At 41.7% G+C, this 143084-nt stretch overlaps 10 protein-coding genes, 1 non-coding gene and 1 pseudogene across 20 annotated transcripts in view; 5 read left to right on the forward strand and 7 right to left on the reverse strand.

The window, feature by feature from the left end:
• The window catches only part of LOC127779902 (spermidine synthase 1), a 6237-nt gene extending 2043 nt beyond the window's left edge, over positions 1–4194 (reverse strand). The window contains exons 1-5 of the mRNA XM_052306833.1: positions 4051–4194; positions 3759–3896; positions 2406–2482; positions 2195–2317; positions 1041–1145 (exon numbers count right to left, since the gene is read on the reverse strand). Coding sequence (XP_052162793.1) covers positions 1041–1145; positions 2195–2317; positions 2406–2482; positions 3759–3888 — 435 coding nt within the window. The 5' untranslated portion in view covers positions 3889–3896; positions 4051–4194. The remainder of the gene's footprint in view (positions 1–1040; positions 1146–2194; positions 2318–2405; positions 2483–3758; positions 3897–4050) is intronic.
• A 16861-nt stretch (positions 4195–21055) lies between these two features.
• LOC127778653 (calcium-dependent lipid-binding protein) lies at positions 21056–34553 on the forward strand. The gene is made up of 11 exons (XM_052305272.1): positions 21056–21563; positions 21706–21807; positions 23741–23791; positions 24851–24971; positions 26265–26383; positions 26481–26579; positions 27194–27274; positions 27355–27437; positions 28688–28913; positions 31793–31960; positions 33890–34553. Exons 1-11 carry the CDS (start codon positions 21459–21461, stop codon positions 34280–34282), a joined length of 1548 nt encoding a protein of 515 aa, XP_052161232.1. The 5' UTR covers positions 21056–21458; the 3' UTR covers positions 34283–34553.
• Positions 34554–36579: 2026 nt separating this feature from the next.
• On the forward strand, positions 36580–41243 carry LOC127778654 (D-ribulose kinase). 2 transcript variants are annotated; one of them, XM_052305274.1, is made up of 9 exons: positions 36580–36773; positions 36880–37085; positions 37366–37505; positions 37616–37877; positions 39428–39560; positions 39693–39781; positions 39877–40154; positions 40410–40472; positions 40921–41065. In XM_052305274.1, exons 1-9 carry the CDS (start codon positions 36719–36721, stop codon positions 40940–40942), a joined length of 1248 nt encoding a protein of 415 aa, XP_052161234.1. In that variant the 5' UTR covers positions 36580–36718; the 3' UTR covers positions 40943–41065. The 2 variants fall into 2 exon arrangements, with proteins under 2 accessions (XP_052161234.1, XP_052161233.1); XM_052305273.1 differs by having other exon boundaries at positions 36582–36773; positions 40403–40472; positions 40921–41243.
• Positions 41244–42001: 758 nt separating this feature from the next.
• Positions 42002–48860, reverse strand: LOC127780464 (transcription termination factor MTEF18, mitochondrial). 8 transcript variants are annotated; one of them, XM_052307379.1, is made up of 5 exons: positions 46993–48860; positions 46455–46603; positions 45245–46354; positions 44405–44501; positions 42004–44316 (listed from the first exon to the last, which is right to left on the reverse strand). In XM_052307379.1, the coding sequence occupies exon 1, from the start codon at positions 48807–48809 to the stop codon at positions 47082–47084; it is 1728 nt and encodes a 575-aa protein (XP_052163339.1). In that variant the 5' UTR covers positions 48810–48860; the 3' UTR covers positions 42004–44316; positions 44405–44501; positions 45245–46354; positions 46455–46603; positions 46993–47081. The 8 variants fall into 8 exon arrangements, with proteins under 8 accessions (XP_052163337.1, XP_052163338.1, XP_052163334.1 ...); XM_052307377.1 differs by having other exon boundaries at positions 42002–44316; positions 44403–46354; XM_052307378.1 differs by having other exon boundaries at positions 42002–44316; positions 44400–46354.
• A 2823-nt stretch (positions 48861–51683) lies between these two features.
• Positions 51684–52247, forward strand: LOC127778517 (SKP1-like protein 1; annotated as a pseudogene).
• Positions 52248–62784: 10537 nt separating this feature from the next.
• LOC127780116 (SKP1-like protein 1B) lies at positions 62785–63846 on the forward strand. The gene has a single exon (XM_052307067.1). It carries the CDS (start codon positions 62857–62859, stop codon positions 63568–63570), a length of 714 nt encoding a protein of 237 aa, XP_052163027.1. The 5' UTR covers positions 62785–62856; the 3' UTR covers positions 63571–63846.
• Positions 63847–66676: 2830 nt separating this feature from the next.
• Positions 66677–72061, reverse strand: LOC127780870 (mitochondrial import inner membrane translocase subunit TIM44-2). The gene is made up of 14 exons (XM_052307844.1): positions 71899–72061; positions 70716–70822; positions 70170–70244; positions 69953–70028; positions 69801–69845; positions 69292–69702; positions 69142–69210; positions 68990–69054; positions 68551–68619; positions 68397–68469; positions 68066–68170; positions 67753–67824; positions 67601–67663; positions 66677–66979 (listed from the first exon to the last, which is right to left on the reverse strand). Exons 1-14 carry the CDS (start codon positions 71959–71961, stop codon positions 66845–66847), a joined length of 1428 nt encoding a protein of 475 aa, XP_052163804.1. The 5' UTR covers positions 71962–72061; the 3' UTR covers positions 66677–66844.
• Positions 72062–75699: 3638 nt separating this feature from the next.
• On the reverse strand, positions 75700–84368 carry LOC127779557 (calcium-dependent protein kinase 18). The gene is made up of 12 exons (XM_052306365.1): positions 83930–84368; positions 82871–83001; positions 82400–82441; positions 81894–82005; positions 81745–81823; positions 80751–80920; positions 79520–79646; positions 78647–78762; positions 78451–78558; positions 77213–77275; positions 76297–76470; positions 75700–76133 (listed from the first exon to the last, which is right to left on the reverse strand). Exons 1-12 carry the CDS (start codon positions 84188–84190, stop codon positions 75978–75980), a joined length of 1539 nt encoding a protein of 512 aa, XP_052162325.1. The 5' UTR covers positions 84191–84368; the 3' UTR covers positions 75700–75977.
• A 7941-nt stretch (positions 84369–92309) lies between these two features.
• LOC127779702 (dihydrolipoyllysine-residue acetyltransferase component 3 of pyruvate dehydrogenase complex, mitochondrial-like) lies at positions 92310–99937 on the reverse strand. 2 transcript variants are annotated; one of them, XM_052306579.1, is made up of 19 exons: positions 99630–99937; positions 99198–99291; positions 98241–98332; positions 98063–98157; positions 97627–97667; positions 96814–96869; positions 96371–96445; positions 96154–96246; positions 95783–96031; positions 95617–95689; positions 94437–94513; positions 94264–94349; positions 94049–94124; positions 93833–93900; positions 93688–93754; positions 93530–93625; positions 93348–93450; positions 92916–93011; positions 92310–92827 (listed from the first exon to the last, which is right to left on the reverse strand). In XM_052306579.1, the coding sequence occupies exons 1-19, from the start codon at positions 99663–99665 to the stop codon at positions 92757–92759; spliced, it is 1644 nt and encodes a 547-aa protein (XP_052162539.1). In that variant the 5' UTR covers positions 99666–99937; the 3' UTR covers positions 92310–92756. The 2 variants fall into 2 exon arrangements, with proteins under 2 accessions (XP_052162539.1, XP_052162540.1); XM_052306580.1 differs by having other exon boundaries at positions 98241–98314; positions 99630–99936.
• Positions 99938–108157: 8220 nt separating this feature from the next.
• On the reverse strand, positions 108158–109373 carry LOC127780364 (ethylene-responsive transcription factor 15-like). The gene has a single exon (XM_052307263.1). The coding sequence runs from the start codon at positions 109285–109287 to the stop codon at positions 108622–108624; it is 666 nt and encodes a 221-aa protein (XP_052163223.1). The 5' UTR covers positions 109288–109373; the 3' UTR covers positions 108158–108621.
• Positions 109374–126318: 16945 nt separating this feature from the next.
• Positions 126319–127614, reverse strand: LOC127780139 (ethylene-responsive transcription factor 15-like). Its single transcript, XM_052307098.1, has one exon. It carries the CDS (start codon positions 127554–127556, stop codon positions 126837–126839), a length of 720 nt encoding a protein of 239 aa, XP_052163058.1. The 5' UTR covers positions 127557–127614; the 3' UTR covers positions 126319–126836.
• Positions 127615–142761: 15147 nt separating this feature from the next.
• LOC127781016 (small nucleolar RNA J26) lies at positions 142762–142906 on the forward strand. Its single transcript, XR_008018905.1, has one exon. It is a non-coding gene; the product is annotated as a small nucleolar RNA J26 (small nucleolar RNA).
• The last annotated feature ends 178 nt before the right edge of the window (positions 142907–143084 follow it).

Consider the following 143084-nt stretch of genomic DNA (forward strand, 5'->3'; position numbering starts at 1 on the left):
AAGTCGTTTAGGACAATGTTTAAGTCAAGCTTTGGGAATATAAATCATGAATAACTCTCAAGTTGTTGAGTTTAAAAATATAAAAATTATATCAATAGATTTGTCTTGAAAAATATTTTCATAAAAGTATACATATATCACTTTTCAATAAATATTTTTATAGAAACAAGAAGTCAAAGTTGTGTTTTGGAGACCGTGTCGCTGTCCAAAACGACTTCCTTTGTGAGTATGGAGGGAGTATATGGATAATCAAAAGTTCATAGCATCAAAGGCAATTCATCCTTTCAACTTCAGGGCTAAGATAATAAAGTTGGTTTCAGACCATATAATCATTAAATCCACAATGATATGCCATTAGCAAAGAGACCCTCCATTATTGGGATTTATGGTGTAAATGATGTGTAGCAATTTATGGTTGTCAATAGTACTTCCTCCGTTTCATATTATAAGACTTTCTAGCATTGGCCACATTCATATATATGTTGATGAATCTAGATATATATGTGTGCCTAGATTCATTAACATCTATGTGAATATGTGCAATGCTAGAAAGTCTTATAACCTGAAACGGAGGTAGTATTTCTTAGCAGTTTTATACACGACATGGTAAACCATGGGATAAATATTTTCTGCTGGACCACAATTTCCACTTTCAGTGCTAAAGTATTTCATTGCATCACTATAATTAATTTGAGAAACATTGTCCAGTATTTAGCGTTCTAAAAGATTCAATGTACTTAGCAGCAAAAAAAATATTTAATTCCAAGTTCCTACATCCTTTTTAATTCAATTCACATGTCATAACAACAGGAGTGACATTCTACACATTGACTGGTACCAGGCAAATTGCCAAGTAATTCTGCAAATTACATGAGAGTGACCAAACATACAGACAATGGATATGGGGAAATACCTAAAGATTATTAACACAAATTTGCTGAAATCAACAAATTTTTGCATCACCAAGATATGAATATCGACCAATAGTCAATTGATACGTGCATGCAATCAAAGAAAGCCAGGGAAACAAAAGTTCTTACATCTACCACCATCTTATCAATTTCACATATGTCAATTTGCTCCACCGAGGAATGTCGTGAAACTTCACGCAAAACACCACCATCTCCACCTCCAATAACTAACACCTGTTCACCAAAGATTAGAGACTTAGCATATTACTCCCTCTGTCAACAAATATAAAGGATTTTGAGTGCTACTCAGCCAATCCAACCACCCTTCATTTATTTTTTTCACCAAATCTTGACGGGCATTATCTTTTTCCCGTAACCTTAATCTCTCCAAAAGAGCCTTAAATCCCTTATAGTTATGGACGGGGTACAAATTAAAACTCAATATAAAATTATGAAGGATAAATGCAGAATGGTGATATTTCACATATATAACATATTCATAGTGCCCTCTTTTGCTTAATTTTATGTAACTTATACTCCTTTAGTTCTTTTAACAAACTTGGATGGCCACTTATTATTACTTCGTGTTACAAAATTTTACTGAAACTGCATTGTTATATAAGCACTAATAACGATAAATTCAGTTATGTCGTATTTCGAATGTTCAATTTCAATAGTCCTAAACATGCTGTTGTTCAAAGCTTAACTGTTTGGCCACGTCGATTTAAAAAAGATGCAAGAAAAAGGAACTAAGCGGTACTTATTATGTTCTGGCCAGAAGAATTAACTTAATAGGAATGCTGACAAGTAGCAAAACTAAGAACAATGTAAAAATGTAAAAATGCTCGTGACAAATACAAGATTCTGTTAATGTAAAAATGTATTCACGTTTGTGCAGGAAAATCCTAGGAATCCCTAGAATTCACATGGTGCTTGTGTTTCCATGGAACTTTTCACTCAAAACTTGATGTCAAAATAGGGTAGCAAACATGTTGCCAGTGTTTGGCTCTGAATTAGTCCAAAATCATGTTGTCAAGTTCCTTGTCATTAAGTTGGTGTTTGTTCCAGTAAAAAAATATTATCATCATCAGTACTTGGAAGTGCATGGTTGATCTGAACAAAAGAATACGAGCAAACTTTTCTCGACAAGGTCTAATAATATTATGTCTAATATATTTCACACATGCATGTCCTAACCACAAATAATTATAAGAGTTCATCTCGTTATACACCAGCAGGATTACAACTTATACAACATACAATCTGCAAATTAGATGCATTACCTTCTTGGGATCTTTGATAGAGCAAAGGGGGAGGTGGGTAATCATCTCTTGGTAAGCACACTCATCCCTCTCAGTGACCTGAATCACTCCATCCAGCACAAGCACCTTGCCGTACGTGGAGGACTAGAAAGCAAAATAACAGCACAGGTTCATACTCCAGTTTGAGTGAAGACGAAGAAAAAGCAGCATTGGTGCAATAAAAGATCTTTACCTGAAACACCATCACATTTTGGTAGTCCGACTTTCCTTGGAATAGTACCTTTTCGACCTTCAATGAGTGTGCCTCACCTGCCATGGGCTCAAAAACATTATTTCAAAAATTACTAGAGTGCAAAAAATCACATGTGTTGTGGCCAGAAAAAAAATCTAATTCGCAAGTTGCATAAAATATATTTAGAATTTTTAGGGTGTTAAATCTGTTTCTCTGAACGGTTGCTTGAAGCCTTGAACAGCATAAAGCAATACCCAACTAGGGGTGGGCATAAGACCATTCCCAACCCAATGACTAGGATGGTGTCCATAGCATTAAATAAGGTGCCATCTAGGATGAAAAATGATATGGCAAGTGAATAAATGAGGAAAGAGAAGGAAACCATGTCTTGCATGAGACATGGTTTCTACACAACATCCAAGACATCATGTGAGATAAGAAGCATTAAATTTAAGTATGGAATAGTAGTGTTTGCATTGGAAGAGTAGTGTCTAGTACTAGTTTCTTGATGATGTGGAGTTTATGGAAACCATGTCTAGTGTTTTGGGTTGGGAATGGCCTAAAATCACCAGAAACCGAAGGCCAATCCAAACCGAAGAGCTGGTTTTTTCGGTCATCGGATTCCTCTTCGGTTTATTTTTTCCCTTGTTAGGCCTTCGGTAATTTGCTTGGTCTTTTATCTCCAAAAATCGAAGAAACCAGGAAATTGATCTATGCATGTCTATGAAAGGTGGAACGTCCACGGTCCATCGATCCATGCAAAAGCCCATTGATAGCATCATACCAGCCCCTAGAGGCCACTAGATCATGCGCTAATTCCCACGGCAGCCAGCCTAAACGTCGCCGTGCAGTGCGCGCACAAGGCCTGCGGCACCTCCGTACCATGAGTAGCCAATTTCTCGGTTTATTCGGGAAAACCGAACAAGAAAACCAAGGTAGATCGGTCTATTCAGCGCGGTTTGTTTTTTTTTCTCACAGACACTTTGGCTTGCGATTATTAAAAACCAATCTTTCTGAAAGCCGAACAAACCGAACCGTACCAACCGGGAAAACCGAATGCCCACCCCTATACCCAACCAAGCTAAAAATTTTAAAAAAAATGGCAAAGAATTTTATCAGTTCCCTAACGATGTGCTCCGTCCCATGATACAAGAAGCCCAATCGGAGATTCACCTATCTACTGGACACATTAATTCTGGAAAGAAACAATATACTCCTTTATAAACTATATAAACCTTTTTTATATAAATTAAAAGCGAACCTGTAGTCCATGTCGAGCGAATTTACAAAGCAAGAGGGTGTGGCATTGTAATGGCAAAACAGGGCTACAGAGGGTAAGAGAGCGGAACGAACCAGGCCACATGGGGCTAATCTCGGAGAACCATCCAGGGATGACGGCAGAGATACCCGCCTGCTCGCCGGCACCGGCCGCCGCCGCGTCACCGCTCTCCCGCGCCCTCTTCGCCGCCGCCTCGGCCTCCATCCGAGAACCTATCCACGCACAAGAGGCACATAGAGCATCGCAATGTAAGCACTACCACCTTAAAGAAAAAAAAAAAGATGCCGCGGCGAGCCGCCCCTGGAGGCTAAACACGACGGCTTTAGACGAAGAAGAGGAGGGGTGAAGGGGAGCAGGCATCCAGACCTAGAGCACGGCGAGGCAACGGAGACGGTGGCGAGCTCGGTGGCTGGCGGCGGGTTGGGGGAGAGACGGGAGGAGCGCTCACAGCCGCGGCCTTGAGATTAGGGCTTTCTCCCCTGTCTCTCTCTCTCTGTGGCTTTTTGGGGGTTTTGGGCTGCAAGTCGCATAAATAATACGAGAGGTCGGCCGAGCGACATATTCCCAAGCAGGGGAACACTTGGTAGCCAGGCAAGAGGCGTCCATGACATGTGGGGACATTTTGGCGTGGGTCCCACGTGTCAGGCTGCGGGTGGAGGGCGTTTGGCTATATCTGCGCGCTGGCGACTGGGCTCCGCCGTCCGCGCCTCTGCTTTGGGGGTGGTGCGATGCGAAGCGACGCCGCTCCTTTATTCGATGCCTTATTGATTGGTCTCCTGTCGTGTTGGGAGAGAGAGGATTATGATAAAGGTGCGTTCCATATTTTCATGCCAAGTTTTGTATTCATTCACTCGTTTAGATGCGTGCTCCGATATATTTATATTGGGACTGTCTATGTATCACCCTAGTAAAAAAATTATAAACACACTAGCCCTTTGTGGAGATTACCCACGTGGCTGCGTTACTCGACTGGTTATCGGGTAACTCATAGTAACAGAATATGTAAAGATAAGGACTCGTGTATTATGTTAACTTGTATATCAAGAAAGTATCATGTAGTCTTAATCGGTTACAATTATAAAATATTTATAGAACTTGGACAGTAAGGGATAAGGTATTTATCTTATAATCCCGATTCCTTCCTCTATATAAGGAAGGGTCAAGGGCTCCTTAGGGACATAATCACACTTTAGAGCATCTCCAACAGATTGGCCATCACACTCTCCAAGTTAAAAAATACTCCCTCCGTCCCACAATATAAGGGATTTTGAGTTTTTGCATGCAACGTTTGACTACTCGTCTTATTCATTTTTTTTGCAAATATAAAAAATGAAAAGTTGTGCTTAAAGTATTGTGGATAATAAAGTAAGTCACAAATAAAATAAATAATAATTTCAAAAAAAATTGAATAAGACGAGTGGTCAAACGTTGCAAGCAAAAACTCAAAATCCCTTATATTATGGAACAGAGGAAATAGCAAACTTAACAAGAAAATAAGGTCCAACAGACTCTCTATTTGAATTGCTAAGCCATCTCACTGGCCAAATGCCCAGGTGCGTTGGCCAAATTTAGTCGGCCTGTTTGGTTGGCCAAACACAAACATCCCGACGCCCCGAGCGTGACCACGACCCGGAAAGGCCTTCCCAACGACCAAGGCTTTGGCAGCAGCTCCTCCCGTTTGGGACCATCCCCAGTGTTGCCACCGCCACCGCGGGGACGGACGAGGACGACGAGGGACGCGATGACGTAGACGAGGTTGACGGCGCCGAGGAGCGCGCGCTGCAGGCAAGGCAAGAGGAAGAGGAAGGCGAGCAGGTCGGAGAAGGAAACACCTGTTGGCGGCGGTAGGACTAGCGAGCATCACTACCCCAAACCGAGCAGGGCTAGCAATGACGCCCCCCGAGCAGCTAGCTCGCCACCATCTCCTCCCATCTGCCTCTCCCCTCGTCGCTGCCACAGTCTTTCCTAGCTCGAGGAAGATGACCCCATCGTCACCTTGATCGCCGACCCAAAGGCAGGACAACGAGACGGGAGGACGGCAAGCCGGAGGCTCCTCCCACCTGCGGCGAGTAGCAACGCCGACGCAAAATCCCCTCACCTCGAGCAGCCACCGCCGCCACCTCCTTATCCAGCGCAGCAGCACGGTCACCGCCCGGCCCCGTCGGCCCCGCTGTCGTCAACATCTCCGCCCCATGCCACCATCGCCCCACCCCTTCCTCCCCGTCATCCTGCTTCCCCCCATCTCGCCTTGCTTCTCGCCATCCTACGGTCGGCTGCGGCGGCGGTGGCGACTTGGGCAGCGGCGTGACAGTCGGCTGCGGTGGTGATGAACCCTGAGTTCCACTCGAAACTCAAGGCTGTTGTTGCCCCGATCTTTCGGTGAGTTCAGATAACTACGATTCGGGAGAAATGTTGATGATCCGACTACAACCGTACGAGACGTTGTGTTGCGCCTTAGCGATCGATACACTTCTCCGTGGGTTGATGATCTTGCCGGTGCAAATCAACCTTATTGCAAATAGGAATTGAGTACACATGATAAGTTGGGGTTTCGAATACAAGCAGACGGACGGTCTAGCCAACATGCGCGCTGCGAGGAAGTAGCAATGGCTAAACATTCATCTAAACAAAACCCGAGTAACCCTGAACGGGTACCTACCTATTTATGGGGTGGGAGGACGACCAAAGGGGTGCCAATGGTCCTTCTCCACCTGGTTGGGGCGCACCCCACATGGGCCCCACTTGGACCAGGGTCCCAAATAAAGTTACAAGCCCATAGGCCCAAGACAGGTGATGCAGCACCTTGTTTATATGATTACGGCCAAATGACATGGAAATTGGCGATGAGGATGGATCCTTTGGAAAGATAGCTCCGAGATCTTTCCATCAAGTACTCAAGGGCCGAAAATGGAGGTCGTATGCAGATTCGGCGGCCGTTTGAAGTCAGTAGTGTAGTAGGTGGCCGAATCGGATTCCAGCACTTGGAGGACTTGATCTTGATATCTCCTTGTTCATCCATAATGTGAGCAATGGTTGTATCCGTAGTAGCCATGGTCACATCATCCTCCCCTTCTTCACGGAAAACCGTCCTCGGTTTTTCCATATGGTGCTCATCGTGTGGTCGATTTAAAACAACATGTTTCATCCAATCAAAACAAGACAAACTGGAAGTAATATGATTAGAAATTACATGCCTCTAGCTTGCAAGTTTTATCCACATGTACAGGAGGTTCTAAATCCGAACATATATAAACTCTATGCACCAAACGTATTCCTCTATCATCATATTCGCTAAATATATGAAAAATAGCATTAGTTGGACATGGCAAATCAGACTTAGCAAATAATTTCTCCTCCAAATTATCAAGCTCACAAAAATCATCAAGCTGAACATAGCCCAAAGTATTTAAAGAAGATAGCAATTCACGTTCCTCTACTTTATTAGCAACGTGAACAGCATGTTTAAAATCAACACACAAAGAAATACTAGAAATAGCATGTTCATTCACAAGTTGTGGCATGGATATAAGTGAAGCATTATCATACAACTCTTCTTTATCACAAGGAACATCAAGTAAATCAACTTGTGACAAAGGCATCTCAGCAATTGGTTTCACTAATGGTTGCTCTTTTTTGGCATGAAAAGTGGAAAAATGTAATTCATCATAAGCATACTCACCTTGAGTAATTTCTACACCATTTAATTTACCGTTTATGCCCTCTTCAGATAATGTAGGTGCATCAGCCTTCTCCTCATTCGCGAGTGATGGAAGTGACATCTCAAACATATCGTTCTTCTCATTTTGAGGACTGTTCTGAACTTCCTGCAAAATATCAGTGATAGGAGGCACAAGCATAGCTTGTTGCTCCGTTGGGTTCTCCAAAATTTTGCGCTCAACATTGCAAGCAAGCATGAACAATTGGCCTATATGATTATATGTCATATTAACAAGCCCAGCCTGAATATTGGAATTAAGCCCTCTAAAAAAATCTAGTCATTGTGTTCTCATTAGATTCTTGTAAACCACTATAAGTGATACAAATTTTAAAATTATGAAAGTACTCCCTAACAGTTTTGTCACTTTGTTTTAGATGTTCAAATTTCTCAAGGAGAGCACGTCTATAGTATGAAAACACAAATCTTTTTCTCATCAGTATTTTGCATTCATCCCAAGTTTCAAGCTTATTTCTCACGGTATGCCACCAAAAAGATGTAGAACCGGTACACTTATTACTAGCAGCCTTAATCTTTTGAGCATTAGAAAAATCATACTCATCAAATTAATTGTTTTTCTACTGCTAGCTCCCAATTAACGTATGCAGCGGAATCATACTTTCCATCAAAAGATAGCAAAACAGACTCTACTCTTGCAAGATTATGATCATGTACCTTATTTGCGTCATGTTGGTCACTTGCCATGTGTTGTCGAAGGTGAAAATGTCCACATTGAGCACGAACAGCTCCAAACTCTTTGTGTAACCCTGCCATAGTTAGTAGCAAACAAGAAACATATACAAGAATATATACATTCCTATCAACTACTAGGTAGTGGAAGCTCACAAATCACACACACTCAAGCTTTATATCGAGCTCTTACAAGTTTTACCAATGCAAACTAGAATATGGTGTCCACACCAACTCAACCAAACACCCCAATGGAGTTTGGATGTATCGATGACTTGGCAAACACTTGTTGTACGGCTGCAATCAAATCTGTGGAGCTCTGGGTAGGCTTAAATATGTAGCAAAGGAATAGCAAATGCTCAAATCAGAGAATGCAAAATTGAATAATCGTTCAAAGTCAGTACCGTGCTGGTCCTTGGCTAGAACGTACTAGAGATGCGAGCCTAGACACAAACGGCACCACAAAATAGTACTAGAAACAACTCAAGCACACTCTGATATATCCAAGCGATCCAAAAGATAACAAGTGATTTTTTCCTTCTTTCTTTTTCTTTCTTTCTTTCTTCTTCTTTTTTTTTCTCTCTCTTTTTCTTTGGTGCGGCTTTTCTTTTCTTTTTCTTTTTTATGCACCTTTCTGCCTTTTTTTTTCTTTTATTTTTTTTACAAAGAGTGACTCAAGGACCTCAATGTATGATCACAGGGGCTCAAACGCAAATATGGAAATTACAGGGACTCAGCTGTAAAAGTACAAACTCAAAAATTAAAATTATACAAAAATGGAATGTTGAATTTATGCCGGTTCCGTTTTTCCAAACAGATCTTGAAACCGACACCAAACAAAAATTCACCAAGGTGTTTGACACAACTCGGAACAGGAGGAGCCAACGTGAGAGGGAGGGAGTCGGATTCAGCTAAAGTGGGCGACAGAAGGAGATGGACGCCGGCCTTCATGCGTGGGGGAGGAAATAGAATCGGCCAAAGTGGGAAGTTTGGCCTTAGATGGAAACAACCCAACCGAATTGATCTAATATGCAAAACTTCCTCTGAAAACCGATCTTTATCCTCTTTTCTACCGATCTGTTATCTTCTTCCTCGCACACACATGCACGGCACAGCCACTGACAGAAGCCCTAAGATGCAACTCAAGAACTCAAAAACTAACTGACAAAAACTTCTGAAAACTACAAAAATAGAACCGTGGCAACGAGCCGATTCCGTTTTCGTAGGTCCCGATGACAACAGAGCACATGGTGATAGTGGTACTAAGCGTGACCAGAACTCGAAACCCTAAACGCACTTGACGCTATGACCAAAAACACGACTTGACGATGCAACAGAAAACTCAACAAAGCAAAAACTGAAAAGAACAATGCAAAGGCACAAATATGGCTAGGTAAATGATTAAATGATACAAATTTTTTTGTGGTTATTTTCTGGTTATGGGTAGATAAAACTCACCGAGCAACGAAAGCTCTAATACCACCTGATGAACCCTGAGTTCCACTCGAAACTCAAGGCTGTTGTTGTCCCGATCTTTCGGTGAGTTCAGATAACTATGATTTGGAAGAAACGTTGAGTCCGACTACAACCGTATGAGACGTTGTGTTGCGCCTTAGCGATCGATACACCTCTCCGTGGGTTGTTGATCTTGCCGGTGCAAATCAATCTTATTCCTGCAAGCAAATCGAAGAAACAAGCAAGAACAAGATAAAAGCAATCTAATATTGCAAATAAGAATTGAGTACACATGATAAGTTGGGGTTTCGAATACAAGCAGACGGACGGTCTAGCCGACACGCGCTGCGAGGAAGTAGCAATGGCTAAACTTTCATCTAAACAAAACCCGAGTAACCCTGAAGGGGTACTTACCTATTTATAGGGGTGGGAGGACGACCAAGGGGTGCCAATGGTCATTCTCCACCTGGTTGGGGCGCACCCCATATGGGCCCCACTTGGGTCGGGGTCCCAACCAAAGTTACAAGCCCATAGGCCCAAGCCAGGTGACGCAGCACCTTGTTTATGTGATTGCGGCCAAACGACATGGAAATTGGCCATGAGGCTGGATCCGTTGGAAGGAGGGCTCCAAGAGCTTTCCATCAAGTACTCACGGGCCAAAAACGGAGGTCGTATGCAGATTCGGCGGCCGTTTGAAGTCAGTAGTGTAGCAGGTGGCCGAATCGGATTCCAGCACTTGGAGGACTTGATCTTGATATCTCCTTGTTCCTCCATGATGTGAGCAATGGTTGTATCCGTAGTAGCCATGGTCACATTAGGTGGCGACTTTGGCAGCTGATGCAGCGGTGGCGACTTGCACGGCAGTGGTACAGACGGCTGCAGCGATGGTGGCGAGGTGGGCAGCGGCGTGACAGTTGGCTGCGGCGGTGATGGCGACTTGGGCGGCGGTGCCGACGGCTTGTGCAGAGGAGGCGGGGACAAGGAGAGAACGGCGATGTGCTACTCGTGGAGAGAAGATTGGAGGGAGGTAAAAGAACTATACAGACACTGACATGTGACATGTGGGACCAAGTATTTGATTGGACAGTGTAAATAGAGAGGTTGTTGGAGTGAAAGCAAAATTGACTCTATTTAGTTGGTAGGCTAGCTAAATGAGTATTTGGAGAGTCAGATTTGGAGAGGCTGTTGGAGATGCTATTAGATCGTTAGATCAATAGCACAATCGGCGGAATATTTCCCGGGACAGGAGTAGAGTATTACTTTTCATCGAGAAGGCCCGAACTTGTATAAATCTTTTCTCATAACCCATTCACTTTCATAGCTTGTTCGCTACCCCTTCTAGTATCGCCAAGGGTGTGTTTGGTTGAGCTGTGGCTTTTGGAAAAGCTGTTGTGAGCTATAGGCTATGGAAAAGCAGCTGTGGGAAAAACAGAAGCCCGTTTGGTTAAAGCAGCTGTGAAACTGTAGGTTGTAGAAGAAATACCTGTAATGCCCCTAATGGCATGTAGGACTATTTATATGCAAATTACTTGTACAAACCTAATCTGTTCAATATTTTGTATTTAAAAGGCCAATTTTTTTAAAAAAAATGTATAAGTTTTTCATCGAAATATATTAGTTTTTCATCCATCAAATTGATATGGTCCACATAAACACAGCAAAAGATAAATGGTTCATACAATGATGCTATATCTCAAAATAACTATCCTCCTCTTCAATTGTTTTTTGGTTCGCTTGTCACCCGATTTTTCTGCAAACTTGGAAACAACATTTTTCCAACCGGTAGTGGTGAAAATTCCCATGGGTCTATTCCCAGCCTCTATCTCTTCTTTGCAAACATCAAACAAATGCTTTACAAAACAATCACCCCAATCTGCCATGTCACCTATTCTTGAACCAAATAAATTGTTGTTCAATCAATTTGCAGGCCAAAAATCAATTTGCTGTAACATTCTAGGGACAGCACATGCATCAACACAAGAGCACAGGGGCAGGGGCGATTCAGCCTCACCTTTCAAGCCGGCTGAGCGGTAGCGAAGGCGTCGGAGCAGCGTCGGGCGGCGTCGAGCAGGGGTGTCTTCAAGCGGCGTTGAGCAGGCGCGGCTTCGGCACGGCGTGGGGCAACGTCGGCCGACGTGGGGTGGGTGATGGGGAGACGGCCGCCGGGCGGCTTGGGGCGGCGTCGGGTGGCGTGGGGGCAGGCGACGGGGAGACGGACGCAGGAGCAGGGCGGCACCGGGTGATGCGGCGCGCGACGGCGGGAGCACGGGCGGCGGCGCAAACCCTAGCGCCGCGTCGAACCGTGAATGGCCAGGCGCTCGGTCTCGCGAGAAGGGGAACGGGAAAGAAAGAAAGAAAGAGCGAATCGTTTTTTTTTTCATAATGGCATAGGTGGGTAATTTTTTCCCTCAAAAGCCAGTGAAAGTAGGGGTAGGGGCTGCTTTTGGATTTGTACTACACTAAAAGCAGCTTTGGAGCAAAAGCCCTTGTGGCTTTTGAGCCTTTTGGTTGGCTTTTGCCTTTTGCAAAAGCAAAAGCAGGTTGAAAAGCCCAACCAAACACACCCTTAGTTTCGACACCCTTTTTCACATCCGATGAAAATCATCCCAAGCGAAGCGAGTGCACCCGCACTCAGGATCCCCATTCCACACTCGGATGCCAACTGGATCGGATCTGCTCCCAACCTCCCAAACTCGTTATTAGAGTAAAGTCCATCACCGGTCCCTAAACTTGTACCGTTGTGTCATCCCGGTCCCTAAACTCGCAAATCGACCGTTCAGGTCCTCAAACTTGTTCGACTGTGTCATCCCGGTCCCTAAACTTGCAGATCATTCGTTTAGGTCCTACAAGTTGTTCAGTTGTGTCACCCCGGTCCCTAAACTTGGATTTGAATATCATCTGGGTCAAATAAGACAGTCTAAAGACTTTATATTTAAAAATAATTCATAACTTTTTCATGTGAACTCTAATGAAGACAAACTTTATATCAAACTTGTAGCCCTCAACGCAATCTACAACTTTGTAGTTGAATTTTTTTTATTTTAAGTCATTTTTTGTCCCAAAATGTAATTTTAAAATTAAAATTTCAAAATATATAAACATGCAACAATATTTTGGGACCTAAACAGTTTTAATTCAAAAACTTTTCAACTACAAAGTTGTAAGTCGCGTCGAAGGCTACAATTTTGATATAAAGTTTGTCTTCATTAGAGTTCACATGAAAAAATTATGAATTATTTTTTGATATAAAGTTTTTAGACCGTCCTGTTTAGGGACCGGGGTGACACAACTGAACAAGTTGGAGGACCTAAACGAGTGATCCGCAAGTTTAAGGACCGGGATGACACAGCGGTACAAGTTTAGGGACCGGTGATGGACTTTACTCCTTTTGTTTTATGGGCTACCATTTTGCTCGTTTTGTTGTGGGCTATCATTTGGCCCATTCTGTTAAGTGCTAGCATCAGGCCCGTAGACCACGACAAAAATCACTTCTTGCTAGTTCAAAAAAGGAATGAGATAGATGAGACCGGGAAGGGCTGCTCACTCACAGGAGGAAAAAAAGGGGGAAAAAAAAGTACGAATTACCCCCCTCCCTCCAATTATCGCGGTCGACCGAATTACCCACCTAAACCCGAAAACTAGGCATCGTTCACCCTCAACTTTCAATACTGAACAAATTACCCCCTCGACCCAATCCAGAGCGATTTTATCCTACGTGGCTTACGCATGGCAATCCAGTCAACATTTCATTTATTTAAAAAAATTGAAAAAAATGAAGAAGTAATGATACAGTTTAGTTTGCATAATAAAGATCTGCACTTTTTTTAAACACAATAGATGCAAAAAGACATCTAGATAAATAAATTGCATATCATATAGAAATGAGGTCGGGCACCCAACTTTTTTTTAGTAAAGTGAACGGGTAGTCCTAAACTTATCATGTTTGTCATCTAGGTCCCCATACTTTTAAAATGCACTTTCAGATCCCTAAACTCGTCATGGGTACAACAACTAATCCAAATTGGATGCAACCCGCTCTACACGCTGATGTAGACCACAATGAATCTCCGGTGGACTTTTTCGTGGGGTTCATAAGTCAGTCGCATAAAAAAAAGCTCATTTCTATCATCCCCTATCGTGCAGGCTGGCAATGTGCTGCCATAGCAGTGCCACCACCGCGTCGCCGCGCGAGGCAGCATAGCGAGCCAACAGCGTAGTGTCGTGCTTCTTAGCCAACCGTAACAACGACACGCTGAGGAAATCAACGAGCCACATGAGAGTGCCAAGCAGCTGGACAGGATGGCTGCCGCACCGACGGGCTGCTTGGCAAGCCTTGCCAACAACGCGATGATGCTGTTTGTGAGGTCGTCACAGTCGCCACTGGACATCAGCGCTACGAGCATCACCACAACATCGGTGGTCGGTTCATGCAGATTATGCCAGCCGGCGAGCAGCATGGATGGTCAACGAGGGGAACCATGAGGTGGAGGCGGCAATCACCAGTACAAAATGGATTTTTCTTGATGGCCAGTTTGTATTTTCTACGGCGACTGGCGGAACGAGAAATCATTTTCTCTGGCGGGTGACCTAGCCCAACCACCAGCGAAAATGGTTTTCGCAAGCAACTAGGTTAAGCCGACACTACTAGAGAATCTCAATTCGGTGCCGGTTGGGAAACCCCCTCAGGTGCCGGTTTCCCAACCAGCACCACAGAGGTGGAACAGATTACAGAAGATTAAAGGTGCCGGTTTCAAAACCGGCACCTTTAAAGTACACACGAGCCAAAAAAAAATCGCCTCAATGCATCGAGACGTCAAGCCGATCCCACAAATCACAAATCATTACATCATCAAATCACCACGTCAACAAATAATCACAAGTCAAAACATCTTACGGGCCGTGGGACCACCACTGCCGCCTCCCCTCCCACCACTGTAGCATCCCCTTCCGCCGCCGAGCCATCGCCGCCACATCCCGTTCCACCGCCTCCCCTCTCCCGTCAGATCTAGCGGAGGAGAGGGAGCTGCCGCCACTTCCCGAGCCGCTGAGCCGCCGCCGCTGCATCCCCTTCCGCCGTCGGGCCGCCACTGTGTGGTGGAGAGAGAGAAAGAGCTGAGAGAGGGGAGGAGATAGAGAGAAGAGAGGCTGAGAGGATCAGAGCAAAGCTAATAATACAACCGACTTGTTGGTTGTAAAGTTCTTTGCAGCCTTCTCTTAGCCTACCTATATAATAGTTAGCTCTTTACAATTAATACATGGCCCACTTGCCTCTCTCACAGAGTTTCTTGGTTCTTGTGTCCAAGCCGGCTGTAAGTTTACAGCCCGCTTCTCCTCTCTCTCCTCTCTTCTCTCCTCCATCTTAGCATTTAGTCGGCTTACAACCTCCTATTATACTTGCTCTAAGGGAAGAGAGGCTGAGGATAAGGCTGAGTGCTCTAAATAGGTGTCAGTCGGCTCCAAATAGGTGTCGGTTTTTTCATAAAACTAACACCTATAATATAAATATGGGTGTCGGTTCTTTCAGAAAAAGATACTAATCTAAAATGTGTCGGTTTTTATTTAGAACCGACACCTATCTCTTTACAAAGGTGCCGGTTCTAGCCAATGGTGTCCCGTGGATGCACTTTTTGGGTGGGAAATGCATTATAGGTACCGATTTTAGCTGTTCCGGCACCTATAATGGCGACACCTATTTGATGTTTTATAGTAGTGCGACCATCTGTGAAAGTCCGATTTTTGCGGTCAAATTACAATGACCGCTAGAATAGATGCATTGTGGCCAATTTTTTTTCAAAAATACCACATGCATGTAGCTACCCATTTCCACAAATCAAATCAAATCAACTACAGATAAACAAACATCATCCCTAAGAAATACTAATCACCACTGCATTAAATGGATCTGCAAAAGCCAAAAGGGAAGAACAAACACGGAAAAATTCACCAGTGCAACCCTTGCTCCCAAGCATATCCTCGCTAATTCACAAGAACCCTAGTTGCCATGGATGAGCTCGCTGGTGACCTTGAGGCCGGTGAAGCCACCATGGACAAGACGTCGCCGAAGCCACCCTCTCTGCTACCTTAAGGCTGTTGAAGCCACCATGGACAAGACGTCACCGAAGCCACCCTCTCTACTGCTGTCGGCCGTCTCCCCTCTGGCCAGATCTGGGAGAGGGAAGGGAGGGGAGTGGGGAAGCCGCCACCACTGTCCCCTCTACTGCTGTCACCGCCGGCAGCCTCCTATGGATCTAAAAGAGGCAGGGTAGGGAGGGGTCTGGGGGAGCCATCGCAGCTGCCCCCTCTACTAATTCTGCCATCGCCAGCCTCCTGCTTCTGCTGCTGCCCCTCTTACTAGATCTGGGAGGGATGAGGATTGGAGGGCTACCACCGATGCTCCCCTGCTAATGCTGTCGCCACCAGCGGTCTCCTCCCCTCCGGCTAGATCTAGGAGAGGGAGGGGAGGGCAAGAGTGTTGCCGCCCGCCATCGGCCTCCTCCCATCCTGCAACCAGATCCACCTCCTGTCGCCGTTGCTATTGTTGCTGAGAGCATCGGCTGGGGGGAGCCCCTATCGCTGGAGGGAGCCACCACGGAGGGGGCCTGGAGGGAGAGGAGGAGCAGTCGAGAGGAGAAGTCGAGAAGGAATCGAGAAGGCTAGGGAGAAGAGGAATTGAGAAGGCAGCTGGGGAGTAATTGAGAGGATAGCGATTATTTAATACTTAGTGCATATGGCACTGCAATTTATTATAACGATTTGTTTTTTCAGGTGGACCTCTTAAGTGACAGCTAACATAAATCGATTTTCTCTGGTGGTTTGTGATTAGAAATCCTCAAATATATGTTTACAAGCGTGTGTTTATTAAACCCGCTAGTAAAAAAAAGTTTGATGTCATGAAAAATACTTTTTCTTAGTAGTGGATGGGGCTGCCGGACTTGCCATGTCATACGAGGAGAGTGGCTCAATGACCAGTTAGACTCCGAGCTCGGCGCAGTACTACCGTGTAGGTGGCTGGCGCGCAACCTTGCCGCCTTCGACCGTGGCGCGACGCGTTGTGCCGCTAAATGCCTCCGGTACAACATGAACGCGGGACACGAGGTGGAGGGCGAGGCCATGAGGAAGGCCATGCATGGAGCACATTCTCTATGAGGCTTCGCCGGCCACGTCCATGGCTATGTACACTTCATGAGTTGGATTTTAATCATCATGATTGCTTGAAAGGTTTATCACAATTCACAACTGAGCAGTGCACATCTTAATTTTGTCACTATAGACTAGGGCATATGAGAACAAGAGGAACCTATGCGGACCAGTGCACATTACCATAGGTGATGATGACATAAGGGAAGGCCTCGCATTTGAGATTTTGAGTAAGCAGGATCTCACCGGCGTAGCCTTGGCCCTCACCACCGCTGCTCCAAAGAGGGGCTCGCTGGGAAAAGGGGAGAGAGAGAGAGAGAGAGTGAACAACTACCTCGACAGTAAAGAAAGAGAAGGGGAGAAAAGAAGAAAGGGAAAAAAAGTAACATAATGAGAATGTTTTATTTATATTTTAATGTGTATCACATGTGAGTCCTAATGACATATAGGTACCACCATGGTATGCCATGTTAGTGTCCAGAATGGGTTGGAGCCCATTTGTACTTGGGACAAGTTTAGGGACCTGAAAATGTATTTTGAGAGTTTTGCAGACCTATATGACACAACATGATAGGTTTTGGGACCACCCGTGCACTTTCCTCCATTTCCTTTAATATAACAGATTTTGCACATAATTTTAGTCCACTAACTGTGATGGAATACATTCCAAAAGCTATAATGCAACACTATCTTAGATAAGACAAACAAATGAAATGTTAGGCAAAACTAGTACACTAACACAGAAGGCATATGGTGAACAAATTTGAAACCATATAGAAACAAGGGATTTCAAATGAAACTACTGCAAAATAAAATCCACCAAGTAAAATCCATTTGGTAATTATGAGGATTGTTGGCACTTCTTACGACCACAGATAAATCCGCAAGCGCACAGAATACTATTGTAGCACTTCACCTTCGGTGACCCCAAAAGGATATCGAACTCAGCGAACGTGTGCAATCTACCTAAGGCTAAGACTATCCAAGGACAACAACTATAGGTAGGCTGGCTAGGCTAGAGAGGACTTTCTATATGTTTTAGTTATCTAAGCTAAGCAAAGGTAATTTCCTATCTGTTGCTTCGGGCACCGACCCCTGCTAGTCTGCCAGCGTGGTTCCGGCTATAGTTATATGATGTATCCGAATGTGGAGGATTACTAGGACGGGATTCAGGGCTATCACCACCTTTCGCCTACCTCTGACAAATCCGTGGGATACACAACAAACAAAGGTAATCTCTAACCTAGACACCACGTCTAAGTTATTAATTACTACTCTAATATTTGTGCAGGAACTTCATTCTTTATCCAGAGTCCTAGTACTAGAGCACTTAGTACGAATACTAAACAATGAACCCGCAAAGATGAAAATCTATCTTACTTAGACAAAGTAATTAAATAACATAAGAAAAGAACACAGATGCTTACTTTATAGAAGAAGTTTCTCTGAACCCAGAGCAGAGTGTACTGACAGCTCAGGTACTCCTCCCGAATTCCTTCTAGGAAGCTATCCTCGTCGAGGTAGAAGTCGGATGAGCGCCAAACTTCTGAGCAATCCTCCAGAGCTTCCCCTCACTCTATACCTAATTCTAATGTACAAAAGATACAATAAAGCCTCTTATAATTCAGCTCAAAGTTGTGTGTGCTTGAAGTGAGATGAAGACCTCCTTATATAAGCTTTAAATGATGGTTAGGGGCATGGGAAATGACCAAACCACCCTGCAACCGCCATAGGGGAGAAATCCAAGCCGTCCACATGAAAACAGATGGCGGAAAGCGCCAGGATGGGTTCGGCTAAACCCAAAAACACTCCTCCCGGCCTCTCCTTTGGCCGGGAGGTTGCTTAATGGCCCCGCAACAACCTATGCTATGTTTTGGCCCAATTCTAAATGGTTTTCACTGATTTATTGGGCCTCTAATCCGTGTAAACGTGTCCTGAATGTACGGAGGTGCATTTTGTCGCATGACGGATGTGTTTTCTCCTCAAATTACATGCATACACATATTTCATCAACACTAGTGGAAATGATTAGTAATAATCCCTACCACTAAGTTGGATACCATGTTTTATTTCATTATATGTAGGTATTGACGGTCAAATATTATGATTTAAGGACCGTCAACAAGGATCATAAATAACATCCAAATCCATCATATATGCAAGGCAACAGGAAAATGCTACAAAAAACAAGAAAAAATTTTAATCACTCTATTGGTTTAGTCAATAGAGTCCCACAACGGTGTTATCTACTGGTAGTATTATTGATATTATGTTACTACTAGTAGAATCGATCTGAACTCTCGGTTCATAAGGGCGTATTAGTACTTTACAAACTCAATGTGTCAGGGTTACGGATAAGGTATATCCTCTACCCTTGGATATACGCTATGCGTCGATATGGTATATCTGCGCGTATACGGACGTTCTTTGTACACGCCAAGGAAATCCATCACGGAGTCCACAGATGGAAAGATTCCTACTCGGATAGAACTGGGTCATCACTATATCGTGTAGGGTCCGATGTCTCCGAGTCCTACTTGGAAACCGACTGACCTGCGGTATAAAAGGGACCCCTGGGGAGGATCAAAGGCATCGAATCTCATTGCCAACACAACCGCCACAGCCTATGAAGTCGGAGCCTACAGGAGCCAAGTTGCCGGGTGATCTAGTTGAACCAACTCGACTACGGTCTCGTCGGTATCATCGAATTCTACTATTCCCTCTGTAATCTGTGGTTTCCACTATATAATCCCATATCAACTGGATTAGGGCTATTACCTATCAAGTGGCCTGAACCAGTATAATTCATATTTTCTGTTTCCTTGATGTCGTACTACGTAGATCCTCGTACCAGCGTACCCCAATACTCTCTATATCCGGTTTACGGGTATCCCCCATCGGCACAATGATTAGAGGCAATTTTGAATTTTACGATTTTTATCAATTCTTATTTGAAAAAAAAAATCATCCATTCATCATAATTGTATTGCACCGCGCATCCTTCCATGCTGGTCTCGCTTGGAAGTTGATTGTTCATTTGTTCCATATAATTTCCGTGCAACGTCAGCTGTAGGTAGATGCAAATTTATTAAATGGGTGGCAATTCAATCTTGCTTGGTTTTCTTTCTTCCATTTGAAGCACTAGATCTCAGTTATATATTTTCTAATCTAATTAAGGGCTTATATATGGGGAGAGTGAGAGAGAGGAAGGGAACTATCCCTAGATTAAAGAGAGGAACCAACAATCCCTGACACCGACGCTTGCTGCTCTCGTCGCCTAGCCTAGGGTTCGAGAAGATAGGATTTTTGAAGCAGCCGACAATGTGCTTGCTTAGGAAGAGAGGTTGTGGGTGGAGGAAGAACGACGATGGCTGTGCGACAGGTGTGGGAGGAAGGGAAGATGGCGGCGTTGGAGTCGGTGTGAGGCACGGATGTGCAGCACTCGTGCAACAGGAGCGCGGAATGGGGAGAAGGATGGGTTTTTGATGGGGTGGAGAGGTTGAGGTGAGTAAAGGAGATTTTATGAAAATACCCCTTTAGTTTCCATATGTAAAGTGTTATCCATAGCAACAAATTTTTCTCTTCTTCACATTGTATATCACGAAAAGACAAGGGTTGTTCCGAAAAAACACAACTAGGTGTCAAGTGTGCCGGGAGGTTTGTTCGATATTTTGTACGTAGACAATGAGCTTTTTGCAAACTAGCCCACCACATGTCAAATTTTTCAAAAGAAGCAATTTTTTCTTCAAAAAAATGAGAAAATCGGTGTGGTTGTCACTGTGGGCCTGTTTGGCACAGCTCCAGCTCTAGCTCCAGCTCCAGCTCTCCTGAAGGTGGAGCTTAGCCAAACAGTCTCAACTCTATCTAAAATAGGAGCAGAGCTAGGTAGAGCTCTCTCACAAAATGAACTAGAGAAGTGGAGTTGGGTTTAGGCAACTCCACGACTCCACTCCAGACCCAACTAGCTAAATTTAAGAGTTAGAACTCTGCTAAACAGGCCTGTAATTACTGGAGGATGTTGTTATATACAAAGGGTAGACTAATATGTTAACTCTAAATTTACTCCGTATGTTTGCAGCTTCAAGCTGCATCCACAAATAGTCAAATATGAATTGCTATATATTTATATGCAACCGTTACTTATATCCATACAAATACAGGCAATGCTACGTTTTGCAGGTACGTGTTTTGCAGTGCTACGTGTTGCATGGGAAGGTACTCAAAAGAGACGTTTTTAGTTTTTTACGATAGTTTTGTCAAACTTGGGGTGGATTTGTAAAATCGGTCTCCCATCTGCTTCGTTTGGGTAAAACAAAAAGCGAAGCTACTAGCCAGGCTCACGTGGACCTTCCAACTCCCCCACCCGCAGACAGCCCCTGCCCCTCGCTCGCGGCCGACTTGCCGTTTGTCCTAAAAATCAACTCCGTTTCCTCTCCAGATCTCCTCGAGTTGACTTCCTCGTCACTGTTCCAGCAAGCGAGCAGTACATCGATTCGTTGATGCTTCCCTTGGGGCATTAACTGCGCACTAATCCCCGTGATTAATCCCCTCTCCCAAGCCCCAATCCGTCGCAATCCTCCGCATTCCCCACTCCCAAGCCACAATTGCAAACCGCCAACGCAAGCCAGAGAGGCGTAACCCTCCCCCTCGTCTCCTCCGCTGCGAAGCCGCAGATCTCGAGCTGCCATTCGATTGATGAGGTAAGGGGGGGTGCCGGCGCGAGAAGCGAGGTTGGCTGGCCGGCGGAGGGCGGGCTGTCGGTCGCGGGTGCGCCAGGATGGGGCTGATCTCGGGGATGGTGATGGGGATGGTGGTCGGCGTCGCGCTCATGGCCGGGTGGAGCCGTGTGATGCAGCGGCGCAGCAGGAAGCGCATCGCTAAGGTTCGTGTTTCGCGTGCGTGTGGTGGTGATGCTTCGCCTGGATTGCTCGTTGTTTCTGCGTATAAGGCTAGGGTGATGGTCGTTTAATTTTCGCGGTCGAGGTTTTGATTTTTGTTTAGTTTTTCCGAAACTTTTTCTACAGGCTGCGGATATCAAGGTCCTTGGGTCTCTCGGTAGGGACGATCTCAAGAAGCTGTGCGGCGACAATTTCCCCGAGTGGATATCCTTCCCGCAGTATGAGCAGGTTTGTGGTGATTCCTCCGAAATGTTCCTAGTCTTATTTTTGTTCTTGTCTGTGTAAAGTGTAAACTACTACCCGATGTCCTCAAATGATGACGTTTTAGAATGGGAAGAACTGATATTGAGTTTGTGACACCGAAAGTTTGCACCGTTTCTGTTCTTCACCAAAAATTTAATACAACATAAGCATGGTAGTACTGGGTCTGTGTTCTTGCTAGATGATTTTCTGGGTCATAGTTAGCGCAGTTGGATGGAAATGGTATAAAAAGGAGCTTTGCAAATTTTTTGGTGATATTGAAGTGAGCTTTCGATGGTTACATAACTCATGGATTCAGTTTCATGGAACCAAATTTTCCTTGAGAATGCGTGCACCGTGCTGTCAGATCTTGAAACCTCAACTTGTTAACATATGCAAAATTATTAAGATTTGATTTGTAGAAATGACATTAATAGATTTGCCATAAAAATACTTTCATGCAGTTGCTCTTTAAATAATTTTCATGAATATGTCATTAGAAAAAAAAAAGATCATATATGCTGAGTCCATGTCTTGAAAGTCAAGTAAAGAAAAATAATGAATGGAACACAATTTATAATCTAACCTTTTAGCCCCCTCATTCACAAGTGGAAAATTGCAGTAGTTTGCATGATGACTTGTTTCTGTGCTAGTTTTGAAACTACAAGATCAAAGCCAAAGGTAGGTCTGGACGTCTGGTGCAATTCTTTTTAAGAAGCAGAGATCTCAAAAACAGCAATTCTTTTTAAGAAGCAGAGATCTCAAAAACAAAGTAGTGCTATAGAGGGTCAAGATGGGTACATAGATAGAATGTTTGTGGACTTGGCATGCTGGGGCAAGAGAGGAAAGGGACCTGGTCGGCTTTAAACGGGCTGTTGGGCTGGGGTTAACTGCAGAATACTATAGTGTGGTGGCTGGCTGGATGTACTTCTGGCCCATATCTGTTCTTGCATTCTTCTTCTTTTCGCATCGCCTTACGCCTTACCGCTAAGGTTGGGTTGGGTCGCCTTACATCGCCTTAACAGCCATCTCAGCAACTAAGGCTGCCCTTGGGAGGATTGGTAAGTGCTGTAGCCCTTTGGTGGTCAGCAACATGCGGAGGCAGCTGCTAGAGTAAGGACAGTAGGTTGTAAGGGATTTGGCTTAGTTTGACCAAAATAGATGCATTCATTTTGAGTTCAGAAACTATTGGCAATGTTGAGGATTGTTGATTGGTGATTCACATCATAGTACGCTTGCATGATGGATTGAGATTGACAGGCTTCAATCTTCGCAATTTAGTTAGCATTGCTACTTTGTATTTACCCCAAAAGAGGTGACAGCTTAATCAACCCAATGGTGAAATTTCGAGTAAACACTAGCCGAAATTCTCATATCCATCATATGGCTGTACTACCAACTGAACACTAGTGAATCAAGGTGGTATAAACTACACCTAATACAAACCTAACCAAATGAAATAGACCTTTATCTTCATAAAAGACCTTTAGCTGGCTATACTTATTGTAATTTGTAAGCTTGTGAAAAAGTTAACTGTGGTGAACATGAACATCATTACATTGACAGGATGTTTCATTTGTTTAGTTTTCTTGCAATTTATTACTCCCTCCTTCCCACAATATAAGGGATTTTGGGTTGATTTGACATATCCTAGTACAATGAATCTGGACAGACACATCCTAGTACAACGAATCTGGAAAAACCGTCTGTCCAGATTCATTGTACTAGGATATGTCAAATCAACCCAAAATTCCTTATATTTTACGGGACGGAGGGAGTACTAAGTATTAATGTGCTGGCAATATTCGTATTGTAATCCAAATACCCATCATAAAGGGACACTTCTTGATGCTTATTGAGTTATCCTTATCCATTGTACTATGGACAATGACTATTTTACCCACAATTTTGATTTCTACAGGTGAAATGGCTGAACAAGCATCTCAGCAAACTCTGGCCTTTCGTTGATCAAGTAAGACAAATGTTTGTTAAATCTCTAGGCTCTAGCCAACTGATAATAATGTAAAGTATGCTGTTAGTTTGGCAGTCCTACAGCCCCCGTTTGCTGACAACTATGGTATTCTCTTGTAGAAATTTTTATTCGTTCCTTTGATTACAAAAAAAAATTCATTCCTATGTGTATGCTATTCCATCAAACTTCCTAATTGTTATTTGTTAATAGCTTTCTTTGTCTTTAACACTGGCATTTCTTTGAGAGTTTTAGGGCCTGTTTGGTACAACTCCAACTCCTAAATTTAACTCCAGGAGTTGAGTCTGGAGTGGAGTTGTGGAGCTGCCTAAACCCAGCTCCACAACTCTAGTTCATTTTGTGAGAGAGCTCCACCCAGCTCCACTCCCAGTTTTGGTGGAGCTGAAACTGTTTGGCTGAGCTCCAGCTCCATGAGGGGTGGAGTTGGAGCTGGAGCTATGCCAAACAGGCCCTTAGTTCATATTGTTGCCTGACTATTGGATCTCTTTGAGAGTTTTGATGTAATAAGTGGCTGTAGCTTCTTTGAAGTTAAGGCCGGAATTTATATTCCATTATCTAAACAAAAACACCGGCATTTCCACGCGCGCGCGGGGGGGGGGGGGGGGTGGTGTATAATTCATGTTGATCTTTTTGTGTATTGTAATGCTATTCCTAACTTCAGGTTCTAAGGGTTAAACATTTTAACTTAGATATTGATCATCTCAATCATCCTGTCACTTTCATTCAAAGTGATATGCCATTTTCTATTTATACAAATTGTGCTTGGTTTTTGAAGATATATCAAGATACGCTTCATCAGTATAGCGTTGAAAGCATACCTCTATCAAGTTATCTTAACATTTTCCACTAGTATGCACAATGTCCTAATCCTTTTAATTGTGGTAAATATGTACAATTGTGTTAATAAAGATAGGACTTATTTCTTTGTTTTATTCTGCCCCAATCTCATTCTCCAAGTTATTTTTTTTCTTAAAAGTATGTACTATGTTTTGGTAGATTTTAGTTCTTCTGGGGGCTACTAAACTTTTAGTTCCATTTCAGGCTGCCACTGCAGTAGTCAAGGAATCTGTTGAGCCACTGCTAGATGATTATCGACCTCCAGGAATAAAATCTCTGAAGTTCAGCAAATTCTCTCTTGGAACTGTTTCACCAAAGATAGAAGGTTTTCCTATTATAATCTCCATGTTCTGCACTATTTATCTGATTTTTACTCTGTTGTATGCCTCCTGTCTGGGTTCTGAATTAGAGAATTCCTACAGTGAGAATAACAATCTTTGCATCTGATGTATGTAAACCAAGAACTGCACCCAGTGGTAATAGTGACTGGTGACATGCCTTAGGAGTATTTCATTAGATGGTTTTAATTGCAGGAACTGACCATCGTGACTACTAAATACAAGTTCAACCTTTTGTTTTGTGATTTGTGAATCTGACGATACACTCTTTGCGACCTCTGAGTGACTATTTTCTATGTAGATTGACCAACATTACCAAGTTGACACTTTATGTTAACATTGGTCGATGTAAACTGTCAGTCAATAATTGATTAATTGAGTCCATTTCTTTACGTATTTATGGAGGGAAAATTTTCAAAATGGCATGAGTACCCCTGATAACTTGATGTGAAAAAGCTTCAGATAGGATTTGTCGAGAGAGACAAACTCGTCAAATAGATGTGATATGGAAAGAAAATTTTGGCACAAAACAATGCAGATTGGTGTAGGTTAAAAAACACAAAATATGCCATTTTACCCTTCCTAACTGATAGCCAGCTAACAAGCAAGGTTACTTTGCCTACTAATTACTAAATACCAATTATGTTTTGGCCATCATCTTCGCAGTTTTATGTGTTTGCTGGTAATTTCTTCTTTACTATTGTCATGTACTCATGTGCCAACTGCCAATGTTGGCATGGGCCCTGGATGTGTAGTGCAGTGTGTAGTTACTGCTCATATGAAAAGTACATCGTCTTATGATTAGGCATGGGTTTGTTACTTGATAATCTAGCTCTTAGGTTATTTGGTATCGTTCCGGTAATTAGGCAAGTTATTATTTAAATTGATCATATCTATAATTGCTATGGGAGCGGGAGTCCTCTATATAAGAGGTAGGTGAGTCCGCTATATAAGAGGTTTCTTGCAAGTATTGGCATCAAGCAAGAATAAACAAGTCTCTAGTCTCTATAGTTTCCCCCCTTCCCTTGTGGTATAGTTGCATCCATGCGATTGTCATTTCAATTGCTTCAGGCCTCCAGGGGACGGTGTTATGTACATTCTCCAAATAATGCTCATTAAATAAATGCTAATTACCTGATGTTACCTTTATGTATATTATGCATGAGTTCTTGTTCTCCTTCTTAGGGATGCCCCACTAAGCTATGTTTTGTTTAGCATGTTGATCATGTTAATGCAATACTAAATAACTGAGACATCGCGTTTTGTCATGTTGTGTAAAGGTATTCGCATTCAAAATATTCAGCCAGGCCAAATCATAATGGATATAGATCTTCGTTGGGGTGGTGATCCAAGCATAATCCTTGCTGTTGATGCTGTTGTTGCATCACTTCCTATTCAGGTTTTACTATTTCTTTGTTCTTTTCAGTGATTAATTCTTACAGAAGTAAATCTCTCTTGAACTAGTCATGATATCATCTTTGCCAACCATCTCACAGCTCAAAGATCTTCAAGTTTACACCATTGTCCGTGTTGTATTTCAACTATCAGAGGAGATCCCTTGCATCTCTGCTGTTGTTGTTGCTCTTCTTGCAGAGGTATACATCTACAAAAAATGATTTATCTTTCTATTTCAAAGGAGATTTTTTTTCTAAGACAATACAGGAGATCTGCATGTCTTGTTTAAGCAGAGACGAGTCTTGAATTAACAAGGTGGACATCCTAAGCACAGTTGTTCGATGGCAGCTATTTTAGTAACACCGGGTGCCCCTATCATTAGGATGACACAAAGTGAAATTTCCTTGAGATTGTTTATAACCTTATTAATCTGTTTCCTTGAAATTATTGATTAATTACAGATAACACTGTTCCAAGTATAGCTTGAAAGTGGACTGCCAAGGTAGGAGATTATGTGAAAGGGTCCTAATGAGAAAAGAAAAGCCAACTCCACCTGGTCCAGTTTTAATGTTAATTGATTAGAAATTGGCCAATCAAATAACATTTAAGGCCAATTCAAGGAAATGTTTCATTACTTTGGCCTATATCATTATTATTTTTTGAACTTAATACATGTTCCATACTGCAAATTTGCTATTATTGTTGAATGTCTCTGGAGATAATCTGTTGACTACATTTGAGGTTTGGAGTCTTTTGCTAATTGGTATGAGCATTTCCTGTGGTATTTCTTCAATGGCGGTTCTTTGTGCTTCAGCCAGAGCCGAAAATACAATACACTTTGAAGGCTATTGGAGGAAGTCTGACTGCTGTTCCAGGACTCTCCGACATGATTGATGTGAGATGAAAGTATTTTGAACATTTAATTTCTTCTAACAGATTATAAAAGCCTGACCATGATTCCTCTCCTTTAATTAGGACACTGTCAATTCAATTGTTTCTGACATGCTCAAGTGGCCACACAGGCTTGTTGTTCCACTTGGTGTCAATGTTGATACAAGGTGACTTCTCTTGAATGTTGTCACCAGTTATAATCAATCCTGCTAATTGTTAGCTCTCCAATCATATGCAATAAATGTTGACAATGAGCTGCTTTTCTGTGTTATATTTATTGTTCACATAGTATCATGTATTCATTTTTCTTGAAAGGAACTTGTTCTTTAATCATAATAATTCTTCATTCCTTTGAATCATCCAACTGCAAGATGTTCTCGATACATGAACATTAATGCTTAACAAGAGATGTTGACTGCATTAATGATTACACGATTGGACCAGACAATACCTCAATACTTAGAATTTAAAGTAAATTTCATATTGCTCGAGCTAAATTAGCATCTTTGTTGCACAAAACAGAATGATTTGATAACTTAGTGAAAAATTGGTAAGACTTGATCGGGAAAAAGGGTTGGGGAAAAAGAGATGATGAAATTGGAATATATTGATAGTTTCATTTCAAATTATGTACAGAGTGTGCTGTTCAATATCTGGCTGATTCCTCCAAATGACGAAAACCTGGCGTGTTTTACAATGTTGTGCCGATTTGGTGGTGTTAATAGTTTAAACATTGCACTGTTGGTTTTGTGCAACTTAAACAAAATTAGCTGGGTCATCTTGTCACTTGAGTGACCCAGTCTGCATCACACATCCAGATTTAGTATCCTCCCGTCTGAAAAAGTTGATAGGGTAGCTTTGTTCTGGAGTTCTTCAGAATATATTTCTGGAGTATCATTTCATCCAGGATTCACATCCCAATCTAAAGTCCTTATGTCATATTGAATACTGCATTTCCATCTAGGTGAGTTATGTGGGTTGCCAATCTTTCCATTATACTCCCTCCGTCCCAAAATATAAGAGCTTTTAGAGTTGGGCACGGGTATTGATGAGAAAAGTGAAATACAATGATGGATGGTTATGATTGGTTGAGATGAGGAAGTAAGTGGAGAAATTAAAATGGTTGTGATTGGTTGAGAGGTGGAAAGCTAGCTTTACTTTGGGACAAATTTTTAATGCTAAAGGTAGCTATATTTTGCGGCGGAAGGAGTATATTTGGTGGTGGCCATATTTTTTTGGTAGGCATGAGATATACACAAGCATAATATGTTAATTTGATGCCTCACACTAACTTTTAAGGTCTGAAAATCACTAATATTTTTGTTTATTTGTTCTGAAAAGTATCTTTATAATGAATTGCATCCCATTGGCATGTAATTTCAAAAATTTTATTTGTCCTGCTCTACTTCATCTGCAGTGAGCTGGAGCTTAAACCTCAGGGAAGACTTACTGTTACTGTAGTAAAAGCAACTTCATTGAAGAATAAGGAGTTGATTGGTAAATCAGATCCATATGTGATACTATATGTGCGTCCAATATTCAAGGTCAAAACAAAAGTCATAGATGATAACCTAAATCCTGAATGGAATGAAACATTTCCTCTGATTGTTGAAGACAAAGAAACCCAATCTGTCATTTTTGAGGTAATTCTTCATTGTTTCCTGCTTGTTCTTTCTCACATGCAACTATGACCAAAATGGTGTCAATTAAACAATAAAATATGCACAAATATCTCTAGTATATAGAAGACCACAGTGTTGTGAGTCTGCCATCCTACCAGACCTCTAGAGTTGGTGGGTTCTTCTAACAGTGGATAAATAGATATTTTTGTGTATGTGCATTTGCTATTTGTGTATTGATGTTTGTTTGCAAATTATATATGTTTTCCCTGAGAAATATATATAATTTAAGTTTTTCTCTTATGAGATCCATTTGAATGCATGGGTTTTTTGCTAGTATTCATATGAAGGGAATAGACAATTTTATCAAGAAAGATTTATATGCTTGCTTTCTATAAACAATCTGCATTGGATTGTAAGGCTGATTAATGGCTGGATTCCAGATCATGCTGGCAAATGGTCCAGTTATTCTTTAGTTCTTTACTCATTTAAAAAAGGGAGTTGGGGTTGATGGTATGGTCTGTATCTATCCCTACTCAAGATATATTGTAGTCAGATATATATGGACGTGTGTTGGTTGTAAAATCTTCTGTTAAAGCAATTGCATTCTTTGATATGTATAAATAGTTTATTGATCTCATGCAGTTAGGTAAGCATGTCAGAAAAATGCTCGTAGAAGCTAGAAAGCCTGGTTCGCTAGTCCAGATATGAATTAAGACAAGCCTTAGTTATAATGTTCAGGTTTGTACCAAACAAGGTGACATGTGGGCTTGTAGCCCAGATACTGATGAATCGATATGGAGCTCACTTTTCCTCAGTATGCATAGAAGAATATTTTGTTCCATAAATGGAAAGCAGAGGGATAAATTATGCTAATCAGTATAGCTGTCGAGGTATGAGTAGATTGCCCACCTTTTCTCCAATAATTTAAGCTTTTGGATTGGCTGGTTAGATTATGAACCTCAACATGGTATCAGAGCTGGAAGTCCTAAAGTTGACATCATGTTAGCCTGACGATGGTGGAGACCATGATAAGCTGATACCATGTATTTTGCCAACATTGTGTTTCTCCAAGATTGTGCTACATCACAAACTTAGAAAAACTTAGAACTTCTAGCTCTGATACCATGTTGAGTTTTATGGCCTGATTAGTTAATCTAAAAGATTGAGTTATTGAGGAAAGGTGAAGAATCTATTTGTGCTTTGATGGGATATCAATAAATTTCTATGGACTAGTGGCATGCTCATGTGTGTGTACTATTTTTCATGGTACACATGTATGATGAATGCTCTTTGAGACATTAGTCATGAGTCAAGTTATGTCTTGGTGTTTCAGTCTTTCACTCAATGTGTCTTTTGGTTCCATTCAAGGCTACTGTAGAATCATGCCCATAATTCAGAATTTTTCAGTGGATGGAAATGCCATGTTATCAATGCTTGCCATACATTACACGTGTACAGAAGTTTCAGACTATGATGCATGTGTCTGGTACTGTACATGGTAGTCCCATGCCAACTTCTATTGTTTAGTTTTCTGTATGGTGGTGCTACGGCTCCTTTTTTTTATTGAGGTTTAGCCCTAACACGTGATCTCTACCAAAATAATTAAGAAGGGATAAATCCTTTTTTTTAACTTATTATCTCTAACTCAAAAACTGTCAAAAATCCTCTCCCGTCAAATCCTTATATTTAGCAGCTTATCGCTGAAGATAAACAAATCAACCAACTTGGGACAGCCAACAACATTTCACTGGTAGTCTGGTACTGATAGTGCATGAAGAGTGAGCATGGACCATATCCCTGCTCATGAAATCCACTCAGTTCTTTTCCATTTTGTCATCTTTCTTTTCCCTTTTGTTAATTTTCCATGCTTCTTTGTTTTTAGGTGGCAATTATTGTATACATATGGTAAGTACCACAACAATATATTATTAACTGCAACGTATTCCCTCCATCCCAAAATATAAGGACTTCTAGGGCTTTTTTTGGAGGGATTAAGGATGAAGGGAAAGGATTGTAATGCTTCATTAAATGAGGGGTGGTTGAGGGAAGACTGGATTTTTTTTGTTCTCGAATACGCAGCAGAGCTGCATATCTTTGCATATAAGATTGAATATAATTAAACGATGAGTGGTTGGGTTGGGGAAGTAGTAGTCTAGAAGGCCTTATATTTTGGGACAAATTTTGAATGCTATATAATCTATATTTTTGGATGGAGGGAGTAGATAGTAGCTGGATCAATAATATTGTTAACATACTGTTTTCTATCACTGCTCAGCCCTGGTTTGGATTCTTCTGTAACGAGCCTTTTTTTTGGTCAATAGAGCCATTTCAAATTTGGTTACCCTAAAATGGACCTAATATATACACAGACAATGTAATTTAGTTTTTTCTCCTTAATTTCATGAGCTTGTCCCATCCCCCCAGGCAGTTTTTAGTCAGATTATGCTACGTATTGGGTGGCTAGAAGGGATTACACAATGTTACTATCTTAGTCTAATCTGCATTGCTATTTTCATGTCCAAACAGTCATGTTTGGACAATACATGTAATTGTTTTTAACATACGAATGTCAGATGACTGAGAAATTTCTGATTTCTTTTGGACTAAATAATTTGCCTAATCAAACCAAGAGATGATGATACTTCCTTGGTGCGTCTTGGAGACTTGGACTAGAAAAAAAATCAGATGTGCTTTGAGAATGTTTCGTACCTGGCAGTGATCTAGTTTCATTGAAAGTGCTTGGAAGGACCTGATGCATCATTGGTAGAAATTTCGGTTCAACTTGAATTCCCATAAGTTGTTTCTATCTTGATTGATTTTTATGTGTTCTTAATATTATGCTTCTATGTGTCAATCTACTCAATGTTGTACCAGATAACATGTTTGTGAATTTTTTGCAGGTATATGATGAAGACAGACTTCAGCAAGACAAAAAGCTTGGTGTAGCTAAACTAGCAGTGAACAGTCTTCAACCTGAGGCTACCAGTGAAATCACTTTGAAACTTCAGCAATCACTAGATTCTCTTAAAATTAAGGACACCAAGGATAGAGGAACATTACATCTTCAGGTTAGCATGAGACTTTTGTTTTGTCAGTTTCTACATGTGATGTGCATTCAACACGTAACTCCACTCTAATCTAAACTATTAATACATGGAAAACATTTACTTTATTTCTCTACTACTAGTATATTGCACGTACCTTGCAATGTGAGTTTTAAAGAAAAATCTCAACCCGTTTTTGCCGTACTTTCTGCACACCTCTTATGCCTGCATATCTTTTAAGCTGAAAAGTGGGCCCTTTAGACTTGGTACTCTATTTTTTTTTCCTTAAAAAAAGTAGGGAGTTGGTGGTGGTGGTGGTGGTGGTGGTGGCAGATTCACCACAAACCCCCACCAATTGCTTCTTTTAAAGTAATTTGCATGTTGCCCGTGCGTTGCAACGGGATTTTAATTGATGAAAATGATTATTAACCTGCTATTATCATTATTTTCTGTATACATTCTCTCTTAAATTCTACATATATTTGTAACTAATATATGGGTTATATGGTCTAACAATATCATTTTTCCTTCCAAACAAATAGCGAGGGTGGTGGGGGTAGTTCATATGTGGGTCCTTTGGCCCCACATGTCCTTCACTCCGAAAGGGTAAAGAGTTGGTGGTGAGGGTGGTGGTAGACTAGCCAAGAGCCCGTGCGTTGCAATGGGAAACAGATTGAGTAGTACTTTTATTATTTTTCTTATTGAACAAGTAGGTGATTTTGAAATTTGGGGAGAGCCAACAGTGGAACGGGGAAGGACTTGTTGAAGGGTGGTGTTGGTGTAATAGTATGGATTGTGGGGCCCAAGTGCCAGTGGTAGGGGTGGTGTGGCAGAACGGACACCACCACTACTAACATTTTAAGTAGTATAGATATAGATATAGATTTTGATAGAGCACTAAACCCTCCAAACATTTTTGTTGGCTCACTTTACCCCCTGAACTGCTTAAACTATGGTTGCCCTTGGCGTATTATCTCTTAAGTTTATTGCATAGCATATCGCCGTCAAGATATCATAGTAGCTTTTCCTTCTGTAATAGCATGCACATAATATTGACATTTTGGTTGAGGAACCAAGGACATTTCCATTACCAAGCAGGAATCCACATCTGCTGAAATCTCCATTTACATCAACTTAGCACAAATGATGGCTACACTCTTCTTTTTGTAGCTAGGATGTTTCATAAGTTCGAGGACATGCTATTCTGGTTTTTATGCGCAGTCTGCTTTTTGTAGCTAGGATGTTTCATAAGTTCAAGAACATGCCATTCTGATTTTTATCTGCACCCCGCATGGATGTCAGATAATCTTTTTTATCTGAATTCATAATTCATTTTCCATAATGTTGGTTATTCATGCCACTTGTCTTGATGCCATGAAAGGGGATTCCATAATTTATTTTTCGTCATTGGTTGAGCTACGGCTTATAAGCTGAACAAAAAATAAATGAAGCAACCAAAAATGATTTTAGGGCAAGACTTTTAGATTTCTACTCATTGTTTTAAAAGCCAAGGTTGAAAAATAGAAAACAATGAAAAAACACCAAGATTAATTTGAAAAAAAGTTTCCCATGCCATGATTGGTTGAAAACATGAGTCTCATGGACTAAATGATGCGAACATGTAAAAGAATGTAGACTATACAATATTGAAAAATTATCTTAATTAAGATCACAAAACGTTGAAAGCCTGAATACACATACTCGCACAAAGCTGTGCACAGCTATAAATTTATGATTGCACACACGCTGTACATATTTATCTCTTTTGTAGGGTGTTCATTTTTACTATTATGCACAATTTTTCTGTAGCTGCACAGTCTGATATGTTTTACATCTATGTACTTTTATATGCTATGTGCATTTCGTAAAAAAATGGTGCATTTGGTACGTTTGCTAGTTTAGGAAAATAATATTTGTGGTTGTGCATGATGGTTCTGACATTTTGCTTTTCAGGTCACATATCACCCATTTTCAAAGGAAGAACAGATGGAAGCCCTAGAGTCTGAAAAGAGAGCTATCGAGGAGAGAAAGCGACTCAAGGAGGCTGGGGTTATTGGTAGTACAATGGATGCTCTTGGTGGTGCTGCTTCACTAGTTGGTTCTGGTGTTGGACTTGTGGGCACTGGCATTGTCGGCGGGGTTGGACTTGTTGGATCAGGAATTGGTGCTGGTGTTGGGCTTGTTGGTTCGGGTGTTGGGCTTGTTGGTTCGGGTATTGGCGCTGTCGGCAGCGGCCTCGGTAAAGCTGGGAAATTCATGGGCAAGACTGTGGCCGGGCCTTTCAGTATGTCCCGGAAGAACGGTAGCAGCTCAACTGCTCCCCAGGCTGAGCAACCTTCTGCGTGACTTGATGTACAGTGATTGCAATGGACATCGCATGTTCAGTTGCGTGTTAATTCTGTTTGATATAAACTTGTGATACCTAGAATTATAGGGTGACATACCATGCATTTCAGTGTTCTGGCACCGTCGGTGTCAATTATATGACCATCTGTTGCTTTTTTTTCTTCGTTCTGTTTTTACCTGAAGATAAATAGCAAGATTAAACTGTAAATTGGCAAGCTGGACATATCCAGATCCTTTCTGGACAATGCAATGGTATTGAAATTTGTCGTTATTACCGTCTTGAAAAAAGTTACTATATACTCGCATCGTTTCTATTTTCCTTTTTTTTTTGGAGATGTCTATATATTCAGATGTACTACTAGTGGTGTATGATGTGATTAATTGATGACTCGTGCCAGACACACCTAGTATGGTTAGGGCATTCATAATGTAGTACAAAAACAGTCTATAGGGAATAAACTATTTCATTTAGCCACCTAGTAACATTGTGCAACTAGTCCATATAAAGTAAATAACAAAAGATATCCATATGTATATGGACTATCCATGTAAAATAAATAATATTATCTATCTCTACTTCTCTCTTCTCTTAATGCTACCTTGTATCTATACTGTGGAGGAGTGATCCTCTCTAGCGGGTGGTCGTGAGACCCCCCCTCCCCCTTGTGAGTTTGGCCGGGGGAAATGGCGCGATGATCAGGGGCCTATTTCCGCTCGCGGTCTAACCGCTAGATTGTTCTCGTGGCTGTGTGTGAGATCAAGGATTATACAGGTTTGGGCTGCTATTGAGCGTAATACCCTACTCCTGTGTGTGGGTTTAAGATCAACTTTTACAAGAGGTCTTGAGCTCTGGAGGGAAACCAGCTGTTATTCTTCTAGAGCTCGAGCTATCTCAGAGTCGTCCTTTTTCTCGGTGGGCGAGGTCCTCCTTTTATAGTTCAAGGGGATACCACATGCACCGTTTGCACCTACCCCTCCATGGGAGACGGGGGCCCACATGACCCTAATCATACCGCTATCCTTTGCTTCAACCGGAAGCAACATGGCTGCCTGGCTTCAAGTGGGGCCCAGCGCTACCCCCGCCTAACACGGGGGACATCCCTGTCATTCCCTATTAATTGTATGAAGACTTCGGCGGCTCACCACGCGCGTGGGGCGCCCCTGGCAGCGTGCTGATGGGACAGGGCATACCTGCCCCCACTCCGCCTAACACAGGGCGGAACGTGGGGGCACCGCCCCCGTCCTGTCGCCTTTGACCAGTCACAGGCCGGTCAAGCTCAATTGACATGGGTCAATCGAGCGGTGCCACACGTCCCCCCACGCCGCATTAAATGTGGCGCAGGATAGTTGGGGCACCGCGCATTGAAGGCGTGGAGCAATGTCTTTCGCCCCGCCCGCTCTCCCCACCACGTGGTGGCCGGGCGAGGGCCTCGGGTAGCACGCCACGAAAGCCCGAGGGGTGCGACGTGGCACCCCAAGGCTCCCCTGGCAACCTCAGCGCTACCCGAGGGGCGGGGGGAGGTGAGGTCGCGTAGCCACGCGACTAGATCGGAAGGATACTTCCCTCTATTGTACGTACCCCCGGGCCTATTTCACCGACACAGACACATTGTGAGGATTGCTATAGTTAAAGTTTATTTATGTGGGTCCTATCTATATAGACTACTTTTGCCATATACATTGGTGATGCTCTAACTATCGTGGTAACTGGCTTTTTTGCTTCCTTTGATATATCATTTTTATGATACAGTAAATATCCCTGAATATCTACAGTATCTCTTCTCTATATGTGTATATAAAGGAGCTATGGTGGGGAGCTGAGCCTGTGCCGAGTTCGACCCCTGAGTTGCAAGCTTAGGGCTTGTTTAGATCCCCACCCAAAATTTTACACCTTGTCACATTGAACGTTTAAACACTTACATGAAGTATTAAACATAGGCTAAAAAAATAACTAATTACACAGATTGCGATTAATTTGCGAGACGAATCTTTTAAGCCTAATTGCTCCATGATTTGACAATGTGGAGCTACCGTAAACATTTACTAATTAATTAGGCTTAATAAATTCGTCTCGCGGTTTACCGATGGATTCTATAATACACCCTATATTTTTTTTTGATAATGAAATAATACATCCTATATAATATTCGATGTGACACGCTAAGACTTTACCCTGAATCTAAACACCCCCTTAGCTGCGTGAGATTGGGAAATGGCTGTGATTGTCGTACAACGTCAGTACGTCCAGGGGTGCAGCGAGCCACCCATATGCAGCGAGCTCTGCGGAGCGTAACGGTCTTCCATCCAAAGGATCCTTATCCTTCCCCAGCCCAGAGGGCACGGCACCTCTCCCTATAAGACGGCACGAGCGACATTAATCGCCCCCCTCTCCATCTCCAAATCCAAACGAGTTGATCGTCGCATCGAGACCAAATAATGTCAATTGCCAGTGTCTCTGCCAAGCCTCTGTCTCACCTCCCCGCAAAAAGAGGCAAGTGAAACCATCTATCGACCCTCTTTTAACTTCTACCCTGGATGTATGCGTGCTGTACAACTCTGAATTTATCTGCATGATTCTTTCTTGGCGGTACTTTCAGGATCATCCAGGTTCACAACGAAAGGTACATCAAGAGTAAGGGTTATGATGCTTAGGCAAAAAAATCCGGGAGGCCAGAAGAAGAGCTTTGATGGAACAGGCGAGCCTCTATATCTTGGGATAGACTTTGGAACTTCAGGTGCCAGATATGCTCTTGTCGATAAGCAAGGGGCCATACATTCTGAAGGCAAAAGAACTTACCCTCCTGTACGAGTTTTGTGAATCTCTGATCATTTTTTTCTTTTCAGTTTGGCTGAAGAATGTAGATGAACAATTGATTATCCCAAGTTTTGTTTTATTGGCTTAAAATATCAGTAAAACTGTCGTTTAATTGGATCAGAATCAACCAGCTAACTCCTTTTCAGTCCATAGGTAGAACAAGATTGAAAAATATGGCTGTAATTTTTTCTCTGCCATCATCACTGCATTGGATTATTTGTTCACTCCTAACGAGCATACACATCCTTTGGTTTGAGTTACTAGGTAGGTTGGTAGAGTCACAAACTGGGCAAGCTCCTGGAGAGAAGCTCTCTTCCATCTTCTGGGTGATATCCCAGCCACCTACCGGCCATCCATCTCTTCCATTTCAATCGACGGGACTTCAGCCACCACTCTCATCATCGACAGGTTTCTGTTCCTCAGATCCTTACACATTCCACATCGCTTCAATGCAAAATTCAGTCAGACAAAAGGTGCATCGCTAATGCAAGTATCTGACCATGCATGCTCGCAATCAGGAACAATGGAGGGATTCTTGCTGGCCCATATCTCTACAACGAGAGCTTCGCAGACGCGCTGCCCGCAGTCGAATCGATTGCCCCGGCAAATCATACGGTGTGTTCTGGTTCGTCCACCCTGTGCAAGCTTGTGTCATGGTGGAATTCGAGCTCAGCAGGCTTGAGCAGTAGAGATTCAGCGATACTGATGCACCAGTCAGACTGGTTGCTCTGGCTTTTGCATGGAGAATATGGTGTTTCTGATTATAACAACACTCTGAAGGTAATTATATATCTTGACACCCCCTACCCAGAGAGCCTTTACTTATTAATATGACTGAATTACACATTGGGCCACCTTTTATTGTCATAGCTTCACATTGAACCACCCCAAATCTAATTTTTTCATTTTAGACTAGCTAACTTTATATTTGTTGCACTTTGAACCATCCTGACTTTCTTCTCTAGCCATGTCTATCAGTGGCGGACCCAAGTTTAAAATACAAATGGGGTGGCAGAGCTAATTCTAATTAGGTGATGGCACAACGCACATAAACCATAGTCGCTGGTTCACGGCATTGGCGCAACAGCACACGGCACGAACATCGAGAAAGTTAACAACGAATATTGGTAGTCGAATAAACATATATGACTTGTATGTAGAGAGATGAAAAAAAAAAGAAATGTTGTTAGACAATACGGGGAACCACTTTCAATAGTTCGAGGGTATAAAACGACATGAAAAATTATTTAAGGATTTAAGTGCTTCGCCAAAATAGTTCAAGTGAGTAAAATGCATTTTTTATATATGTACCAATTTAACTATTTACTATAGACTGTATTATACACTAAAGAAATAGAAATAAAATTAAATTTTATGTATAGCTAAAATCAGAAACAGTCAAAATGGTACTACTTCTACATGAATTTTCATAAATGTTTTTGTTCCTACTTAAAATACTTGATTTATCTGATTATTCAATAGTAGACTGATGACTAATATGTTAGAAATAGGACTAAAATGAGGTTTGGGGGGTGTGGGACGACACGGACTGTAGGTGGGTCGGCCGACCCACCCTGCCTAATGGGTGCGTCCGCCACTGTCTATCCTATACTCGGGTAAAGATATGACCAGCTCATAGGTGGAGGTTTTCACTAGCGTGGTGGAGCCAAGTCCTCAATGCCATTGATGTGCTAAAGAAGTGGTTTTGGATGGTCCAAAGTAGAACAAACATAAATTTAGCTAGTCCAAAGTGAAAATGCGGCAACCAAAGTTGGTCTAAAGTGTAATTCACTCTATTAATATTAATCATGTACACACGTAGCGAGATGAAACTATAAGAACATGTAACTGACGATGAATGTCCACATTAGTGTCCTATGTATTTTTCTTTTGAGAAAAAAACGCATTTCAATGTAGTACAAGAATTGCTCGCCAGAAATTTAGGGCCCCTTTGATTTGGAGGAAAAATATAGGAATTTTGGAGGATTTCAATCCTATAGAAAAAATTTTTATGAATGCCTTTGAATCAGAGGATTGAATCCTAACCAATCCTTTGAAATTCCTATGGAATGGACAATTCTATAGAGATTTTGGAGAAAATTTAGCAAGAACTCCAACCTTTTGGAAACTTCCTTTGAGTCCATCTCTCTCATTTGATTTCTGCGTTTTTCCTGCGGTTCAATCAAACGATCATTCCTGTGTTTTTCTTGTGTTTTTCAATCATCTGTTTTACACTTTAATTCCTGTCAGAATCTTGTGTTTCCTATTCCTCCATTTTTTCAACCCCGCGATTCAAAGGGGCCCTTATTTATAGTGTTTTCATGCTGCAGGTGGGCTACGATCCAGAGATTGACTCGTACCCAAGTTGGTTGATGTCACAGCCATATGCTTACATGTTGCCGTCTGTTAGAGCACCCGGAGCTCCAATTGGCTCAATCAAGGAGGATGTACGTGCACAGTTTGGTACAGATCCAACTTAATTTTCATATTTTTTTGGATCTCGTTAAACTATATATTGATTTGGATGTCGTGACTACAAAATGACATCAAACTGAATAGTAGCTTTTATTGAAATGTATGGCATTGGCATGTCAGGATTTCCCAAGAACTGCGTGGTCTGTACTGGAACAACGGACAGCATAGCCGCTTTTCTCGCAGCGCGCACCACAGAGCCCGGGAAAGCTGTGAGTTAATTCTACGACACGGATGAATCGCAATTCACAAAATGTTTTTTTTGTATGACACGTACGAATCAATCAGTGAATGGATCGATGATCAGGTGACGTCGTTGGGTTCAACTCTGGCGATCAAGCTGCTGAGCAACGCCCGCGTGGACGACGCGCGGTTCGGCGTGTACAGCCATCGGCTGGACGACATGTGGCTGGTCGGGGGCGCGTCCAACACCGGCGGCGCCGTCCTCAGGCAGCTCTTCACCGACGATCAGCTCGTCGCTCTCAGCCACGAGATCGACCCGTCGGTTCCTTCCCTTCTCGATTACTACCCTCTGCCTAAGAGAGGAGAAAGGTTCCCTGTCTCCGACCCCAACATGATGCCAAGGTACACAAGTAAATCATCATTTACTAATTCAACTCTTTTCTTTTTCATGATATATACTCGTAATACTATAAATCTACAAAATTATTACAGAATCCTAATACTATAAATCTAGAAAAAAAATTACCCAAATTCATAGTAGATGAATGTACTATGTTTATTTTATTTATGGGACAGAAGGTGTAGGCCTCATTGATCTTGACAACATTTATTTGTGTTTGAATGTTTTTGTCTCATATATCTGCATTAAGGCTGCAGCCTAGGCCGGAGAGCGACACGGCGTACTTGCATGGCATACTGGAGTCGATCGCGCGGATTGAGGTGATATCTTTTTTCTGCGCTGCATTAGCATGAGTTAAAAGAAAAACTGAATTATTGGACATTGAAATTTGGTAATTTTTAGAAATCATGCAACTTTAATGGAAAATTATAAAAATAGATGTTGTTTATCTGAAATCACAAATTAAGCACCCTATTGAACAATAGTTGTTTGACAAGGTTTAAAAAGTTAGGGACTTAGGATGTGTGTGGATGCATGTGAATGGGCTGTGGGACATATCAAACTTCGGGAGTTCGGTAGGCCACCCCATGCGTGCTCTTTTCTTTTTTTAATCAGGCCAACTAAGTTGTCGAACAATATTATCGAACTACGGTTGTTTGATAGGGGGCTAAATTTGTGATTTTTATCAACCAATATTTATTTTTTATAATTTTCCATTAAAATTATTCTAAAAAAATGAAATTTGGCATGTGGACGAACGGCAAGCAGGCAAAGGGGTACAATCTGTTGAAGGAGCTCGGCGCAAGCATGGTGGAGGAGGTTTTGACGGCGGGTGGAGGAGCTCGGAACGATAAGTGGACGGCGATAAGGGGAAGGGTGCTTGGTGTTCCGGTGAGGAAGGCGGAGCAGACGGAAGCGGCCTACGGGACTGCACTGCTAGCACTCAAGGGTGCTAATACTTCGCACTAGCGCTCTAATTTAGCATAATATATGTATATATACAGTTTTTTAATGATATATTTGTGTATGCGTTGCAATCGCAAACTTATAATGTACTTGCATTGTTTCTAAATATACGACACTGTTTACTTTTGGACATAATGTTTGATCTTTGTTTTCTTGTTAAAGAAATAGTGTGAAAAAAGAAAAGTCATATGCCTCATAAAGAAACATAGTTACCGCCTAACCCAATAGCAAGATAATGGTCTGGGTAGTCCATGAATTAATGTTAGAGAGTATGATAATTTTAGTCCCATACAAATGAATCACATTTCGTAACATATGTACAGTTCATAAGTTAACTTTAACCATTAATATCTGTTTAATGGAAGGATTCAACATTTAAAATGTTGAGACGATGAAAGAAGAGGTAAATGATGACATGATGCCACTTTGAGGAAGGCTGGTCATTTAAACAAAAAATCTGGTAAGTCATTTAGTGCCACTGCTGCCGGATCAACCTATACATTTATTGACAATTTTCTTCTAAAAATTTAACAGATGCAACTATAGTACAATCGTAGTGTAATTACACTGTAACTTACATGTAACTTGTATATAACTTTCAAAAATCTCTCTGTAACATGCTATTTCGGTGAAACGGAGGTCGTGGGAACGAATCCTCTCACATATGTGCGCGCAATAACTTTTTTCCTTCTTCACTTACACAAATCTTGAAACAAATTTAATGGTTCAAAATTATATGAAAGTTATATGCAAGTTATACATTATAGTTACATTGTAGTTACATGCAATTTACAGTATTATAATTACATCTCTAAAATTTTTAGGAGAAAATTTATCGATAAATATATAGCAAAAGTGTTCTCGTTATTTGATGGGCAATCTAAGTAGCAACAGCAGCTAGGATACATCAGGGATACCACACACACCTATAGGTTAATATTCGAAGCTTTGGCCCTAGCTCCTACATGACAATTAAGGGCAGCACACTATGCGCAGGATTTGGACAAAAATTAACAGTATCACACACGTTTTTAATCCAGATAGCTAAAGCCGCACGGATATCTTAAAGGGTTAATAGTCCATGAAGTGGGCTCTAATGCTTGTTCAAATAAGATCTGACCCATTTAGAAAGTTACAGACCATAAGATGGCAGAAAGGAACACTGTAAAAGTACGATATATTTGAAGACTGAAGGCATTCAGATAACAGCTCTAGGAGCAAAAACAGATGAGTAAAAATGAAGACAACCGGTACAGAATAACTAGCAGAAAAACAAACATGAATCTGCATTGAATTTAATGTGAAAGAATTACTCGTTACTACCAGTAACCGAGAGGAAACACTAAATGGTGATGGATATTTGGGAATATTTAAATAGGAAATTCCTCTCTCAAGAAGAAACAAGAAACCTGTCAATGGACGCAAAGCAGACAGAATAATACAAAAGAATTACAACCGAGTCTTGAGCTCTTCATTTCTTTTTCTTTTATTTGTGTTAGTATGCACTGAAACCTAGTCCAGAGAAAACTAAAATATATTTGGTTATAAAATCTTGAATTGTTCTCAGAAGTGTGCGTAGACTACAGTGATAAAGTAGAGTACTGGCAAATAAAGCCCCAGAGTAAAACTGTAGCATGTATTTCCTCTGTAGACATCACCATAGTTTTATACTTAAAGAAATGAAGTCTTTTTTTTCAAGAAAGAAAAAGACTTGAAGATTTTTTTTTGTGAGGAAAAACTGAAATATATTAAACTCCAGGAGCATTATAATCTCGAGGTAAAGGCTCGCACGCACACACAGGAACTTGAAAACGCCACACGGTAGATTGCTTAGATTTCAGAGCCAGCTGAGCAAGACTATGGGCAACACCGTTATCAGCTCTGTAGATCTTTCCAATCCTAGCACTGGGAAGCAGATTCAACTTGGCTTTAGCCTCGGAGAGAATATGCCACAGCAGTGATCTGTCCATCGGCCCATTCTTCAGCATATTTACCGCATTTGCGCAATCACTCTCTAGGATCATCGGCTGCTTAATCCATTCCACCGTGAGTCTTATGCCCTCCAGACAAGCCAGCACTTAGGCCTCCTCTGCCGACCCGCAATTTCTTATCACTTTCCAAGAAGACAGAAGAACCCGCCCTTCATGATCCCGAATCACAACCCCGGCACTTGCATCTCCCGTACTCCTGACAAAGGCACCATCCGAATTAACCTTGACCCAATCCACCGGAGGCTTCCTCCAGTTAGAGAACTGAACTCCATCTTCCTTTACCGGCTCCGATCTCTGAGGACAACAACTCGCCTTGCCATGCAGATCCAGAGTCTTAGGGCAGTTTTGTTTATCTTGCCGAAGAGAATCCCAGTAACTTAGCAGGAAAAGGAAGGTTCCCTCTACACTCGCCCGACCCGCACCAAACAAGATATCATTTCGTAAGAACCACGCCCTCCAGAGAACGAGGAGAAAGCAGGACCTCACATCCTTTGACACATGTTGCAGAATCATCAACAGCCAACCGGCCCTGATCTCACCAACAGATTTTCAGCCGGGAGAAGCCATTCCAGGCGCAGTCTGTCACGGAGCTCCTGCGCCCTTGTACATGAAATAAAAGCGTGGAACTCATCTTCCTCCTCCAGACCACAAATGCGACAGATAGCATTATTTTCCATTTTTCGAGTTATCCGGTTGCACATAGTAGCCACCTTTAGCCACACGCCAAGCAAAAATCTTAACCTTATTTGGAACTGAGTTCCAAATCTTCTCCAGATGCTCCGTTCTCCACTCGCTGAGCAGCTAGATGCCCCCATATTGGAAGGCAGCTGAGACTTCAATGCGACTTTATAAACACTCCAAACTGAGAAAACACCCGACTTCTCATAGTGCCAAGCAAGAAAATCCTCCGACTGATACTGCGGTAGTTTAATCCTCAGAATTTCAGGGACATCACAAGGTTGACACACCTGATATATCAGTCCAACATCCCATGATCTGTCCTCCTGATTAATCGGTTCAGAAACCCATCGCATCCGGCACCTACCCTTCTGGCCTGCCAATTTGAGAGAAGTCTCCCTCAGTATCCACTGATCACGCCAAATTTTAACCTTCTTTCCATCACCAATGCGCCATATCAACCCCTTTTTAAGAAGTTGCAAACCATATTCCACCGCTTTCCAGGTACGAGAAGAATCGCTAGGGAAAACTGCATCTATCAAGTCACAGTTAGGGAAGTATTTGGCTTTTAGAATTTGAGCACAAAGACTGTCAGGGAAGGAAATTAGCCACCACACTTGTCGACTAAGAAGAGCTTGATTGAAGAGCCTTAAATCCCTGAAACCCAGGCCTTTCTTGACAAATTAAGCGTCTTTCTCCCCATTGTCTTCATGCCTGACAACAATTTGTAGCACAATACTATGAGAAAAGCTATAAATCTGTTAAGTGTTTATAAAAAAAGGTTGGCGGACTCATATATAAGCAGATTGGAGAGAGACAAAGAGTGAGAGTGATCATCTGTTAAGACTACCAAATTAATAGCAATGAAATTAAAGAAGAAATTAATTATCACCTCCGAATTGGTGCTTACTATCTTTCTAACACATAATACTTTCTGAAATGAGCAAAGGTAATGCTCTTCCTAAAAACATTATGCTCACTTCCCTCTGTAGCACACAGAGGCATTTCAACATGCACCTTACAGGTGCTTTACTGGAGAGCCTCTTATGTACTAACACAGGGAGCAATTTGTGAGCACATATTAATGGCTTAGCATTGAATACACAAGCAACTAAATATAGCAAGCTATATGCTCAGTTGCTCGGATACAGCGTTTGCAAGAACAGGATGAGTCCATCAGCTGAATCAGTCCAATGGAAAATCACAGAATGGGCCAACAGGCACGCTCTTCTGATGTGGCCATTGCTTTTGCTCGCCGCTGCAACACCCTGTCACATTAGGGTGACCCTCGACAGGCTGAAACTAGAGCAAAACGATAAAAAGCTTCTGGATGCACCGAATATTGTTCAGATATAAACTTAATGAGAGAAAAAAATAGAAGGAAGATCAAATGATACCAATGGAGAATAAAGCCATATGGTGTTGTAATTTGCATATCTGTTATTTGCCAATCATACCTTTGATGAGTGGTGGAGCATGCCCTGTGATGCTGTTAATGGCCAGATGCAGCAGGGCCTCAACTCACTTGTCATCCTTGGGGCATGGATTATCTGGAAGCATAGAAACCATTGTGTGTTTGATGGTGCCACTCCTAACCTGACGAGCACCCTGTTACTTGCCAAGAAAAAAGTGCAGTTCTGGAGTTTGGCTGGGGCTTGAGGACTCTCTTTCCTAAGAGCCCTATCGCCTGGATCTTAGTCTTTTAGAGGTGGTTGTTGGTAGTCTTTTGTCATAGGTGCGAACATAATCTGAGTTCTACTAAGGTGCACGTGTGTACTCAGGATTCTACCCTTTCTTCTTTAGCACAATGATATGACATGCCAAGAAACAGTGTGGTCGGGGGGGGGGGGGGGGGGGGGGGGATGTGATGAGGTCCATAGAGGATTTCGCTCGACCTTGGTGTTGTCATGGATTGGACTAGGGAAAGATACCAATGGTAGGGATCAACACCATTGAGTCTGCACCAGAGCAGAGCAAGGCCTGCTCAGTGCCAGTGATCGGGAAGCACTACAGAAGAAGGGGGGGAGGGGTTAGAAATATTGTCGTTTTCATTACAAATTACTGTGGATAACGCAATTAACTTGTTCAGGTGGGAGCAAACATGGTGGCAGAACAAAATCAATTCATACCATACAAAACTATTTTATCTGTTAATAGCAAATCAACTGCAATATCATCATAAAGCAACTTCCCAGCTTTGTGAATAGAAACCTCGAATTAAATTTCTGACAGGTTGCTGGAAGTAAACAACAGTAAACAACATAATGGGGTGTAATGGTCCAACATAACAACACATATTTGAATCTTCAAAATCTTGTGAATGTAGCCATACAAAAGTACAAAACACAATGTCTTATGAAACTCATATTAGACTAATCAGTTCTGAGAATCTGCTAAAATAAGTGTGACCACAATACACAAGAAATAGTACATATGCATTTCACCAAAATTGAAAAATAAAGGAATAAAGGGAACTGTTGGAGTTGAATGCTTACTTATCAAGAGCATCTTTGAGACAAAATTGGATTTATCTTCAACCTGACATCAACTCTTGCTTCATTAGCAACCTTCAAAATGGCACAAATCGATAAAAATTTCAGAACAATCCGAGGTACTAGAATACAGGAACAGTCAGGTAATTTGGGTTTTATTCTCAATATTTTTCACCTTAATGTTTTTCATGAGCTTCTTAGACAGTCCTGCCATCCTTTGCAATTTGGGTTGTATTCTCAATATTTTTCATGAGCTTCTTCGACAGTCCTGCCATTGTTTCTGATTGTAACAGAAATTCCTTACTACTTTATGATCAGCACCACCTGGTTTAAAAGAAAGTTACAGCTCATGGTTGATTGGGATGCACAAACTATTTTCTGATTGCAACAGGATGGAATTAGAGCTTGAAGACTGATACACAACAAATTAGCCAAACAGCAAAGAATGCAACAATTTTCAACATAATTTCAAGAGGAAGAAATTCTCACAATATAATGCAATCAAAGCCATGCACTCATGAATAAACGAAGCCAAGATCAGTTACAACCTATAAATTATTCAGGTACAATGTACAACTCAGTTTTTATGAAAATTAAGTTACATTCATTTTCCATTGCTATATTCTACTCCATCCTACATCCTGCATGCTATTGTTAAAATATGCAGGAGCAAAGAATTTTGCAGAGTGAAACCTGTAGCAACTAAGAAGTACCTTCAATAGGGAGAGGGATGCCACAAAAGACTCGCAGGTAACAATCATTAACCTCTCAGAATCGTATCAATAGAATTAAATACATTAAATTATTTGGTATCAGCATGCTGGTGATATATGTTCCTGAGATAATACTCCATGTGCTTTCTTGAAGAAAAGCACTCAAGCCACAGCTTTGGAGCTGCAGGATGCACATTGTACAGGTTGGAAATGAACCTCTTCTCTGAGTTAGCAAGCACAGTTGCAGGGGCTAATGTTCTTCTAAGAAGACCATTCTCTCGGAGCCACCGAAGCATTGTATACCTAGGCTTTACCCGGTTCTCCAAATCAAAGCACAGAAATGCTGGAAATAACTCGAGGTACTCCACTGAGTATCCTAGCTCCTTAGTCATATAGTTCAACTTGTCATTAAGCATCTTCTTTCCCTGGTTGAGAATCTTTGGGAATACACTCACGATCTGACACAGCATCTTGTACTCCAACCCTCTTTCCAGGAGGCAATCAAATCTCTCTTGCAGAGTATCCCGATTGCTGTGCAGTACGGCTATTATCTTTGTGGCTATCTCATTCTCACCATATCCAATGCTCTTCAAGAATTCCAGCTTGCCGTCAATATGCTGAGCTCTTTTATCAGCCTTCATCTTAATCATCCCTCCCAAGAATGCTCGCTCAATCTCAACGTCATAACTAACATCCTCCAACACAAAATCTGGAAATAAATACCGCAAACTCTCCCCACCATCAGAAATCTTCTCCAGGAACCAATGATCCAGTTCCATTGCCCGCAGCACACCAGGGAGGTTCTGCAGCAGGTTCTTCCCAACAACGTACGGGTGCTTCTCCACCGCTGCATTAACCTCATCCACTGCCAAACCAACTCTCCTCAGGTACTCCGGCACCGAAATGACAACATCACCAAATTCAAGATAAAAAACCATGGGATTGGTAAGCAAGAATCTCCCCACCTCCTCTCCCGCCATCCCCAACCCCTTGAAAAACTTCAACATTTTACCAATCCTCTCCTCCTCAAGCTCAAGAAACACCCTCTGGTTGTTGCAGCCGACAAGGTCCCCAATGCCCCCGACCTCTGAACCAGCATCATAGAACATCCATGTCCTGCGGCAAACCCCCAAGAAAGCATCAATGTCATTGGAGGTCCCCAAACCAGGGCCCAGCCTTCCAAACACCTTGCCAAGATCGTCGACGAGACGGTCACTGCTGGAGAGATCGTTCTCAAGAAGCGAGGGGAAGGCGAGGCAGGCGGCGATGATGGCGGCACGGGGGAGCGGGCCGAGGCAAGCCTCGAGAGAGGCAAGGCGGGAGGTGATGAGGTCGGGCGGGAGGCGGAGGAGGACGGTGGGGAAGAGGAGGCCGAGGCGGGACCAGGGGAAGCCGAAATGCGCGAGTGCGGCAACGGCTGGGAGGAGGGACGGGTGGTCGGCGAGGAACATGAGGTCGGAGCGCGTGGTCGGGGGCAGGCCGATGGACTCGAGGAAGAAGGGGAGCTCGTTGAGCGGGTGGAAGGCGAGGTGGCGGCGGAGGAGGGAGGGGAAAGCAGAGGTGCGGAGGGAGCTGGGCACCGCGGGGAGGCCGGCGAGGAAGGCGTGCAGGGAGCGCGGGGAGCGCGCGGCGATGGTGTCGGCGTGGGAGGAGGGGAGGCAGCGCGTGGCGTGGAGGTACTCGGAGACGGCGGCGCGCGCGGCGGGGACGGCGGCGCGCCGGAGGCGGTAGGGAAGGTTCCATAGCTTCGGGGGTGCCGACGAAGCCGCCGCGGTGGAGAGCAGCCGGCGGAGCGCCGCCGCGCGGAAGAGCGGCATTGCGCCGCTTTTGCTCCACAGAGGAGGTGGGGTGGGGATGGGCGAGCGAGGTTTAGGGTTTTTCTCAGACTTCGTTTGCTTGGCAGATAATGGTTCGGTTCAGTGAAAAAAAAGAGAGTGAATTACAGTTTGGTTTGTCTTTTTTACCGTTCACTTTAGAACACTCTTAATTCAATATTTTTATTTTGGACTAGCTAAATTTACATTTATTTCACTTTGGAACACCCCAAAGCCACTTTACTACATCAACAATCTCCAGGATATTGGTTATGGCATGCTGCCAAAATCCTCCACCTCTGAGCAGGCCATACCTTTGTCCGAATATAGGATGGATATTAAAGAGAGTCGAGGTGATCCAAAGTAAAATTAAAGTAATAAAAGATGGTCTAAAATGCAATTCACTAAAAGAACCTGAAAGAGGGATAATATAATAAGTAACATTTGCAACCGAGATGTTGCAAATTACTTCTACCGACTCAAAAAAGAGTGCATTGTTACACGAGAGAATCCACACTACTGACTTACTCTCTTGGTTTCAAAATAAACAAACTTAGTACGAGATACATAACAATGCCAAAATGAAAACCATACATTTACCTTCAATTTAAATCAATTCTCACCCTTATCAAAGAAACTCTATTCCCATTCACTCAAATAAACAAACTTAAGGCCTGTTCGGCAAGTTGGGACTGCAGCTGCGACTGTTGCAGCCCCTGCTATCTTGGAGCTTGTCGGACTGTTCTAGTTGGTTGCGGCGCAGCTGCAACTCCGGCAGCCGAACAGGCCCTTAGTACGAGATGCAAAACAATGCCAAAATGAAAACCATACGTATACCTTCAATTTAAATCCATTCCCACCCTTCTCAAAATAAACTCTATTCTCATTCACTCATTTCCATTAACCTAAAATTGGTACTCTCTCTGTTTCACAATGTAAGTTATTCTAGTATTTCCCACATTCATATTGATGTTAATGAATCTAGACATATATATCTATCTAGATTCATTAATATCGATATGAATGTAGGAAATGCTAAAATGACTTACATTGTGAAATGGAGGAAGTAAGAACAAAGAAAAAACCCTTAACAAAATATCCAATATGTTGATACCAGTTTAAAGAAATGTAGCACTCAGATTAGTTTTAAATCAATTAAAGAATCACTCAGGACAAGTTGCAAAAACCTAGTAAAAATGAAAAAAAAGGACATTATTTTTTAAGATAATGGAAGATTTATTGAACTTGGCAAAATTTTTTAAGGACACTCCTAGCCTCTACACTACGATAGTGCATACAACCAACACACCTCACACACAAAGAAAATAAAAACCAAACTAAGGTTCAAGAACCTTGCACCTGAAAACTATGTTGCCACCCATGCACCAAGGTTAAAAAAAAACTCATTGGCCACATGCTCCACATGAATACAAGCCGAAGTGACAAAACTATGTGAACCGGGCTTCTGGAGAATAGCCCATGCTCGAAGCTAATGTGTAACCAAGAAAATAACTAGCAAAGGAGAAGAAACATATTTGCTTTCAAAAACCACAATCATTCCTTGAAAGCCAAGTGACCCAATAAGTTGTTGCTGCCCCTACAAGAAAAAGATGTCTGAGCTATTTGGTTTATCGCAAAGTCTATTTCCCAAACATATGTGACACAATCCTAGGCGAACAAATGTTCGAAGAAATCTGGATTAGAGACCAAACCAACCGAGCTAGCCGACAACAAGTCTGAGCTCCTCTCCTCTCCTGCCACCGCATTGTGCGCCAGTCCTCTCCCCCGCCGCTCGCGCACTCCATGGCCGAAAACAGCCTTGTTACAGTCGCCGCTGCCGGATCCAGCAGAGAGGGAGGAGGCGGGGAGGCCGGCGAGCGGGCGGGGGAAGAAGGAGGCCAGCGAGCGGGCGGGGGGAGGAAGGAGGCCAGTGAGGAGGCCGTCACAGAGCCTCAGCCGTCACCTTCGCGAGCCACACCTACCGTCGCTGAGTCGCCACAACGCTGGCATGCCAACAACCGTAGCCGACTGACAAGGGAGCTCCAGGAGGGAGGAAGAATGGCCAAGAGGGAGAGGGGAGAAGGAGGTGCCGACGTGCCGCTGTCGAGGGCTTCTTCACCGACTCCGGCAAATTCTTCGGCCGTATCCGCGCCCGCCTCGTCGACACCTCCTCCTCTGCTCTCTCTTATCTGTCTCGCTGGTGTCGATTGGTTAAGGAGCCACTCGCAGCTAACATGTGGGACCTATGTAGGGCCCACGCTGATTCAACCGGAGGACATGTGAGCCCCACATTTTTTTAATTTTTAATTTGTATATTTTTCTTCTAGTGCCATCATCACCACGTAGGACGATATTTTTCTTCTAGTGTCATCATCGTCACGTAGCACGATGACCAAGTCAAACCAGCCACGTAGACGCCATATCAGCTTAAGCCACCGTTCAAACCGTATTGGACCTTATTTTTACCGGTTTTGACAGTTGAGGGATCAGTGTTTCAGAGATGAAATCGGTGTCAAGTGAAGGGACCTCAAATGAACTTATTCTCAAATAAATCAACACAGTAATTCTGGGCCCATTCTTCCCCTCTCTCGCAGGCCGCAGAACGGCCCAGTAAGTTTACTATTCTTTCGTGCAAATCAAGAAACGGACGCGAAACCTGAGACTGCAGTGGGAGACGGAAGCAAATTCCGGCACGCCTCCGCTCCAAGCGGGCTCAGACCCGAACCCGGCAAGCGCGGCGTCGTCGTCGTGTATAAAACAGCGGCCACGCCGATCATTCTTCACTCCACCTCGCATCGCATCCACCGTGAGCGGAGCGCCAACTCGCTAGCAAATCAGAAGAGGAGGTTAGAGTTTCGTCGTGAGCGAGCGAGAGTCATGGAGGCGGACAAGAGCGGGGAGGGGGAGAAGGCCGGCGGCAAGACGATCTCCTTCAGGTGCTCGGACGGCCAGGCCTTCCACATGCCGGTGGCCGCGGCGATGCTAAGCACGGCCATCCGCAAAATGTTCGACAAGTACCCCAGCATCGACCACGGCGGCGTGATCGAGCTCCCCCACCAAGTCTCCTTCGGTATCTTCCCCAAGATCAAGGAGTACTGCACCAAGCACGCCAAGGTCGACGACAAGGGCAACCCCACCGTCTCCACTAACACCGGCGCGGCGGCGGCGTCAAGCAGCAGCACCGACGACGAGGACCTCAAGAACTGGGACAAGGAGTTAGTCAACATGGAGGTGAAGCCCCTCCACGACCTCCTCCTCGTCGCCCACCTCCTCGACATCAAAGGCCTCTTCGACATCACCTGCCGCAAGGTCGCCGACATGCTCAAGGGCAAGACCTCCGAGGAGATGCGCAGATCCTCAACATCCGCAACGACTTCACCGAGGAAGAAGACAAGGCAATCAAAGGAGCAGAACCCCTGGGTCTTCCCGGATCCGGAGTAGAAGCTAGCGGGCACCTTCCTCCCCGATCGAGCATCTGCTCTGCTCATCATCGCTTAACCTGTCGCGTGTCTTGCAGGATGGTTGCTGTTAAGATTATAGGCATATAATGATTTAATCTATTCCATAAATAAGTCATGACATTACAGATGAAAACTAGCATGAACGCATCATTAGATCTACACATGTAAACTACACAGTATAACATGAACAGATCAAATATGCGCAACATATTGAACACTTACCGAGGTGACGGAAAGACCGGCTGCTTGGTCGAAACTTTTCGCAGGCGTCTACGAAGGCACGAAACACGCGAGCGAAGAGGAAGACGAGCCGTCGTGAGCGAACAGGGAGCAGTCGCGCGAAGCGCTTCCCAAAAACCTTATTGCCGTCTTCTCCCGGTGCAGGAGAAGACAGAGGTTCCGGAGACCTGCTCTCCCGATCGCCGGTGCACGCCGGCGAGCGAGATGGAGTAGTCTACGAGCGACGGTGCAGTACAGAGTAGGAGGCAAACCCTAGATTGATTTCGCGTGTGTTGCGTGAAGACGGCAGGTCGATTTATATAGAGATGGGTCGCTTGATCAGGGCGCCCGTACGATCTCTACTGCGCGTAACCGAACCGGATAAGTCGCGCGTAACTTATCCGGACTCCATGCCGTTTGCACGCACCGGATTTTTCGGAACGTTTCCAAAACAAAAACGAATGCGAATTTGCAGCAAAACAAAACTGCAAAAGGAGGCTGCATCTGCGCAAGGGTGAGGAGCCAATTTTTAGAACCATTCGACGCGTACGTCGTGCACGCGCGCCGCCTGCCCTGCCCGGCGAGGCGAGGCGAGCGAGCGCGCGCGTGTTTCCCCTCTTCTCTCCACCACACATGCTTCAAATGGCTAGGAAGGCATCCTCCCTTTTAAGGAGGTCCCCTTCTCCTAGAATAAGCAAGGTGGTACTAAACTCCACATGCATGCCATCCCATGAGGTGGGGTTTTGTGATTTTCCAAAGAATTAATCTTCGAGTGGGCTAAGGCCCATTCATTAATTCCAACAGTTGCTCCCCGTAGTTATCTCTGGTAGGTTCGTTTAGAACTTCAGATCGAATCGGCGTTCTTGCTTTTTACCTTTCCTTTGCATCATGTCCAACTAGAACAGAATCTGGTGTGTGTCGATCGAAATGTTCAACTGCTTAATTGTTTGCATCAACTGAAATGTTTTGCCCCTGCCGCTTTATGCTGATATGTTCCTGCATGCAGTTGATTAATTAGTCATATTAAATGATTTATCTGTCTACTTCTGGATTAGTACTAGTATTGATCAATTAGTATGCTGGTTGGCACAATGGCGTGTGGTTCGTTGAAGTTGTCTTCAGAGATTTGGTTTTCTGATTTTCTAACGTTTCTCTATAGTTGGCATATTTCTTCTCTGTTTTTTTGGGGGGTTGAGTGTTCAGATGTGTATATTGGGCTTGGATGCCTGCAACAAGATGTTCTTCTCTCTTGTTCATGCATTTGCGTAGGTAGCAATTCTACACTTCGATTTGGGCATCGTGGCACATCTATGAAGACACTATTGTGAGATTTATGTGGGCTCACTTGGTTTCAGAGAAGAGTGGAGTGATCTGATATTCTGATCTGTATGGAATGTGCTCTGTGACTTTGTGTTGTTATGGTAAACCGGATCCCCTCAGGCCTCAGTGTTCTGCTGCATCTTTCCCTGGCGTGTTTGGTTCCCCTAGATCACTATATGGTGGTTTCCCGTTGTGTTGTTTGATTTGCATGAGGGCTCTCTGAATTCTTAGGTAGAGTAGTAGATGTATATGTTGGTTAGATACCAATATGTGTGTCGTTGTTGCTTTGAAGAGTATGGTTTGTGACATGTCAATGTGCTAGTATGTATATCACTGCCCATCACATGTTGCAGGTTGCGACATCATGCTTGGTGTTTTTTCAATTGTCATCCCGAATTTCCAAGTCTGGAAAATCTTCTCTGTTTTTTCTTTACGTTGTTCATAACACACTGCAAAAGGAAAAAGAAAAGGATAACACTGCTTGGGTGGCTTCGGTGTCGGCAGCGCCTTGTATGGTGCTGAGTCATGTAGATGTAGTTGCAGTTGCAGGTTTGTGAAATCTGAAGGAATTCAGAGTCATGTAGTTGCAGATGCAGTACAGAGGAGTTTCTTCTTTCTTTTACTTTCCAAAGTTGCAGGGTTCGAACTTGATTCTTCTCAAGATTGCAAAATCTGAAGAAATTCAGAGTCATGTAGATATAGTTGCAGACTTGCAATGTAGAGATTTTCTTTTTTATTTGCTGGTAATAAGGTGTCAAGAAAGACAGGAAGCTTAATAGCATCAAAGTGAAACTAGCATATATATATCTGTCCAGGGGCCGATCAGCAAGGAGCGCTGAAGTGCTAATAAGAGTTGTTTTTTATTAGTCGTTAGTTTATCGTGATATATATTTGATTAATCAATTAGATTTGTACTAGATTAGGATCCTCTGTGTTTATCTATAGCTAGCTCTTGCTCAAACTTCAGAATGTCACGGTGTTTAGTTGATACAAGGAACTATGATGATAGTTTAGTGGTTTATAAATTGCGAATCGTAACTAATATTTCCCAAACCAAATCCTCTGTGAGATGATTCAGTTCTTTGCTGCTTAATTTTCACCTGAGCTTGGCAGTGCTGGAGCTAGCATGAATTGCATTACATGTCTTTTCTGAATGTAGTTTATGCTTTAAAAAATATACTAATTGCATGCACCAGCTAGTTGCACCTAAAAGCCTAAGCTGATAGGGAAAGGCGGGCAATTCACTTTATACACTCCAACACTCCCCCTCACGCGAGACTTGCGCACCAGCCAGGATTCGAACTCGAGACCTCTGGCTCTGATACCATATTAAGTTGCATGCACCAGCCAGTTGCACCTAAAAGCCTAAGCTGATAGGGAAAGGCCGGCAATTCACTTTATACACTCCAACAATTTTGAACCAATTTAGTGTGCTGCTAGTTGTATTCAAATACATCTAGTGTTACTATTTTTAGGATGTACAATTTTATCTATTTTTAGTCCAAAAGAAAGAAAAGCACCATATACTTCATCCTAGCAACAATAGGTGCAAGTTATATACTGTACCCTTCATTTGATTTCCTTGTCTTTGATTCACCAAGAACTAGTTCTACCTAAATACCAAGATTGGTATTGTATGATAGATATGTATGTTTTATGGTTCTAGATTTTTTGAGAACTCATGTGAGTCTTTTGTGCCAATGATAAGTTTAGCCGCAACTCATGGCCAATATGAACATAACTGAAATCCCCCCCTCCAAAAAAAAAAAATCAACAAGGCAAATTTTAGGGAGCCAGCAATTCAGTTTTCTGTATTCGAGTAAACTAGGTCTTCTTGGTATCTTCTATTGCACTTTGATACATGAACAACCAAAATTGTTGAAGCAGATTCTAGTTATTGAAGCAGACTCTACTTCATGTCATGTCCAACATGTTTAAGAATGCCAAAAGTTGACGATGATCCTAGTTCATGTCTTGCGCATAACTTTGAGTTGTTACCAAGTTCTTTTTCTTCTCTAGATACCCTAAAATCACTTGTATGTATCCTACACTGATGCAAATCCTAGTTTTTACATGCCATGCAAAGATTGTTCCCTGATTAAAGACAAGTATAATTCCTCAGCCATAGTTACCATTGTTTACTTTTCATTTGAATTTAATTACTGAAGTGTGTTCTTCATAAATGTTGACCATACTTATCTATAGTAAATTACTAATTAGTACAGTATACATGTTGCTTTCCCTTTTTGACCTTTTGCCTGTAGCTGCTAGATAACATAGCAGTCTCCATTTCTCTGTACTGCAATACAAAGTAAAAAAAAAACATGTAGCCGTGCATTGACAATTATTATTTTATTGTATACCTATATAAGTTGTATATATGATCTCTGCATCTTCTGAAAATGCAGACAAGTCAAGATAAACAACTTCAAGATTAACATGATTTCTGCATTGGCCATAAATATATGTTATACATGATTTCTGCATCTTCTAAAAATTCAATCATCTCAAGTTTTGTTTCCTTTTATCTGTTTGTGAGATAGGAAAGCTGATGTTTACTCATTGTGCTTTGTAGGTTCCTTGAAATCGACTGGTAGGGAAATTCCAGATAATTTATTTGATGGTAGAAATTTTCTGAAGTTCCTAAAGATTTATTGCTTCAGACAGCATGATGAAAGTCAGGGCACCATTATAGTGTCTCCTGCTGCTCAGCTCATTCCACTCACAATCCTGTTTAGTTTGTGATGTATCTGAGTTACAAAGAACGTGTTTAAACTAAGTGCTCCCACACAGTGAAATGTGTGTTATTTGATACTGTGGACATCATTTTTTTTCTTTGTATCCATCACTGTTTTTCCTGTGCTTCTAATCTGCAATACTGTCCCGGGCTCCCGGCAAGCTTTGAAACGTCGCTGCTCAGATTAGCTGCTCGTTACAGCCATTGCAAATGAAAGCTTTGACGTAATTCAGGTCTGATTACAGCCGGCTGATAGAACAAAAGCAGGTCTGCTCGGACTGCTCGAAGGAGCAGCCACGGGGATTTATCATATTTTGATAGCTAAAATCCCTGGCTAAAACGAACATGTGGTTTAAGAGAGGGAACATGTGGTTTAAGTGACATGGGAGGGATTCACTCAATATCCCTCCCTGGATATATTCCACTTGGGGATTACATCCCAAGGAACCGAGCAAGGTATTAGAGAACTGTCCAGTCCAGGAAGAAACCTCACTGCTCTGAAAGAGGAATCAAATAGATCAGGGGAACACCATACTAATGGCTGGTAAATTTGAGAAAGGAAATACCATTTCAAGTTATGAGTAGCTGGCATTTTGTGTAATCCTTGTAGAAGCTTTCGTCCCGAACTCCATCAGGGCTTGTTCGGTTGCTTGGGAATTAATCCCCCATGGGAACCTATCCAGGGAGGGATTGAGTGAATCCCTCCCATCTCACTTAAACCCTGTGGGGGATGATTCCCTTTGCCTCTCCTAATCCCTCTCCTAAAATCTGTGTTCGGTTTTGGCCGGGTTTTAGTGCTCGTCAGACGTCATGTTCAAACTGCAGCTAGCTCTCTCTATGATCTGTACTAGTACTACTACAACTAGTACATTTAGTTCGACAGTTTCACCTGAAAACAGTATTGCACTTGTGATAGAATAATCAAAAGCAGCATCTGTCCATTTCAAAGGAAAATAGAAAACACAAATAGGCACATCGGCTTGATCAAGAGAGTACAATCAGAACTGCATTGAGGCATTGTTGAAGACCTGACATGTCACAATGGCAACAATTACATCCAAAACCAATGCTTGCTCCAATGGATGTATTCACCCTGAATAGAAGTGCTCTTCCTGCATGTCCATACCAGAAAGCCACCCATGCTTGCTTTCAAGAATGTCTTGAAAAGATCATAAGTATTACCCTACATATAAAGAAAATATCAGGACTTCCTCCCATTCCCCACAAAGTCAGCAACACATTGCATTTCCTTTATTTCGCTCCCCAGAAAATTTCTTCTCCAACTATAGTTGGTGCACGAGCAATCTAAAAAGCAAAAAACAAACACAATTTACATGAGTAAAATTAAAATATTTCTAAAGTGCAAGGCAAATATGTGCTAGTCCCAGTAAAAATTGAAATAATATGTATTCAGACCCAAAATTGAAATAATAGTTGGGCTTACCTTGATGATGTAGCTAATAGAGACATATGGCTGAAATTAGCCTTGAATACCGTCTTAAGTGATGTTTTTCACGACAAAAGGACACTCTGCTCTAACAGAAGACAACCAGCTTTCTGAATATTCAGCAGTTAGGGATAATATGGTAATGGATTCTCCTATACTTCCTAAGTTTCCATTTGTGATCAAAATCTAAATGCCAAAATATTAAGTCCACAAGAATAATTCAGAATGCTAAATGGGATGATTAATGTAAGCCTCCAGAATGCTGTAAATTCAGGATTGCAGTACACAAGAAGCCCTAAGCTCTATCTCTACTTCTCATCATACACAGATGCACATGTCTCTGCAACAAGTCAGTCACTGCTACACTGCACTGCTACACTGCTACAAAGCAATAAGATGTTATATGCATCACATTTTAAGATCAAAGCCGATGCTTCAAAGTAAATAAAATTGTACTGCTACACTGCTTAAGTTTAGCTTTTTCAGATGCTAAAAGTAGTATCAGTTCAGACTTGAGTGAGCTCATCAACTCAAGAAAATAAAAGAAAGGTGAGTAGCCCATGGTATTGCAGTGGCGTTTATGGACTTGTTCTGACAGAACTTGCAAACTAAACATTGCTAAATCAGTAGACTTGATATAAGTCACTGTACAGCTCTCGCTCTCGCCATCTGCTGCCTCAAAGCCACCGTGATTCCGTGAATCAAGAACTCAAATCAAGAACCAGAGTTGGGCGCTGTGCGGTGGCAGCGGCAAATCAAGAACTCATCCCCACCCAACCAAGAAAAAAAGCTCCACGCCCAAATCAAGAACTCACCAGTTCGAGCAGGATACGAGGAGGATGACGACGAATCGCTGAGCGCTCACACACCAGATTGAATCACGGTGAGACGAGAGATGGCGGCGACGACGGGAAAGGGAGAAGAAACGGAAACCATAACCCTAGCTTTGGAAGAGGAGGCGAGAGGGAGAAAGGCAACATGCTCACCGGAGAGAAGATGGCGGCCGGAGGAGAGCATCGTGCCGTTGCCGTCGCTTCCGGGTCGCGCCGTGCGCCACCCCCGCCGTCGCGTCTTCGTTGCACTGCCGCCTCCTCAAGGAAAATTTCCACGCCCCAGGAGTAGATGATTTTTTCCCGGGCCTAGAGAAGAGGGAAACCCTGTGGTGGGCCAGGCTAAAATCCATGGCAGGGTTTAACCGAACGCACAATTTCGCATGGGCCGGGATTGTTTCCTCGCCAGGGTGATCCACGGGGATTGGGCCCCGATACCGGCCGGGAACGGCCCAACCGAACAAGCCCTCAGTGTATTACTTGTTTGGTTTTACCAATTTATTATTATTGAGGTGCCAAAAAGACAGAAAAAAGAGATTACTGAATTTTTTTTGTCAAACCAAAACATTTTAAGAAAATTCTTTGGAGTGGACATTTCGTTGTCTGCAACACACCAACGTACCTGCCTAGTTTCAAGTCACTTGTGAGTTATGAAGATGCAATTCCTTATTGAACATTTGCAGATGCTGGTCAGCAAAACGTGAGATGATACGGTAATATTTTGTTGTACCAAGTGATTTGCATATGAAGACCCAAAAAATTCCAAAACGAAGTAGAAGTGTGTCCGTGTAATTGTTCCGAATTGACAACACGGCCTAGTGTAGCTCTCCCTAAGGAGGAATAGAGTAGATTACCTGGATAAAAGAAGAAGAACAAGAAGCAGGAGAGCTCACCGTTGGGCTCCATTAGTCCCGGCTCATCCACAAGTCCAAAGAAGAAGAACTGGTGTGGCAAAAAGTGCTATCTAGGGGCACTCCTAATTAAGAGTGTGGCTCTAGCAACGATAGAGGGGCACCGGTCACACCACGCAAAAATTTGTCGATCTACTGCTACAACTACAACAATTACGGTCACTACTCTAAGAAGTGTTACAAGCCGTGCACGAGCACCGGAAGGAGGCACACTGGCACATGTTGCAGAAACTCAAGAAGAGTCTATGCTCCTACTGGCAAGCGCAACGGCCATGGTGTTGGTGGTTCTTATGTCAAACAAAAATTAATCCACAAGTACGTGGACACTGTTGTAGCTTTTACCTAAGAATATTTCAGAGAATCAAATCCACAAGGAACGTGAAGTGTACTTTATCCCAACCGCTCGTTCAAGTTGAAGGTTTTCAAAAGTGAGGTAAGAGAGAATAATCAGGTTGAGAGGGTCCAGAGCCTAGGCTTCATGCCACTACTTCTAAATGAGCTAACTATCAAATCATATTTATCCTTGTTGCTTTAGGCACAGTTGTGTCCACTCAACCATGGAGAAGGATTGAGCGAACAGTCCTGACATTACATATCGACACACTAAGGCTGACTAACTACGAAGAACAAATGGGGTTAACAACTCCGGTCTCCTACGGTCATCCGCTTTCATTAGCCAACCTACCTATATAACACTATGGCCAAACACCACACAAATGCACAGAATGCAATGCATAGATATATTGCTAGTTAAAGAAAGGTGATTGCACTATGCATACTAGAGATTAGAAAGTGATATTCGATAGAAATTTAGAATTGAAACAAGATCCCAATTCCATATAGCCTAGAAACTCCAAAGAGAGGTAGAAGTGTGTCCACGTAATGGAATAAGTTCACTTGCCATCCCTCATTTTCTAGTCAAGTTTAATTAGCAACCCTAAACTGTGAAACAGAAATCTTCAACCCCATCTTTACAAAACCATTCAAATAAGGTAGTATTGGAGGAGATTTTGGCTGAAGTGGCATCCTAGTTGGCAAAAGGAAAATAAAAAAAAATGTAGAACGCACATGTAAGTGAGCCCATATGTAATAGGGCCCACATGTCAAGGATTTCCACATATATTCTCTCCCCACCTCTCCCCTCTTTCCCCATCTCTCTCTAGGCCGGCGGTTGTCAGTGGTAGGAGGAGGGGCAGTGGCAGCGCCTTGCTTTGTTGCGGCCGAGGCGGCGGAAGGTAGGAGACAGGTTACACAACTTCACCACTTCCAGCTCCATTGCGGCAACCGCAAAAGTATTCTATAGCCGCCATGGAAACCGCCTCCCCTTTGCTGCCTCCATCAGGAGGGCTCCCGGGCTGCCAAGGAGAAAGCATCTCCCCCGCTGCCTCCACCGCGGCACAAGGACTCCCTCTTCTATCAGGTCATGGCCACCACAGACCCACTGGTAGGGGTGGGCATTCGGTCTAACCAAAAATTTCGGTCTCGGTCTTCGGTCTTTCGGTCTTTTCGGTCTTTAAAAAGTGAAGACCGAATTTCAGCGCAAAAATGTCAGGACTGACAAATTCAGTCTCGATCTCGGTCCTAACCGAAATTCTACAATATTTTCATATATGCAAAGAAATAATGGAAATTTTCAACACAAAAATCACAAAAAAAATTCGTAAGCACTTATGAGTAAAGACTCTTATTAGGTTGCATGCCTAGAAGAAGTAGGGATGTGAAAATTAGAGTTTAATCCTATTAAACATAGTGGATTGTAGGTTGCATTTTTGGTAATTCGGTCTTTTCGGTCTATTCGGTTACCCGAGGAGACTAATTGAATTGACCGAACAAAATTCGGTCTTTCACTACCTAGGACCGAATTTCTCGGTCTCAGTCTTTTCGGTTCGGTCTTTTTCTGCCCACCCCTACCCACTGGCCCCCATCGTGGAGCAGTGGTCCTTCCTTGAGGAACGCCATGTCGTGAAGCCTGAGATTCAGTCCATCATCAAGTATCTGTGCTAGAACCACTACTTCTCTCCGCCCCGCGCTTCCATCCCCTATCACCTTCTGCACCCTTCCCTTATTCGGTCTCACCTTCCAGCTTTGGCCTCCACCCTCCTCTGCCTGCTCCCGGCCTCCCCGCACCTCCTCCCACTGGGAATCCTTGAGCTTGGCTCGAAAACTGGCACTGCCAGCCTTGCCCTAGGCGCGGTGCTGCCCGTCCACGCGGTCTCTATCGAGGAATCCGCAAGAAGGCTCCGTGGTTGCTGAGGAGAAAGCCTCTCCCTCGTCACCTCCGCCGTGGCGCCAAAAGGACTCCCTCTTCCGCCGGGTCGCGGACACCACGGACCCATGCCTCCCGTTGGCCCCTGTCCTAGAGCAGTGCTTGGATATCCCCACAACGCTCCCCAACCTTCGCCACAACACCTCCCTCAACGCACCCCTACTCGACTCCCATGGAGGCTTCATCTCCGTATTGGTGCTCCCTTAGTGGGACACTGTCACGATGAAGGTTGTCGCCGTCGTCCACCTCCCGTGGACAAGCGCGCCAACCACTAGTCCTTTCCCCGCCAGCAAACTCGAAGAGAGGAGATAGATGGGGAGAGTTGGAAGTCCACTTATACGTGGGCCCCACATGTTTTTATTTTCTTTTTGCTGTTTAGGATGCCACGTTAGCTAAAACCATCTCCAATACTATTACAGGATCTGATTTGAATGGTTTTGGAAAGATGGGGCGCAACGATTTCTGGTATTAGGGTTAGGGACATCAATTAAACTCAACGTAAAGATGAGGGACCGCAAGTGGACTTAATGTCCACGTAATTGTTCCGAATGGACAGATTACTTATCGGCCCATCACCTCCCCGCGCATCAGGGCCCATGTAGTCACCATTCGTGCAGAACAAAAAACGGACGTGAACGTCACAGAAAAGCGGAGTAGAGAAGGAAGCAAAATCCGGCACGTCTCCTCTCCTCACGGGCTCAGACCCGAACCCGGCAATCGCGCGGCGGCTCGTGTATAAAACGGCGGCCACGCCGATCATTCCACCTCGCATCGCATCCACCTCCACCGTGAGCGGAGCGCCAGCTAGCTAGCAAATCAGAAGAGGAGGTTAGAGTTTCGTCGTGAGCGAGCGAGAGCCATGGCGTCGGATCAGAAGGGAGAGGGAGAGACGGTGAAGGAGGCGGAGGAGGGAGAGACGGTGGCGGCGGAGGACAAGGGGAAGGAGAAGGTCACGGCGGGGGACAACAGCGGGGAGGAGAAGGCCGGCGCCAAGATGATCTCCGTCGAGTGCTCGGACGGCAAGACCTTCGACATGCCGCTGGCCGCGGCGATGCTAAGCACGGTCATCCGCAACTCATGCAAGATCGTCGACGACGAATCCGACTCCGACAAGCCCAGCGGCGACGGCGAGATCTCCATGGTCAAGCTCCCCCACCAAGTCCCCTCCACTATCTTCCCCGAGGTCAAGAAATACTGCATGAAGCACGCCAAGGTCGACGAGAAGGGCAACAGCACCGCCACCGTCTTCACCAACACCGGCGCGGCGGCGGCGTCAAGCAGCAGCACCAGCGTCCCCGACGACGACCCCACCGCGACCGAGGAGGAGGTGCTCAAGAACTGGGACAAGGAGTTCGTCAACGTCGATCAGTGGCCCCTCTACAACCTCCTCCTCGCCGCCCACTTCCTCGACATCCAAGGGCTCTTCGACATCGCCAGCCAGAAGGTCGCCGACATGCTCAAGGGCAAGAACTCCCAGGAGATGCGTGACACCCTCAACATCGCCAACGACTTCACCGCGGACGAACAGCAGGCAATCAGGGCGCTCAATCCCTGGGCCTTCCCCAACCCGTAACGTCCCCTCCCTCCCCGATCGGCCATATGCTCATCTCATCATCGCTTAACCCGTCGCGTGTCTTGCAGAATGGTAGTTGTCTCTGGTAAGGTTCGGATCGAATCGGTGTTCTTGCTTTTTACCTTTCCTTTACTTCCTGTCCAACAAGAACAGAATCTGATGTTCAACTGCTTGTTTGCATCTGAAATATTGTCTGTCTACCTATGGAAATGGAATACTGCTAGTACTTGATTAATTGATATGCTCGTTGGCACAATGGCTGAATAACATGTGGTTCTTCTTTGAGGCTGTATTAAGAGATTTGGTTTTCTCATTTGCAACATTTCACAGTACCGTGCATATTTTTTTGTCTGCTTTTTTTAGGATTGAATGTTCAGATGTGTATATTGGCTTGGATGTTCTTCTCTCTTGTCCTCCTTGCTTTTTTTTTTTTGGCCGTAATGGCCTAAGAAGAGACCGTCCAACGGTATTAAGATTTAGGGATTGCGATTCTGTACTTATGTTTGGGCATTTGGCTGTTACACATCTCTGAAGACTCTTGTGAAACTTGTGTTCGGGGCATTTGATTTCTGAAGAAATGATTTCTCTGTCTACCTCTGGAATAGTACTGGCATCGATTAATTGATATGCTCGTTGGCTTAATGGCATGTAGTTCGTTGAGGTTGTGGTTGTCTTAAGAGATCCGGTTTTCTGATTTGCAACATTTCTCGGCATATTTTCTTGCCTGTTCTTTGGGTTACATGTTCAGGTGTGTATAATTTGGCTTGGATACCATCAGATATTTATGCATTTTCTGCATTCATAGGTTGAGATTTTACAATTTGCGCATTTGGCTGTGTAATACATATGTGAATACTACTGTGAAATTTATGTTGGGGGCATTTGGTTTCACAGATTGAGTGGACTGATCTGATAGTATGCACAGTATGCTCTGTGTGTTGTTTAAACCTGCTCCCCTATGTGTTGTGGTGCATCTTTCCCTGGCGTGTTGTTTCCCTAGATGGTTTTCCGGTGTGTTGTTTGATTTGCAAGCATGTGGGATGTGTATTCTATGAATTCTGATGTAGAGTTGGCTATAGAGCCAATATGTGTTTGGCTGTTGCTTTGGGGAGTATGGCTTGTATCTGATGCTTTTCAAGATCCATAGTTCTCAATGTTCTATATCAGATATCGCTGCCCATCACATGGTGCAGGTTGTGATATGTTTGGTGTTTTTTCACTCGTCATTTGGAATTTCCGAGTCTGGAAAATCTGCTCTGTTTCTTTTTTTCCTTTCAGATTCTTCATAGTGCTCTGCAAAATTCTACGCTGTCTTCTTACATTGTTCAGGACACTGCAAAAATAGAAAAAAAGTATTTGACATGAGTAGTGGTAGCACTCTTTCTAGGAGATTTTCTGCACTAAAAGAATTGGCCGCTGCTACTACTCTTTCTAATATGTATTGATGGCACAAATTGTCTGCGGCTACTGTTATTTTGTATATATGGTTGGAAAATATCGCCTATGGTTGAAACAAATATATTCTGGATGTCATCACTTCATATTTGTGTACTAGTCTGCTCATGTGTGATATTTTGGTGATCAAATTCAATGCATGCGTAAGTATACTTTGGTGGATTGAATTTTCAGGATTTTCAGTGCATGCATCAGTCGTGGATACTGTATTACTGTGTACTCTGAAACTACGTGGTTCAGTGTAGGGTAGGGATCATCGAATTTTCCTAGAAATACTAACACAAGTTGAACCAATTTCAGATCGAACTATCTGCAAGCATCAGTATATTGTAGGAATTGTGTGCATCAGTATTTCCTAGAAATAGCAAGTGGTTCAGCATGGCCTGCAAACTAGGTTATGGAAAACAAGGAACAAGTTTATTTTCGGAATCAAGCTTACTTTCAAAAACAAGTTTCAATTTCACCAACAAGAAGCAGAAATCAATGCACACTTTGCGTGTTTATCCATTCAGATACCATACAGTAACAATCAGTACATCACAGTCAGGCTTATATAGAGGCTGGCTTCATTTTCAACATTCAGGTACAGAGCATTCAGATGCCATCATTCATTCTTACATTGCAGTTATACACATCCATGCTACCGAAAGGACTGTTGTTGCCAAACAAATTACCAAGCTATTTCCGGTCAGACTATTTGCAGAAGCTAAGGCTTTAACCATTGCAGAAAGCATATAACAGTTCACAACTGGAGCAAAGAAACCAATATGCGATACGCAGCTAAACTCAGTTCACAACCTGTCTCCACGACTTCTTTGTGCAAGCTAGCATTGGTTTCTCAACAAATGCTCCACCAAGTGCTTTGCTCAGTTAAGAAAAGAGAAAAATTCAGTTGCTGATGTTAGTGTTAGCGGCAGTACATATTTGATTGCTGATGTTATCATGTTATTGTTAACTGCAGAAGCAGCAGTGAGTAGTACTAGTTTTCATTCGAGACGGAAATCCCCTTTGTTTTAAACTCGATCAGTGTTTACTCTTTTCCCCGAGCGAGAAAAAACGGAAAATATGTATTACTAGATTTTGCAAATCAAACATCTTAAGAAATTATTTGAAGTGAACAGTGCAATGTAGACAATTGCGTCGTTTCATGTCGCGTATGAGCATATCATTTCATGTTGAACAAATTTGCAGTTGTGGTCAGCCAAACTTGAGATGATACGGAAAATACACTGTACGAACAACGAAGTGAATGTTAATGAAGGCAAACAAACAAAATGCCACTGTCAAAAGCCAAAACCTTCAGATAATTTTCAACCTCAACACTGAAACCACAGAACATGCTTTCAACCATCAGGTTACTCTGTTACCAACTTCTAGTCATAATGTTCGCACCAGGTGGCTGCTTTCCTCCTCTAAATAATCTCTTGGATAGAAAATGCTCCCAAGACTCCGGTGCATTCTTTTCCAAGTAGGGACAAAAAAAATGTTGTTACAAAACTTATACAATCTTTTTCAGCCAACATGCAAAAAGAACAGCTGACTTCACAAAAAAAAACATAGTAGACATTAGATACATCAGCGGGGGGCAGAGAGAGAGAGAGAGAGAGAGAGAGAGAGAGAGATTGAGAAGAGGTTTCTATCATCAGTATAAATTATATGAAACTATTTGTTGAAAATTGCTTGCACTGAACTGAGAGGATCACATCGTACAGCAGCATAAGTTCGAAGTGTTAGGCTCTTCCATCCCAAATAGCGAATGCATGTTTGGCAATGACTGATCCAATTGAGAAAGAAATAGCAAGAGAAGAGAAGACCTACTCTATATGAGAGCTTTGATACCAACTTGCTGGATCTCACGCAACCGCCAAACCGGGTAATATGACTCTTCCTCTGGCACCTCATCACTATCCATCAGTTGCATGGCCCATGCATAAAAGACAGTTTGGATGGTGTCCTACCAGAATTTCAAGCAAAACAAAACGATAAAAGTATTAGTTTATTTGTTACAAAATATGGGCTATGCTCCACCTTTGAATTAAAAGAACCTAATAAGAGCAAAGCATTATTCCCTAACAATGTTTTCTAAAGGCAACCATATGGTTCATTATATATTTTTTAGAAATTCATAGGATCCTACCCAAAAATTCCATGACCTACTTGGTTCTATAGAAATGAAATAAATATTTATGCTATTTAATAGTAGACCGTCTATTTAATGGTAGACTGTACAGGTCCAACCTCCCATTCAGGTTTATAATAAGAAACTAGTATTTAACAACTCTAGCTACATGATTAGCTGTGTAATCTTGAAAAAAGATAATTAATGGTGCATGCTCCTGGTGTAAAAGATATTTACCCCAGGAGAATATTGCCATGAGTTTTGCAAGATTAAATTACCAAATGAGCAAAAATTCATTTAGTTAAATTCTATCAAGCAAGGAGCTGGTATGAGAGTGTAATCAATAAGGCCGTTGAGCTAACAACAAAGCTACCATCTATCAGATTAATGCACAAGTCAATAGAAAGAAAAACATTAGTACAACAAAAGCAGCATATAGCCCTATGGATAGCCTACCTGCCCTCCTTCTGTTACTTGTCCTTCCCTATCACGAACACAGTAAATTTGCTGTGTTTGGAACTGAAACACATTTTCAGAAAAGTATATGTAAGCAGAATAAACAACAAAAATGACACATTTAAAATTTAAAATGACACTTAGCCAATTACCCCTACAATAATGATGGGCGTAGATCCCATCATTTTTGTTTCTCTTACATCAGCATCTGAAATATGCAAAATCTGCAAGGCAACAGAAAATCATATCTTTAATGGGGTTATATAGTCCAGCTTTAGTTCCTTTTATGGGGTCATATAGTCCAGCTTACAAGCAACAAATAATAGCTCACATGAATGAATCCAAATCTACAGAATGGGGCTTAAATTGACTAAATACTAAGGAAGGCATATGTTTAATCTGTAGTTTACAAAAAGAAAACTGCAGGAAAGGGAATGTTGTCAAATATAGGACAGAAGTGCCTACTTTGTGATCGAAAAATATGCCCTGTGATGCATAAGCATCTCTCTCTCCTTTGCAGCGTTCAATCACTTCCTTGGTGCAATACTTTTTTAAGGTCTTCACATCACCCTGAAAGCATAATGTGTAGTCTTGAGATAATTAGATTGTTTAATATAATATCAGACAATATCTATTAAAAAGCATTAAAGCAAGTTAATTGACCGCTTCAAACTCACGCGGATAGTTTTATATCAGACTCGTTAGTTTTCATAATTCCACTACATCATTAGGACCTTCAACCACACAATCATGCTAGTTCAATACTGAGAATTTATCTTGGTAAGATGGATGCTACCTTGGAATATGCAGTAAGAACAGGTTTAATCATTTCTTGAACATCACCAGCAAAATCAGGCAAAGAAAAGGATCTGTGCACAAAATGGTGACATAGTTCAGATATATCCTAAAATTATCAAACTGTGAGTTGCATATATTCTTGAACATCTTACGGGTCTCTCTGCCGAATTTCCCTGAAAGACACTGCAGTTGCGGTTTCCTCAAAAATAGATTCATTCAAACTGCAAGGAATGAACAAAGACAAATCAACAGAACATCACAAGTTGATATATTCTGAATATGACCAAACAAAGAGAAAATATATTAACTAATTGCAACTGTAAGAAAGAGATTATTGCATTTAGTTTTCATGTATCACCAATGATATTCTGTTTATTTGGAAACCATATGTACTTTTTATACAGAACATAATGTGTTAAGTTTTCATCAATTCATGTATCACCAATGATATTCTGTTTATTTTGGCAACCATATGTATTTTTTTTATACAGAACATAATGTGCTAAATCATAAAACAAATAAATAACATAGCATAACTCTGTTTGAAATAAATCAGAATCAACAATAGCACAAATAATGGAGTTCAATTACTCTTGAATTTTCTGAACCACTGGATTGTCACTTGTCTCCCACCGCTCTCGTACATCCTCAGCTACCTGTACAAATGTAAAATATCACTGGTACAGGAAAAACTGCATTCCACCAGTTTCATGAAACGAAATTGTACAGCATTCCGATGGTACCTCTTGTCCTATGTTGACGACGGGTTTGGTATATTCATTCACTCTCTTATAGGCTGGATGACCTCGCATCTTAATAGAGAAAAAAAGGTTTCAGATGGAAGATTAAAGTAGAAAAAAAGGAGATGAATGTTCAGGGGTCCCCTTTAGTACCTTATTCTTAAATGCTTCCCACTTTTCACCCAGTACTGATTTCTTTGTTGGTACAATAACTAACTCAGTTCGAGTACTCTTTTCAACTGTTCCAGCAGAAGCATGCCTGGCATGATTTCTCTTCTTTCTGCTAGAGCTAGAGCTTAGCTCATCTTTGAAAATTTCATATCCCAGCTTAGCATAAGTTGAGACTCTAGTATCCCTCAACTTTGCAAATGCACCAGACAGCACAGGTGAAGCAGATGAAAGTGTTGACCTCAGTTTATTAAACAATGTATAGCCACTTGTGCCAGCTTGTGACTTGTCATCTGAATGTGACGATGTCTCAGAGTACTCATGTTTCGAAGTTTCAGGTGAGCCATCCTTACAACTTGAAGTATCTTCTTTTCCTAGTCTAAAACTCTCCTTTACCTATCAATAGATCCCAACAAAGCAAGGAAACTCCATGTAAAAAACAGTAAGATACATACTGGACTGATGTGAGATCGCCATAATGATTTATCACTAACCTCTTCTGTAGCGGCAGACATTTTTTCTTTCACATTTGCAGTAACCTACAATAAAGCCAAATTCCTAAGCATGAAATGGAACAAATAAAGTAATAGGACATGTTTTTCTAGACCAAACTATCATACAAGAAGGGCCACTGTAGGTGACATACCTTTTTAGATGTTGCCTCAGCTTCAGTCAAAACATCATCAACGCTCTTGTAAATTGTCTCAGCTGTTTGCTTAGTCCTGCAGAAGTTATTTTATGATATCTTCAAGTAAGCCTATGAGAAAAACTGGAATTTCTTACATAAAGAAGCATATACCGATAAACATCCACATGTACAAGACTCAAAATGGAACAAGTGCATTGCTTTTATTAAATTATACCTTACTTTAAGATCTTCTTTTACCCCACTAAGTTTCTCACTGAATTCCTTCATGGATTTCTGGAACTCAGGATTACTGCAGCCAAAAAACAGGAATAAGTAAGAAGTGCTGATAAGATTAAGGTGATTCCCGAGTAAACAGCCGAAGGCCAAATATCTAATACTCCTTCCATTCCAAAATGTTCGTTTAGAACTCTAGCATTCTTCTCTAAATATAACTCACTACAGCACATTTAGGCACTTATTTCCTCTCGTGTGCTTGTTAATTGCATGATGCCTGCCTCATGAAAAAAGTTAGGTATCTTTTCCAATGTTTTAGTAACAAGGAAAAATGCTCTCATGCCCCCTGAAAATTTTACTCAATCTACTATTTAACCACCATGTTCCACTGACATCTGGGTCCACAGCCAACATGCCAGAGAAATATTAAGGGACAAGAAGGGATATCACAATTTTTTTCACAAACACTTTGTTAATTCCTGTGCAAAAGTCAACATGATCTACAATTGGAATGAGTGGAAACATCAATTGTCATATTAAGGCTAACCTCTTAGCCTCCCCCTTCAATTGTTTTGAGAACTCATTAAAGACACTTAGATTCCGATTATTCAAATGCCTATATCCAGTAACTCCTTGCACCCTGACACTTGCTGCCTGCACACATGATAAGGGAGACGGCAATCAGTAAACTGTATGCATAAATATAACGCAAGGAATAAAGTTGAAATAACATAAGCACCACATAGTGAATAATATATCCATAGACATCCCTCAATTCATTTTATTAAAGAAAAGAATAAAGCATCAAAATACTTTTAGAAGTATATTACACTGATTGGAAGCCATTATTTATTCCATGTTTACAGAACAATGTTTATCTACTCAACGGAAATCTTAACCAAGTTCAATAATAAAGGCAAGCTCTTTGCTAATGCAAATGCATAAGCAGCAAGTAATTATTTCTATCTCTCCGAGAGATTTAGTTCAAGACTGCTATGCTGTGACAGCATACCAGTCTCAAAATAAAACTCCGGCATTCTAAGCTACACGCACAAAGTGTTGAAGTGATATGCCATATACAGCTCAACCAAAGCTACATCCTTGTTGTTCGTGCATCATTCCCCGGTGATATTTTGAAGGATTATATATGTTAACTAACATTTCTCCTTCAACAATTTCGATTGAGATCAGTTATAGCTAACTTTCTCTTTGGGATTCTCAGGCGTATTTTTCTTCCAAATAATTCATATGAACATTTAATATCCTTTTATGTGCTCGACATATTCTTCATATGATTACTAAGATACTGAACTAAAGGTGCACAAAAACCGATTGAAAAGTACCCATTTTCCTCAGATCAAAATTCTATTGTCAGCCAACAAACAGAATTTTTCCTCTCATTCCACAGCGTTCTAAATGTTGAATTTCAACAGATGGACCAGAGCGAATGAAGAAAAAAAATACAGTAACATAGGCAAACCAAGCCACAATTTATAGTATCTCGCTCAGTATACTAAATCAACAATTTTTATTCCAACCTCATTATTCTCCTATGCCCCCAACATCGATGAACAACAAAAACGAACCCGAACAAGTTGGCTGGCGCTCCAATCTTCGCACCGCAATAATAATAGTACAGCCCCCCCCCCCGCGCCTCCTCGAAGGCGCTTCGCGGACCCAAAAAAAACAAAACAAAGAAACAGCATAATAATAAGAAGAATCACACTCACCAATCGCAGCGCGGCTTCCGACGAGGGCCGCCTCAGAGCCCGGAGCAGCGCCGAGGTCGCCATCGCTGGAGGGGGAACGGAAGGAAGCGGCGGGGGGTTTCGGCGAGGCTCGCAGGGCGGGGGAGGTGGCGGCGCCCGGGCGGGGGGGAGGGGAGGAGAGGCGGGCGGGAGGGGGAGAGGGGAGAGGGGAGAAAGACTAAGGCGGCCCTAGGATTTTTTTACACGAGGAATAGGTTAGCCTGGTGTTTGGATGAAGGCCGAGGCTGGAGGCTGGCCGGGAGAGCCTGGGATAGGGAACGGAACGGAACGGGCGGCGAACGACTACATGTCTAGGGTTCGCACTTCGCAACGGATGAAGCCCGGGGGACGGGGGGAGGGTGGTCGGCTCCGGGGCTTTCCTTTCTTTTTTCTCAAGACAAGAGTTTTGCAGGGGACTTCCCCATTGGAAACCGATGCAAGAAACTCTAATTAAAATTGAAGGTTGATAAAATCGAGCTAATCAGACAAGTATCACAGATGGTACTATAATAACATTTGGTGTTATAAAATGGCACTCTTATCTTCTAGTAAATTTTTTTGGTTGGTTCTCTTCCATGTTCCAAAATGTTATAATGTCGACCATATGCAAAATTTGTTCAAACTAGATATAGCAAATAATTTCTCATATTATTACAAATCTATTAAAACTAGCATTTGAGTTGAAAACTAAAAAAAAATCATGATAAACAGTTCAATGGCCCATGCCTATACAGTAGATTTGGGGGAGGGGTCCTTGTGGACCAAAGTCGAAGCTGATCCAAGGAGCACCTAGATCACTTCATAAATATCTCATTACAAGACAATATAATAAAGAGTATATTTTATAAAACTACATGTTTTATGGTTCAAGTTACAGAAAAGCACACACATTTCGACACTCGACACTTAAGTACTTATATTTTGGTAGTTTAGTTTCACAAAACCACACTATCAATGAATGGATTCACCCGTGAGATGATGTTGTTGTTCCATCTAGGATGAGGATGTGGCATCCTATTAATTTCATGCGATGGCTGGTAATAGGATGCCATGTCCTCGTCCTAAGTGAAACAGCCTCGTCATCTCGCAGGTGAATCCATTTATCGATAGTGTGGTTTTGTGAAATTACACAACCAAAATATATGTACTTAAGTGCCAACTGTCAAAGTATGTGTTGTTTTCTGCAACTTGGACCACAAAACGTGTAGTTTTATGAAATTTACTCTACAATAAAAGATTATACTTCTTTAATGACTCAAACTATACAACAACTAATCAAAACATCAATATAGCTCCGTCCATCAGAAATTTTTGAGTCCCCTTTTTAACATAGTATCATCTCTAAATTTTATCTGACTCGGGTGTGATTGTGAAAAAATATGTTGTGACACCTATCATGAATCTTTGGGCCTGTAACTTCGTATAGAAGCTCAGCCCAAGTAGGGTTCATGTTGTGTGTGCCTAACTTAGTGGAGCATGGCTCTAGGAAACCTTAATCGTCCTTCCACTTTCAAAATAGTTAGGTACCCCCTTCAACTTCTCTTGGTTTTTGTTATATTAAAATTTAGCCATTACTACTTTATCTTATTATTATGCGTGATAGCTATACCGTTCAATTACTTATCTTCGGAACCCACCTTTCAAGTGTCCGATTTATCATGGGCTTTATTCCTATTTGCACTTTTGTTTTTTTTTAAATCTTGTTTTTCTTGTTTAGCGATTTGCTTGTAGGAATAAGGTTGATCTGCACCGACAATATCAACAATACACAAAGAGATATATCGACCGCTAAGACGCAACACAACACCATTTCGCGCGGTTGTAGTTGAGTTGCTAACTTCTCTCCTAAATCATGATTATCTCAACTCATGGAAAGATCATGCCACTATTGCTCATATCACAAGAGTATCATCGAGAATTAGAACCAAAAATTATTTTTTATTTAGTTTTAAATTGTGTTGAAAATGTTGTACAAATTTCATTAAATTAAATTTGAAAATATATTTATTTAAAAATTTTAAATTGTAGTCGAATAATTCCATCCCCTTTGTTTTTTTACGAGTGACTTTTTTTCACTTGAGAATAGTGTTCTCTCGCAAGTATGAGAAAGGGGCAACATATTCATTTTGCAAAAAAGACGATGAACTAAAATAATAGGTATAGAAGGGATTAAAATGAGAACTCAAAGGCATGCAAAAGGATGAGACAAAATTTAGAGATATAGAAGAAATTGAGACAAAACTCCGGGACACAAAAATTTCTCGGAAGAAAGTTGGTGAGAGTGAGACTAGTCTCCCTTTAGCTTGGGGCACTAGGGTGTAACCTGATGGGTGTCCAGTGCTCCTTTTTTTTAAAAAAACATGGGATAAATCCGGCCTCTACATACAATCGAATGTACATAGCCAAGGGTGTCTAGTGCTCCCTGATGGAGGTGATGGAGGTGTCTAGTGATGTCTTCCAACTGGGAGTAATAAACAAATAAATAAAAGAAAACTCAACTCCAGACATTTTCTTATTTCTATATTTACAAAAGGTTGTCGATTTCTTTATGAATTGCCCGAGGACGCTAGTGATCTAATGGTTTCTTTCGTCATGAGTTAAAAGACCTGGATTTTGTAATGTACTCTACCCAAATATTTTTGGTTAATTGGATTCATGCCATTGCAAATATACCATATTAAAAAATGCCACTACTATTCGCGATATCGGTTAAGTGCCACCATAATTTAGGAAAATTGGAACCATACCACTACAGCACGGTATCGGTCAAAAATCTCCGATAGCTCTAACTGCATGTGGGACCTAGCTGTCAGTTCCATCTTCTTCACCTCCCTCTCCTCCCTTCTCTTTCCCCTTCCTCTCTCCAATCTATCTCTTCGGCGCTCCTCATCCTCTACCACCGTCACCGCCGCCGTTGTCGATCTCCTCCCACCGTGGACGGGAGGGCTCGGGAGCCACCACCGTCGTCGTCGACCACCTCCCATCCGCGTCGAAAGGGAACGGGAGCCACCGCTATTGCTGTCGTCATCGTTGACCTCCTCCCAGCCATGGTGGGAGGGCTCAGGAGCCACCACCATCGGCGACCTCCTTGATCACATCCATGGCGGAAGGGTTTGAAAGCCACGTCCGTCACCGCGGTCGTCATCGACCTCCTTCCATCCATTGCGGGAGGACTCAGGAGCCAGCGTCCTTCCAATTTTTCCTCTTTATCGGTGGCGGCGTCTTCCCATATCCTCCTCTTCGTCGGTGGCTATGACAAGGGCTAAAGGCTGCGCCGGCAAGCTCCTTTCTCAAGCGGTAGCCCTGGATGGCAAGTCGATCCCCGGAGCGGTGGCCCTAGCTCGTCATGGACGAGGTTGGCATCCATATGTAGGGGGGGGGGGGGGGGGGGGAGTTAGCAACCTCGATGCCTTCCCACTTCCTCAAATGGTGCTAGAGGCCAGCTGCGCATGTTCAGCACCGAGGATTCCACCTCCAAGCCATCGAGCGTCGTCAAGCTGAAGAGATGGGCATGGTCTCTGCCGTTGCTGTCAACCTCCTCCCTTCCACGGCAGGAGCCACCGCTGTTGCCGTCAACCTCCTCCAGTCCACAGCAATCCACCACCACCAGCTGTGTCATTTGCACCGGCCAGCCAAGAGAGAAAGAGGGATGGAGGGAGACAGAGTTGACAGAATATTTGACGGCAATGGCATGGTTCCAATTTCCCTAAATTCTAGTGGCACGTAGCCGATATCGCAACTAGTAGTGACATTTTTCTAATATGGCATATTTGCAATAGCATGTATCCAATTAACCCAATATTTTTTTTGAAGCTGAATTCTACCCAAATATGAGGGGGGAGGGATGAATAGGTCATCCTTCACACAAACTTATGCAAGACAACGTTTAATTTCTCGAGGCACATCTACAGATTAGCTGGCTAGCTTCAGTCCTACATGTCCATATTAATTTACATCAAGAGCTTTTCTGGCAACAATTTTGATTACACGTGTCGATGAAAAATATTTCAACAATGACTGCCCTTTGTTCACTTTTGTGCAGTGTGCACAGCTATGAAAAGCTACGATCTGTGAACACTCCTCGGAGTTTGTACATTGCGTGAACTCATGCTTGCAGTTTTCAGGAGCCTGCGAAATTCATCTAGGCTTATTTTTCCATCTCTGTCAATGTCAGCCTCCTCCAGGAGGGGATCAATAGAACCTTTCAGTCCTGTTTGCTGCAGACAATGAAAGAATACATATATGAGAAGCATGAACTGGTTGAATAAATTACGATCTTATGCTATGCACCAATTAAGGATTGGAATCTTATAGGAAATAAATCAATTCTCACGTGAATAGGAAAAGAGTAATGTTTCACAGGTATTTGAAGAGGTGTACCATTCTCAGTTCATCAGATGTGATATAGCCATCTCCGTCAACATCAAATTTATCAAATGCAGCTTGAGACAATGATTTCCACTTCTCAGTATCATGTTCCACTAGCTGATGCACATGTAATGTTGCAGCAACAAACTCTTCGAAATCAACTAATCCATCTGTGTTACTGTCAATCTGCCCAGCAATGAAAATATTGTTTTCATCACTCCGATGAAAATCTTTATGCCATGATAGCAAATACTCCCCTTTGCAAGGAGAAAACTTGATGATGTCCGTTCAATTGCATACATGCAAATTTAATAGAAACCACGGAACTTGAAACATTGCATCTGGAACTATAATTTAAAACTTACTACAAAGCTATATTTGAGGATCATCAGTAAAACAACATCAAGCATTGTCATAAGAGTCATAGAGAGGGAAGTGGATGTATTTGCTTAGTCAAAGAACAAAAAGGCAGAGAGGAATATATTTACTCAGTTTCAATACTGTTATCTATTATGAAACAGTACCATTTAGGCATCTTAACTCATTTGACCTAAAACCCCCCACATCATCTCGAAATAGCTAGAATAAGTATACAACTACTCCAATCTTCTATATCTTCAGCACTAAATAATAAAATACATGAAATCCATATAATTTTTATCATCTCTTACCCTAGCTGCCTTGGAAAAATACTATTACTATATACTAAAACATGGAAGATGACTTCACTCTCAAAAGCTGTCAAGGATGGGACAGTGAAATTTTGAAAATGCAAACTATTTGCATAACGTCATTAAATGTTTTAGAAAGATTTAACACTTCATTGCAATTGCACATAGTTCCAACCAAGTGACCACAAGAAAGCATGTGAATCTGAGACCAATAATAGATAATGTTACTACGGTAAATTATAAGAATGAGAACATACTGCCTCAACAATCTCTAAAACACGTGGACCCTTTAATCTCCATGGAACATCCTTTGCAAGAGCCTGCAAATTAGCGTTGACATCATATAGTGATAGCTAATAAGACAGATGACTTATAATGTGAGGTAAAAAATTGACACTGCTGAAGTTCCGCATGTCATATGTATAAGAGAAGGTACAACATAGAATTTGTTTCTTTGATATGTGTATAAGAGCAAATATATGGTACTTCATCAAAGAAAAAGAAGCATGTTTCCAATTCTTTGAATACAAGTTAAAAAGAAAATTTCATAATCAAAATGTCTATGCATCAATGACTACCAAAAGAACTTTGATGGTGCAGCTGTGGTCATCAGGATGCTTTCCTTAATGAACAAAAGAGCTTTATCGCACATCTTTCACTAGGGAGAGTAACAAATAGTAGTTATAATCTCTAGCACTTAACAGAAGATATCATTAAATCTACCTGACTTACAAACAATTAACAATTGAAAATTTTAGAATAGTTCAGAATAATTGAGAAAACAGAAACATTTTTTGTGGTGTGATTTCTTGAGAAATGTACAAAAGTAAAATTTTAAGAAAAATCTGATGCTTTGTCATGGTGGACCAGCATGGGACATAACTATGTAAATGGATTTTGTAAACACCCTTTCATTCAATAGTTAGAATGCATGTGTATATGATTTGTTGAGTTAGAATAGCAATATTTGATTCCATAGTTGCAAAATAGCCCCAAAAGAGTTCCAGCCAACTTATATATAAGCTTGTGCTGAAACCTTAATATTTATTTTTTCAAAGGATTTATAAATATTTTTTCTTATTTTCTGATTTACTGAATAATTAAGTATTATTTGCTTTAATAGGGAGCTTTAGGTTTTTCCATGTATTAATGCTTCTTTACAAGTTTGTACCCCCATCTCCAAAATCCTGCATCAGCCACTGGGGTTTGTACAATTTAACAATGGCAATCCCTAAACAGTTTTGCCATTATATACTTCTTACATTATCCTATGGTTTTCCCTATTTTCATTTTTCTACATTTCCAGTATTTGTTTCCAAACGGACAGAATATTGGCATGAGGGAAGTGGCAGAATGGAAGAGAGCTTGGTCAGAACAGTGGCCCAAAAATAAGATGAAGAGAAATTACAAAGAAATTTATTCCATGGATTATGCTAAATATTAGTAAAAAAAAAACAAGCCAATAGTGTAGCGAGGAATTCCAACAAGGATGTACCTGCTTCAGTTCTTCCAGACTAATTGTTCCATTCTTGTCAACATCAATGGCATTGAACTGGTCACGAAGATCAGACAACTCTTCTGCATTTAGTGTAGAAGCTAACGCCTACAAGAGATGTAAACATTTAAAATTGACTCCGAAATCATCCTGAGTCATGGATAAGATTCCCTTAAGTTATGGTATGATAACTTACCCGTAAAGCAAATTGCTTAAACCGACTGTATTTTACAAACTGACGCATATTATGTAATACAGATATATCTAGAGGTATATCAGATGCCTGTCCTCCTTCTCTCACCCATTCATGTGCTGAAGAAAATAATATGTAAATTTTCATGTTAGTAGAGCACTGTGATAATAAGATTGTTTATTTTTATACCAACAGTATGCCATCTGTGATAACTGATAAGTAACCAACTGAACAGCAAATGTTAGTTGCTATGATGTAATGAAAACATGAATTAGTTGGTATTGGTTATGTATCAATATTAGATTGTACCAAGCCTTAGTAACTGAACCAACCATGTCTAACCATGAAAAAACAACATAAGATGTTTCTATCAAATTCAAGGTATAAGCTGTTATTTTACGCATGGTAATCAGAAAGTGCTACCATATACATAGCAATAACTTAACAATCAAATCGATAAAAAGCAACGGAGGTATGAATTTCATGAGTAGCAAGCATAGCCACATGGCTTCAAATAACAAGCCAAAGCTGAACCCCCAGCAGAAGTTAAACAAATAAGTATTAAGCTAACAGGGAGTATGCACTGCAAACCCATTAATGATCGCTGAGTAAGCCTTTGAGGTTGGACCCTCATACATAAGTTTCCAACCTGAAGGGGCCCTTCATAAATCCCCTTAGATATATCCCATCTAAGAGTCACCCAGTAATCAAGTTGTGAATTTGCATGACTGCACTCAGACTTAGCAACAGTTTGCCACTAGAATCCCATTATTAAATAAACTTGCATTCAAGATGTCCCAAAATGATATAGAGTTTCCCTAATCAGATTATCATACTTAAATTTCAGACATCCAAAAATGATATAAAGTTACATACATAATGCTTGAGCAGCAGTTAGTCTTGCACGGGGATCCTTAACAAGCAACTTTTGTACAAAGTCTTTAGCACAAGGAGTGATATTTGGCCAGGGCTTGCGACGAAAATCTGGCTTGTTTTTCAACACCTGCACCAAAAAGAATATGCCACTTTGTTAGCATTGTGGAAAGAGAAGCGGGGAACAGAGGATGGACAGGATTTGAGACAAGGTCAGTAATTCCAACATGATACCCAAAGAGAAACATAAATATAAGCAGCCACCAGGGTAGCGGCTACCCAAGATATACATATTTTTCTTTATGCACAGGCACAGCTAATGTTCCATAGACTGCAGGCTTAGCTCCATATAGGTTTAGGTAAGGAGGGTGAATCATGTAGATTGACTCCACATAGATCCTCCTACGCTAGCATTTGTACACATTACGATACTTGTTCTAAGATAGTTCACTCGGTTCATCCATGGATGCGTGCTTTTCTGGATAGCATATAAACTTGTTGACGCTTGTGGTAAGCTATTTCCCAAGTATATAATCAGTGTAAATCTACACGCCTGATATTGTGCCAATGGCAAACTCGTATGCTATGAAGTGCACTGCATAGCAAGGTATTTTCATCTTTTCAACAAGTTGGATCATATTTTTCAGATTTGTCATGACACAGATCACTAGATCAGATATACTTGAGCATAAATCCTGAGAAGATAAAGAGTTAGTCTTTTTTATCTAAAAAAGGGGAAAGTCTATCTTTGGTCCGTCAACTCTTCATGTAGGTCAATTTTTGTCTCTCAAGTCAACTCTAAGACAACTTGTCACTCAACTATCGAAATCATGCAAATAATGTCCCTATGATTGTTTCTCAAGTGGTTTTAAGTGAGGTGGCTTTCCACATCATTCTGTTTTGCCATGTCATTTGCCACATCATCTAGACCCATGTGTTGATCCTTCCTCTTCCTTTTTGGACAAGATGAAGAGCCACTTAACTGAAACATACCAGCCTAAGATTCTGAATTTCCTTAAAACAGACTAGAAGTATTTTAAGAATAACATGCGCACTTCCTTGGAAGTATGGACTACTAAAAGTTAGAACGATATCAAAGTAATACGGATAATACGGCAACATCGAAGGAAAAAAAGAAGAAAATATAGTGATTGTAAGGCAAGAAAATAGTTTTAATCAATGAAACACATGTAATAAAATGGTTGTAAGACAAAGATAGTTTAGGCAAAATGACCTCTTTAAATATTCCATCTTCAGTTTTGTCCCAGAAAGGTCGTCTTCCACACAGTAGAATATAGGTTATTACGCCAATACTCCAAACGTCAGATTCTGGGCCTGACTTACGCTTAAGCACTTCTGGTGCTACATAGTAGGCACTTCCAACAATGTCACGAAAGTGTTTCCCTGTGAGTGCAGCAACTTAATTTCAATTACACTGAGAATAATTTCTTTATTGAGAAAATTCTTTATATTTGCCCTCAAAAGTTAGTCGTATCCTTCATTTGCCCATGCGGAACTGCTCAACCCCTCATGCCCATCTTTCTCAACTCTCAACTTTGATTCTATATTTGCCCCTCGTATTACTTCTCCATTAGTTTGCTACTTGAATTATGTGGGAAGTACTTTTTTACCTTCTAATGCCTTCTCAACTGGAAGCAAGGACAATTATCTCTTCTTTTTTAGTCTTCCTATTTCTAATGTTGTCATTAATAAAAAAAACCAATATCTTTTTAACATGTAGAGAGTATAACTTTAGCATGTTAGTTTTTTTTATAAATGCATAGTAAAATAGCTGTTTTTCTTTTTAATTGGCTCGGGCCTAAATACCTTTTTCTATGCCTGCTACTAAAATTTGTAAATAGTTTTGTCATTTTCTATGCCTGCAGACTTGGTTCTCTAAAAAGAATGTATGTTCTAATAAAAGATGGCGATCAAGTTTTACTACTACTTATAATTATCAACATTTTTTTATGCACATGGATCGGTGAATGCCCTTTTTACATTGACAAGGAATTAGAAGGGATTAACATAAAAAATATAATAAGCCATACCTCTAATAGAATAGGAATTACTAGAAGGGTAAAAAGGTTTAGTTTCGGGAGAGCAAATAAGGGATATGGCTAACTTACAAGGCCAAATAGAGATTTTTCTCTTTTATATTTCATATGGAATGGAAGAAAATTAAACAAGAAAACAATAGAACAAGTAGTTACAACATACACACAAACCTGGTCTTATAAAATCTGAAAGACCAAAATCTGTAGCCTTGAGGGGTGAGTCCTCTTTGGTTGATTTGAAGAGGAAGTTCTGTAAATACACATATCAAATGATCAATTACTCTTATAAGAAGACTTAGTCTTGTACTTTTAGAGCATACCTCAGGCTTCATGTCCCGATGAACCAAACCATGCAAATGGCACTCAGCAGCAACCTTGAGCATTTGCCGCACAACTACTGCAGCATCTTTCTCGCTATAACGGCTATCTTTCCTGTAAGAGCAGAACAAATGTGATATCAGTGAATTTGCTTTCTACATACATCAAATATTCAAACGAACTTAATAATAAATAAAAATCTTTGAACATTCAGTCGAAAAAAAATCTTTGAACAATTCCTGACAGTTGATGGCTAGTGGATGTCTCACATAAACTTATGTCAATCCCTGTAATCTTTTGGTTTTATGGTAATAGGAAAACAATATATGACTATATGCCATACATCCATATTAAATTCCAAGCTTTTTGTGGCACGAAGCACTAATTGAAATGCTCTCCGGTGCAACATCCCTATATTTAGAATAAGTAATCCCAACACAACCAAAAAAGCATGCCACAGTTCTGTGGTAAAGTAAAATTTTTTGACAAACTTCAAAAATTGACTTACTTGGCTAGTATCCGGTCAAGTAACTCCCCGCCTTCACATAATCTGTCAAATACATGTAACAGGGTCAGATCTTCATTAGCTTGCACAGTTCCTTGAAACAAAGAGAACAAAGATGAGAAACATGAAAGTGTTTGCCAACTATTTATCCTGAACTTGATATTTACCCGGTACAATTTCTAGATTTTTACGAGGGTATTAATATTATGCCGGTTTGCATGTGGTGTTTCTTTTCCATGTAATTAGATCCTGAATTGCCAAAGTCCTGTTTGGAGGGGCACAAACTAAAATACTAGACCTCAGTAAGATCAATTACTTAAAATATGGTGGTTTCTAAAAAAAAGCATAAACACACATATGAACCTTCCTTCAACTTGGCTAAGGCCATGAAAAGTTCACTTAGACATTTTATGGTTATACTTAGATATACTTCTACTGATTTCATAAACATTTGAGAGTTTTTCCATGACTTACTCCATAACAATATACACATAATTATCATCTTCAAATGCATTGTAAAAATGTACAACATTTTCATGGCCTTGTAAGGCCTTCAGTATTTTAACTTCTCGCTTTACGTCTTCGACGGCAACAGGAAGAACCATCTGCAATGAAAACATCCCATTTGAGAAGTTAGAGCAGTATCATTTCTTTTCAAAATAGAGGCTAGTTCTCTACTTCTGTTGATGCTTCAATTCAGCATAACACATGCTGACAAGGCTTTACAATAATGCAGAGTCCAGAAAATCAGTGCGTCCTATTTTCTGAATACACATATTACATTTCTCTGCTCATGAATTTATGACCTTCATGTACAGGAGAAGTAGGGTCATATACGAATGTGTTACGTTTCAGTACATATCAGTGTCTTTCAGCATTTGTGCAGTCTTTATACTGGTTTTGGAACTAAACAAATTTGCCTTGCCGTATCTGTTAGGAGGCATTTGTGCAGTCTTTATACTGGTTTTGGAACTAAACAAATTTGTATACGCCACATGTGTCCATTACGTATGTGTATAGTCCATTATCCACTTGTTGCCTCCATCCTGACTGGTTCCTATTTTGCTCAAGAATGAAGATTTAAACATCCCAAAATAGTTTGGTATTTTGGTTTGAGGATTGAGATGTCCATTGACCACTTGATCCAAAATAGTTTCCTTGGTTTGAGGAATGGACCTCATCCCTGAAAAGTACATATACTGAGTGAAGAAATGAGGAATGGAGTCATCCCACCAGATTCGATGGTTTAGATGGATCACCTCCATGGCAATCTGCAAGTTGCGCTAGTACTAACATGCAGCAGCATTAGGTAGTGGCAGTGCATTTTTGATTTGTACCACTACCACTACAGTATCGCCCCGGATTCACATTTCACATTTCCTCGGCAACCCAACCCCACGTGCAAAACGCGACGCCCCCCGCAAAGGTGGTCGTCGTCCAGGCTAGCCCAACTGGCCGATCGAATCGAGCAGCACATGGGCACATGGCCCCCACGCGTCAGCCGCACACCACCACGCTCGTTTGGGTCCATACCTTGTTCTTGTCGATGCGCTTGACGGCGACGCGCTCGCTGGAGCGGCGGTCGACGGCGGCGAAGGTGTAGCCGAACTGGCCGTGGCCCAGCAGCTTCCCGAGCGCGTACCGCGCCTCGAAGTCCTTGTCGTACCCGAAGTCCGTCCGCTTCCCGCACGCCACGATCCCCTTCCTCCCCGCGTTATCCTTGTTCCCCGCGCCGTTACCGCCGCCGGGTGTGCCGGCGTCCCGGCGGGCGCTGGAGGAGGAGCAGAGTCCCATCGTCGTCGGCTGCGGCGGAGGCGGCGGATCCAACTATTACCATCAATGTGGCGGCGGCGCGAGGCTGCCGGAATCGGGAGCAGCGAAGCGAAGGGGGAGGGGTGTTGGGAATTGGGGTCAAAGCAGAGCAGAGAGAGAGAGAGGAGAGGAGTGAGGAGACCTCACCGATGTCGTCGTCGCCTTCTTCCTTTTTAATAATATAAGGGTAATAAGAAATGGTGGGACCAAAGGGGCGTGAATCCTTTACCGCGCTTGGCGGTCTTATGCTGATGACACGTGGGGGCCAGTGGATGTGGGTCCTACGAGACGGTGGGGGAGTGGGTGGGGCTGACGGTGGGGTAGCTTTGGATGTGGGGGTGACGACGTGACGTGGTGGTGGTGGGAAATGGGCAGGAAAAGGCACAGGACGCGAACTGGTCCGGCGGCCACACGCGGCCACGCGGGGTAGTAGTTTTCTAAATTCTACTAGTTGAGTAATATATTTTGCAGATATACCCTCCAATTTTGTAATTTTAAGGGAAATGAGCCTCCTGTGGTATTCTTATTTTTTTTCATAAAAAGACAATTGACCATGCAATTGTAATGATAAGCTCTGTACCACCTGATAAGCTTTGAGCTTCCTCGATATGCTCATAGCTACGATTAATTCAATCTTTCGGTAAGTTGATGATAACTACAATTTGAGAGAAACGTTAATTACCCGACTACAACTGTACGAGGAGTTGTTGTGTTGCGCCTTAGCGATCGCCACATCTCTCCGTGGATTATTGATCTTGCGGGTGTAGATCAACCTTATTTATGCAAGCAAATCGAAGAAACAAGTAAAAAAATAAAAATAATCTGATATTGCAAATAGGAATTAAATATACATGATAAGTTGGGTCTCGTAGCGAGAAAACAGTAATCTAACCGATCACGGCTTTATCTAGAAAAGTAGCAATAGCTAGACTTTAATTAAAAAAACTCAAAAACCCTAAAGGGGTACATAGCTATTTAAGTTGATGGGAGGATGACCAAGGAGTCCCTAGGGACGTGCTACACTAGCTTGGGATACATCCCACTTGGGATCCACTTAGACCGGGGTAACAAACAAAGTTATATAAGTCCAGAGACCTATGACGGGTGGCACAACTCTTTATTTCTTCAACTGCAAATGATCGAGGTGGACTTTGGAGATGAGCTGGATCCGTTGGAAAGAGAACTCCAAGAGCTTTTCATCAAGTACTCATGGATCCAGCACAGAGCTCGTATGGATATTTGGTGGCCGTTTGAAGTCAATACTACTGCAGGTGACCGAATCTAATTTTGGAACATGAACGGCGGTTTGATCTCTTTGACCTTTAATATGAACAATGCTAGTATTCATATTCGTAGTAATTATCATCACATCATGTAAACTTTTGGATTTAGCATGGTATGGTGAGTAATATCAAATATTCATAACATGTTCACAAATCAATTGTCTCTTTGTTTAGTCGGAATAGTAATATCTAATTTCTTTTCATGTGCTTAAAATCCAACCTTCCAAGGGGACAGTACGGATTCACCATGTTTAATTGCATGTGTGTTTAACTGAAAGTTGTGATCGACGTATTTTGCATATGTTATTTTTCCGGTGTCACTTTGTTTGCTGTTAATTTTCATTTTCCATGTTTGGTTGATCTTGTTATTGGTATTGCTACTAGGCTAAGGTCCTGATGGGGGAGTTTATGCTTCTAAGAAGCAACTAGTTGTTAGTTAGTTTTTGAGAATCACTTAGCGTCTCGATTCTAGTTTATTTTCTACATTCTATAACTATAATTTCTCAGAATCAGAATAAAAAGGTAGACTCTTTGGAGGAGTTTTTGATTTTGAAAGCAGCTATGGCGTCGTGTGCCCCTAATTAATTACAAGCTATATATATGGTCTTACCCTTACCAACTAAATTACCTTGCATTTTTGTAATAGCACTCCCCAAATGTATCACTAACCATTGTCATATGCATTTTTGTAATAGCACTCCCCTATCAATAGCCATTGTCATGTGCACGCCGACTCTATGTAAAATTCATTATTAGGTGTGGTCTACCATGTAAATCACGGCATAAAAAGTTATTTGGGGAATTTAAAAAATAACACTTATATAAATATATAACTAAGACGATACTACATAAAAATGACAAAACAGTGAAGAAGAAGATAGAAAAAAAAAGGAATTGTGTTTTTTCTTCGTTGTGTTTTAATTTTCTACCATTGTCCTAGAATTTTATACATATGATTATTTTTAAGTTTCTACTATATATTTTCCTTACCAACTTAACATTTTTCTACATATGCAGGAGAGATGGGAAACCAAGATTCTCTTTTAATAAATGGGCAAGATCGAGGGGGCTTATTTCGCGACCGATCATATGCAGTGGAAGCTAGCGAACACCTTATCCACATCTTATGCCTTCCACCCACCATAGATTGATTCATCCAGTATTCCTCCACATCTCACGCCTCAACCACGCAATGTCGCCTCTGCCCCTCACGTCGTGTCTTCTCCTTGATGCATCAACGAGCAACAGTGCGCACCATCATCCTCACTAACGCGCCGAGCCCTCCACTCCCCCTCCCCCTCCCCCTCCCCTATTTCTTCTCTTCCCCAGCAAGGCAGATGGTGTATGCATGGCAAAGGCCGTCAGCGCCGGTGCAGCGAATGGCGAAGTGGGTGCCTTGTTGCGGTTGCGAGCGTTGGTGACGATGGGGTTGGAGGTGGGCCATTGCCCTTGGGTGAGCTGCACAGTTCCATGCTAAGTTGAATGTTGATGATTTGGAGTAGGATTGTGGAAAGTTTCCAATTTAGAGTGAATAGTTTCTGAGATATTGAGAATGCTTGATTTTGAATATGAAGTTTTTTGAGTTTTTTAATTGGTTTGAAATCTCATGTCTGTAAAAGTTTATCTGTACCCAAAAGTTTATGGCTTCATCTCTACAAAAATATGTATGTAAAAGTTTCTATAAAAAAAATCAAAAGAGAGTTTATGCAATGGAAGTTTCTAGAGAGAGTTGATGCAACAAAAGTTTCTCAGGAGAAAAGTTTATGCAATAAAAGTTTCTATACAAAAAGTTTTGCAATGAAAGTTTATTCTTGTTATGGACGTTCTCAACTCTCTTATGGACCGGGCAGCTCGGGAGGGTTGGATTCAGACTCTTGATGTTCGGCGAATGTAGCAAAGGTGTTCTTTTTATGCCGATGATGTTATTCTGTTTTCAAGACCAACGGTGAATGATCTCTCCATTATCAAGAATGTTTTGGATATTTTTGTCCATGCATTGGGCCTAATGACCAACATGCAAAAGAGCTCAATAACTCCAATTAGGTGCAATGAAGAAGAGTTGGAAGTGATCATGAATGTGTTACCGTGTGAGATCAAGGATTTTCCTTGTTCCTATTTGGGTCTTCCTTTAAATGTTAAGAAACCGTCTAAGACCGACTTGCATGCTTTGGTTGACAAGGTAGCGGATGATCTCCCCATGTGGAAAGCTTCCCTCATGAATCGGATCGGTCGTCTCATCTCGGTGTGGGTTGTTCTATCCGCTATTCCTATATATCTTATGATTGCTATGGATCTACCAAAGTGGGTTGCAAAAGCAATTGACAAAAGGAGGGGGTTTCTTTGGTCAGGACAAGAAAACACCAATGGTGGTAATTGCTTAATGGCCTAGGATAGAGTGCGCCGACCTCTAGCTTATGGTGGCCTTAGTATTCTTAATTTGGAATATATGAGTTGGGCCCTTTGGATTGGTTGGTTATGGCTCCAAAAGACAGACAATAGTCGTGCTTGGCAAGGATTGCTCGTCCAAGTTCCCCGTGTTTCTCATGACCTTTTTAGTTCGGTGGTGTTGTCGCAAATTGGGAATGGGCAATCTACTTTGTTTTGGGTGGACAGATGGGTGCATGGAAGAATTATTTTGGAAATGGCCCTTAACTTATGTGAATTGAATAGGATAATCAAGCATTGTACAGTGGCTCAAGCATTGGACAACTAAAAGTGGATCACGGACATTAGAGGACCTTTGACGGTGCAGGTGCTTGCAGAATACATCAGGATTTGGGAAGCAGTCCATGAGGGTGGTGCTGCAAGAAGGAATTCTAGACCAGCACTATTGGAAGTTCTCAAAGTCAGGAGTTTACACTTCCAAATCCGCATATGAGACCTTCTTCATGGGGGCAGTCAAGTTTGCTCCTTGGAGAAGGATTTGGAAGAGTTGGGCACATCTTAAATGCAAGTTTCTTCGGTGGCTGGCAATACACAACTGTTGTTGGACGGCTGATCATCTTGCCAAGCGTGACTTGCCTCATCCAGCCGCTTGCCCCTTTGTGATCAAGCCAAGGAGACAATGCAACACATTTTGGTTTCTTGTGTTTTCAGCAGACAAGGTTTGTCACTAGTTCTCCAAAGGCTTGGCTATTTCTCCACTCTACCGAAATCATGACACACGCAAGTTTTCGTGTTGGTGGTCAAAGGCAGTAAAGGGTTGCAAAAGAGCGAGAAAAAGGGCTTAACTCTCTTATTATCTTAGTCGCGTGGGAAATCTGGAAACACTAAAATGCTTGTGTTTTCAATGGTGTTACTCCTAGCGTGACAAGTGTGGTTCTATCCATTAGTAATGAGGGCACACTATAGTGTATGGCAGGAGCTTCTAGGTTCCAAGAGTTGTTGGCCAACACAATAGCTCTTGTGCCCTAGGAGGAGGGGAGGTGTGTTTATGGGTGTGTGTGTGTGTTTTCCAGTGGGTGTGTTGGCGTGTTTTTGTTTTCGTAAGTCCGACCTTTTATTCTTTGCTTATTGAAATGATACAATGATTTCACGCGTGTTCGAAAAAAGTTTATACATACAAATTTTATTTATGCAATAAAATTTGGTGATAAATCGTATTGTTTAGAATTAAATCGAAATGCCCCTGACCACGTTTCCTAAAACCAAAAAAACAAACGATGCGTGACGAATCAGGGATTTTTGAAAAAAAAAACACCTACGCCAAAAGGGGAAACATGAACCGATCACGTGGGCCTAATTCCAGTGACCAATCATCAGGTAGCATTTTCAGAGTTAACTAGAAAAAATGCCCGTGCGTTGCAACAGGTAAACTGAAATTATAATAAATATAAAAATATTAGACGATTACGGTTTAGTTTTTCATGATATGAGCCTTCAAAAAAAAATATTCCTTAGAAATAAAAAAGTGCTAAAAAAAGAAAAAAAAGAAAAGGCCCATTGGACCCTATCGGCCTGCTGTTGCGCTCCTTGCCCATGAAGCGTGCGTGGCCAGCAGTGCGGTGGCCCGAGATGGAGGCCGGCCTGACGTGGGATCGATCTGTGCCATTCATTTTGATGGACGGGTCGAATCGATTCTATATCCATCAAACCGTCAGTGCTAAAAACACTAACCCTAATCACACTTTCCCATCCCATTCCACCATCGCGAGAACCTCCTCCCCCTTCCCTCTCTCTGCCGCTCCCGCTCCCCCTTCCCCTCCCCTCACCGGCGTCGCCAGTCCCTCTCCTCCTCTCCCTCCTGTCACGCTGGCGCGGCGTGAAGACGACGAGGGCACGACTCTATTCGCGAGCAGATAAGGAGAGAGGGGGGTGGAGTGTGGTGGCTTCCCGTGGGTAGATCCAGCGGAACCGACGACACCGGTCGCTTCCTATGGCTTGATCCGATGGTGGCGGCGCCTTTCTGCGGTGGATCCGATGGCGCCGACAGCTCCCCGCGGCGGATCTGGCGGCTATCCGTGTGTAGATCTGGTTCGCGGACCGATCCGCCGGCGATGGTGGCTTCCCACGTCGGCTACGACGGCAGCGGCATATCCGGCGGCTACCCGCGTGTAGATCCGGTGGCATAGTACCTTGCCCGTATGCGGAGCTGATCCTCTCCATCAAATCTAAATCTTTTTTGACCGGTTGAGGGGTTTTATCCACTCGGTCTAGTCTTTCTGTTTTTTCCAAAATCGGAACGGATCCATAAAATTTGGGATTGGGATAAAAATGGCCAGCCGAGCATCATCAACCAATGAGATTAAATCCAGTGAATTAAAAGAGGAAATCGTGAAAAAAAAAATAAGAGTGGAGTGGGGTATCGATTTTTGCAATCAATGGGAGGAGAAAACACAAGAGGAAGTAGCTTGAAGTACAAGTGTGCAACAGATTGGATAAGATAAAAACCGGATGAAAATACCAACAAAATAAAACACGAAAAAAACGAATCGGAAAAAAAAAGAAAAACAGCGGGAAAAAACAGAGCGAGAAGCCACGGGAAAAACTGAATTGGGCAAAAAAGAGAAAAGAGACGGACAAAAAAACACGAAAACGGAAAAAAAAAAGAAAAATAGCGAAAAAAATGAAGCAAAAAATTACGGGAAAAACTGAATCGGAAAAAAAGGACGGACGAAATTTTTTTTTTACGGAAACCTTGTGTATTTTTTAGTTAGGTAAAAACCGGATGAAAAAACAAAAAAAACACGAAAAAAACGAATCGGAAAAAAAAAAAAGAAAACCGCGGGAAAAAATGGAGCGAGAAGCCACGGGAAAAAAATGAATTGGGCAAAAAAAAAAAAAGAGAGACTGACAAAAAAAACACGAAAACAGAAAAAAAAGAAAAACAGCGAAAAAAATGAAGCGAAAAATTACGGGTAAAACTGAATCGGAAAAAAGGACGGACGAAAATTTTTTACAGAAACCTTGCGTATTTTTTAATTAGGTATTGATATAGATGTGAGGAGGGCCTAAAGCCACCTAACATATAGAAATTCATGTTATGCCAACTTATTGTGCTAACAGACGGATATGGATTTCTTAACTATTTATTTTATAAAATTATACCCATAACTATTCAAAATAACGTTTATCAAAATTCAAAATTAAAATTCTCCCTATTTTTAAAAGATTACCTAACAGAAAATTATTTTTCAAGACCAGACATGATATAACATAGAAATTGCTCCTTTTGGAAAACTTAACATGTAGCACATAAATTTGCTCTATTTAGAAAATTATCATTCTCACATGTCAAACATAATTATTCATGTTGTTTTATAGCAAAGTTCAACTACAAGATTCGAAACAATACTTGTTTGTGTTTTTATTGGAGGGAGCAAAACAAAGATGCATAGGGAGAAAATGTTTGCTTGCACAGAGCAATTTTCTCTTTCTTCAATTGGAACAATAAAAAATGTTTTTAGTACACACGTGCTTAACAAGGGTGCCAAATGGAATCATAGAAAAACTAATTGCAGATTTCACTATTTTTTAACCTTTTCGTATTCAACAACGTGCTGCAAAAGAATGCAAAGTACTCTATATGAGCCACATTAGGTGTTAACCACTGAAAAAAAAAAACTAAATATAAAGGGATGTTACATGGGGAATCATGAAGCCCGTGCTTCGCTACAAAAATCCCATTATTGCTTGCACTTTTGATAAGATTAAGATTGGCTATTTATTTGCCATAAAAAAAGCAAGCAAAGTTAATCGGTGGCGAATAAAAATGTATCAACTCAATATTTTCCGATGAAACCTAGATGTGCATATGATTAGAATAAACACATTATTGCTCTCTCTTCATCTTAATTTGCAGCTACATTAACACATAATCATAAAAATCTTTGAACAAATTAGTATAGACTGCTTAGAGTCGCTAACCACAAGAATTAAGCAGTGAAGGGAACTACTATCTCCGTCCCAAAATATAACTACTTTTAGCTATAAATCTGAACACCCAATTATCAAGATTCATAACAAAAAATACTTAAATATAACAACTTTTAGCTATAAATCTGAACACATAGTTATCTAGATTCATAGCTAAAAATACTTATATTTTAAGATGGATGGAGTAGCTTATTTGGATCCCTACTGGCCATCACTTGTTAAAAATAACAAATGCATCGACCAAACAAACAGACAATGCACGACCTCTTTACAACGTACGGGAAAATGATGATTTGGAGAACACAGCACATGTTTTATTAACAACATTCTTTTCTTTATTTATGCTAGTATAAACCAGCTTTAACGTCAGATATCAACGAGATGAAGGGGCCAAAGGAAAACAAGCACACACCAAGCATCAAAATGGATTAAGCAATGCATCATTTACTCTGAACAATTGTGAATTTCTCGTTAGAATTTTGCGGAGAAAGGGTATAAACCAAACTCCCCAAGATTTGCAACTTATTACCTCTGCGCCTCTTGGTTTTGCACAAAGATGAAAAAAAAAAGTAAAAAGGGGGCAAATCGTATAAAGGCTATCCTGCATAGTTTCCCGGGAATTTACTCTCCTGTCAACGAACTTGCGGAGTAAACCCATAAAAACGGGCTAAAAGAAGGCTTGTAAATTGATCCTAATTCCCAGTGTAACTGGAACGAAACAAACAGGAAAAAGAAAAATTAATCCAAAAACCAGGTCATCCTGCCCTTGGCTCTGTGCTCTTGGTTTTCAGGTCCTCCTCGAAATCATGATGGAAATATACAAAATGAGACAGCACTGTTCTGTGCATCATTCGAGAACAAGAGAAGAATAGTTTTGATGATCTTTAGCTTCACAGTAACATTGAGGTTGGATTCTCGATATAGCCCTTGAATGCTTTCAGAAATTCCGCCCCGATTGCACCTAGAGTAAGCGCACAAGAACAAAAGTTAATTTCTTGCCCATGATCCATGAAGCCATCATTTATTCCGATAAGATCTAAAGAGTATACCATCAATAACCCTGTGATCACAGCTCATTGTTGCCGACATGAAGGAACCAAACTCGTATTGACCATTGGCGCTGCCAGGTATCACCCTCCTCTCAGCTGCCCAAGCAAAAAAGCAGTTGAGTTAAAAATGAATCCCTATGTACGGACTAAAACACCATGACTAAGTGAATGAGCCTGCCTAGCAAATAGAATACATTAACAAAAGGCACTACTAGCCCTTTTACGAAAAACAACTAAATACTACTATAAACAGCTGGTCCTATGTGCATGACTTCTGAGTTTAAGTACTACATCAGGGACTTGGAAAATATACTTTTCAAAATACACTAAAATAATGCAGATAAATATATAATGCTACAATCATTTTTACAGAGTAAGCTAAGTGGCAACGAATTAGTGGAAACAAAGTAAAAGTGCAACATGACTTATTACCAGAACCAATGGCCAAGATTGCCGACTGAGGAGGATTTATGATGGCACAAAATTGCTTAATTCCAAAAGGACCACCCAAGTTTGATATGGTGAATGTGCCTCCCTGAAAACACCACATAAAAGTTCTCAAGGAAAAATGCTGTTGTTTCATGCAAAAATTAACTACCATACAATCCATATACCTCATAATCATCTGGTTTCAAACTGTTATCCCTTGCTCTTTGAGCCAACTGCTTCACCTCCTCCGCAATCATACCAAGTCCTTTCTTGTCTGCATCCTGCAACAAGCAAAAGTTAGAAACATTTTCTTACACAGATTAGACAAGTTTAGATTACTAACCCTGATTACTGGAACAAACAGTCCATGCTCAGTCTGTACAGCAACATTGATGTTCACGTTGTGGTATCTGCATGCGAAATGAAATTTTCATTATCTCCTTTCTTGCCAAAACTTTAGTCCCAAGATATGCCTGGTCAGAACTTACTGGCGGATAAAATCATTCATCCAGGAGCTATTACACTGAGGGACCTTTCGAAGAGCCAGAGCTGCAGCCTGTACATCAAATTAAGATAAATTCAGAATTGGAGGTCAGAAGAAAATGGACAGTCCACGAACATAAATAGGCTGAATCTGCAACAATCCAGTGGTTGGCACTTGGTAGACATAAGAAACCACGGTAACACGAGAAACTGGTAATTACCTTTATAACTAGATCATTAATAGATATCTTCTTACCACCGGAGGACTCCTGCAATGGATTCAGTTCCCCTCGCAACCTGCATTAGATTAAAAAAAAAAGAACTACTTTTAAAAGAAAAGCTACAAAATCCAGAGAGATGGACTTTGAAGGTGATCCATCACATATGTTTCCTACAAATTATAGTGATTTAATAACACAATTAGCATTCAACATACTTGATGAGATTATCAACACGTGTGTCAACTGTCAGGTAATAATGTGGAATTGTTTGCTTAGAGCTTAGCAGGCGGTTCGCAGTAACCTGGACAGAATTGAAGTTAAAACACTATCAGATCAATAACATCGCATAAAAAACGACTTAACAGAAAGAACGTATGATTGAAATTACCTTTCTTATTTGTGCATTGGGAACATCGGTGTAACTTAGCCCTGGAGCCGCAAGAGCTTCCTTTCTGCCACCCTTAGCTACAGAAGTTTGTTTAAGAAAAAAATTATCAATTGAATTCTCACAGATAGAATAATAGCATAACACAAAATAAATCTGGCAAATATAAAGGAAAGCATAAAACCACACATTTGAACATACAGAGTTCAAGCAAATTACATTAATAATATTTCATTGGATCAACCAGGATGGTGCTACTAAAACAACAAAATTATTTAGAAATTCAGACACACAGGAACAAGTAAACTAACAGAGTTGAGTGAACAAAGCAAGCAAAAACAGATTTTTTTTTTCTGATAACTTGATATATGGGTGACTGGATGTTCAAATCAAGTGATCAAATACCGTACACCACAAAATGGAGTACATAATACGCATCAACATATGTCTGAATATGATTACTTTAGAATGGATAATAAGACAGTAAAGCACAAAGATCAGTGGTACAGCTTAACATTAAGCAAGAGGATTCAGATCACCAGTATACTGGTGCTTTCTTATCATTGACACTAACAGATTGCTATTATGCAGGAACCTGACCAGAGAAGGGCAAAAACAAGGAATTGCATGGGAAGAAAGTAGATTTATATAAGGGGAGTGCCATAGTACATACTAGTTACAAGGAAGTTTTAACATGTTTTCCTCGCCTAACATCTTTTCCACTTGGCCATTAGGATTAAAATTGAATGGTGAGAGAAGTATATATAAAGTGTGTATTACAGGGACACAGTCATAACCAAAAACCTAACTGCTCTTGCGAGTACAAGTGCATGCATGATTCAAGTGTTCTATAAAATCCCTAGCAACTGTAACACTTCATATATTAAACAAGCAACGAGCAGCAAAGGAAAAACATCACAATAAAATTTGACATCAAGAGTTCATCAAATTCAGAACTAGCATGATATGTCAAGGAGCACACATTATAGCTTCAAAGCGATCTTGTTAAATATAAATTAATATAATGGTCATTGTTGAATTCTAAGTTACTCAACTACAAAATTCTAAATTCCTATAGAGTTCATCATTTATTTATTTTTTTATTATTATTATTTTTTTTGGGGGGGGGGGGGGGGGGGGGGGGGGGGGGGCGGGGGGGCAACTATAGGAGAAAGTGACATACCCAAGTAATCTTCAATGTCTGCCTTCAAAATGCGCCCATCAGGACCAGTTCCCTTTACACTCGACAGTGGAACCTGTTTTAGGCAGCACAATCCTTGTGTTCATTAAGTATGTTACAACAACAGTTGGCAAGTAACAACCTAGACAGCTAACATCAGAAAACTTACATTGTTATCTTCTGCCAATTTTCTAGCAAGAGGGCTGGAGAATATTCGATCTCCTGACCGCGAAGGTTCTTCAGTCCTTGGGGCCTTTGGCTCAGATGCTTTGGAAGGCTCTCTTTCCTCCACCTTTGGTTCTGTAGGCTCAGACTGAGCCTTCAGTTCAGAAGGGGCTACAGGTGCAGCCAAAGTTGAAGGTTTATAATCCTTAAACTTCTTGATGTCACCCTCTTCTTCCACGGTTACAGCAATAATCTAAAATGAATAGCATGTGACATAATTCAACCAAGATTATGTCAGCGAAACTTAAAGACTGAGGTATTTGTAATAACTGTATTAGTAAACAGAGGATCATAAATGATTGTTCAAATATGTACCTCACCAACTTTGATCTCTTTGGAACCATCTCCATGAATGATCTTAGCAAGATAGCCCTCTTCCATGCACTCCATTTCTACGGTGGCTTTATCCTAGTCAGCAGAAATGCATTCAAAGGATATTTAGATTCTCTTGCAGCTTAAATAAAAGAAAATAATTGAGCACCACTAAAAATAAGTACTAAGATATTGCTGCCTTAGAGATCAGAAAACTTACAGTCTCCACCTCGCAAAGAACTTCACCAGGTGAGACCTTATCTCCTTCCTTCTTCAGCCACCTTGCAATGTTCCCCTACAGACAATACAAGTATAAGGTGTAATACTAACTAGATGAATACCCCGCCGCGTTGCTGCGGAAAATTAAGTTGCATAATATGTACAAAACTAAAACAATTTGATACAATTTTGAGCTTGAAAGTAATTGAGATTGCATGTTTTTAAGAGAGAAGAAAAAAGAGACAATTTGGACCATAGATCTATCATCCAAAGGCTAGAAATAATTGTGGTGATGTGGCTTAATGAGAGAAGAGAGAAATAGCATTAACTACACTTAGTGGGGATAAACTATATAAGTATATAGGATACATGCAATTCAAGGAAAAACACAAGAGGACATTATGATATTCATGATTCATAATAAAAAAAATTGGTGAGATATACCTCGGTCATTGTAGGAGAGAGTGATGGCATCCCTATTTCCTGATGTGGTGGCAGGTCTGGAATAAAGAAATTATGGCAAAACTTAAGAAATAAGACAATTAACAGAGTGCTATATGGATTATGGAATCATTGACTGGAGTTATGTACTACCTCCATCCCAAAATAATTGTAATTCTAGTTTGATTAGCATATATTAAGATTTGAGATAAAAGACTATGATATCCCTCATCAAATGGTGTATACGTAAGAGTGGGAAGGTAATTAAGGGTAAAATAGGAATAAATTTGAATGAGAAGTGATTATGGGACAATTAGTACTCTATTGTGACAACTATTTTGGGACAAATGTGAATCCTAGAAATACAATTATTATGGGACGGAGGCAGTAGACAATTTTAACATAGTAACCAGAGCAATGGGAAGATGTGGACTGAATTTCAAATAGACTTTTCTTTTTGAAGCGGATAAACTAGATGCTTAGATATCATTAAAAAAAGAAAGTTGTTCTGATTTTTTTAAAAAAAGAAATAGGCGTGGAGAAAAATATCCAAAAATAGTGGAATACAGCATCACATGCATGTAAAAATAAGTATGTGGGAAGACAGGGTACAGTAAATAAAATAGATAGTAAAAAAGAAAAAAAATCAGCAACCAAAATAACCAAATTAGTAATCTATCGTCAACCAAATATGTTTATAAGAAACCCTCTTGCAAAAACATGACAACCAAAAGGACTGAACAGCTACTTTGCAATATCCTGGTTATTTTATGAAGTTATCGCAATTAAAGGGCATAAAACACATAAGTAAAGTACCTGCACTGCTTGAGAAAGATCTTGCTGAAGCTATCTGTCCACTGGAAAAGAAACAGGGAAAGAAAAGGGAACATTATAAAGACGCCATGGTAAACAGAAGTACAGAACAGCTATCAGGCGTTAGGAGAACACTATTAGAAATTTAGAATAGGACAATCAGATTCCAATCTCATTCCCAGGATTGGAGTTTGTTCTTAAGTAAAGGAGATTATCATTTAGACATGTACTAAAAAGCAGGGAGCCAGATAGGCATGATTCAGGGGCCTTGCAAAATATGCCAGCGATTTTTTTTTTATGGTGTATCTTAGCCAACAACATGAGACGCAGTGATCAAATATCGCTGGTTCATATTCTCTTGTAAGGGTGGTTCTCTCATACAATATGTCCCGACACTGCCACATAAGCTAACAATATCATAGCAGAAAATGACACATACCATGACAATGAACCATTGAGACCAGTAATAGTATTTGGGATAAAGTTGTTAGGTGATCTCCTGCAAGTGTAGCTTCCATTAAGTCCTAGTGACACCTGAAAGAGAAAATGACAAACTAGAAAGTCAGGACAAGACAATAATGGTCTCAATAAAGTGGGATATATTTCAAGGACATAACCTTGGAGGTCTCAAGCTCTTTTCCAGGTTGCTTGCGCTGAGGAAATCTGGCACCTCCAATTCTTTTCTCAGCACCTGTGGAAACCAAAAGCACTAAAACTTCAATGGTGAAAATTGCTTAATGAGGACATTCAATCAAGAAGGTGAATTCTCACTGTACAAATAAATTCCCAAAGGAACCAAATAACTACTATCTCAAGACAAAATGAGTGTGCCTATACTATGTCAATGAGAAATCACACCTTAATTAAAAATGATAGTATCAGCTCAGGAAGCCAACCCATGCTTAGCCAAAGGTACAAAAATTAGTGGAGAGGTAATGTGTCAAGAAATGAAAAAATGAACATATTGGATTGTACTTCTGTTGCAACATATTTTTTTTGTACAGATGTTTGTAATCAATTGACAATCTGTCTATATTAGACTACAGACCACCAACACACAATCAATGAATGCCTCTGGAGGATCCAGGATTACCAACACCTGTGAAACCAAACGTTTTATAACTAAATTGCCTATGTAAGTTTCAGTTATGATGGCAGGACCATTTTGGTTTGACGCCAAAATGTGCCCTACCAAATTGTTGACCCTTCGAATAGTACTTTGGCTAGTGTTTGGTTTGCTACCAAAATATGCCAATAACACACATAGGTTGCCAAGAAAAAAAAAAGGCTAAAATTCACCTAGGTTTTGGCATTGCTAATATTTTGGTATGGTAGGAAACAAACAAACCCATAATACAGAAATAAAAAGTTATTGGAACAGAACAGAACTGCATGATTAAAAGCAGCAGACACTTATGAAAGAAATAAAGGTATTTGCTAACTATCACAGCAATTAGTCATGTGGAAGGACATCTCCAGTTGAGTTGGACAAACAGGTTGCATGCGTACCGTGGTCAATTAGTTGACAAATACACACAATCAAAATAAAATGATAAAAGATGGGTAGCACATACCATTTCCCTTGGTGGGGAACGAACCAGAAGCAGTGGAGAAGTAGCGCACGAGGCCAGAACGCTCACAGTCTAGAGCATTGTGTAAACTCCGCAACTGCAGTAAAGCAGATTGAAATGTCACCGGGAATTGATTGACGATGGCGTAACATTACTAGCGCAGAAACATTTCTTTCCCGCTGCAGTAGGCAATAGATCTCCCGATCGACCGAAATCAGGTGAATTACTAGTCAATTCGCACAGATGGGAGCACAAGGAAATCCAGGAACGATCGAAAATTCAACCACATGCGGCACGCAGGCTCCACGCAGCGGGAAGGCAGATCAGAACAGATCCGTTGGCTTTTCCGACACGTTGGGATGGGAGACGGATGCGCAGGCAGCCACAGAGAGAGGAGGCAGAGAGAGAAAGAGAGAGAGAGGGAGAGAGACGAACCTTGCGAGAGTGGCGGAGGAGATGCGCGGCGGACATGGCGACGGGAGAAGGCAATGGGCGTGGCTAGGGTTTGTCTCGATCGGAGATCGTTGGCGGCGGACCGACGAGGGGGCGGATCTCCTTGGCCACGGTCGCCGTGGCGGCGCTGGATCGGTCGAGGCAGGCGTACGAGCGTCTCCCGGACTGGCTGCGGCTCCTCCCGGCGTGGTCGAGGCCGCGGGACAGATGAGGACGGAGGGGGGTCGTGGTGGTGTATTGGGAATTGGGATGTCGAGTCGAGTGGCGTCCGGGAATCACGCGCCGGGAGGGGGCGAGAGAACAAGATCGGTAGCGAGTAAGCTTACCGGGGGGCCGGGCCAGGGAAGGGAGATACAGTCCGATGGTAAAAAAAGATATATAGAGTTAATTTCATTTTGGATGATACTTTTTCTTTAGGTTTCACTTAAAATCATTCTTTGTTTAAATTTTTCAATTTGGACTAGGTAATTTTATCTTTGTTGCACAATGATCACCCCCAAACCGCATCTTCATCACTTCAATGACTTCGAGTAAATTGTTAAAGACATGCCGGCAAACTTTTATATCTATATGCATGTTATCCCTTTACCCAAGGAGACGCTAGACATGACTAGCAAATAAAATTAGATTGGTCCATTATGCAACAAAGGTAAAGTTACATAGTTCAAAGTAAGAATATTGGTTATAGGGTGGTTTAAAGTAAAACTTTGGCAATAAAACATGGCTCGAAATGCAATTCACTCAAAAATATATACTAGATGAGTGAGTGAGAGTGGGGCAGGGGATAGTTGTAAAATTCTTTAATGTTTTGAATGGAGCAGATACTATATGAAACCTCCAGTGTTGCAGCGGATCGTTCGTGTGTAATGTAGTTATAAAAATTTTAATATATATGTATGAAAAAAATATTAAAAAAGCCTGTAAAAGCATCATCTAAGTACTCCCTTCATCCTAAAATATAGCAAACTTGTACTGGATGTGACACATTATAGTACAACGAATCAAGTAAAACAACAAGGATAGTATCTGTACTAATTCATCGAGTCCAAGAATAATAGTTTATATCATCATGATATAAGGCTATTCCCAATCCAGTGACTAGGATGGTGTTCATAGCATTAAATAAGCTGCCACCTAGGATGAAAAATGATATGGCAAGTAAATAAATGAGGAAAGAGAAGGAAACCATGTCTTGCATGAGACATGGTTTCTACACAACATCCAAGACATCATGTGAGATAAATAGCATTAAATTGAAGTATGGAATAGTGGTGTTTGAATTGAAAGAGTGGTGTCTAACACTATTTTCTTGATGATGGGGAGTTTATAGAAATTATGTCTAGTGTCATGGGTTGAGAATGGCCTAAGTACACTTAAAAAGCCACATGGCCCACAGTAGAACAATGAATTCAGAAATACCATAAAATATTTTGTGCTTATTAATTGCTTCTGATTATGCACAATCATCAACGGTTGACTTTACGGAGTCATAATTTGGTTGAAAATGTGACCTTTTCATCCACATTGCCTTGCACTTGAGCCGATTAGTCAATGTTGTACATCAAGAATAACTCGATGGACATGCCGTGAGGAATGACCATAGTGGCACAATGTACTATGGGCAATGTAAGCGGAAGTTCTTATTCTTTTTATCTTTGGAAAGATCAAACATAAGATGCTCCTATTTCTTTTATGGAGTGTAGGTACCTCTAGGTAACACCCCTCGAGGTAGGCAGAAATTGGTCCAATGGCAAGCATCACCGTGAACATATGTATGTTCGGGCTTGTGTTCACTCTCGTTGTCCCAACCTCGATCGGGCTGTGGGTATCGTATGGATAAGGCAAACGCTGCAGAGTGGTACTGTATTTGAATATACTATGCTCCTGATTAAAGGAGATGTCTATGAGTGAATCCTAAACGCTGCAGAGTGGTACTGTATTTGAATATACTATGCTCCTGATTAAAGGAGATATGTCTATGAGTGAATCCTAATTAGTGGTATGAGAAGTCTCTTAATGGAACATTTGAATTTAATGAGGAAAAGGCCTGAAATGAAACAACCAATTTTTGAAATGTAAATTGATTACAAATTGGCCATTTTGATCTATTACTAAGGTTTACAGTTAGTTCTAGTTTCTATCCTTGTGATACCTTGCATTAGCACATGTTTTGTCATGCATCTTTTGGGTTCTAGTCGTCCAAGGAGGTTGTTGACGGTCGTTATCAATCAGTTTTGACTGTCAATATTATCAAAATAGAGGAGAATTAGTGATGCTTGCTATGCATATATATGTTAGAATAATAATATTCCACAAGTATTAGGTCTACTAACCTTTTACAGAGAATGACAATAAAGTGGAGAAGAATCGACATCAACTCAGACGATAAATCAATCGGACGATGTCGAGAACCAGACTTATGTATGAATAGGCCAAGAACTCAGAATTGACACAACAAACTGGGCCAAAATTCACAAGTCTGCGGAGAAGAACAACAGAGGAGGCCGCCAGCCAAACCATGGGCTAGTTGGGCCGGCCCCAGGTTCGGCCGAACCTCCCTCATCGCCGCTGGATGCAGGGTTTCTTCTGGACGGTGCGGATTAGCTCCCAATGACGGTTGGAGGGTATTTCCGACCATTCCAACTGTCACAACCGTCATTGGGAGGCTATATAAACCCCTCACCTTCTTACTTCACTCACACACCTCAAGCAAGAGCTTTCTCATTTTTCTCAAGTTTAGTTTAGTAGTATCTAGCTAGTGGAATAGGAATAGAGTAGAAATAAGGAGTCCGGAAGTCTTCAGAAGAGTTCAGGTATGGCTCTAGTAGCTTTTCTCTTCTCTTTTATAAGCTTTGTACTTTTATTAGAATACTCTTCTATATACATTTATGGTATCGAAATACTTTCCGAGTATATAAATGCCTACTTTACATTATGTTCATGTTATACTGAATATACGGCTAGCTTATTTGGGAGATGCTTTGGTGCGGGTATAATGTTTGCTTATGTAATTACTCTATGTCATGACAATTATATTAGAGTAGTATCTGGTAGTTTAGACGTGGTGTCTAGATTACGGGATATCGTTATTTGGGGTTATATGTTGCGGATGAGATGTGGGCCGCTGATGGTGACAACTCAGTACGGGTATTCCTCCGCGCCTGTATATAATCCTAAGTTAATTTCCTGGGGAGGATACTCCTCCGTATTTAGCCCTAGTTGTATAGTCATGACGGGCTGTCGTAAGGAACTCAGCAGTCAGGGGTGGCTTCTCGAAGTACCAGGAGGGCATAGGATAAAGGGTATTAGCTAGTATATCGGTTAACTAGAATGTATGTATACTATGTATATTAGAAGTATAGGAATAGATTGTGTTTCTCTTTTCTTTCCACTTTGCTTAGATAATATATTATGAGAATGAGTAGCTAATGCTTGTGTGTCACTCTACCCTTCGATTATCTTAACACCTGCTTAAAATATGATTATTACAGGTAATATTTAAATTATTAGTCAAGTTCTCTCAACATGATCTTCCCACGGGATAAAATAAATAAGATGCCCTTGGAATACTCTCGGGTGAAATATTACAATGATATATCCGTGCGCTTGTGGATAAACTCTTTAACCATAATATACCAGGAGTATTTCTGCGCCATTGCTGAAAATTATATTTCTATTAATGTCGTTAAGAAATACCAACAAAGTGTAAGTGAAGCTTTATAAGAAGATTGATCTGTTCAAGTTGTATGAAGATGAAGGCGGTGGTGCCAAGTTGCATCTTTTAGTTGTATGTATGGTCGTAGGTCGGGATGAAAACGGCTTGGAAACGAATGGAAATCAGATCTACTATTTTTGTTTTCATTTTTTTTAACTAGAATCGAAAGTGGAAACCCCAGATACGAAAATAACATAGAATATTATCAAACATAAATATAGAGTAAATATGAATCGGAGCGTATACGGTAACGAATATTTATCGGAATAAAAAATAATTCTAACTAAGATTCTAAAATCAACGAAGAGATGAAGGCCATTATTTTTTTATCACAATAAATCAGCATTTCTATTTTTATCAATTAAATAATAATACACACGTACACTTCACTTCCCTAAAAAAGTGCAATAAGCAAAACTATATTCATCTGGCATTGCCTAATAAAAGAAAATAAATTAATAGTCATTAGGCAAAAGAGAAATAGATCTAAAGCACCAAACTATAAAAAACATCTCCATTCAACTAACCACATCAACACTCGGTGCAAATCTGAACATCCAGAAGAGAAGGGTAAAGCTAATCAGCTGTATATTAAAAGCAATTTGTTTCCAGTTCCGAGAAAAAAAAAATCTAAATTCGTTTCTAGAAAGTTTCTCATCAATTTCGGTTTCCGACAGGTAGTAGCATTACCATATCAATTTCAGTTTCCGAGAAAATATTCCGAAATCATTTCAGTTTCCTACATTTTCTGAACAAATTACTCACTACTGAAAAGGCAAATAGCTGGCTGCCAGGTTTTTTTTGCTAGCGGGCGGTGGTGCCACCAGCGACCTAAGGCCAATGAAAATAATACATATTCACTAGTGGCCGGTCGGCCACTAGCGAAAATCGACTTTCATAGGTGAAAGTGCATCTAGGCCCCTAATGATTTTGGTGATTAATTACAATGCGATTAATTTAAGCAAATGTGAAGGTTGTTATGTCCTCAATGAGTTAGCGTAATGCATATCCCGCGGAATACGTTGATGTGATGTGATGCGGCAAATGAGCAAATGGTATTTTGTACGTTTTCGTTTCCTTGAGTTAATAGGAAAGCTACACTATTAAGAGGGATGATGCATTGACATACGAGGAGTGATCAAAGTGCTCAAAATCTATTTTTAAAAGGTGTTTCTCCTCAGTTTGGTGTGTTCTGGATTTTTTCGGAGTTTTCCGAAACTCATTTTCGGACTTTCCGAAAACACACAGAACCAGATTGTCGCTTCTGGAAATTTTCGGATATGTCCGAAAGTGATTTTCGGACTTTCCGAAAAAGGCTGCGAAGGCAAAAGTGGTTCTGTATATTTTCGAACTTGTCCGAAACTGATTTTCGGATTTTCCGAAAATCATCAGTAGAGTCAATTTCGCTTCTGTATATTTTCGGACTTGTCCGAAAGTTATTTTCGGACTTTTCTGAGAACATCCAGAACGATGTTGTTGGTACTGGAAATTTTCGGACTTGTCCGAAAAGTTTTCAGAATGTCCGAAAAATCCTTCGTTGACTTTGCTGTTGGTGCTGAGTTGGAATTTTCGGACATGTCCGAAAATCTTTCGGAATATCGGAAAATCTCAATTATTGTGCATAACGGGCAGAATCTGGGCTGTGGCTATAAATAGCCCCCTCTCCTCACTTGTGAGGGCTGCTGGTTCCATTCCAATCATTTGTGCCCTTGGCTTGCTCTCTCTCTAGCACTTTTGAGCCTTGCTTTCTTGTTTCCCCTCTCACCCGTGTTCGATTTGGATTTGGTGTGTGTGTGAGAGTTGTGGATTCGAGTTTGTGTGAGTGCTTGTTGTTGACTTCGTGAAGATTTGTGAGCACTTGCATCATCTCCGGGAGTTCTTTGCTTCATTTGTTACTCTTGGAGGTTGAGGACTCCTAGGCGGCTAGGTGTCGCTCCCGAGCCACCGATCTACTTGTGGTTGGCCGGGAGAAGTTTGTGAAGGCCGGATCTCACCTCCAAAAGGGAAGAGATACCCTTAGTGGAAGGAGGAGTGCTTAGTGCAACCTCTTGAGGAAAGGGTTAGCTAAGACCCGGCTCTTAGTAAGCTCCTCTACGGAGAGTAGAATCCCCTCAAGGATTCGAACTTCGGGAACAACCTCGTGAGCTTCATCTTTGGTGACTTTACTTCCTCCCTCTCCTCTAGCTTTGCTTGTTTGAGCCGCTATAGGTCTAGTTGCTGTTTGTGCTAGCATATTCTTGTTGTACGCAACTAGATCTAGGATTTACTTTCCTGTTTGTGCTGACTCCGAAAATTTTCGGATATATCCAAAAATTACTGCTTCCGCTTTTAGTTGATTTTTGAATTAGCCTATTCACCCCCCTCTAGGCCTAATTGACACTTTCAATAGGTAACCAAGCTAAGATGGTCACCGACAAAATACGATTTTAGCTGACAACTGCGTAAAGAGACCTGCCATCGAAAATATTTTTCAAAGCAAAAAAAAAAGAATTGAAAATTAGGATCCAAAACAGCCAGTACAGAATCACAAATTCTCGAAATCCCCCATCACATACAGTACTTGCACTGTGGTCATCGTCGTAGTTGGCGAGAGAGAGCGTAGGTCGTCATCTTTAGATCCATGCTCGTGAGGAAGAGCATGGCCGACTGGGCAGTTGCCAATCTAGCGTCGTCTTGCATGCCCACCACCGCCGGATGTGGACGTGTGCTCGCAGTAGAGGTAGTCGTTGCCACCATTGTCACTGAGCCGCAACCCTAGCCACCATCACCACTGAGGGTCAGCGTCACCGAGGATGCGTATCGAGTCGTCGCTAAGCTTGTGGGCAGAGCCATCACTGAGGACGGCCGCCACCAGATCTAGCGGTCCAAAGCACTACCGCTGGCTATCTTCTTGCTCCTCATCGTAGTCGTTTCGTCCGTTTGTCCGCTTCGGCTAGCAAGGGAGCCCGAGGTCGCCAGAACTAGTGTCCATGGTCTCCTTGGTTGTCAATGCGGTGGCGGTATTTGTAGACGGTGGTTTCCTCGTTGGGGTATGTGATGGTAATGATGCGATTCGGCGGCTGCCGCCTCCATGGTGGTAGAGGAAGGGCGGTAAAAAGGTGATGTCCTAAAAAATTATTTTAGTTCCGGTCGATATTTTCTGTTTCAGAAAATACTTAACGCATCTACAATGTAAGACACTCTTAGAGTGTCCTCACTAACTGAGGGTACTCTAGGGGTACTCACCTCTACAATGTAGGCCACTTCTGGTTAGTCAAATGAGTGTCCTAACCCAAAAAAGCCCCTTTCTCTCCTCTTCCTCTCTTTCCTATTCTACCCCTCTCTTCCCTCCCTCTCTTTCTCCCTCCGCACGACCGCACGCGCGTTCCTCTCTCCCTCCGCCCGTCGTTCCACTCGCCTCCTGCTTCCCTCTCTCTCGCCGCCACCTACCGCGCTTGCCAACGCTGCCTCCCTCCTCGCCCTCCCTTCCTCTCTCCAACGGCGAGCGGCTGTATCGAGGAGACGGTGGCGGTGGCCTCATCGACGATGGCGCCGTCGCCTTCTTCATCGCGCTGCCGCCGCCGCCTCCCTCCTCGCCCTCCCTTCTTCTCTCCGGCGGCGAGCGGCGCCTCCGCCTCGCCCTTGACGCGTGGGCCGGTAACAGAGGGGAGAGGGGTGGAAAAGGAAATCGAAGCTCTGGGGTACGTCGCCTCAATAACCTACCTATGCAATGGGTTGCTTCACCCCGTCCCCTTGGAAAAAGCGAGCGAGCAACACGTCCCCCATTAGGGGCGCGCGTTCTGTCCCAGGGGGACGACGCAGACGGAAAGCCTAACGGACGGCGCTAGGGGAACGGGCCGAAGCACCGCATTGGTGATGCCCTTATCGATATCGGAAACATCCCGAACCGGGACAGTTGGTGCGTGTGTCAAGTTTGGAGTTTTAACAGAATCTTGTCAGTTCGTATAACGAACTTCCTGAGCGGATACGTGTTGGTGGAATATTTGGACCATCTCGGTGCGTTCCCACGTACAGTTAGCTCCTCTGCTAATTGTATGGGCAGTTTGCCAATACCATCGAGCAACAACAGAGGTAACAGGCCGCCTGGTTACGCATGGGCTCAGTTGACCCATAATTTAATTTGTTATTATTTTTCCCTTTTCAAACAAAACTCTTGTGGATATTTATGTTTGGTGCATTATTTTTTCTATAAGTAATCTAATGACCCCACATAAAATTATTACTACCTTAATTGTTTGGAACTTACTCCGCTACTACCATTTTAATAATTGTAAGGGTGAGTGTCAAAATTCTTTCCATCACCATTTGACTAAAAGGCGCTAATTAATTATAATTATAATTGTTCGGGAGTGTTATTAAAGTTTTCTTTGAGGTGGCACTCACTTCAAGTGAATTGGTGTAATAATTAGCTGTAGCTCGTTAAGCAAAAGTCAGGATAATATTCTATTACAAGCAAAAGTATGGATGATATTCTATTACATTATCTATAAAAAAATTGACTAAAAGGCGATAGTCTTTTCACCCATACTATATCATTTCAGTGATAACAACACCACAGCACTGCCACACGCTCCTAATTAGTACTCCTTCCGTCCTGTTTTAAGTACAACCATGAGTTTTCGTGTCTAATTTTGATCGTCCGTCTAATTTGAAATTTTTTTAATTAGTATTTTTGTTGTTATGAGATGTAAAATGTGAATAACAATTTATACGTGATTTATATTTTTAATTTTTTTTCAAAAAATTTTCAAATAAGGTGAACGATCAACTAGTTGAGTACGGAAAAGCATGACTGTACTTAAAATGGGACGGATGGAGTATATATTCTTACTCTACAGACTGTATTACTGTACGTCTGTACCCTTTATTTACAGATGCATGCATCTAGCATGGCTGCATGGGGACCATGTCCACTAATTAGTCCATGCAATGCAATGCCCCAGTTCACTGCACCAGTAAGATATACGGGCAGGTGCTATATACTATACGCTACAAATGGTCACCAATTTGCTCACGTGTGCTTTTTTGTCTGACCTTAATTGTCACTGTGCATGTGATGAAAGGCAAGCATGAGTCCAATTTTATGTCACGATTTGAAGCAGTTACGTTGCAGCCTTTTTTCACATGGAATCCACTACCAACTGATCGGTCGAGTTCACACACTGCATTGCAAGGCATGGATGTGATCGAGTTGAAGTATTGAACTCGCGATCGATCGCGCGCGAGAGCTATGTTTTTGCAGGTTCGTTCGCATCATCATCAATGGCTAGTTTGCTCGGACATCCAGAGGAGCTCCTCTAGGTAGTCGGCGCCGAGGTCCTCCAGCTCGAGGACGATCTGCTTGTGCTCCCCGCCGGTCGTGGCGGACGTCGTCGTCGTCGTCTTGTTCGCCGTCGCCGTGGCACCGGCCAGCTCTGATCTCTTCCGCCGCTTTCGCTTGGAGTGCCGCCCCTTCAGCGCCAGCACGGGCGAGCCGCCGGCCGCGCCGAGCGCGAGCGCGCGGAGCGACTCGCGCACGCGTTCCACGGGGAAGTTGAGCGCCGCGGCCGCGCCCCGCGCCGAGAGCGCGGCCTGGTCGTAGGCCATCGCGGCGGCCTCGGCCGTCTCGAACGTGCCGAGCCACACCCGCACGCCGTTCCGCGTGGAGTCCCTGATCTCCGCCGCGAACCTCCCCCACGGCCGCTTCCGCACGCCGATGAAGCCCGCCGCCGCCGCCGCCGCCCCCGCCCCGCCCTCCTCCTTTCTCGCCGCCCTCTCGCGGCCCGCACCGCCGCCGGGCGCCGACACCTCGGCGCTCCCCGCCGTCTCGTAGTCGTAGCCAGACGGCTGCGATTCCGAGGATGTCGACGACGCCGCGCCGGCACCGGCGGCTGCGGTGACAGCCATGCCGCCGCCGTAGTACCAGCAGTGGCTGTGTTGCTCCATGTGTGTGACTCTGTGAGCTGGGAATGTTTGACTTAGCGGCTGCGATCACTGTGATGTGTGCGGCGAAGTGACGGGGCGTGTTTGATTATTCCCTTTCCAGGAAGGCAGCGGATTAAATTAGCGCGGGGTTTATATAGAGCCCCGAGAGGGTTGGGTGGCTCTGTGGGCGACGAATTTTCCAGGACGGTGCGGTGGGGCCCGCGCGTCGACAAATGACTATGACATGTAGGGTCATGAAAACCTGGAAGTTTGGGCGTTGTCGTTGGACTTGGCTGACGTAGGGCGGCTGCATAGGACAAACTAGCGGGCGTCAGCGTACACGATCCACACCCTTGCTTTGCTGGTGGTGTCCACTGAGCAGGCCTCGGCGCGCCTTCGTTAAGTGGCCCAGATCACTAGATCAGAAATGGATTACTGTGTTTTTAAGCTAGTACTCCGTATCTAGCATCACCGATGATCCAAGGGGTAGTATAAGCTATAACACACGTGTCTCAAATTAGGGCTTCTTATTTTATTTATTTACATATAAGAAGCGTCAGCGATGATACGGAGGATGGTAACGTACTATTTGCTGCATGGACGAGCATATAGGTAGTGTTTGAATCTTCTGAAGATGAAGATAAAGATTAAATGTTCCACGTAAAATGAGGTGGTAATAACGTGTGTTTAATTGAGTTTTAATTATTACAAACTTGAAACATGGATTAATCTGATATTTTAAAACAACTTTTATATAAAAAGTTTTCGCACGAAACACACCGTTTAGCAGTTTGAAAAGCGTGCCACGAAAATCCAAAACTTCATCCAATATTTGTAGTGGAAACCAGTGGCGGATTTAATGTGGGGGCGGGGGGTCTTGAGACCCCACTACTGCCACTGGGACCATGGAGATCCTCCTAAACCCCCACTAAAAATTATTTGCATAGATCCATAAGATATGGGAGCTGAAGGCTCTCCTAATTTGTTTAGCCCCCACTATTATTTTGTTCTGGATCCGTCCTTGGTGGAAACGAACGTGGCCATAGCCATATACTACGTGCTTCCCGAAAAAAAAAAAAGAAGAGAGAGAGCATATACTATGTGCTGAAACCGCGCAAACAACGAAATTGAAGAGCACCTCGCAAAAAAAAGAAGGAAAAAGAAAGAACCAGTTAACAGCGGCCACAACAATAGGCTGTACTCTGGTACTAGCGGCTGGCGTGGAACAATGATATGTGGGTATACCAAGAAATGGTTTCCCCATCGCAGGTTGGGTTGAGTTTGCCTTGGCATGATGGAAATTTGGGCTGCGTGGTTATGGGCTGTTGGGTAGCTACTTACTCATTTGTTACGAGCACATTTTCTAAACGAATAAGTCTACTATACATCCTTAACTCTTTCCCTGGATCGAATCATATCCTTTAACCACAAAACCGGGTATAACACCTTTCCCAACTTAAAAAACCGGTGCAAATCGACTCTTTAGGTGGTTTGCGAAGCGATTTTGCTGACGTGGCATAATTGACTTGGTCCAAGTGCACTGATGTGGCAATCCAGTCATTAAAGGAATTAAAAATAGAAGTGGGCCCCACTTACAGGTGACAAGGGTAAGAATAATAAATGGTGGGCCCACCTATCAGCTCCACTACTACTCTCTCAATCTCGAACAAATTTTTAACACAATTTTGTTTTCAAATTTAGATAGCTTGCAAAAGGACAGTGACACTGCCCCTTAAATTTGTAAAAGTATTTCTTCAGGTTTGCAAGTTCAGATAATGCAAACTGAGCAATGAGCATGCTATATTCGTTTGATCGATCAAAGTCGACAAATAAATTGTACTTCATTTTATAATTATCAGACGGATGCAAGTAGATCTACAGTGTTGAAGAACAAAATGAAACACTTGAGGGTTATAGCAAGGTTGAGTACTACCCATCGTACTTAGCAAGTCATACCGAATATGGTTATGATGCAAGGGATTACAAGGACAACATAAGCGCTCATTTGTATAAAGCACTAGTAAACAGTTGCGGTTGAAAACAATAAAGCTATGGATAATGTTAAGCAATACTCCCTCCGTACTCGTAAAGGAAGTCGTTTAGGACAATGTTTAAGTCAAACCTTGAGAATATAAATCATGAATAACTCTTAAGTTGTTAAGTTTGAAAATATAAAAATTATATGAATAGATTTGTCTTGAAAAATACTACCATAAAAGTATACATATATCACTTTTCAATAAATATTTATAGAAACAAGAAGTCAAAGTTGTGTTTTGGAGACCGTGTCGCTGTCCAAAACAACTTCCTTTACGAGTACGGAGGGAGTATTGATCACCGATCAATGCTACACCGTGTTAATAGGGCCCAGCCATCCACCTGTAGTATACTTCCTCCGTACTTGTAAAGGAAGTCGTTTTGGACAGCGACACGGTCTCCAAAACACAAATTTGACTTCTTGTTTCTATAAAAATATTTATTGAAAAGTGGTATATGTATACTTTTATGAAAGTATTTTTCAGGACAAATTTATTCATATAATTTTTACATTTTCAAACTCAACAACTTGAGAGTTATTCATGATTTATATTCCCAAGGTTTGACTTAAACATTATCCTAAACGACTTCCTTTACGAGTACGGAGGGAGTACCTATTCTAATATTCCATTAAGTCAATTTAATTAAGAGTGTGACTAATCACGGTGAATCTTGGTCAATCACCCATAACAGCGGGCATGACTATTTGAATAGTTTTACTTTGACTAAAGGTGTACAACTATACTCAGAAGACACATCCCCCATGCATGTCTCCATACACCAGCGTAAGAGGCTGTGATAGGACCCTTTGCATAACCATTTACACCACGTTGAGGTTTTGCCCCTACCCAGACCAGGATAGGTGCTAGTATTTCTTACGGTTATAGATAAATCCGCAAGATCACGGATACCGATCTAGCATTTCACCCTGGAGTATTCCAAGTGTGTTGTATTTATATTTCTGCAGGAAAGGTAATGGTGTAAAGATAGAGTTCATACATCCTTAATCAAGCTATAATTACTTTACTATAGTCTAAACATGGGTTAATTGATAAATGATAATGGGTAATGTGACACACAGGAGATTTTCTCTAATAAATATACACTAGGTAGTGGAGAAGAACTATAGAAAGCTAAGGTTCATATGTACTTGTATATTACTAATGTTTAGTAGTTTACATTTAACACATACATGCTTACAAAGCTAGCACTTAATTCTAAGCACACATGTACTACCGAGAGACCACTCCCTATTGGTCTGCCAGCGTGGTTATGACATTTTACAAACTCTTACGTCATACCCGGGCGTGGCAGAATACAAGGTACGAACATGGCTGTCACCACCTGCTACCTGCCATCTACCTCACTTTCCGTGGGACATACCTACATCCAACGATATTTAGCTAACCTAAGAACCATCCTTATGTTAATAAATAATGTCACCAATTCCCCCAGGACTCCCACCTTTCAGATGGATAAGTTGGAACTAGTGCAATCCGTTAAGATCATTGGACCGTTACCGTAGCATAGATCGACTAGCCTAATCGATCAAATGAAGCATATAAATAAAGTACAATCTACTCATAGAGCACACATCTAGTAAACTAGTAGATAATTCCTTTATTACAACTATAGTCTTACAAGAAGGGTAAAGTACTCAAGGCATACAGGAATCTCCGAGAAGACTATAGAACCAAAGACTATTGTAACCTAACTCCACTACTACTAGATATAATACAATATGGAATGAGAGAATTGCTTGTTGAAGTGTGTGTTGAAAGTGAAGAATCTCCTCTCCTTTTATAGCCTCCTAATGATGGTTGTATTGCGGATTGGCGGTTACTGAGGTCGGTGCGCTCCTAACCGTCATTAGGGAGGGCTGAGATGTTGCCACATGGAAGATGAAGATGAGGGGTAGCCATGGCGGTTTGGCCGACCCTTGGGCCCCACCTCTCTCCACTGCCTTTCACCAAAGGCTGCCAGATGGGCCCCTATGGTGGTTGAGGATGGTTTGGCCCCACTTTAGGTCGGTTTGGACTGACTTGTGAGCCCATCAATCCATGGACTCGTACGTGATTCACTGGAGGTATGTTTTTTTGCATGCCGGCTCATTTCCCCTTCACTTTATTGTGTAATCTCTGCATGCACATTAATTCTTCAAGACAAGTGGAACTACATTATTTAATACTAGCATACATATAAGAAATGTTAGCTCTCTTTTATTTATTATGGTAGTTGACGGTCGAAATTGGTTGGTACTTAACAACTGTCAACTAACACCGCAAGCTAAACTTTTGCTTGTCCTCGAGTAAAGATAAAACTTAGGTTGTTTATGATTAGGGGTTGCTACCATGTTTTATGTCACAACAGTATCATGCCCACAAAATATCCTTCTACCTAGAATTTGAATAAGTTGGCAACAATACTTTAACCTCTCTTATCATACTCCCATGGGTTTTTTAGCTTCTCCTCATCTTGGGTAGTTGAGAGGTAGAACGGATCGTAGAGCATTAATCACTTAGTCTTTGTTAAACTTTCTTTATGGAGGTTTTCAAGAATTTTGCAATAAAACCAAAGTTCCTCCAATGATACTCTCAGATCGCTCAATGTGTACAATTTCTCACCAAGGCGTAGTGTTGCATCTTTTTCATCCTACCTCTAAAAGGTTTATAGTGGAGCTCAAGGTGAGAAAAAATAATGAGACAATACTTTGTACACATATTTTGCAAAATCAAAGAGAGGATCCAAGGAAGAAAGCAAATCATACAATATGATCAAGATGTGCAAAGTGTGTGGCTATATGGTGGAAGGTGGTATGTGGTACTCCTTTGTCATAGGCTCTCTTTATTCCTAATTGGAGATATGACTATTTTTGTTCTAACTATTTTTCTCATGTTGCTCAAGAATTATTGTGAGCATACACTCCTTTTCTCCTTTTTCTCATAATATGCTTGAGAGCATTTTCTATTTTCTACCTCCTCCTTTTTTTTTTTCTAGAGCCATATGTTTTGCGAACTGCTAGGAGCAATTTTTTTACTGACATGAATGGAGTATTTATTTGGTGGATGAAAATGTTGCTAACCGCAGTGAAGAGGACATCAATACCGCCCATACATCGACGCGTACACAAGTACAACTTCATGGTTCTATTACCCGCGCTCATGCGCATCAACTCAACTATCAGATAAGTTCATTCGTGAGTTCATGTTCATCTGATTTATACTCTCGAGACACGTGCACTCTTGTTTTAATTAGGAATGATGGAGAGGATCAACAGGGGAGAGGATTCACGTGTGCTAGATTCAGACTGCAGAACATCACCAACTTATGACGACCACCACGACTTTATGCGGACTCCGTTTTGCGCGTGCGCATAAGAAGTTTGACCGTTTTGAGCTCCACATAACAAATAAAACAAACATGCAATGGTACATATGCTGTGCTAAATTCCCAACATAGAACTTATAAAAATGTAAAAAAAATTGAGAAATAGAGTAGTACAAATTAAGTATAACTAACCTTTGGCGCAATAGATCTATCAAACCATTCGAGTTCAAAACATTCTCCCCCTATGTTTGTGTTCATAAGAGAGAGAAAATCGTGCTTAAATAGCATGGCAGTTAAGGCTCGACCTTATATAGGAGAAGCTATTTTCACCAGCGGACCACTTAAGCCAACACCATAGAAAAAAATAGGAGTGGCGGTGGCTTAAGTGGGCCGCAGCGAAAATAACTTCATCTTCACTGGTGGCCCACGTCACTAGTCCGCCAGCAGAGATTTTCCATCTTCGCTGGCGGTCACTTAGGTGTGCCACCAGTGAAAACCTCAACAGCTTCGCTGGCGGCTGTTAAATGCCGATTTTATACCGCCAACATCTGCATAAAAGTTCAGATAATAAAATATCCAACATAGTAATAGGTGCTTAATCTCACATATTCCACAAGTGTTGGTATATATTTGTATGCAGATAATAAACCCTGAAGTCGGGAGGAAAATCAAACTAAAGTGAGGAGAAATGTGTATCCATGCATGGATGGGTTGTGAACTTCATCAAAATGCCCGAGAATCAACCCAAAATCTTGAGAAAATAGATAGAGGAGGTCCAGGGGGAAGATGGGCCAAGAGCCAGGCTAGATGGGCCTAGCCTAGGTTCGGCCGAACCAAAATCTCAGCCATCCAGGCTGGGGTTTGGCATGGACGGTCCTGATCATCTCCTGATGGCGGTTGCGAGGCATTTCCGACAATTCGCATTGTATAACTGTCATACCTACCCCTATATAAGGACATCATCTCACTCACTTTAACACACACTTCCAAGCTTGAGCTGAATTATACGAGGCTTTATTGTACTATATTGTATACTAGAATAGGAAGAGAGTAGAGTAGAAGAAGTCGGAAGAATTCCGGAGTTATCGGTAATCTTCTCCTATTTCTTTTATTTTGTTTATTACTCTGAATTCAATATAATATTCTTCCTGAATAATTTAGATTTATCTTGTGAGAATTATCTCTTGATTAGTTCCTAAATAGCATATGGGATTATTGTTCACTATAACCAACTAAAAATATAATGTTTGCTTTGTTGAGTTATAAACACTAAAGTAGATATTAATTGCTTAGACGTGGTGTTTAGGTAGTTGTTATCCAGTAATTGCTGCGTATCCCACAATACGTTTGAGGTAGGTGTAGAGGTGGTGACAGCCCTCGAGATCACTTAAGTCCTCCCTGTCCGGGTACGTAGTAGAGCGACATCTGAGAACAGCGGGTTGCCAGTGCCTGAAGTATTGCCTGAAGTTAAGCTTTTCGTAGACACTGTTTCTCACTAGTAAATCCTCTCTATCCTTTCCTATCATCTGCTTGGTGTCCTTGGATGAACCGGAGGAAGATCTGACCACACACATTCCCTTGGATTCGATATCCTTGGAATACTCTGTAGGGGAAGTGCTACATCGGTATATCCGTGCGCTTGTGGATTCTATATGTGATCATAAGAAATATCAATACCAACGAAGATCGGTTTTCGCTGGCAGTCCTAAGCCCCCCACCCCTCCTTACGTTGTTGCTGGCGGTTTCGCGTATGGACGCCAGCGAAAAGTTTTGTGTAACGCCATGAAAAATCATTTTTCTAGTAGTGATTGCATATATCAGTCATGTAGGGAAAGATTAATTATGTCCCAAAATGTCCAAAACCCAAAATGAAATATATATTGATCAGTGAACGTATTCCGTATGTAGCAAATAAAACTAAGATTTTTGGATTTGATAACAATATTGAGCCTTCAGATGCCAGTGTCCATTACGTTATTCCAAACTGTGTGCACCTGGTGTAGTATTTAGTTTTTTTAAAATAATGTTGAACGAAGTTTGCCAACATGTTTTATTATGTTTGCCGGGGAACGGTTGCTGATCATTTCCGAACCTTGTTCATCCTCGTATCCTTTTTACTTTTTTATCTCTAGCTCAGCCCCTGCTATTCGAGAAAAGTATTCCTGTTAAACTCTTCTTGATCATGGAGCAACCTCTTTTTGAGCTGTCTGCTCCTCGAGGCGAATTCTATGAGCCACCTCCTTCATCGGAGCCCATATATACAACTGGCTATGAAATTCGCCCCGAGCTAATCAATATGGTTAAGGAAAATCCTTTTTCTGGCTTTGATCCAGAAAATCCCTACCATCATCTCCGAGACTTTGAGCAAGTCTGCTCATGCCTTAAGATTCGTGGCATGAGACAAGAAACTGTGCGGCGGAAATTGTTTCCATTCTCTCTTCAAGAAAGGGCGAAGCAATGGTACACCTCTACCGTTGGATGTGTAAACGGTAGTTGGGAAAAGTTGCAAGACAGATTCTGTCTTGCCTTCTTCCTCGTATCACTGCCCTTCGAGTAGAAATTCTCAGTTTTAAGCAGATCAAAAACGAATTAATCAGTGCAGCTTGGTCCAGATTCACTAATTTAGTGCAGTCCGGACCAACCCTGTCCTTACTCGAGTATGTGCTACTACAGCATTTCCATATGGGTCTGGATAAGGAGTCTGCATTTTATCTGGACATAACCGCCGGAGGATCGTTCATGCACAAAATGCCGTCGGAAGGAAGAACAATTTTGGATCAAATTCTAGAAAATACTTCCTTCATGACGCAATCCGATGAACCCCAGACAGAGGCATCTGTGTCCAAGATAGAGGAACCTCTAACGATCGAGCCACTCTCTGAACCATCCACTTTTGCTAGCTTGATTGATGAGAAGGTTCCTGAGCAGCCGTCCGTCGAGGATGAAGAAATTCAGACTCCGGATCATGCCGCAATTCTGTTCAGGGATGGTTTTGACGAAGATTATGGCAATACCCTGAACTATTTCAGTAAGAAGAAACCACTCATTCCTTTGCCGCCTCTCGATCCTATGGAACTTGGCTTCTTAAGGGAAACTGTTCGGGAGCTAACATCCATAATGAGCGATGAATGGCTAAGGGAGGTATAGCTTTCATCCAAAGTAATTCGGGTAAATACCGCTCCCCGAATCATTCCCTGCCATCTGGAAGGGAACGACGTCGGTATTCTCTACAGCCCGATCGTCGAGGTCAATCTTATTTCTGAGTCTTTTGCATTCACTTATCTAAGCGATAAGGCAATAACCCCGACGAACAAATGCTTCAAGCATCCGAACGGGAATATCATTAAAGGATTTGGGATTGTACAAGATGTGCATGTCTGCTTTGAAGACAGGGAGGCGATCTTGGATTTCCACGTATTTGGAATTCAAGACTTTGACATCCTAATCGGGCTACCCGTTGAGTAGCTTCTTATTAACGCACCCCGATTAGACAGCCTCAAAATAACTCTGGGAGGAAACGAATTTTCAGTTCCATTCTCACGGGCAAGGATCGCCCTAACCAACCCTCTCCCAGAAATTGAGTCAGCAGAGGAGGTTACCGCAGTTCCCCCTCACAAGTCTCCGGAGGCCCTTTTGGAAGATGAAGTCCCCGATTTCATCAAGGAAGAAGCGGATCCCGGTGAGACTCTCGATCTGCCAATCATCGAACCGCTACCTCGACCTCCGCTTGAGCTAAAACCTCTACCTCCGGGCCTACGCTATGCTTTCCTACACAATGACAGAGAAGCTCCTATCATAATTAGTGACAAGCTCTCTGAAGACGAGACTCAACGTCTTCTCACAGTGTTGGAAAATCATCGTTCTGTTCTTGGCTATTCCCTTCAAGATCTCAGGGGGATTAATCCCGCACTTTGCACTCATCGTATCCCTATTGACCCCGAGAGTACTCCCTCTAGGGAACCTCAACGACGGCTCAATAATGCGACGCGAGAGGTTGTAAAGAAAGAGGTCTTGAAACTCCTGCATGCCGGGATTATTTATCCTGTACCATACAGTGAGTGGGTTAGCCCAGTCCAGGTTGTGCCAAAGAAGGGAGGAATGACGGTCGTTGCAAATGCTCAAAATGAACTTATCCCGCAATGAACCGTAACCGGATGGAGGATGTGCATCGACTACAGGAAGCTTAACAAGGCTACGAAGAAGGATCATTTCCTGCTACCCTTCATTGATGAAATGTTGGAACGGCTGGCAAATCATTCTTTCTTCTGTTTCCTTGATGGGTATTCCGGGTATCATCAAATTCCCATCCATCCAGAGGACCAAAGTAAGACTACGTTCACATTTCCATACAGCACCTATGCCTATCATAGGATGTCTTTCGAACTGTGCAACGCGCCTGCATCTTTTCAAAGATGTATGATGTCTATTTTCTCGGACATGATCGAGGACATTATGGAAGTCTTCATGGATGACTTATCTGTCTATGGAAAGACCTTCGGTCATTGTCTGCAGAATTTAGACAAGGTCTTACAACGATGCCAAGAGAAGGATCTGGTACTTAATTGGGAAAAGTACCATTTCATGGTCCGTGAAGGGATAGTTCTTGGCCATCGAGTGTCCGAACGAGGAATCGAAGTTGATCGTGCTAAAATCGATGTTATAGATCAGCTTCCTCCTCCTGTGAACATCAAGGGAATCCGCAGCTTCTTGGGACACGCCGGCTTTTATAGAAGGTTCATCAAGGACTTTTCTACAATCGCCCGACCTCTGATCAATCTGCTAGCCAAGGATGCACCCTTTGAGTTCGATGACGCATGCCTGAAATCTTTTGAAATCCTTAAAAAGGCACTTGTCTCTGTTCTAATCATTCAACCGCCTGATTGGACTCTGCCCTTCGAGATCATGTGTGATGCAAGCGATTTCGCCGTTGGTGCAGTCTTGGGCTAAACCAAGGATAAAAAGCATCATGCAGTCTGTTACGCAAGAAAAACTCTAACCGGAGCCTAGTTGAATTATGCTTCTACTGAAAAAGAGCTGCTCGCGGTTGTTTTTGCTATTGATAAGTTTAGATCTTACTTAGTAGGAGCTAAGGTAATAATTTATACTGATCATACTGCTCTAAAGTACCTACTCAGTAAGAAAGATGCTAAGCCACATCTCTTAAGATGGATCTTGCTACTCCAAGAATTTGACTTGGAAATTATGGATAAGAAGGGAGTAGAAAATTCCGTAGCAGATCATTTGTTTAGGCTGCAGACCACTGACACACAGGAACAACCGATAAATGACTTCTTGAGAGATGACATGCTGATGACGGTTCGCGACTCCAACCCGTGGTATGCCAACATAGTAAACTACATGGTATCCATGTACATACCACCAAGGGAAAACCAGCGAAAGCTGAAGTACGAAAGTCGCTGTCATATATGGGATGAGCCATACTTATATCGAGTCTGTTTTGATGGCTTATGCCTCACCCTATGGTGGCCATTATGGTGCTTTCCGCACCCAGGCTAAGACTTGACAAAGTGGCTTCTTCTGGCCAACAATGTACGAAGACTCAAAAGAATTCGTCAGAAGATGCACAAACTGCCAGAGGCAAGGAGGAATCACTACTCAAGATGCAATGCCCCTCACATACAATTTGCAAGTCGAGATATTTGATGTTTGGGGTATAGACTTTATGGGACCTTTCCCTAAGTCTCGCAACTATGAGTACATTCTGGTGGCAGTCGACTATGTCTCCAAATGGGTTGAGGCTATGCCGTGCAGTGCCGCGGATGCGAAGCATGCTAAGAAGATATTCACAGAAACCATCTTCCCAAGATTTGGTACCCCTAGGATGGTCATAAGTGACGGAGGTTCTCACTTCATTGACAAAACCTTCCGAGACCTCCTACGAGAGATGGGAGCCAAACACAATGTGGCCACTCCGTACCATCCACAGACCAGCGGTCAAGCAGAAACATCAAACAAACAGATCAAGAATATTCTGCAAAATACGGTCAACAAAATGGAAACATGATGGAAGGATAGATTGCCGGACACACTGTGGGCATATCGGACAGCATACAAGACACCCATTGGAATGTCGCCATATCAGATAGTCTATGGGAAGTCATGTCGACTACCTGTAGAACTCAAGCACAGAGCATATTGGGCCATCAGGAACTAGAACATGGACTTTGAGGGAGCAGGAGAATGGAGAAAAATGCAAATTGCTGAACTTGAAGAATGGAGAGAGAAGGCTTACCACAACGCAAGGATATACAAAGAAAGGATGAAGCGCTGGCATGACAAAAGGATAAAGATCAAGAAATTCAAGCCAAGAGACAAAGTACTAATGTTCAACTCCAGGGTTAAGCTTTTTGGCCACTGAAAACTGCGCAGTAAATGGGAAGGACCGTTCGACGTCATCAACACCTCTTCGCACGGGGCAATCACACTCCGCGATGACTCAGGTTTTGAATAACTGTGGGGGAGATATCCCAGCTTCTGACGTGCATATACTCTGAAAATTGTTGAATCTCTGAACACCTAGAAGGAACTGAACTCATCAGAAAATTGCAGAGGGATTGGGCACCAGAGTGGTTCGGCCGAACCAGTGTTGGCCCTAATTGCCCACAATTTTTACAGGTAAGTAGGTGAGCACGTCTATTATCTGTATATCTCCACCATGGTATTGTACTAGAGGTGAAAATTTAGGAAACACTTGGTTCAAGCATAAGTGAAAGATAAAATTTCCAACTAATGAAATTCTTCATATGATTGATCTTGTATAATTATTATTCTCAGCCGAACTTATGCTTGTGAACAACCATCCATGTGTAGGGAACCTTATGCATCTAGGTAATTGCTTCATGTGAGATGATTTACGATGAAAGGAATTTTTGCAACTCTTGTTATGACTATTGGGAATTTGTTTTCAAAATAAAATTTGTTTAAAAGCTCATTCCTCCAATTGACTTCATTTTATACCTACTAAGGCCATATGCAAGTATATCAATGATCAACCTTATTACGCATGTTACTGCTTGACATTTTATTGAGCTTTGTCAAATTTGTGTGACTCGTGTTAGATATCTTTCATACTCTCATGATCAAGGGGTCAATTTCACTTTCATTTCCACATACATGATAAAAAGCTAAGCTTCTACACTGGAAGTTGGCTTCTCACGAAAAATTCCATTCGAATAAACTCCTACATTAGACTATGCTTTCTTCTCCTATAAAAGTTCTTGGTAAAAAGAAAATGAGAAAAGCAGGGAAAGGCATGGCTATGAAATAAAAAGAGAAGGAGGAAAATAAAAGAGAATAAAACTTGCTCTCGAAACATTGAGCATGATGAGAAGAAAATATAGCCATGCCCCTTCCATAATCATGCCAAAAGGAGGAGAAAGTGTAGGAAAAAGGGAGAATCATTTCTTTATGCCACCATTTCACAAAATATTTTACTTTTCCATTTCTCACCACAAATAAAGACCCCTGATCTAGGAATATGACTGATGATCTTATTAAGTCCGTATTTTTGGCTTTGCAATATATATTTGATGCAGGTATGTCACAATTTGTCCCACCGAGCTCCACATATCAGCCTTAGAATAGAGGTATATTCTGGCACTCTTTGCCCTGGTAAGGATCAAAAAAGAAAATCCTTGAGAGATAAGAGAGAAAGTCAATATAAGGAAAAGAGCTGGTTTGCGAAAATTCATAAAAATCCCATGAGTCTGACAGAGAAGCAAGAAGGACTAGAATCGGGATCATTCCATCTATCAATTACTCAAGATGGTAAGATAGCCACTGATAAAGTTCACAAGTATAGGTATGGTTGTGAATGGTGTATATGCATGATCCAGAGTTGTCGGTAATCTTCTCCAATTTCTTTTATTCTGTTTATTACTCTGAATTCAATATAATATTCTTCCTGAGTAATTTAGATTTATCTTGTGAGAATTATTTCTTGGTTAGTTCCTAAACAACATACGGGATTATTGTTCACTATAACCAACTAAAATATAGTGATTGCTTTGGTGAGTTTTTTTTTTTGCGGGGAACGGGAGATATATTACTCGGCAACAGCCTCCTTACGAGCCACGTGAGAAATAAAGTTACAAGAGTTATCTGGCCTGAACTTAGTTAAGCTATTACTACGGCCCAAATTGGCCAACAAGTGGCTCAGATGATTTTGATTTCTATGAATCTTGCACAGCTTTACCTCCCTGCTTCCCATCAAGAGGTCACGAACCTCCCTGACTAAGAACACCATGTCTGAACGCACCATTGAATCGGACTGAACAAGTTGCTTCGCCATCAGACTGTCTGTCTCTACGACAATCGGAAGAAGAGTCCATTGTAGCGCCAAGGAAAGCCCATCTCTGCAAGAGAGGAGTTCAGCTTCCAGCGCACTGCCGTAGCGATCCACAAATCCAGACGCTGCAAAAATTAATTCTCCTTCCGCGTTCCGCAGTACTGCACCGATTCCTCCTTGCCCGTCGCTAGCTTGGAAGGACCCATCCACATTCAACTTCATCCAGCCTGCCTGTGGTTTCTGCCATTTTGGGCTCTCGTCACACTGTATCTGAACTGACACACTGGGCTTCGACGCGCGAGCATCCACCACATGTTTGCCCTTAACAAGGTTGGCTCTTGATGTTGCTTGATTTCTGCCAAAGAGTGGATATAGCTTTCAATGAATCTTTTTGATGCTGCAATCCCCGGAACAGGCTTGCCATGGGTAACCTCATTCCGCGCGTGCCAGATACGCCACAGTGTCATCAGAGTAACAGCCCTCTCAGACTCTGCAATCCTTCCTAGGTGATCAAGAATCCCTGGTGTACTCCCCGCGGCAATGCTGGACGGAAGCACCCTGCGCAGATCAACCCCCATCACTTCCCAAAACAGACAAGCGTGTGGACATCGGTAGAGTGCATGGCCAGTGTCTTTAGTTTCAACACCGCATATGCTGCACACGTTCGACACCTCCAGCTTCCTTTTCTTCTTGTTCTCCAGCGTCGGAAGGCAGTTAGTGACTGCACGCCACACAAAGATTTTAACTTTTTGTGGAACATTGCACTTCCAAACCATATTCCATGCCTTACTTAGGTTGCTGTCCGACGAGCTTGACCCCTCCTCAGCACGCGCCAGTGATACTGCCAAACTATATGCACTTCTTACTGATTTCTTTTATTCTTTTTATTACTCTGATTTCAATAGAATTATCTTCCTGAGTAATTTAGATTTATCTTGTAAGAATTATCTCTTGGTTAGTTCCTAAATAGCATATGGGATTATTGTTCACTATAATCAACTAAAATATAGTGATTGCTTTGGTGAGTTATAAACACTAAAGTATATATTAATTGCTTAGACGTGGTGTTTTGGTAGTTGTTATCCAGTAATTGCTGCGTATCCCACAGTACGTTTGAGGTAGGTATAGAGGTGGTGATAGCCCTCGAGATCACTTAAGTCCTCCCTGTCCGGGTACGTAGTAGAGCGACATCTGAGAACAGCGGGTTGCCAGTGCCTGAAGTATTGCATTAGGATTAAAGTTAAGCTTTCCCTAGACACTGTTTCTCACTACTAAATCCTCTCTATCCTTGCCTATCATCTGCTTGGTGTCCTAGGATGAACCGGAGGAAGATTTGACCACACACGTTCCCTTGGATTCGATATCCTTGGAATACTCCGTAGGGGAAGTGCTACATCGGTATATCCGTGCGCTTGCGGATTCTATCTGTGATCGTAAGAAATACCAACACCAGTGAAGATCGGTTTTCGCTGGTAGTCCTAAGCCCCCCACCCCTCCTTATGTTGTTGCTGGCGGTTTCGCGTATGGCCGCCAGCGAAAAGTTGTGTGACGTCATGAAAAATCATTTTTCTAGTAGTGATTGCATATATCAGTCATGCAGGGAAAGATTAATTATGTCCCAAAATGTCCAAAACCCAGAATGAAATATATATTGATTAGTGAACGTATTCCGTATGTAGCAAATAAAACTAAGATTTTTGGATTTGATAACAATATTGAGCCTTCAGATGCCAGTGTCCAGTACGTTATACCAAACTGTGTGCACCTGGTGTAGTATTTAGTTTTTTAAAATAATGTTGAACGAAGTTTGCCAACATGTTTTATTAAGTCTATCATTTTGCAGCAATAGTTACATTTTACCAAATAGAACTATTAATTTTTCACTCTATTTTTATCAAATGTGATAACATACGATTGCCAAATTTTTTTCTGAACATTTATATAACAGAACCAACATATAATCTATACTTCTTGAAAAAATAAGTTATTGTTGGTGGCAGTGAATCTGCCATCCCATCTACTACCATTTTAAATTTTACAAGTTAATGCCTGAACTTCTTAATAACAAAAAGAATCAAATCTTAACTATTGAAAGGTAAAACTTAAAATGAAACGAGGATGAGCCACATCATTCGATAAATATTAGCCGTTGGATTTACTACAAAACAAAAGAGGATAAATGAAGCTTGACCGTTGGATTAGATGGATGGTGAAAATAATAAATTAAGAGGTTTCTGAAGATGAAACTACTAGAAGGAAAGAAAGAAAGGAATGGGAAAAGCTAAAGAATAAACATATGAAGGTATAATGCTATACATATAATTTACGATTTGCATCTATTGTAAAAACTATTTTACTAATAAACCCTCATCATAAAAAAAGAATCATGGGTCAAGAATCAAGATTGAGCTATTTCAAGTATATACAAAATGTATGTTCATTTGATTAATTTTTTTTCTAACAATTAATTTTAATATATTTGAGAAAAAATACAATAAGTACATGCACAATTATGGTCGCCCAAATATAAGTTTAATGATTTTCACACGAATTTAAATGAAATCAAACCCATTCCTTAAAAACCTACAAAATATTTGTGCATAGACTAAAAAAGCACGTGCCAAAAAAAGTAAGAGGGTCCTGCAATCACGAAGACCTACAAGAAAATAATAAAATTTGTAACAAATATTAAGCTATTTAGTGTATTATCATAATATTAGTCAATCTAACCTATGTTTTTTGTATGAGCAACGAGAAACTCATACAAAAGATTACCAGTGGTTTTTTTGTAATTTTAATATGTTTTTTTTTGTAATTTACCACTCCCACATACCACATAATAGAAGACCTAGAGTCGCGCGAATGGGCGACATCATAGGCTAGTCTAAATGGATTGCCATATAAAAAATCAGAGGAAGTCTCTATAGCAAAAAGATGGGTAACACATTAATACATTTTTTTTTCTTTTAGCTAGTTACCATTATAGCATAGGCAAGCAGTGAATTAGTTCTCCCAAAAGGCAAGGAAAAGTGATCAAAGTTTTTTTTTGAGGGAAAAAGTGATCAAAGTTATGCAGAATCTGCTAGCTTGCACATAATGCTTCAAAAGTCTGTAAGGATATGATGTATATATAATACCGTGTTGTAGATATGTACTCTTGTAGCACACCATGCATGTCCATGTATGAACTTCTCGAGCCAATTCCCCGCTAGATTTTCCTTTTGTTCATTCAGTTCATCTTCTTGTACACACTAGCTAGTATTCCGTTTAACAACAAGCTGAAAGTGTTTAATGGTAGCTTAACGTATTTTTGAGTTACTCTCTTTTACCTTAATTACTCGAGGGAGCATAGAAAGTTGTTAAGTACAGTGAATTTCGAGAGTAAAATCACGGTCATACTAGTACATATAAATGTTGATAGTACTAATTTGGGCACATGCCATACAAAGTTTAATAATATTATTATGTGTACCCATGGGGCAAGATGCATGCATCAAGCTAGCTAGCTTTTGGGAAGTAGGTCCTTGTGTCCGATAAAGACATAAAGTTCAGTCCCCGCCCAAAGTACACACCTTGAAAATACTTCAGCATGTTGTGCGTATAATATGGTGGTGACCACCAAATTGTTGCTCGCTCCAGCATGTGTTGCATTGTCTGCACTTTATTGGCACTCTAGAGAGAGCCAGACAGCAAGTAGTAGGATGCAATACCACACATGCATGTGTTCAAGTAGTACTTGCAGTTGCAGTTGCATACTTGCATGTGTTCAAGTAGTACTTCCAGTTGCAGTTGCATACTTGCATGCAGCTTTTTGCAGTTTGCACGTTCCATTGCAACTGCTTGCGCGCGAAATGTAATTCGCAAGAGGTGCCTTGCAAATTGCCAACCTTTTGGATGATCAGTCAGCATGGTCACTACCACCATTGATCTCCGACAGCCAGAGAAGCTCCTCCAGGTACTCGGCGCCGAGGTCCTCAAGCTCCACGACGAATCGCTTCTGCTCGTCCGTCGTCGCAGTAGTCAATTCCGTGCTCTTGCTGATCCTCCGCGTCTGCGGCGTGGCATTCGCCGTCGCGGCGGTGGCGGCGGCGGCGGCGAGTAGTTCAGCTTTCTTGCGCCGCTTTCGCTTCGAGTGCCGCCGCTTCAGCGCCAGCACGGGGGAGCCCCCGGCCGCGCCGAGGGAGAGCGCGTGGAGCGACTCGCGGACGCGCTCCACGGGGAAGTTGAGCGCCGCGGCGGCGCCACGCGCCGAGAGCGCGGCCTGGTCGTAGGCCATCGCGGCGGCCTCGGCGCTGTCGAACGTGCCGATCCACACCCGCGCGCCGTTCCGCGTCGAGTCCCGGATCTCCGCCGCGAACCTGCCCCACGGCCGCCTCCGCACCCCGATGAACGCCGCCGCCGCCTCCGTCTGCCCCCGACCTTGACGATGATCACCGCCCGCGCTCCTCCTCCTCCCCGCCACGGAGGATGGCGCAGGTGTCTCGTCGGGCCAGCCCGTGTCGAACCGAAGCATCTCCGAGGAGGAAGACGACGAAGACGAGGAGGAGGAGGAGGAGGACGCGGCGGCGTCTGCCGTGTAGCCGATGTACATGCCGGCGTGGCTGAAATGCTCTGCCATTGATTTGCGCGCTTGGATTGGATAGAGAGATCGATGGTGGCGTGGATTGACTTTTAGCTGCTGCTTTTGGTTCCAGGAAGGCAGCGAATCGGGTAGCGAGGTTTATACAGAGCTCGCTAAGAGTAGGTACAGTAGCAGACTATAAGACAGCTGTAAACATATTTTAAGAAGATAAATAAGAAGAGAGATGGGCAGCGGGCTACAGATTTATAGCCAGCTGCAGCACGGACTTTAATATAGTGTTAAACTATTAAACTTGCTCTATGTGCAGTTGGAGGGATTAATATAGTGTTCATAGGGCATTAGGGCGGCAGGGTTGTGGGGCCCATAAATGGGCTGTCGCTTTTAACGGGAAAGGCGTCTGGTCGTGTAGGGCACATCTGGCATGTGGCTGACATAGGGCGGCTGGATAGGACAAAAGTATATGACGTAAGCGATCCCACTGTGTGATAGTGGTATGTGGAGTACTGGAGTGTGCTGTTGCCTTGTTCGTACGTGAAGAAGCTTTTGCTTACTAGGAACAGTGTTCCCCAATTTAGATCGAGATATTTCTGAAAAAGTAAAATGTATAGGTGCTCTCTTGTAGCTCCTAGTACATTTTTATTCTTAAACATTGATAATAATGATTGGAATTTAATCATGTTAAGGCTGGTTTCCATTGGGGTTGGGAGCCTTTCTCAAGTACGTAAAATGGAGAGGTGGATTAGTACATGCTTGATTAAGTATTAGCTAAACAAATTTAAAAAATTAATTAATATGATTTTCAAGTAACTTTCCTATAGAACTTTTTTTTTTTTGCAAAAACACACAGGTTAGTAGTTTCACGAAAAGTATCAGTGGAAAACGAAGGATTAGAAATTGGATTTTAGGCTAGCAGTGGATGCGATATGTCTTGCATCCCCACCTCTTCCTTCCCTATGTTAACCTCTTCCTTCCCTATGTTGTGCGGGAATGGCTAGCCTAGATTTGTTACAATTTGATCTTTTCTAAAACTTATTTTATAAACAAAACTCTCAAGAAAACTTATGATATTAATAAATCTTTTTTTGGTGCAAATGACGCTGACGCCGTGGCCATTCCCCTGCCACCATGGAATCCCGGTCGACGGGGCACCCGGGGGATGACGCCAATGACGTTGGCACCTTGGGTCAACCCATAATGCTAGCATCATTTGTGCCAACCACTGAGAAGGACTAAGCCGCGCGGGATCTCCCCCCTCCCCCCAACCTCATTTCCCCCCTGCCTGAGTGAAGAACAGGGAGGGTTCCTCCCTTCCCTCTCTCTCCTTCCTCACCTCTTCTTCTTAAATGTGATCGATTTGGAGATGTTTTCTATGGGATTTGTTGGCGGAAATCGAAGAGCGTGGTATACTCACATTCTCCTCGGTCCATCCAAGAACATCTTTCACTTGCAACCTTAGTTCATCTATAGTGGGATGGGTGGGAATGAAAATGTCCTTCAACATCATATCCTCGAACTCAATATGTGCACCAATATAACGTTTAATTAACCACCCTACAACGTAGTAAAGACGAGCAAGTCTATCCATCTACACCGAAAATGTATTATTATAATCTTTTGAAAATAGTCTATCATTCTTTCTAAATGTCGTACAAACCCAAAAGTTTCTTTATCAATGCATAAATTAAGATTGACCACAACATAAGCCTAAAAAATGTTATCAACTACTAGCCTACAACAAATATTTAATTGACATGAAAAAATACCCTAAAAATATAAATCGTGTCCTAACCATACATTAGTCTATCATATATACAATGAACACATACAAAAATCAAATGCATGGCTCACATCTATCATATCGATCCGTACCCAACAATAAACCTAACACATATGCTCTCAATTTAACTAGCGAGTAGAGTTGCGCGTTCGCGCGACCCTAGCCTCCAGTCTATTAGATTTGGTAGGAAGTGTTGTTACATTTTTTTATCTCTAATAAACAATATTGTTGTGATAATAAATAGTTAACATGTCTAACGTGTAAAAATTATTGTAAATATAATATTGGAAGGTTCTAAATTATGTATATTATTAGCATGTATTATATTTTAAATATTTGCCCAAATATTTTTTCATTTAAAAAATTATTCAGACAGATATTTAAAATATAATAACTGCTAATAAACTTGTGGAGAACCCTGTTGTTTTGTATTATAAACTTTAGTTTAAGTCATTCTATTGAAAGGAAGCATTGCACGTGACAACACAAGCGAAAAGAGGCGGCACCACTATCTGTTGGCATGCAATGGCCACTCCTCAACCCTTTTATCTTGTTCATTTATGTTTTATTTCTCCATGTACACCAACGCTTCTTCCATCCCAACTCAACACGTTCCACCATCTCCTCCCTAACCTGATATTTTTTGGATGTAGCTGTATTTATGGCACCATATTCTACACCAAAATTAGTCATAATTGTTTTTACAGTATGTAAATTACATACACCCACATTGTAATTGCACCGTAAATTTTAAAACTCAAATTGTAATTACATTGTAAAATTTAATATTTACATTGTATACTTTTCTAATACACAATGTATAAGAGAATTAGAATTAAAAGTAATTTATTATCTACTTGGAAAATGAGACTGGAGAGATAAAAGCATAGTTACATATGGGAGAAAGCAATCATATGGAGAAAAAGTGACTGAAATTAAATAAAAAATGCGGTGCCATATTTTTTGCAAACCCATAGTTTTTTTTCTAATTTTGTATTTTTTTAATGATATTTTTGTTTTTTGCCAAAGTTACCCATGATTGTGTTTTTACTCCCACATGTATTCCCTAGATCCTTCTAATGGAAGCCTCCTCACTGTTCTCCTTTCCATATTTTTAGCCGTTCTTTCCAAATCCAATGGCTCATATTTTAAAGCGTACGTGGCTCAATCAGGAAATGAATAAACTTTCGTCATTCAATATGATGATGCCTAAATTCATTTTTCCATATACTCCATACACATAGTCACTAAACAATTCCAGTGGCAAGTATACATTTGAAAAAAAAAAATCGAAGAGCCTACAAGCACATTGCTCACAAGTAACAATACAAGCCTCAAATCTCACATTGCAAGGCATAAAATAACAAATTTGAGCAAAAAGTGATTCCTAGGGCTACCTTCCAAACTCCAATTTCAACCGATTAAAATGGAAAAAAATAAGGGGAATTTAGGAGTATACCTTGCTCTTCAATTTCCGCAAGAAATACCGCGGAAAACAACACTAAATCGACCGGATTTGAGGAAGAGAGGTGACAGGGAGAGAGAGGGGAGCAAAACGAAGCCGTCTTCAGTTATGTATGGTGTGCACAATGCGTAAGATTGTGTATGTCTTATCCTTCAGCCTATGTAGATTAGCGTGAATGCACGCCTCGTGCCATCAACAGCATCAAGAAGCACCGCATTACCCAGAGGGGATACCTGCTTTATCTAGATGTGACCGAGTTCAAGGAGGATTCGACATGGCAGTTTATCTATTAATTAGAAAGAGTTTGTTAGTTTCCTTTTAATTCTAGGAAAGTGTGTTTAGTGTCCAATAAGGACTTCATGTTTTTCTTTTATATTTAGGGAAGTTTCTTTCTTGTCCAATAAGAACTAGTATCTACCCATGGGTATAAATATGTACACTCAGGGTCATTGTAAACTATCTCCATGATTAATACAAATTCGGCGCATTGCCACCCTTTTTTACTTTTCTATTTTTTTCGACAAGTTTATGCTAAGACTTGTCATGGTTGTTTGCATTGGCGGGGATAGTGCTTTGACACTCTAATCTTGTCAATGTAAGCACCTACCTATTATATATCTTAATTAATCTAGTTTGGTAGTTCAATTTACTTGTATCGGCTGATATTCGTTTTAGGGTTTATGCCGGTATCGGCTAAATTGCTTTACTAGATTATATTAGCTAAGGTATCTACCATCCTGAAAATCAGTCAAGGGCTTAATTGTCTATATATTATGTTTCTTTTCATACTTAGTGTTGTACCAGTTAAGTTTGATCTACTAAGTCGTGTTTAGAACCATAATCTCTAGCCTGCTTTTTGATTGCCAATAACGGTTTCATCGGAGTTTCAGCCGATGAGGTATCTAGACGTTGCATCGGCTTATAAGGATTATATACAAGATGGATTCAGTCGATTGCGACAAAGATTTCATTGTTTATCTAATTGTTTGGATTTCATGACATCGGTCCTCCAGCCGATGTATGCTTTAACCTTCGGATCATTGCTTATTCTATCATATTATTATTAGCCGATTGGTTTCTACTAGATTATATCGCTATTTATCATCATCAGCTGATTGTCTTTATATTATTATATATATTGGACATATAGCTGATAGCTCAAAATCCTATCGATATTGGCTGGCATCGGCATCGGCATTGGCTGAACTACTCCATTGGCTTGTCAACCGATCGGCTCTTTGATCTGTTATCTATATATCTTGTTAGTTGCAGGATCAAATTGACTGGCACGTCCACATTTCAACAACCTTTGGACCTGCACTGGAGGTAAGGAGATCTCTCACTCTCTCAGGACATTGCTGTTGTCGACTTAGTTCGCGCCAACACAGATATGGTATTATCGGCCAAGCGCAGATTTTTCATCAACAGTGTATAAATGAACTTTTCTCTTTATCTTTGTAAAATGATGAACTCTTTTCAGCAAATGAATTAATCAAGAACACACTAAAAGTATCCAATATTCAGTCTATGATCATGTCAGGTTGCAGCGTTTTTGAGAGAACTTTTAACAGAACATATTCTGAAATCAAGAACAATTAACATTAAGTTCGGAAATAAACAATAGAAACGGACATTTAGTCTAAGATGATGAAAAACAAAAGTGAGAATAATGAATTTTAAACCTATCTCCAACTTATTTTCAGACTTGGTGGTGGACCAATATCCCTAGGGTTTGGGGGATAATGAGCCCTGATTTCCACTTTCCCGGGCCAAACCGAATGCGATTTTTGTCAGCACAAGGATTTTTTCCCCACGTGGTGGGCTTCCCCGTCCCGGCCTTTTGCCTTCTATCTGATCGAACGAGGCCTAATCAATTGGTAAAGAGATGGTTGAGGGAGGCTAATTAATTGGTGGAGGTGCAACACTAGCTAGTTTTCACTAGAAAGAGAGGAGGCAGTGGCTAGAGGTTGAAGATGGCCTGATGAGTAGGTCTACCGGTGATCAAAGAGGATGCCGACAGAAAACTCTATTGATTCAAATTCTAGAAAATTTTAGTGTCACACATCTTAGCTTTCACAAATAGTAATATTATTATTTTATCAGACCGGTAATTTTTTAATGGTATGAATTCAATTAGCTCTCTTTAAAAATGTTTAAAAATAGAAAATTGTAATATCAATGTCTGTAGTAATGCTCGACCAGGAGTAATCCATTGTCGATCTTCTTAAATTAAACGCTCTACGCAGGTAGTCATTGCTTGATGTGATGGTCACTATTAATTATTTTGGAATGACCCTGCAAGACTTATTCAGCAGGTTGTTACCAGAAAATTTTAATTAATTTTGTTTCCTTGAACTATTAGCGCAATATGCAACCAAGTCGTCTAAGAAGATGCTGATGCACTTAACAATTGAGAATTGTACTGATTAAGTACATAATTGATAATTATATATATGCAATATAATATGCTTACGTGTAGTAATGCATCAACTTGTTCGCCTAGCAATCATAAGGACAACAAACCACACAAAATTCGATAATTATTTAAATGTCAAAGCAAAAAAAAAACAAAATCTACGTGCATGAAGGTGGTGTTTGAATCTCCTGAAGATGAAGATGAAGATAAAGATTAAGTGTTTCACGAAAAAAGAGGTGGTAATAACGTGTGATTAATTGAGTTTTAATTATTACAAACTTGAAAAATGAATTAATATGATATTTTAGAGCAACTTTCATATAGAAAGTTTTTACACGAAACGCACCATTTAGCAATTTAAAAAACGTGCCATAAGTATCCAAAATTTCATCCTTGTTGGAGAAACGAACGCAGCTTTCGGTGCGTTAACAAAATCTAGTGATATAGGAGTATTCCAATCAAGCCATATACAATTCACAACCTGCATGCACCCCCAATATAGAAATAGTTGTCGTGCTTATTGGACAGGATTAATGAAATGCTCGAAAAATTCCACAAAGAAAGATATAAGTTAAACGTACGTAGACAAAAGGATCTTGCCGAAAAGAAGGTTCCGCGATGCAGAGAGAACAGTCGATGTGGACAGCAGGAGCCGCCTCCCGACTTTTCTCCGTGGCAGTTGACACGCCCTGGCAATAATCAATATTTTAGACGCATGGTCTCAAACAAATGCTTCACTAGCCAAAACTGACCTGGATCAATATTATCTCGGAGATTTTGAGGGTTTTTCTTTAAAGTCATGTACGTGATATATAGGGTAGGCTGCGCCTTACTAGTTACTACTGGTCATGTTCAAGTCAAAACATGACTGGATTAAAAAAAGTTCAGTGAATGAGAACGACGTCGCAATCACCGGTACCATTTCTCGGTGGACAAGGCCGTGTCGCAACAAAAGAATGCAAGATTTGTGATGCTACATGTTTAACCGGTCATGGACTTTTGGACTTCTTTTTGGCTCATTATATATCCATAAGATTTGGTTTATAATGAGTCGACTTTTGGACTCATTATAATGACTTCTTTTTGGCTCATTAACCGGTCATGTCTAAGATTTGTGATGCCACATTTTTAACCGGTCATATAATGGTCGACGCTTGCAGTTTTAGGTGTGGTTAGGGGTAGATATGTATTGAGTCGACTCAGCTGGATAAAACTCCACTCGTTAGACTTTTTTTTGGAATTAATAGATGGGCTAAGGCCCATTCGAAGATTAATTATTTGGAAAATCACAAAAGCCCACCTCATGGGATGATATGCATGTGGAGTTTAGTACCACCTTGCTTATTCTAGGAGAGGGGGACCTCCTTAAAAGGGAGGATGCCCTCCTAGCCACTTAAAGCATGTGTGCGCTCGCTTGCTTGGCCAGGCACAAGGCAGGGCAGGTGGCGCGCGTGCACGACGTACGCGTGGAATGGTCCGCAAAATTGGTGTGCAGCCTCCTTTTGCAGTTTTGTTTTGCTGCGTGATTGGATTCGGATTTTTTTTGTTTTGGAAACATTCCGAAAAATTGGCTCCTCCTTTTGCAGTTTTGTTTTGCAGCGTGATTGGATTCGGATTTGTTTTTGTTTTGGAAACATTCCGAAAAATTGGCTCCTCACCCTTGCGCAGATGCAGCCTCCTTTTGCAGTTTTGTTTTGCTACGGGATTGGATTCGGATTTTTTTTGTTTTGGAAACATTCCGAAAAATCCGGTGCGTGAAAACAGCATGGAGTCCGGATAGGTTACGCGCGACTTATCCGGTTCGGTTTACGCGGGCGCCCTGATCAGGCGATCTATCTCTATATAAACCGAGCCGCCGCCTTCACGCAATACACGCGAAATCAATCTAGGGTTTGTCTCCTACTCTGTACTGCGCCGTCGCTCGTAGACTACTCCATCCCGCTCGCCGGCGTGCACCGGCGATTGGGAGATCAGGTCTCTGGAACCTCTGCCTTCGACGTCCTGCACCGGGAGAAGGCGGCAATAAGGTTTTTGGGAAGCGCTTCGCGCAACTGCTCCCTGTTCGTCCGCGACGGCTCGCCTTCCTCTCCGCTCGCGTGCTTCGCGACTTCGTCCACGCTCGCAACCGCGAGTAGTTCCTGCCGAGCAACCGGTCTTTCCGCCACCTCGGTACGTGTTTTCATGTTTTCATGTTTGATCTTTTCATGTTTTATTGCTTGATCTGTTGATCTTTTCATGTTTTACTGCTTAGTTTACATGTGTAGATCTAATGATGCGTTCAATCTAGTTTACATCTGCAATGTCATGTTCTATTTATGGAATAAATTAAATCATTATGTGCTTATAATTTCAACAATCCAAAAACCTTATTATAGGCGCTGTGATTTTACTATGGCTGGTTTTGCTGATGCACTGAGGCCGGATAAATTCACCGGTGTGCACTTTAAGAGATGGCAGATCAGGGTCACTCTGTGGCTGACGGCTACGAAATGCTTCTGGGTGAGTACTGGCAAACCTGAAGGAATTCTTACTGCTGATCAGCAGAACAATTCAAGGAAGCCACTACTCTCTTTGTGGGATGCATTCTTAGCGTTCTTGGCGATCGTCTGGTCGAGGTGTATATGCATATGACCGACGCTAAGGATTTGTGGGATGCACTGAATACTAAATTCGGTCCTACTGATGCTAGCAATGATCTGTATATCATGGAGCAGTTTCATGACTACAAGATGGCTGACAACCGTTCTGTAGTCGAACAGGCTCATGAGATACAAACCATGGCTAAGGAATTCGAACTCCTTAAGTGTGTCTTACCCGACAAATTTGTGGCCGGGTGCATTATTGCGAAACTACCTCCATTATGGAGAAGTTTCGGTAGTGCACTCAAACACAAGAGACAGGAATACTCTGTTGAGGGGTTGATAGCGTCTCTTGATGTTGAGGAGAAAGCTCGGGAAAAAGACGCCGCGTCTAAGGGCGATGGTGGGCAGTCCAGTGCCTATGTTGTGCACAAGGCCCAGAACAAGAGCAAGGGGAAATACAAAGCTCCAGAGACCACCAACTTCAAGAAGCAGAAGAAGAACAACAACAATCCTAACCAGGATGAGAGGACTTGCTTTGTGTGTGGGCAACCTGGTCATCTGGCTAGGAAGTGTCCACAACGCTAGGGGATGAAGGCACCTGCAGGGCAGACTTCTAAGTCTGCTAATGTGACCATTGGCAACACTGGAGATGGAAGCGGGTATGGTAATTTACCTACTGTTTTTTCAGTTAATCAGTCTACTAATTGGTGGGTTGATACTGGGCCAATGTACATGTTTGTGCTGACATCTCATTGTTCTCTTCTTATCAGGTCGCACGGGGTTCCACCGTCCTAATGGGGAATGGGTCACATGCTTCTGTTCATGGTGTTGGCATGGTAGATCTGAAGTTTACTTCGGGAAAGATCGTGCAGCTGAAGAACGTGCAGCATGTCCCTTCTATCGACAGGAATCTTGTTAGTGGCTCCCGTCTTACTAGAGACGGATTTAAGTTGGTTTTTGAGTCTAATAAAGTAGTCGTGTCTAAACATGGATATTTTATCGGTAAAGGTTATGAGTGCGGAGGCCTGTTCCGCTTTTCCCTTTCTGATTTCTGCAATAGGTCTGTGAACCATATTTGTGGCAGTGTGGATGATGAGGCTAATGTTTGGCACTCACGTTTATGTCATATTAATTTTGGCTTGATGTCTTGGCTTTCCAGCATATGTTTAATTCCTAAGTTTTCCATTGTCAAAGGTTCTAAGTTCCATAGTTTTGTGCAATCGAAGCAACCTTGCAAGCCTCACAAGGCTGCCGAGGAGAGAAACTTGGCACCACTAGAACTCCTACATTCAGATCTTTGTGAAATGAATGGGGTGTTGACAAAGGTTTGAAAATGATATTTCATGACGTTGAATGATGATGCTACTAGATTTTGCTATGTGTACGTGTTGAAAACGAAAGACGAGACTCTAGACTATTTTAAAATTTGTAAGGCAGAAGTTGAAAATCAACTTGACAGAAAGATAAAAAGGCTTAAGTCTGATCGCGGTGGAGAGTTTTTCTCGAACGAGTTTGACTTATTTTGTGAGGAACATGGCATCATACATGAGAGGACGCCTCCCTATTCTCCCGAGTCTAATGGGATTGCTGAAAGGAAGAACCGCACACTGACTGACTTGGTGAATGCCATGTTGGACACCGCGGAACTACCTAAGGCATGGTGGGGGGAGGCATTGTTGACCTTGAATCATGTGTTAAACAGAGTTCCTAACAGAAATAAGGACAAAACACCATATCAGATATGGATTGGGAGAAAACCATCACTTTCTTATTTGCGCACATGGGGGTGCTTGGCGAAAGTCAATGTACCAATAACGAAGAAGCGCAAACTTGGACCTAAGACTGTGGACTGTGTCTTTCTGGGATATGCTCATCATAGCATTGCCTATAGATTTTTAATAGTTAAATCCGAGGTACGGGACATGCATGTTGGTACAATTATGGAGTCTCGTGATGCTACCTTCTTTGAGAGCTTTTTCCCAATGAAGGATACACATAGTGGTTCGAGCCAACCCTCTGAAATAATTCCCAGTTCAATCACACCACCAGAACAAACTAAACATACACATAAACATGTCTCTGAGGAGTATGTCAGTGAAGCTCCTCGAAGGAGTAAGAGACAAAGGACGGCTAAGTCCTTTGGTGATGATTTCACTGTGTACCTCGTGGATGACACTCCTAAGTCAATTTCAGAAGCATATGCATCTCCTGATGCAGACTACTGGAAGGAGGCTGTCCGTAGTGAAATGGATTCCATTATCGCTAACGGGACTTGGGAGGTGACAGAGCGACCCTATGGGTGTATACCTGTGGGGTGCAAGTGGATGTTCAAGAAGAAGCATAGGCCTGACGGTACTATTGAAAAGTACAAGGCTCGGCTTGTTGCTAAGGGCTATACTCAGAAAGAAGGCGAAGATTTCTTTGACACTTACTCACCTGTTGCTAGATTGACCACAATTCGTGTGCTACTTTTCCTAGCAGCCTCACATGGTCTTCTCGTTCATCAAATGGACGTTAAGACAACTTTTCTTAATGGAGAGCTGGATGAGGAGATCTATATGGATCAACCTGATGGGTTTGTAGTTGAAGGTCAAGAAGGCAAAGTGTGCAAATTGTTGAAGTCTTTGTATGGTTTGAAAGAAGCTCCTAAGCAATGGCATGAGAAATTTGACAAAACATTGACATCTGCAGGCTTTGCAGTCAATGAGGCAGATAAATGTGTGTACTATCGCCATGGTAGGGGTGAGGGAGTTATTCTGTGCTGGTATGTTGACGACATACTGATATTTGGGACAAACCTTGAGGTGATAAATGAGGTTAAATCATTCTTGTCTCAAAATTTTGATATGAAGGATTTGTGAGTAGCTGATGTTATCTTAAACATTAAGCTAATTAGAGGTGAGAATGGGATTACACTCTTGCAGTTCCATTATGTGGAGAAGATCTTGAATCGCTTTGGCTACATTGATAGTAAGCCTTCTCCAACACCTTATGATCCTAGCTTGTTGCTTCGCAAGAACAAAAGAATTGCTAGGAATCAACTGGAATACTCCCAAATCATTGGCTCGCTGATGTACCTGGCTAGTGCAACTAGGCCTGATATCTCCTTTGCTGTGAGCAAGTTGAGCCGGTTTACCTCTAATCCGGGAGATGATCACTAGCGTGCGCTTGAGCGAGTAATGCGCTATCTGAAAGGTACTATAGAATTGGGGCTTCACTATACTGGTTATCCTGCGTTACTAGAGGGTTATAGTGATTCTAACTGGATCTCTGATGTGGATGAGATCAAAGCCACTAGTGGATATGTCTTCACACTGGGTGGTGGTGCTGTTTCGTGGAGGTCTTGCAAACATACCATTTTGACGAGGTCAACCATGGAAGCAGAACTGACGGCACTGGATACTGCTACTGTTGAGGCAGAATGGTGCATGATCTATTAATGGATCTGCCTATTGTTGAAAAACCGATGCCGGCTATCCTTATGAACTGTGACAATCAAACGGTAATTGTCAAAGTGAATAGTTCTAAGGATAATATGAAATCGTCTAGACATGTGAAAAGACGATTGAAGTCTGTCAGGAAATTGAGAAACTCTAGAGTTATAACGTTGGATTACATCCAAACAGCTAGAAACCTAGCAGATCCCTTCACGAAGGGACTATCACGAAATGTGGTAGACAATGTATCGAAGGAGATGGGTTTGAGACCCATGTGAGTTATACTATGGTGGTAACCCAGTCTATGTGATCGGAGATCCCATGAATTAGAACCTGGGAAGAACAAACCATTAGTAAACTAGAGGAGAGTACCAATCTATACCCTCTTTAAGTGAAGATGCATGTACTCTCGTGAGCTGCAAGGCAGGTTGGCTATGCCTTAATGAGTTATGTTTGCTTTAATTAGCGAAGATGCTGTCCTGCAAAGCATTCTTGAAAGAACTCACCTTTGTAAGCTTGACTGTTGGTCGCAGTCTATGGAGATTTTGGGTGAATCTTCTAGGAAGCTTACTAAAGACCTAGGAGTATGACTTATACGCTCCACCCGAGGGGTAGTCTACAGACGGTCCAGTATCAGATAAGACTCTAAGTGAAACTTGCTTACACAAGACTTGCAATTCAAGGCGTAGTCCATTGTTCAAGTTGTGAGTAAGTGTAGCTTGGAGTTCTAGATGGATGTTCAACCTTAATCGGTCTCCATCGAACCGCTGGTATATAAACAGTACATTGGAAAAGGCAAATCTCAGTGGGATTTTGAGATTTGGTGGGGGATTGTTGGAATTAATGGATGGGCCTTAGTCCATTCGAAGATAAATTCTTTGTAAAATCACAAAAGCCCACCTCATGGGATGGCATGCATGTGGAGATTAGTACCACCTTGCTTATTCTAGGAGAGGGGGACCTCCTTAAAAGGGAGGATGCCCTCCTAGCCACTTGAAGCATGTGTGGTGGAGAGAAGAGGGGAAACACACGCTCGCCTTGCCTGGCAGGGCCGGCGGCGCGCGTGCACGACGTACGCGTCGAATGGTCCGCAAAATTGGCTCCTCACCCTTGCGCGGATGTAGCCTGTTTTAGCAGTTTTGTTTTGCTGCGGGAAATTCGGATTTGTTTTGTTTTGTAGTTTTGTTTTGCTGCGGGAAATTCGAATTTGTTTTGTTTTAGAAACATTCCGAAAAATTCGGTGCGTGAAAACGGCATGGAGTCCGGATAGGTTACGCGCGACTTATCCGGTTCGGTTTACGCGGGCGCCCTGATCAGGCGATCTATCTCTATATAAACCGAGCCGGCGCCTTCACGCAACACACGCGAAATCAATCTAGGTTTGCCTCCTACTCTGTACTGCGCCGTCGCTCGTAGACTACTCCATCCCGCTCGCCGGCATGCACCGGCGATCGGGAGAGCAGGTCTCCGAACCTCTGCCTTCGACGTCCTGCACCGGGAGAAGGCGGCAATAAGGTTTTTGGGAAGCGCTTCGCGCGACTGCTTCCTGTTCGTCCGCGACGGCTCGCCTTCCTCTCTGCTCGCGTGCTTCGCGCCTTCGTCGACGCTCGTAACCGCGAGTAGTTCCTGCCGAGCAATCGGTCTTTCCGCCACCTCGGTACGTGTTCGACATGTTGCACATATTTGATCTGTTCATGTTTTCCTGCTTAGTTTACATGTGTAGATCTAATGATGCGTTCAATCTAGTTTACATCTGCAATGTCATGAATTTATTTATGAAATAAATTAAATCATTATGTGCTTATAATTTCAACATGAACATGATTGCAAATACAAGTAACTGCGTCGGCACCAATCATCGCTGCAAGAGCAGATCAAGATGGGGAAGTGCAGAGGACGCGGAGTTTTCTGAAAGTATATAGCTCCATACCTACCTACAACCTCTATATTTTGCTATCATAAAATTGAATGCAAACCATTTTAATCCAGCCATTTATGTAATACATTTTAGAAGAAATATAACATGTCATATTCCATATTTCTGATCCCACAATTATCTCAAATGTAAATGATATTGAAGTACCTATGTGTACGATGTTTCTCATCCAATTTCCAATTAAACAAATAAACTCAGCAAAATATTGAAGTATAACAACATGAATTTCCAGCAATCCAAAATAAAACGTGCGCTGGCAGCGAACAGCGAACAGAAAACGGCAAAAAGAGAAACAGAGCGTGCGCCCCAGAAAAAAAAACGTTTTTTTCGGTTTTGTTTCCCTTCCACGCGATGGAAAAGATCTACGTTTCATTTTTATAGTTTTTTCTGTTAGGATGTTTGTTCGGATTGGATTATAATTTTTTTGGAAAAGGTTTCAGTGATGATCAGTATTTTTTTATTTGTAGTAAAATTTATACACTAAACTTTCAAATTATAGATATAATTCTATGTAAATTTACATATATAAAGTTTCTCTCTATATAGAAAGTTTCCTAGTAAATTGTTCCTTTAAAAAAAATCCATCAGCATTTTATTATTTCTAGTAAAATTTACGCACTTAACTTTCTAACTACAGATGCATTTTCTACATGAAGTTTACATATAAAAAGTTTACATATATATAATTTACATATATAAATTCTCTATATAAAAAGTTGAAAGTTTCCACAAGAACTGTGTTCAAAATGCTATAAAAAACTATAACGAAAAAAACGAAATATGAAAAAACGGAAGTGAAAAAAAACAGAAAGAATACTTGCAACGGATTACGAAACAATCACGTAAAAGAAGGAAAAGGAAAATTGAAAACGGAAGAAAATAGCGTGACCCGATTTGATTTCCCTCTTCTAAACTGATTCGCGTGATCCACTGATGGCGAACATTCGCCTACTACCCTTTTCGAACACAACCTCCTCTGGTTGCTTTCATGCTGCAGCCTAGCTACTACAAAATAATAATTTAGATCTCAACAAAGAGGCCAAAATTTACACATCCATACTCTTTCTATGTACTGTCATTAGGATCAATTAGTAGCGGTAAGACTGTAATGACCTGAAAGTTCAGACTGGCCGTGTATGTACACCAACATCAAAAATTACATCATTTAATAAATAATGGAGATGAGCATATTAAGTTTTTTCCCCTGAAGTGGAGCTGAAGAATTAATGAGATGTGGTTGAGAAGGATTATTCCGTCATTGATAGCAATGGACCCAACCTATTGTGCAACAAATGGTGGCATGAGCAATAAGTTTCATAAGTAACAACTGAAAAAGGTACCACAAAGAAAGTTATTTAATAAAATGAATGCATTTTTACATAAGTAAGACAATGTGGCATTCGAGAGGACAATTTCAGATTCACCAACCATCTGCACCCGAAACCAACAAACCTGGCCATGTTCGGTGTACTGGCTCATCCATGATATCATCAAGCAGAAGAAAGAAAGCTTGAAGGTACCCAGACTTTCTCTGTACATCAAGAAGCTCATTGCTGAAAAAAAAGAGAGAAGAAATCGATGAAGAAGTCAGATCCTCCTATAGTAGCCAAACTGCAAACAAATATGAATGGAAAAAGAACACAGTGAGTAAGGTAGGAGAACATCTATTTTTTGAAGTAAAGACATGAGTGATGTGAATTATACTGAGAAGAAGTTGATTACAGAAACAATTGGAGGATATTACATAGAACAGAAAGCAAACTGAATTTTCATGTCAAGAAAAACTCCTACCAGCTTATCGAAACAAGATTTCGGCAATACTAAAAGGGGGTGGCTATCAAGCTGGAAAAGTGGATGGGTTTGGAGACAAGAAATTTTATACAGGTTCAGGTCTTCTTAATCAAGAAGTAATACCCTACTCCTGTCCGGGGATGATTCCGCCGAGTGTATT

This window comes from Oryza glaberrima, chromosome 7, assembly GCF_000147395.1.
Source record: "Oryza glaberrima chromosome 7, OglaRS2, whole genome shotgun sequence".
In the NCBI taxonomy this organism is placed as follows: Eukaryota; Viridiplantae; Streptophyta; class Magnoliopsida; order Poales; family Poaceae; genus Oryza; species Oryza glaberrima.

Bases quoted from the DNA above. Each gene is read 5' to 3' on its own strand.
- LOC127778653 (XM_052305272.1), top strand. From the start codon at position 21,459: ATGGGGCTGATCTCGGGGATGGTGATGGGGATGGTGGTCGGCGTCGCG. The intron at 21,564-21,705 runs GTTCGTGTTTCG...CTTTTTCTACAG, and splicing joins GCAGGAAGCGCATCGCTAAG to GCTGCGGATATCAAGGTCCT. The intron at 28,914-31,792 runs GTAATTCTTCAT...AATTTTTTGCAG, and splicing joins CCCAATCTGTCATTTTTGAG to GTATATGATGAAGACAGACT.
- LOC127778654 (XM_052305273.1), top strand. From the start codon at position 36,719: ATGTCAATTGCCAGTGTCTCTGCCAAGCCTCTGTCTCACCTCCCCGCA. The intron at 36,774-36,879 runs GCAAGTGAAACC...CGGTACTTTCAG, and splicing joins TCACCTCCCCGCAAAAAGAG to GATCATCCAGGTTCACAACG. The intron at 39,561-39,692 runs GTACAGATCCAA...TTGGCATGTCAG, and splicing joins GGATGTACGTGCACAGTTTG to GATTTCCCAAGAACTGCGTG.
- LOC127780464 (XM_052307377.1), bottom strand. From the start codon at position 48,809: ATGCCGCTCTTCCGCGCGGCGGCGCTCCGCCGGCTGCTCTCCACCGCG.
- LOC127780116 (XM_052307067.1), top strand. From the start codon at position 62,857: ATGGCGTCGGATCAGAAGGGAGAGGGAGAGACGGTGAAGGAGGCGGAG.
- LOC127780870 (XM_052307844.1), bottom strand. From the start codon at position 71,961: ATGGCGACCTCGGCGCTGCTCCGGGCTCTGAGGCGGCCCTCGTCGGAA. The intron at 69,846-69,952 runs GTATGTCACCTA...GCTTTATTGTAG, and splicing joins CTGAGGCAACATCTAAAAAG to GTTACTGCAAATGTGAAAGA. The intron at 67,825-68,065 runs GTAGGCACTTCT...GTTGCCTTGCAG, and splicing joins GCATATTTTTCGATCACAAA to ATTTTGCATATTTCAGATGC.
- LOC127779557 (XM_052306365.1), bottom strand. From the start codon at position 84,190: ATGGGACTCTGCTCCTCCTCCAGCGCCCGCCGGGACGCCGGCACACCC. The intron at 81,824-81,893 runs GTATGCTCTAAA...GTGTATTTACAG, and splicing joins ATCGGGACATGAAGCCTGAG to AACTTCCTCTTCAAATCAAC. The intron at 78,559-78,646 runs GTAAGTTATCAT...CATCTCTTGTAG, and splicing joins TTAAGCAATTTGCTTTACGG to GCGTTAGCTTCTACACTAAA.
- LOC127779702 (XM_052306579.1), bottom strand. From the start codon at position 99,665: ATGTCCGCCGCGCATCTCCTCCGCCACTCTCGCAAG. The intron at 96,870-97,626 runs GTACTTTACTTA...TCTTTATTCCAG, and splicing joins ATCTTTCTCAAGCAGTGCAG to ACCTGCCACCACATCAGGAA. The intron at 93,755-93,832 runs GTAAGTTCTGAC...TTTCGCATGCAG, and splicing joins ATGAATGATTTTATCCGCCA to ATACCACAACGTGAACATCA.
- LOC127780364 (XM_052307263.1), bottom strand. From the start codon at position 109,287: ATGGAGCAACACAGCCACTGCTGGTACTACGGCGGCGGCATGGCTGTC.
- LOC127780139 (XM_052307098.1), bottom strand. From the start codon at position 127,556: ATGGCAGAGCATTTCAGCCACGCCGGCATGTACATCGGCTACACGGCA.